Raw genomic sequence first — 144,179 nt, 5'->3', positions numbered from 1 at the left:
CTGCAATGTAGCATGCCTTACAGAACTTACATCTAATAACAATGCACTCAACACTTTAGAAGTAGCATTAGTCTGCTTTGCTAGCCAACATCCTAACTTATCTAAATCTCCTAAAGCTTTTGCTGCTGCAACACCAGGCAAAAAAAAGGAAGATGCAACTCTAGCTCCCACTCCCCAAAACTGCACTTGATCATTACAGTCATGTGCAAAAACGTGTGCCATCCACTTATCTCTGTGGCGATGGCAAGATATATTTAAAATCATGCTCATATTGGGCGTTAACAAGGTAAGCCATCCGATAGAACAAGGCCCACTGACAGATTGGGAGGGTATGCCTGGCCAAGCATGATCTCCACAAATTAGAAAAATTCCATGAGAAAGATGCCAGGGATGTACTCCAACATTATTAACCACGCTTATGGCTGACCTCTTGGTTTCATTACACCACCCAGTGTGATTTTGGAATATGGGTACTGTAGCATTCAAGGACTGTTTGCTAATTCACCCTTTTCTAGCCGTCTCTGTAGCATCTACAAAACCCACAAAATAATCCATTTTTACATATCCTAGTAAATTGATCTCTGGGGGTTCTATATCAGCCACGAACAAGGTGTTAATCATCAACACCAGGTTGGAACTATTCTTGTATAACTCAGATACATTTTTTCTTAGCCACGATGTATTGACTAAACCCTCAAACATACTTCAAGAGTCCAGAGGCACCCCAACTAAACAAATCATGAAGGGGTTATCTGGTGTGGCTGTTGAAAGACATATGGAGTCCTGACCTGTCAGGTTAACTAACATAACCCACACATTTTTCTTTGGTTGTGCACCCCAGAATAAGGCGACTGACGTTGCCAGAGCGAGGAGCAAAACCATGCCCAATGTCATGGTTAGCAGTTAATGTCTCTTCCATGCAAAGTGTTTTTTACACTGATGCTTGACTCTTTCTCAGAAGGACTGGAGGTCAAACCACTGTCACAGACTTCTGACCGTCGGTCTTTGCACATGATCAAAACAGTAGATGTGAATATTATGCTCTTAGCCATGGCTTGATGTGTTGGGCAGGCACCTACTGCGATCCCGTACCTGCGGAAACACAAGCATACCCCCTTCCTCAGTTTAACAAATCAAATGGACCTTCCCATTGTCCTCTCTGCAAAGATTGGATGTTAACTTTGGCTACCCCTCAAGATATTTCCCCTCGTGGTGTGCACAGTGAAGCAAAATGCACAAAGATAGCAGGTACATTAGCCCCGTTACGAAAGTTCACATAATTCAACACATAGAGGGTCTTCCAAAATCGTGCTTGCGGGGATTCCCCAGACATTCCCTCTTTTTGTTTTATCAACATTTCTTTTAAGGTGAGATGGGAGTGCTCCACAATCTCCTGTCCTGTGGGAGAGTGAGGAATGCCTGTAAATTGAGTAATACCCCATAGCTTCAAAAGTCAGCTGTGTACTGACTAGCATAAGCTGGCCCATTGTCCGTTTTTATGCAATGAATAGTGAATGCTGTACCACTTATCTAAAGGATGACGCACCTATGTTTAGCTAAAAGTTGGGAAATGTCCAAGGACCCTTATTGCCACATGACGAATGTACAGACTGCTAAGTCCTTGGGTTGGTTATCTTTAGAAGGGACATTTGGTCTTAGATTCCTGTTGTACATGCAACGTGGCAAAGATGAAGACTTTAAACATGGCCGCTAAGGAATAGAGTCTGTGCAGAGACAATTCCTCAAGGACATTGCGCAGGCATGAGATATGTAAATGAATTCTCAGAATTGTAATGAATATGTAAACAATTTCCTGGAAAGTTAATGAATAGGTATGAGTAGCTTGTATAAAGGAGGGACTGAAAAGTCCCCTCGGGGTGCATGACTTTGGTGAAGCGATCCCCCATGCACCCAGCGCTGCCGAATAAAGATAGCCTCCGCTCGCCTGCATATTGGTGACTGATTCTTCAAATCAATTTGGCAACCCAGATGGGACCTGCTCAGCTCAGCTGCGGGACCCATTGAGAGCAGGGACTCCCTAGGGTACCCCCAGGGATTTTTCCCGGAGGGGCTCCTCGTCTCATCTGGATCACTGCAGGAGCAGACAAGGACTCCATCTCGCAGAGCAAAGGTATTACCTTTATTCGAATATTATATTCTGGTATGTTTTGAACAGTACTGTTTGGGATATTTCTGTTCTGGGACCGGTCCATCTGTAAAGCTGTCCGTAAGACATAAGATCATTGTATGCTTATGCAGGATGGCATATGCCGGGTAGCTAGCGCCCCAGGTATACATCTGATTCTGTTCTGGTATTCATTCCGGTATTAAGGTAATATTGGAACTCTGATTCTGTTCTGGTATTCTTTCCAATATTGAGGTAATATTGGAACTCTGATTCTATTTTGGTCGGGACGCTAACAAACATTTGATAATTTGGAGTCAATCTGTATATATAGGATTAATAATTATAGGGTTACTAATAATAATTGTTATACTCATTTATGCTGGAAATGTGAGAACATTTCTGTATTAGGTATATTATGAATGTTGGTATGTGGTTATTGTCTTGAACATCTGAGGGGTAAATGTGAACCTCTATATGTTTTAAAGTGTATATGGTGTAAAGAATTATTGTATGTATGGTGGGGACAAGAAATTGAATGCCCTAACTGTAAGGTTTGGATGCCTTGGGATAAGAGAGAGCTGTAAGTGAAATTAGAGTGGTCTGTGGCTGGGATAGTGATTGAGATAATATGGGGGGAAAACAAAGTGGTGGAATAGTAAGAAAGAGTCCGTTGGGATGTGTTCTAAGTCACTGGAAGGAAATAGGAGGGCAACCTGGAGGAAGTGTGAATAAGAGGACTTTGGTTAAGTACTGCAATCAGTGGTGGCACCTGTATAAGTTAGGGGAGGGAGAGAAATGGCCCTTAAATGGGACACTGAATTATAATGTTTTATTACAGTTAATGTTATTCTTGAGGTGAGAGGAAAAATGGGATGAAGTGATGCATGCTGATATGTTTTTCACTCTGAGGAATCACTCAGAGTGGCAAAAGGAGCGTGGTATTAACCTAGCTCCACAAGATCCTTTAATATTAGCAATGGAAAAGGAACAGAGGGGGGTAATGTTGGGAGAATGAAGAGATGTTGTTCATCATGTAGTATTGGGCAAAGATGTTTGAAATTAAATGAACTGGAGGAAAGGATGGAGGATTTTGTTTCACCCCCACCTCCGGCTCGAACAGATGGTGATGCAGGTAGAGAAACGGGAGCTGAAGGGGCGAGTGAGGAAGTAAGCAAAAAGGAATTTACTCCAATAACTGCTCGCACCCGAAGCAAGGCTGGGCCGATAGTTCAAGCCCCCTTGCGGCAAGCTATGGGAACTAATGGTCCTACCAGAATAAAGATACCCTTTACGACAAATGATTTGGATTCTTGGAAGGAAGCAGTAAAAGGGTATTGAGATAATCCGGAATCAATTGCTAAAAGATTTGAGTTAATTGTAAAGAATTTAGATCCAGACTGGAAAGATATAGATATAATGCTGGATGCATTATCTGAAACAGAAAAGCAACTGGTGATTAGAACTGCTTGGACACAGGTACAGATTCAAACAATGACAGGAGTTCTACCAGGTACAGTAGAAGTCCATGTACCAAGAGCAGACCCAAATTTGGATTACAATAATGAAAATGATTATCGATTATTGAAAAGATATCAGGAATGGATAAGAGCTGCTTTGGAAAATGCGATACCAAAGTCGGTTAATTGGTCGAGACTGTATAAGATAAAACAAGGACAATCTGAAACCCCCACAGAATTTCTTGACCGATTGAGAACAGCTATGCAAAAGTATACCACCTTAGATCCTTCTTTTGAGGGGGGCAAACAACAACTGGTTTCATTATTTCTAGGACAATCCGCCAAAGATATAAGGTGGAAACTCCAGAAATTGAAGGAACCAGATATAAGAGATTTGGAAAGACTAGTGGAGGAGGCTTGGAGAGTATTTAGAAATCGAGAAGGGGATGAAAGGCAAAAGTTGGGAGAAACTATTGCTGCAGCCACAGTAGCGGCATTAAGAAAGCAGGAAGGGCCCCTTCGAGGCAGAGGTCGGAGAGCTGGTAGACGGGGAGGACTTCGGCAGCCCTTAAAATCAGATCAATGTAAAGAAAAAGGTCATTGGAAAGGACAGTGTCCCAGGCGCGGAGCCCAGCCTGTGATAGCCAGCATTACCTCTGATCAATGAAAAGGACTGGGGGAGTCTAACCTAGTGGATCCCCTGGTTAAAATAAAGCTAGGGAATATAGAACAGGAAATGGAATTTTTGATAGATACAGGAGCCTCTTATTCAGTATTGAAACAAAAATTGATACCAGAAGATAAAGAATTTGTAACTGTGGTAGGAGCTAATGGCCAACAAGAAAAAGCCTTTTTCTTAAAACCACTGAAATATAAATTGGGAAAACAGATAGGGATACATATGTTTCTATATCTACCTGGATCTCCAAAATCCTTATTAGGTCGAGATTTGTTAGAACAATTAGAAGCAGAAATTGTCTTTGAAAAAGGGAAAATGGAATTAAGAATAGGAGAAGAACAATTAATTAATGTTTTAAGTCTAGCATTAATACAAACTGTATCTAAAAGTGAGATACATCCAGAAATTATAGATCAAGTATTTCCAGGAATTTGGGCTACTGAAGTTCCTGGAAAAGCTAAAAATGCAGTTCCATTAATTATTAAACTGAAGCCAGGAGAAAAACCCATTAAGGTTAGACAATATCCTCTGAGGTTAGAAGACAGGAAAGGGATTAAAGAAATAATTGATAAATTTTTACAGTATGGAATACTAATTGAATGTGAATCAGAGTACAATACACCCATATTGCTAATCAAAAAGGCAGATGGAAGAAGCTATAGGCTGGTTCAGGATTTGAGGGCCATCAATAAAATCACTGAAGATATACATCCCATAGTGAAATTACTAAAGACAATTTATCATGGAGTTTTGAAGCTATATGGAGCAAACTGACTTCATGGTTACCTAACTTAGAATGGTTAAAGCATGCTTTTGTTATAATACTTATTGTAGTAGTTTTAGGAATATTAATATGTATATTACTTCAATGTTTTGTTTGGTGCTGTCGAAGAATGATCATAAGATATGATGATTTTCGGTAGTTGTAAAAGAATTTACAATAGCTGTTAGAAAAGGGGGGAATGAATAGTGAATGCTGTACCACTTATCTAAAGGATGACACACCTATGTTTAGTTAAAGTCAGGAAATGTCCAAGGACCCTTATTGCCACATGACGGATGTACAGACTGCTAAGTCCTTGGGTTGGTTATCTTTAGAAGGGACATTTGGTCTTAGATTTCTGTTGTACATGCAACGTGGCGAAGATGAAGACTTTAAACATGGCCGCTAAGGAATAGAGTCTGCGCAGAGACAACTCCTCAAGGACATTGCGCAGGCGTGGGATATGTAAATGAATTCTCAGAACTGTAATGAATATGTAAATGATTTCCTGGAAAGTTAATGAATAGGTATGAGTAGCTTGTATAAAGGGGGGACTGAAAAGTCCCCTTGGGGTGCATGACATTGGTGGAGCGATCCCCCATGCACCCAGCGCTGCCGAATAAAGATAGCCTCCGCTCGCCTGCATATTGCTGACTGATTCTTTAAATCAGCAAAAAGGCACACCCAAGGCAGCGAAGGCTTTCCACCAATGTCTGACAGCGTCTTTGGCTTTTTCTCCAGACTCCACTGAGGCCCACATGGCAGACGAATAGGTATCAATAGACACATGCACAAATTTTAGGCAACCAAACTCCAGGATATGTGTTTCATCTGTCTGCCATAACTCCAGTGACTGTAAATCCCAAGGATTTGTCCCCGTAACAGGGGTTGGCCAAATTGCTGACAATCTGGACACATCTGTACAATGTCCCTAGCCTCTGCTTGAGTGAGTTGAAATTCATCTTTCAGTGCTTTTATATCTTGATGAAAAAAAAAAAAAAACGTGTGATAAACTCTCTTGCTGTAGTTTGTCTGGGAGAGGAGCAAAGCAAGCAGCCGATACCAGCCGGTCTGCTCTGTTATTGCCCTCTACCAAAAATCCAGGTAAATTACTGTGACTGCGAATATGTAACATAATATGTGGCCACACGGGCATTCAGCAGTATCCAAAGTTCTTTAAATAATTAAAACAGCTGTTTGTTAGGTACTTCCTTCAACCACGCCTTTTCCAGTCGCCAAACAACATTGCACACATAAAGTGAATCGGAAACTAAATTAATAGGAGCTCTGGGCCATAGTTGAAAGACAGTGACCACAGCAAATAATTTGATGACCTGTGGCGAACCTTGTACTTGGAATACTTTATGTTTACACTGGCTTCCTGCAGGAGCGGGCTGGAAACTAGGACCATGCGCAGCAATCAGTTAGCTGAGGGGAATGTGCTCGAGCATGTCTAGACAACAATTAACACGATGAGGCATGTTTACAGAGCACAGGGGAGTGGGAGACGGATGGCCCTTGCTGTTAATTGCTGGTAGTTAACCACCAATCAGGGATTGCCTAGTATGCAAGGCTTAGCTTCAAGAACCAATCTGTTTAAAACGCGCAGCTTCTGAAAGTGTATAAAAACTCATGCTTCTGTACAATAAATTGACATTTGCTTGCATCAAGCTGCGTCCCGTCTCTTCATTCGCCGCAAATTGGTGACCTCGACGTGATACGTTTAAGGATCTAACATGAAGGGCTCTCGAATGGCCTATCTGAGCGACATGCAGCGAATCCCACAGAACTTTGAATGATCTGCTGAAAGGAAGCAGGAGCCGGCCAGAAATCCCTCCGGAGTTGAGAGGTGAGCTGTGGGAAATCCGTAACGGGGAATCAGGCTTCGTCCCCAGAAAGAGACGTATATGGACTCATAAAGGGTCTTCTAGTCAGATCTGGGAGTCCGTGCCTCAGTCTCCTCAAATGGTGACCCCTATGGTGGTGTTCTGAATCCTCAGTAGAATAAGGACGGAACTGGTCGATAAAAAAGACAGCTCGTGGAAGAGGGCTGCGTTCCGGAGGAGACGGCTTGGCTGAACGATCGTCTTGCTGTCTGGACCAGGCGGACAACCTAAACCCCGAGGATAAAACCTGTATTCATCGAGACGGGTGAGCAGCCAAGAAACTTTAGAGACTTTGAAAGAATGAAAGTGTGTACATACAGCAGCCAAATGTATGATGCTGCCGCGGAGGGGAACTCCGTGTCGGGAATGCATTTAGCACCTTGGTGGCAAATTCTGACTACTCTTTGCCAAGTGTGGACTAATTCTACTAACGGTGCTAAACCAGAGGAAGCTGTAAATTCCACCGACAGAGCGACTCTTCTCAAGACACCGTCAGCGATGGCGATTCCGTCCACACCTCCTCTGCCCCCAAAGCTTCTGTCACTGATTGCAGCGACCCTCACAACACAGGAGCAAGCACGGGAACAGGACAACTCAGAAAATGATTTTATTGACACTGATAAACCTTTTGATCCAGGTCCTATAGATCTGGAAAAGGAGCTAGACCTTCCCCCCCCCCCCCCCCCCCCCAGCCCGATGCACTGATTGTATTTTTGGGGAGGGTGAAAGGGGGTCTGAGGGATTGGTGGCAGGAATACAAGTGGGAAGCACTTAAGTGATGGGTTTTGGGAGTCGCTAGGGCATGTTCAGTATTTTATCAGACAGATCAACCTCGAGAGTGGCAGCCTGTGCAATAGGAGGCTGTTAAAGAGTTAAGCAAAGCAGTGGGGGAAGGGAGGATTCATAATGAGAGAACAACTAGGTATTGTGAAGGAGAATAGGAAAGATAAACATGGTTCTCTAGTGTTTAATAGGTGTCTGCATGCTTGTAGAGATATATAGCTATGTAACTACATGAAAGATTTCTGCCCTGAGCCTGGTGGCGCATACAGCTGCGGTTTGTGTCCAGGCTCAGAGATGTAAATAGGGGGTTCTCTGTTATGGTAAAAGTGTTTCTCTTTGCATAAAAAAGAGAGGGAATGAAGGGAATGACCCCAGAGGTATGTTCAGAGAAGGCATGCTGTTTCGAACTTTTTGACTGAACCAGTTCTTGTTTGTTGTGCCCTTCCACCTATGCATAATGTTAATCCAAAAGAAGATGATATTGTTTACACTTTGAATGTCGATAATTGTCTTTCTGTAGATGCTAATGTAGTAGGAGGCTATGATGGGAACATGTCGCAGCGGTTCTTCTCTTATCCAGAGTAACAGCAGGGAAAGCATTAAAGAGTTAAATCACCTTGTTTGGTAGGCAGTTCAGAATGTGAGTCAAAATTGCCACTGTTTTTTGTTGTTGCTTCAAGGACATGGCTGTGAGGATTTGGATGGTATGTGCTGAATGGATTTTAGGCGCCCCATTGCAGCAACATGTTATCAAAATCTGAGAAAATTTCAGCCTTTTTGGCATCCATTCACTCAATTGGCAGTATTGTTTGTTTGCTATTGCCTTGGTTGCTGTCATGTTTGCAAGGGCCCTGCAGAACATGGCAAACCTGGTACTAGCTGTTCAAAAACAAAAAGGGGAAATTGTATAATTGTACGGAACAGAGACAGTGGGTTATTTTTACACTGATAATATGTCTTAGTTATATTACTTATACCTTGTTTTTACTCGTTTGGTTTCAAAGGCTCTTTTTGTGCAACAGGAAGGGGGAGATGCAGGAGCGGGCTGGAAACTAGGACCATGCGTGGCAATCAGTTAGCTGAGGGGAATGTGCTCGAGCTTGTCTAGACAACAATTAACACGATGAGGCATGTTTACAGAGCACAGGGGAGTGGGAGACGGATGGCCCTTGCGGTTAATTGCTGGTAGTTAACCACCAATCAGGGATTGCCTAGTATGCAAGGCTTAGCTTCAAGAACCAATCTGTTTAAAACGCGCAGCTTCTGAAAGTGTATAAAAACTCGTGCTTCTGTACAATAAATTGACATTTGTTTGCATCAAGCTGCGTCCCGTCTCTTCATTCGCCGCAGCTTCCCTCTTGCCATACAATAGCTGCTTTACCCATCCACCCCGAGTCATCAGTAAAAATAGTCAAACCTTCAACAGGATGCATTCTCTGCATAAAACTGTGTCGGAAGGCAATTTCTTGAGTCCCTTGCAACAGTCTGTGTGAAGGATAGTGATGTGTGACTTGCCTGGGTTATCCAACTAGAGCTCGCTGCATATAGGGACTGGAGGCCAGGCACCACTGAAGTTGCTCCGCTGTCAAAGGAACAAAGATATTTTTCGGCTCCTGTCCCATCAATTGTACTAGTCATCTACGCACTTTAATAATAATGCCGGCTAACATTTCATCCATTGCCCGAATGGTCTTTGTAGCCTGATGTGGCAAAAAGGTCCATTCAATGATTTTCAGCAGGTCAGAATGCCTGTTTAACCATTGAGCTATTAGTCTGATTGGTTGAACTGGTCCCTGTAGGGTAAATAAGTGGCTCATTTTCAACGATACAGTTCACTTGGCCTCAGTCAAAGCACGATTAACTGTGCTTAAGGCTTGTTGTACTTCTTTTGTTAACTGTCCTAGTGCTGTCAAGTCAGTATCTCCACTCAAAAGAGAAAACAAGGGGCTAAGTTCCTCTGTAGTTGTCCCTAAATAGGGCCTAAGCCAGTTTATAGTGCCCAGCAGTTTTTGAAGATCATTAAAAGTCTGCACTTTCATTTCTATAGACACTGGTTGGGGCACAATTGTTCTATCTAAAATGGATAAACTCAGATACTTCCACGGTTTTACTTTCTGCACCTTTTCTGGCGCAATCTCCAAACCGTGGTCCACAAGGTGTCGCTGTGTATCCATCAACACTTCGTCTCTATGTTCCTCAGGCTGCCCAGCGATAAGAATATCGTCCATATAATGGTAAAAAAAATAATTCAGGGTATAATCGCCGCATAGGCAATAGGGCACGGGCCACATACCATTGACAAATAGTAGGACTATTTTTCATCCTCTGAGGGAGCACGATCCAATAATAACATTGCATCGGTTCTTGATTATTACTAGCTGGTACCGAAAAGACAAAGCGAGTGGCATCATCTGGATCAAGAGGAATGGTAAAAAACCAGTCTTTCAAATCAAGCACTGTGATAGGCCACTTTTTGGGTATCATGGCTGGGGATGGTAGTCCTGGTTGTAAGGCACCCATATCTTCAATTACATCATTAATTCATCGCAAGTCATGTAGCAACCACCACTTTCCTGATTTCTTTTTGATAACAAATACAGGGGAGTTCCATGGACTTGTGGTTGGGACAGTGTGCCCTTTTTCAAGTTGTTCGCTGACAAGGGCATGTAAGGCACAGGTCTTTTCTTCTGTAAGGGGCCACTGGTCTACCCATACTGGTGTCTCTGTTTTCCACTGAAGTGGCAATGCTCGCTGGTTAGGTGCCTGTGCTACAGTGGCCCCCATTATAAAATTGTCCTGAGAGTAACACCCTATTGTCCAAGGACATCTCTACCCCATAAATTCAACGGTACTCCCATGACATAAGGGTGGGTGGTAGCAACTTGGTCATCAGGACTGATAACTTGTATCGGGGTAGCACTTTGCCTTGCTTGTGCTGCACCGCCGACTCCTGAAATAACACCTCCACTAACTGTAGTCGGCCAGGACAGAGGCCAATATTTCTCTGAAATCACTGTTACATCTGCACCAGTGTCCATCATACCCATCATAGTGACTGTGCTTGGGCACACCTTAGGTTTTATAATTTGATACATCATGTTCAGCCATTTTTCATTGATACAGTGTATCCAGTACAGAGATGTGGCTCCCATGGATCCAAAACCTTCAGATCCACGATCTATTGCTTCTACTCTTTGTACTGCTGCTTTAAAAGGCACAAGCTGTGCCACCCAGCTTCCCGCAGGGATAAATACAGGAGATGAAGGCGTCCATACCATTGCATGAATCTGACCAGTGAAATCAGTGTCAATCACCCCCAGCAGCACAAAAAGCCCTTGAACAGTGGCGCTGGAGCACCCCAATAAAAGTGCACTTAGTCCATATCCTATGGGGCCATGTGCCAAAAGGGGAAGTTTGTGTACTGTTTGATCGGTTATTGTGAATGCGGTGGCTCTGGTGACATCCAGTCCAGCGCTGCCGGCGGTTCTTGCTGAGAATTGATCGGATAAGCATTGGGCGGAATATTTGGTGTCTGTGTGCATCTCGTCCTCACACTCATTTTCCTGTTTCCCAAGGTAGAGCACTGAGCCAATGGCTGGCCTTTTCTGTCCAACTTCAATCGACACTGATTGACTAAGTGCAGTCTCTTCTTGCAGCGAGGACAGAACTGCAGAGCTTTAGATGCCGCTCCGGAAGTTACCTCCGTTATCAGGGGGCAATTTCATTAAAAATGTCCTGCTTTCCCACACCGAAAACAACCCTTCTGTACTTTAAGTGCAGCCGCAAATGCGGCAGCAAAAGCTTCAATATTATGTGAGGTGGTGCCTATGCGCTGACAAGTTTCTATCATCTCGGCAAGCGAAGGGTCTCTCAAAGGCAGGAGCACCTTTTGGCATTTGGGGTTAGCATTTTCGACTGCTAACTTCATAAGTAACACCTCCCGAGCATCGGCATTCTCTACTTGCTTATTCAGCGCCTCTTGTAGGTGATCTATAAATTGCATAAACTTTTCATTTCCTCCCTGTTTGATCATAACAAAAGATTTTAACGGCTTATTGGCATCAGGTACTTTCAGCATCACCTGGAACGCTATATGTCACGCCTGCACTAAAATCATAGGGTTCAATCTAGCTTGCAGATGTGGATGGGTCACCCATAAGTTGGGGCAAACCAGCTCCATGCAGCGCATCTCCATCCGGGCGCATCAAATTCTCAATAGCTGCTGCTTGAGAGCCATTCCTCCAATGCCCTTGAAACAGCAATTGCTGAGATGGCGTAAAAATAACATTGGGTATTTGCTGAATATCAAACAATGTCAATTCATTGGTAAAAAGTCCTCTTAATAAGCTCTGCGTATAGGGCAAGCTCAGGCCGTTCTCTGTAACTGATTTCTGTAAATCGCGAATCAGACCATAATGCAGGGGGTCATACTCATCTGTCCCATTACCCACGTTATGAACAATGTTACGAACGACAGGGAATATTAACCTTCCCGCCAGTTCATTATCCCCCTCTGTTTGCGCCTTATTCCTGACACATTCCCATACTGCTATAACATCACGATTAACAACCAAAACCGACGGCATCGTCGTGTAACGGAGGAGCGGAGGGCCCCATTCCCACTTCAGGGGGCAAAGGAGCATCCAGTAAGGAAGTCGTCCCTGTACCTGGAGCTTTCTCTTTCAGATGCGTGCCTGAGGCAGCCCCTGCAGTCGAACCTGACAAGCTTTCAGCTTTCCCCTGCTCCCTCTCGGACTTAAGTTCTTTAAGAGAGTCCAAAATTAAGCGCCACATTGTTAAGGAGGAGGTGGCTGTGGAATCTCCTTTTGAGGCTACGCCAAATAGCATCTTTCCAGCTTCCTCCCAAAGCTGAGTGCGAAATGCTGTTGTGGCATCCACAGTGTGTCCCTGCTTGTGCAGCCAGGCAAGCAAAAGTTTCACAGCTGCTTCATCATACTTCACCTCTCTCCTCTTGAGTATTTTCATTATCATACTGCATATCGATTTTTCTTTGCTTGACATATACGAACTCATAACGTCCCCAGCTGCTCACCTGTAAAGGTGATGAGATCTGGACCGAACAGCTCTCTGTACTGCTGTTTTCTTGAGTTCAGCTGGGTGTCACCACCGACTGCTCTATGGCCCACGGCTTATTGACCATCACATCGGGGTCACCATTTGTGGTGACTGAGGCACGGACTTTGCAAGGATTGTGAAGCAAAGACTTTTATTGTTAGTTAGTTACAGGTTTTATAAGTTTATACTCTGTACACGCGCTGCTAAAAGCTTTATTATTGATCAAACTCTACTGTCCACGCACCCAGCTGCTGTTCACTATAGGCTACTCTCTGCTGTTCACACTGTCTCCTTATCTTCTACAGGTGAGATCATATTCCTCCTTTGTTTCTGTTCCCTCCGGGTTTCTTCTCACACTCCCTCAAAGTTACTTACTTTTTTGCTGCAGGATAACAGCTGCATCTCATTAAAGCAAGGTCACAGCTGCACATTATCAAGGTTAAACCCACTGTCTACATCCTTTATAGGTTAGTATCATTAAAACAACAGGGTGAAGTATTTTGTTGAACATTACAGTAGCAGTTGGTGACCATCCAAAAAGAGTGTCCCACCATCAATGTTCTCCATCCTTCTTCACTCTTTCTAGGACGTGACGGATCTCTTCTGCATCATGATGGGCTGCAATCAGAGTATTCTGTTGATTTTCCTTTGTCTGTTTCAGCAACCAGGTCAAATCCTTGTGTTTTAGTAGTTTTCTCACCAATGTAATATTCACTCCAAGGGGGTAGGCAGCAAATCTTGAATCAGTGTATAATTAGACAGTTACAGTTGGTCAGTTGTGTTGTGATAGGAGCTGAATAATTAAAGTCATGTCCCATAATCTTAACAAAATTATAAACACAAACATTAGAGTGATTACTTGTATCTACAGTAGTGTTGTCTACGGCTACAAAATTGCGAAGTGTTCTCATACAAGCACATCCCTTACCAATATACACAAGTACAGTTCTGGGATTTTCATCAGGGTGTATTTCAAAATGACAAACAATTTGTTCCGTGTCAAGACAAATGTCTTGAGCTTTGACGGTATTACTTTCACAAATGAACCCTTGTTCTCACACAATGCATGCATTGACATCAGCAGTTTGCCATTTATTCCCATTTCGTTGGGCCCATACTCTATGCTTGAGTGGATAGAGTACAGCTCCATTGTGGTTCAATCCTAACACAATGGTATATGGTGAAGCATTGTGTATAATCAGAATAAAAGCTGTGGCTGTGTTGCTGATAGATTCATAGGTGAAATTGACCAAATATCACCAGGACTGGAATTTCTTTTCAAATTCAATTGCATTATCCCAGATTACCTTTCAAATTTCAGTGGGCAAGGTACCTTCTTCACCTTCCCTTATAATTGCAGCTTTTATTGATTGTGTCCACAATTGAGCTTGGATACAACTAAGAGCCAAAGAAACATTACCTTGGACTACACCAAGTGAATCTACCATCAACAGGTGTCCTTTTTTATCAATTCCCGCCCACTGAGGCAATATGTCCAATAAAAGCCATTGATTAGTTGCTAAAGCCAAAAGGGAAGAGTGTAAAGGATGCTTCAATTTGTTCAAATCACTTGTTACTAATTTGTTCATTAAGACTTCTGAGTCTATGCTATTTAGAACTCCCAGTCCTGTTCCCAGGATACCAGTCCCATTTCTTTTTGCTTGTTTTGGGGGAAAAAAGAGTTTGTACAGTCATGTCATCCATCCTGCATAAGCAGTCTTCAGGAATGGTGAACAAGCTGGTTGGGTTGTAGAAATATTAATTTGCATTGATAATTCTACTCTTTTGAGAGACCATGATGGGTTAAACAACACCTACTGTTGGCCTATGTTCTTGATCACATATGGTCCAATTATAAAAAATTGTGGAGACAAAATGTCTTTCACTGGCAAACTTGTGGGTCTGGAGTCTAGTGTTAAGATGCTTAGTATCAAGGTACTAGGCTCAGTAATGTCTATTTCAAATTTAAATGACAGTCCTGTGTTACAATGAGCCCAAAGACAAACTGCAAGAACAGGTTGTGCTAAGGTGAAATTATACCAACAGGTCAATCGTTCAGAGGAACAGTTTTGTGTAGTGGAATGAAGCTGGGTTAATTAGCATTGATAATATACAACTGTGGGTTGGCTTCAGGGGCAGTGGGTTGGTCAATGTAGATAAGGTGCAGCTGTGGCTGGTTAAGTGGTTGAGAGACAATGAAGAGAGAGCAGCCGAGGAAGAGAGAGAGCAAGAAAAGACAGAATGCATGCCCTGGATGAAGCAAAATGAGGAAAAGGCAGCAGAGGGACTGTGTGAAGAGTATGCTGGTATGAGAGGGTAAAAGACCTTGTTGCAGCTTGATAGTCTGGGGAGTGCTGCAACAGTTTTGTATCCTTTGTTCTTTGGTCTAATGTACTATTTGATACTGTGATTGGAGTGGCTTTCTCATGTCTAGATTCGTTGATCATTCTATATTCTATTTGGATTTTTTCTCCAGCTGTTCCTATCAAGAGAGGAACCCAACTTTTTCTATCCCAATCCCACTCGTGTCTCAAATATATGAGTTCCATGCATGACTACAGTAGCTAAGTTCAGATTCTTATCACTGGAGTGCAGCCATATACTTCTGGTATACTTAATGTAAGCTTGGGACCATGGCCAATCTGGGTCATTTTGACTACAAAGCAAGAGAAACTGCATGGTCAAGATATAAAATAACATCACAGATCTAAATTTCAAAGATGACGTCCTTGGAACCTAGATCTGTAAATGATCAAGCACAGCAAAAATAGTATTACGTTCAAGATGAGTGATAGGCTGTTTCATCCATCCATGTGCGGTTTGTTCAGAGTTCCTGTAAAAAGAAAAGGAAATATGCTCGGTTGGAAGTACAACCAGCAGAATTAATTAAAATGAGGGTAAAACCCATGGAGTACTGGTTCGATGTATTTTTCCTGAGCAATTTCTAGCTTCCCAGGCGTAGAGATTTTTAGGGATGGCTAGTACCATTGGTACTGTTCCAGTTTGGGGCATCTTTACTGATACAGGTTGTCCAGCATAAAACCCAGTAGGGTATTCCCTGGGTTTAGTGTGGACCTTTGGGACAATCATGTTGGTGAATACACAAAAAGTTTTGGTAGATGAAAACCTGAATACAAGCCAGCAATGTGCACTCACAGCCCAGAAAGCCAATTGCATCCTAGGCTGCATCAAAATAAGTGTGACTAGCAGGTCAAGGGAGGTGATTCTCCCTCTCTACTCGGCTCTCATGAGACCCCACGAGTATTGTGTTTGGCTCTGGGACCCCCAGCATAAGACAGACATGGACCTGCTGGAATGAGTCCAGAGGAGGGCCACAAAGATGATCAGAGGGCTGGAGCACCTTCCCTATGAAGGCAGGCTGAGAGAGTTGGGGTTGTTCAGCCTGGAGAAGAGAAGGCTCCAGGGACCTTATAGCAGCCTTCCAGTACGGTACAGCATTTAGAACATAGTATGGTGAAACCTGTGCAAAATCCTGTATTGTATACTCTGTTGTTACAGTTGCTAATGCTTTTGAGCCAACGTCGGGACGATTATTGTGCATATTCGCAGTCATCAGAAATGTGGAGGTCTTGCGTTAGGTAACACTCAGGCTGATCAGCTTGTTGCTCCAGCCTGAACAGGTCCTGTTGTTATAACCTTTGAACAAGCTAGGTTATCCCATGAGTTTTTTCACCAGTCGGCAAAAGTGTTGGCCAGGCAATTTCACATTCCTGTGGCTGATGCTAGAGAAATTGTACAGTCCTGCCCTGACTGTCAGAAGGCAGGAGTTGGTCTTGGTTTGGGGGTGAACCCTCGAGGACTTCGACCCCTACAACTTTGGCAGATGGATGTAACTCATATCCCAGAATTTGGCAGGCTCAAATATGTGCATGTTTTGATTGATACCTTTTCCCTAGTGCTCTGGGCAACGGCGCAAGCTGGTGAAACAGCACAGCATGTAATTAAACATATGCATGCTGCCATTATGGCACTTGGAGTGCCTGCACAAATCAAAACTGATAATGGCCTGGCCTATATTTATCGGAACTTTACTCATTTTTGTCAACTTTGGGGTATATGTCCTATCACAGGCATACCACACTCCCCCATGGGACAGGCCGTTGTGGAATGAGCGCATCAAACACTGAAAGCGCTTTTGCAAAAACAAAAAGAGGGAGAGGTATTGGGCCCAGCAGAGCGTCCTGCAAAAGCGATATATGTATTGAACTATTTACGGTTTACAGGTGATAGAAATGAACCGCCAGTAATAATACATAGTTTGGTTTTGAGATCTGGGGTAACCCAGTGTGGAAATAGTGTTTTTGTTCAATACAGAGATGTCTCTACAGGAGAATGGAAGGGACCTGCGGAACTAAAAATGATGGGGCGAGGATATGCTTGTATTGTTACAGATACCGGTGTTAGATGGATTCTGAGTCGCTGGGTGCGGCCCTGGAAAGGAGATCTTAAGAATAATGAAGCAGAGGATCAGGTTTAATTTTTTATGTTTTACAGGACATGGGTCAATGTCAACGGTAGCCTTATGTTCTGAGGCACTTCAAGGACACCAACATCGACTGAACTTGGCATCTTGACCCCGTTGCTGACAGCATTACCGCTGGCAAACAGTGAAGCTTTTGGTCTTTTGCCAGATTTGCCGTTGTTTCATGCAGCTGTGTGAACGCAGCCACTCAGCACAGAACAGAACAAGGAAAACGGCACAGCTTGTAGAGAGTATGATCTGAACTGCTGACCTTGGGTTTTAATACATTGAGCATGGTGTGACAAGAAGACTTGGAGAGTCATGTGTGCATGTGATCAGGATAGTGTGTTTAAATGTCACTCATGTAGTGAATGGGTTGTGTTTTATTCTGAAGCGAGCGGGTTGTCTGACTTTGTACGTGTGTCAGCATATCGGTAATCTGCTGTTAATATAGAAAGGCAAACACAAATACTTAGAGAATAACAGTAGTTTTTTGAGGCTTTAAGCTTAATTGAGGACCTTGGGCAAAGGGTTTTAGCAGAAATTAGTTTCATGCTTTTATAACGCTTAGCTTTGCAGTGTATTAATAGAATAACAATGATAGTTGATAAGGTTTGTGGACTCGGAATAAACATTCCTTGAAGCTGGCAGGTGCATCAGAGCAATTGGAAAAAGGAGGTAAAACGATGGCAACACCTTAAAAGTGGAACACAGTTATGTTAATTTGTTTTCTACCAGGTAGTGAGGGCATTTTTGACATTTTACCCAGAAAGAATATTTGGGTAACATGGGCAAACACAGCTGGGGTAACAGATTTTTGTCTGAGTTTGCAACAAGCGGATAACCCTATTCAAACCTGTTTGATTAGTATTCCATTAATGTCAGTAGGAACCATGAAAGATCATGCAGATCTATTCGAACCTTTGATGATACATGTAACGGCGATGTACAGGTGCCATCGTTAGCCACTGTTATAGCCACATCCTTTTTCCTCCCAGGAGGAATGTCAGCCATAAATGCAAAAAAACCCAAAAACAAAAAAACCCCACAGATTAGCATGTTGGGGCCAGAAACAATTTATTTTGATTTCACAAATGATAAGTTAGCTACTTACTGATGTAGATAATGTTAGACATGCTACTTTGTAGAATAGAGCTGCCATAGATTTTTATTGTTAGCACATGGACATGGTTGAGAAGACTTTGAAGGGATATGTTGCTTCAATTTGTCTGATCACTCAAGGAGCATAGCTCAGCAATTGGCAACACTGCACGAGAATATGAAGCATGTTACTGAAGGACATGATCCTTTTTCTGACTGGCTCAATGGTCTTGGACTAAGGGGATGGTTGCAGACTGTAGTTAAAGGAGCACTGGTAGTGTTGATAGTGGTTTTGATTTTGATATTGTCTCTTCCCTGTTTGTTTCAATGTTTGCAACACATGATGAATGGGTTAATTAAATGGATGTTCGAGAATGGGGTCTGGATTGCTCAAAACAAAAAGGGGGATTTGTGGAGTGGCTGGAAGAAAATGGGCATATTATGAGCAATCGAGACTAAGTAACTTTGTTGTAATAACAGGCCGCTGCTGTAACAAGCTGCAGCTGTTGTGAAGGACATATGCAAGGCCAAGAGAGACAAAGAAACTGTGTACTGGCAGAGAGATAAGAAAGTTGGACTGAAAGATGAGAAAAAGCAGGATGCCTGCGTAAGGGGGGAGCAGCGTGTGGGCACCACACCAGGACCAATCATAGGGGAGATGGGAGCGTGTGAACAAGTAGTTTTAGCCTATCACCTTCTGCATAACAAAGCCTGCGTAGCGTGTGTATCTTTTGCTGGGAGTATAAATTGCTGTAAGTCTTTTAATAAAGTGGCACTAACTTGATCACATTGGTCATATAAGTTGTGTTTGAACCTTCTGCATCAACAATGAGATAGTGCACACCGGCGCTTAGCCTAAACTTAAAAGTTTGCATACACTAGGTGTGTAAACTGTTTTTGTTTTTCACTGAATATAAAGGTGGACAAGCTCCAGGAATGGGCCAGAAGCCTCACCTATGTGTGGACGCACCACGTAGGAATTTTCACAGTTACCAAGAGACTCCTGGCTCTGGCTGCAATGGGCTTCCCAGCCAAAGTGTGGGCCTGGATGATGTTAAGGCGATAATTGGTGATGTATTCTTTTTTTAGTCTCTGTAATGCTTTGCAGTAATGATCTGATGCTTTACTTCTATTGCTCTTTTATCATATTGTGCATAATAAGTAGTACTGTTTCCTTTTAGCACATTGCATGCTATTTTTCCTTTATAGTGTAATATAATAAACTGCATTTATTCTTGTATTTGATTTGGTATTCAATTTTACTTGGTATCCAGTCAATCAGCAAAACAGGGGTGTCACGACGGAGGGAAGACACAGTCACTCAATATGAGTGATCAGCAGACTTCGTTTATTGTGCCTTACAGTCACCTTTTATGCCTTGTTATAATTAGCTCATACATATTACAAAATTTAAGCTCATTATTGGTTAGTTGCCTAAATACCAAGCCCGCCCCTAGTTTCTCTTCTGTAGTTATCTGTTCCCACCTGCAACATTCTTTTCCCACCGAAATCTTCCTGTTATTGTGTAACAAGAACAGCCAAAGACAGTGTATTTTTGCTTTACTTCAGATAAGCTGAGAGCGATGTGCATTTTTGTCCAGCCAGCTAGACTATGTCTATGTGAACTTTTTCAGCTAGCCAGTTATCCACACAGGGGGGCTGCTCCAATTGCGTTCTGTCATTTATCTGGCATACTATAAAAAGAGCAATCTGGAGCTAATTTAAGCAGTTTAGCATATCAGGATACAGCTGGGAAATATTTTAGGAGAAAGGCTAGGGAGGAAGAAGAGGGTTGTGTGTGGCCCAGTGGAGTCTGTGCACAGGAAGGCAGCGCTGACGGGCTGGTAGGCAGCTGCCAACCCTTCCAACAACAATGCCTGCAGCCAGGGAAAGCTGCCCAGTGTTGAAACTCTCCAACCAACCCAGGAACAACAGAAACCTCAACACGGGAAATTAAGAAGTCTGCTCCTAATGGCAGGAGTGGCAGGTCCACCATTCAGTGTCAGGATTATTTCAGCTGATTCTTGCTCGTCTAGCAGTAGCCCAACTCCTCCTGCCTATGACTTTTATATTTCATCTGCTATGGGCCAGATATCTTCTTTTCTTCTTAATATTAAGCATAGGCACATGCATTGGCTTTACACAGTGAAAACTATGACTTTATTCAGGGAATTGGGCAGATTTACATCTTTTTTCACATCACTTTTCTTTGAGATGAGTGACTTGAGTTTTTAGTCACTTGGGGCACTAGCTACACCCAGAATATCTTGGCTCAATTCACTAGCAGAAAGAAACACACATCTGCTGGCATAAAGACATTAAAATGAAACAAAACTCTTTAGTTATTACCTACCACACCAGACATTTGAAAAAAGGGCAGCAAGCACATTAATAAGTATCGATCCCTAAGCTAACTCTTACACCAAGCACATCAACCACAAAAATTGTAATTCCACCCAATAATTCTCTAAACCAAATGCATCAATAAAAGAATAAATAAATAAAAAAAATCTTTATAACAATAGTCCTAAACTTCAGAGGGGAAAAAAACGGTTAATTACTTTGTGATTTTTGTAATTACTTTTGTGACTATTCTGTCTCCTGTAGGATGTTTCATTCACCTAGCGATGGCAATGAAATGAAACAGGTAAGTTTGTTCAGCATTCACAGACAAGGTGGAAAATGCATTGGTCTTGCATAGGTACATTCGGCAATGTCCAAGCCTCTCCCAACAGCTACCTCAGCTTTTCCTAAATGCAATTCAAGCTTACAGGGGACGAAAGGGGTTATTTGGTAAGGTAACATGGTGACATAGCAATACAGGTAATGAAGAGAAATGGAAGTTTATATAAATAAATTTTCCCTTTAACTTTCTAAGCAGCATATTTAATCAGTTTTCATAAATCTAAGGCTTTTAGCAATGGATTATGATTTCAGAAAGGGGAAATGGTAGAGAACATACTTGCTGAATGAATATTTCAGAGTAATTTTTTACTTATTTTTTTTAACATCTTTGCTGGGTGACAGGTGATAATGGCCAAATAACACACTGCCAAATCTAAGAAAAAGAATGTTAAGCTGGATAAAACTGAACTTGTTTTCTCTAAATAAACAGAAAAAAATGTAGCGTTTACAACGTGTCTAATATTTTTGTCCCCATTCTTAATTTTGTCACATTGATGCTACATTTGAGTGACAAGGAGCACTTAAACTCAAAAATTTTAATTTAATAAAAATTATTTTATTTGACATTTGTGGATTGGTTTGGTTTTGTGGCTGTTTTTTTTTCCCAGCTACATGCCAAAATATTCTCTCTTCTAATTGCGTCCATTGTCTGAATCTCTGCAACACACCTGCAAGATACCATGGTAGTTCAGTAAGGTCACGCAATTTCCTCTTGGCAGGATCCTGTCGCGACGGAGGGAAGACACAGTCGCTCAATATGAGTGATCAGCAGACTTCGTTTATTGTCCCTTACAGTCACCTTTTATGCCTTCTTATAATTAGCTCATACATATTACAAAAGTTAAGCTCATTATTGGTTAGTTACCTAAATATCAAGTCCGCCCCTAGTTTCTCTTCTGTAGTTTTCTGTTCCCACCTGCAACATTCTTTTCCCACCGAAATCTTCCTGTTATTGTGTAACAAGGACAGCCAAAGACAGTGTATTTTGCTTTACTTCAGATAAGCTGAGAGCGATGTGCATTTTTGTCCAGCCAGCTGGACTATGTCTATGTGACCCTTTTCAGCTAGCCAGTTATCCACAATTCCCCCATTTTTATTTTGGGCGACATAGGCTTGGTTGACCATTTTCAATAACAGCGTTTTAACACAGGAAAATACACAGCCAACTTATAAAATCTCAGTTCAGAAGTATAATTCCTGAAATACTTGAAAAATAAAGTTAGCTTGAAGCTTTAATTTAGATGCTCTTTCTGTTCCAGTGATATAAAAAGTTTAAAAAATTCAAAGGTAATTTTAAAGTTCTGAACCTGGACTAATGCAAGCTCAAAACCCAAAAAGAAACCAAACTGATGTTTGACTAGGAATATTTGCAAATATTTTAGTGAAAAATCCCTGACCATTAACAATTTTCTGTCCAAATAACAACTGCCCTTATGCAACCAACCAGTCCATACATTTTCTGAAGAATACCTCATTGATATCAAAGAATTAACAAAGGGAAGAAATTAGTTCTAAGCTATATACATTCATAAGTGTTTTTTTCAATAGTTACATACAGATTTACACACTAAGCCATAATGGCTTGTAGGTGATACACACAAGAAGAGGACGTTGCTTATCTGTCTGAATGTCTATGCTAAATTTGACAACTATGCCACAAGCCAAGCCTACATGGGTGCTGTGTGTTATGCACGTTCCTTAACAAACAGAAGTATAATAGACAAATTCCCAAGATCTAGTCCCCAACCTAATTATATTATTTTGTAGCCAATTAAGGAAAATAACACAAATGTGCATATCTACATGTGCACACACCTTTTAGTTCAGAACCAATCTGTGATAAAAGGCCTTAGCCTTATGGCATCATCGAATCTTAACGAGTACAGTAATTAAAAATGCAGTCTTAATGTAAGTGCGATTTATGCTGACATTCCCTCAAATGCTACACGTGAGTATTTCTCACTCAACTGCCTCAAGTTAAAATAGTAGTATTTGTTAATATGTATTAAAAAATCATTAATTCTCTACAATAGCAGTTGACTTCCATAACACTGTGTAAGCAAAAGAGGCTTAAGATGGGCTTTCTGAATACTAACAATTTATTTTAGACTGTCTAAACTCAGGTCTTGAAAGATTTCACTCTGCCAGACATAGAAACACTGTTGCACTCCAGTTGTGATATCCCTTTTCCCAAGTTGTCACATGCACATCTCGCTCAAGCAACATTATTGTTAAAGTTTCTCCCTGCTACATAAAAGCATATTGCACTTGTAGATATAAAACAGCACCCTTACTTAGATTATTACCTTATTACCTCATAACTCTTAGCATACCTTGTATCTCTGATTTCATCACTTCAAAAATTCACCAGAAGCAGATAAAACCACAGCCTCAGACTAAACTACACCTTAACTGCTGATTCAAATAAAGGCATTCTCTTCAGATATGCCTAATGCTTACAAATAATTTTGGCTGGTTTTGATCAAGAAACTATTATTACAATAATGATCAAAAATAATAATCCCGTTTGCAAAATGCCTTTAAGCCAGCCTCCTAATCCCAACCAATTTCCACATTCAGAATACAGCATAAATACAGAATACAGAATAAATTATCTCCATCAAGGCAAAAAGGCTTCTCTTTAAGCACAGAGATGTTTGCTAGTTCAAGGCAGAAACCCATTTCTTGTAGGGGACATCTGAAGCACTTTTTTTTTTTTTTTTTGGGGGGGGTTTGTAATGAATTCCGTATTTTTCCTTGAGAAGCTTAAGCTGTTCCTCTTGTTTCAGGAGTGTTTCCAACTCTGATTTGTCGAATAGGTCCGTATTTCCCAAACATATCATACATTTCCTCCGCTGTGATTTTATACGGCAGGTTCCGAATATAAAGGATCCGATTGACCTCTGGGGGCAGCCAGATGTCAGCTCGCTTGGCCGCTTGCATCGCCATGGCGCCGATCGGAGGGGGGGGGTGTGGGTGCCGCCTTGGAGAGAAACCGCGGCCGGGAAGGGGCCTGCCGGGCCGCGCGCCGCCGCTCGCCGCTGCCGCGGGGGACCCGGACGCTATCCCATACGCTAATAACCCGGGTAATGCCTTTTTACAATCTATGTCCTGAACGCTCCGCTTTTCTAAAAAGCATATGAGCGAATCGTACGTCGCTTGTCTCTCCATACCTTCGTCAGCGCTGTTGCAGCCTTTGCGAGACTTCGGCGACGCGTGGCCGGCGGGACCCTCTGTAGGTGCTCCCGGGCGCGGGGACTGTGCCCTTCCGCCTCCTGCGCTGCTTTCAGCACCGGTACCCGAATCTCCGTCGAACCGTGGCTCGCAGGTTCAGCCCTCTCTAGGGTCCCTGTTCGGGCGCCATTTGTTGCGATGGAGGGAAGACACAGTCGCTCAATATGAGTGATCAGCAGACTTCGTTTATTGTCCCTTACAGTCACCTTTTATGCCTTCTTATAATTAGCTCATACATATTACAAAAGTTAAGCTCATTATTGGTTAGTTACCTAAATACCAAGCCCGCCCCTAGTTTCTCTTCTGTAGTTTTCTGTTCCCACCTGCAACATTCTTTTCCCACCACAGTCTTCCTGTTATTTTGTAACTTTTCCTTTACTTCAGATAAGCTGAGAGCGATGTGCATTTTTGTCCAGCCAGCTGGACTATGTCTATGAGACCTTTTTCAGCTAGCCAGTTATCCACAGGATCCAGCTGTTCTCCAACACTGTAATCCTTGAACTTTCTGCTATTTTTGATATTTCCTGAATCCTGAAATTTTGAAATCTCTCTTCTTGGAACTGCAGACCACATTCAGTCCTCAAATACACGCATACAACTCTCAGCAATTTCAAAAGGGAGCTGTTCATATGCACAATGGAAACATCTATAGACTTCAAAGGAACAGTCAAATTGCATATTTTTCTCTTGGTGGGAATTTTGGTTTTGATGTTTTTTGTGATGATCATTCCCTCAAAAGTTTGTCCTGGAAACTCTGTCCTTTATAGCTTAACTGGTTTCCTACTCCATTCCTGATACTAGGAAAGAAGCAGATAAATCCATAATGCACTGACAGATTCCTCTGCTCAAAGACAGTATTTTGCTATAAACAAAGCTTTAGCCCTGGATGGCCAAGTGTTTCCAATATAACTAAACCTCAGAAATAAGATAATCCTTTCATTTTCAGAAGAGGTCTTGTGTTGGAAGAAGGGTTTGCCGGAGTCAAGAAGACGCTCAATATGAGTTATGCATCTTGCTCAACTTTATTAGTTTCTAACACTACTTATATAGAACCGATACACATGCATATTCGTAAAGCAGAAATATAATTGGTTAGTAGTCTCTAAACACGCGCGGTTCTCACACCCCTAATTATCTTGACTAAAATAAGCATTCTATCCATGTAGCCAATTGTGTTGCTGTGCTTCAGCCTTGTAGTTTGTTACTCCCTATATTCCCATACCGCTCCCTATCTTTCTTGGCCCTGCACCTGCTTTCCCAGCATCTGTATCTTGTTACAGCCACGGCCTGTTGGCACAACATAATTCTTGGTCTCAGGATTCAAGAATAGCTCAAGGCTACCTTTCTTGTTAACTTCAGCACAGCAACTTCAGTACAATTCTGATTATTCTAATACCTATTCTAAAGCCTATTCTAATACCAGGCCTGGATTGTGCAGATCTTCAGAGATTCTAAGGCCATGCTTCTGCAGCCATTCTTCTACAGTCTTGCCTTCTTTTCTCTGCAAATTCCTTATCTAATGTAGTGACGCTAAAGCCATAAAGCACGTCTACTTTATAGTTAGACCTGTACTTGCAAAAACAGTGTCTGCTTTTACTTGTCCTCCCTGATGCCACCAAGTTTAGAATTTATCATCTCTTTCATATTTACTGGCCAAACTCCTGACATAATCTTTCCTCAGTCTGCTCTGTTCAAATGTGGATTAGCAAGGATCTACATGGTCATCAATGAGGTCACCCCTCAGCCTTCTCTTCTCCAAGCTGAACAAGCCAAGTGACCTCAGCTGCTCCTCCTAAGTCTTGCCCTTGAGACCTTTCACCATCTTGGTCGCCCTCCTCTGGACACACTCTAATAGTTTGATGTCCCTCTTATATTGAGGTGCCCAAAACTGCACACAGTACTTGAGGTGGGGCCGCAGCAGTGCAGTGTACAGGGGGACAATCACTTCCCTCGACCAACTAGCTATGCTGTGTTTGATGTACTCCAGAACCTTATTGGCCCTCTTGGCTGCCAGGGCACACAGTTGACTCATATTCAACTTGCCATCAACCCAAACCCCCAGATCTCTTTCCGCAGGGCTGTTCTCCAGCCTCTTGTCCCCCAATTTGTATGTATAACCAGGATTACCCCGTCCCAGGTACAGAATCTGGCAGTTGCTCTTGTTAAATTTCATACGGTTGGTGATCGCCCAGCTCTCTAGTCTATCCAGATCTCTCTGTAAGGCCTCTCTACCCTTGAGGGAGTCCACAGCTCCTCCTAGTTTAGTATCACTGGCAAACTTACTTGATGTACATTTGACTCCTGCATCCAGATCATTTATAAAAACATAAAAAGAGCACTGGTTCTAAAATTGAACCCTGGGGCTCAATTTATTTGGAGGTTTGCCAAAGAGTAAAGGCCAGTGATATTACAAACCAAACCAAACCACATTTCCCCTTCATCATTCTCGTTTAAATTACAAATTAGAGCTCTCTATGATCTCTCTGGTATGGGAGAGAAGGATAGAGAATGTCTGAAGAGAGATGTGCGAGAAGAGTATAGAGAATGTCTGAGCATTACTGATGGGAGATAAGAGAGAGGAGGATGGAGAATGTCTGATCTGGCAGGAGATGAGAGAAAAGCTGGGTACTGTGAAGGAAAGTAAGAAAGATAAACATGGTTATCTAGTAGTCAAAAGGTGTCTGCATGCTTGTAGTGATATATAGCTATGTAACTGCATGAATGGTTTCTGCCCTGAGCCTGGTGGTACATACAGCTGGAATTTGTATCTGGACTCAGAGGTATAAATATGAGCTTCTCTGTACAATAAAGGGTCTCTGGTTGCACCACAACTGGAGTCCGTGCCTTCGTATGCCACACTCTGGGATTTTGCTACTCTTCAAATTCTGATCATCTGTCTTTAAGGAGGGATTTACCCATTTGCTGGGAAACATGCAAGGCCCTGCACAGAAGATTTGGACTTCTTTTTACCAGGACTGTTTCCCTACTGCAGTGCTGACAGTGGGATCACATGGTAACTCAGCTGAAGATGGAATCAGATGAAGATACCATCTATTTCTCCTGTACTAACTGGATCAGACTCAACTACGTTGCAGCTTTGGGTGTAGCTATGTCTACAGACAGAAGCTGATGCTATCCAGTATTTCTCCAGAAGACTTAAATCAGGATGAGAACTTCTTTTGTGTGAGGCTAAATGTCAGGCCTTCTACTGATGTGTACAGGGAGAACATCGCAGATCTCTGAGATGTAGGGGGTCTCATCCTGACATGCTTTGATATGAACACTCGGGATTAAGGCTTGCCCATACCATCAGCAGCATTATTGTGACTTTTCACTCTGTAAGCTGTGTTTGTGCTGTTGTATGGAGTGTTCCCATAGTGTTCTGGAGAATTTTGTTGCAAGACTTTCTCACTAGTGTGCATTTCTTTATGCAGCAGGCTGTTCTCCATCTTGAACTGTCTCCAATCTCATTGGATCCCAAAAATGCTGGAACACATATCTTCCAAACTACAGCTGCTCTCAGTAGTTATTTCTGCTCAAAAGCTGGTAGGACTTTAAACTTCCCTCTAGCCTGCTGACTTGCATTTTATTAGGAGACAGAATTTCAAAACGCCTAGGAAAATACTCCATGCCTAGTAAATATCATACAGGTCTAAAATTTTTTTATGTTCCAGAGTCTGTTAATACTGGTGCTAATCTGCCTTGTTTTAGCTTCTGCACCAACTCTGCCTCTATAATAGTGTACTCTGTTGTGATAACCAAAGATGAATGTATATATTCTCTAAGACATTTCTCTTCAAAGGTTTTAAGTATGTCTACACTGTAGCCAGAGCTATGACAATCTAGCACAAATGTATATACAAGGCAGCTTTAACATAAGCAGGTTGGGTATTTAGAATAGTATAGCTGAAATAGCAGGGAAATTACATACAGGCTGGATTTACACTAGTTTCTGTGGTGAGGCTAGCAAGTGACTCAAAATGCACTAGATATCCTTGAGATGGAGAAAATAATAAAGATAATAAGTATCCATGGGCTTCCCTGATCTGTATGAAAGAGGGGAAGAATGATAAATTGGAATATTCTGGTGGGAAAAAAACCAACTATGACAGTGTTCTTGTGATTTTATAAATCACAGATACTTAATTAGGTAATTTATCATGCTTAGAATCTTCAGCAATACAGAGAAAGCAATGAGGATTAATTGAACAGCAAAAGACAAGTTTCCTGACACACTCCTAAGGTGTTGTCTTAATTGGAAATCAAATTCCTTGTCTGATAAGAAAGTTTTGAAAGTCACAAACAATGCAAACAAATCTTGATGCTTTCTTGGCTCAGTGCAGATTTTTGTCACCTTAATAGATGAAATCTATCAGACTCAAGCTAAGACCTTCTGAGTATTGGCTAGAAATTATATATTTACCCCTTAATCACAAATTGCATAATTTAAGTCCATTACTCAATCTATTCTTAGCCTTTTAAAGAATGTATTTAGAAATTTTACCATCCAAATTGTGACCCAAGGACAGCATTGTTGGCTATGCTTACAATAGTTTGTTATGCTCATCTCAGCCAGCATATAATACAATGACACAAGGCCTGCAGAATCTTGCAGGGGTCAGATGGCCTGGAAACATACTGGAAATAAGAGTGATTCATCCGGCACTCAAAGTTTTCCTCCCTCAGACCAAAGGAACAACAGCTTACATGTTTATGGAAAATGCCAGGATTGCACACTAAAAAGCTAAATGGTTGAAAGCTAAGTGGTCTTCAACCCACTCTTTTCACCCAAAAGGCAATCCAGATATCCTCAGATAAATCTTTTTCCATACATTCAAATTATTTTAGTATAGGCCTGGTGTGATCTTGCAGACAGACCTGGATTATCAGTCTATTGATCTCTCCATCAGTATATCAGGGACAGAGAGGATGGAACCTCTAAGGCTACTTAAAAACATCTGAATTCTTTTCTTGTCATATGTTCCACTAATTAATCAGAAGGCAGACTGTATTCACTACCACAGGAACTATAATTTCCTTTTTTTAGATTAATGTAGGCATTTTGTCTAACTGAATGCTTGTTCTGTGGTTTGTGGCTTCCCCTGCCTAGTTACAAATGTTCTTGATTAACTGAGTTGAATTGTTGATGTGGCTAAACATATTGCTTCCTCTTTCCTTGAATAACACCTTCCAGTGCTCCACTATAGTCTTGATATTGCTGCACAGCTCAGTACACTGTTGTCCTGGTTTCAGCTGGGATGGAGTTAACTTTCTTCTTAGTAGCTATTACAGTGCTGTGTTTTGGCTCTGATGTGAAAATAATGTTGATAACACACTGATGCTTTTAGTTGTTGCTAGGTAATGTTTATACTAAGTCAAGGACTTTTCAAATTCTCAGGCCTTGCCAGTGAAAAGGCTGGAGGGGCACAAGAAATCAGGAGGGGACACAGTCAGGTCAGCTGACCTGAACCAGCCAAAGAGGTATTCCATACCATGGGATGTCATGTTTGGTATATAAACTTGGGGGATTAGCTGGAGCCAGGGGATTGTTGCTCGGGAACTGGCTGGGCATCGGTCAGCAAGTGGTGAGCAGTTGTACTGTGCATCACTTGTTTTCCTTTCTCCCTTTTCCTTTGGATTTTACCCTTTTCCCCCACCTTTCCATTATAACTGTTATTATTATTGTTGTTCTTACCTCTTTATTCTGTTTAAATTATTAAATTGTTCTTATCTCAACCCTTGAGTTTTACATTCCTTTCTGATTCTCCTCCCCACCCCTCTGGGTGGGGGGGAGTGAGCAAGTGGCTGTGTGGTGCTTGTTTGCTAGCTGGGGTTAAACCACAACTGTATTCAGAGCCAAGTACGCATTTCCTTTATAAATCTATTTTGAGGTATCACAAAATATTATGACTGGACTTTTTCACTCTTGTCCTCAAAGACAATATTACTTTTGGGGAACTGCTTGATAAAATTATCTTTGTTTAATTATGAGATATTAAGCATATTTTTTAAAGTTAGAAATATTGCTTGCATCTTTGCACTTAATGCAAAAATCAAGTAATCTTAAAAACACTTTTAATTTCTCAAAGCTACAAATTGTTCTTTCTGTCATATGGATCATTTTCCCTATCCCCATGCACTTGGGTGGAGTACCTCAGAATATGGTTTCTATAAACAAATTGAAGAATTGCTTTGTAAACAACTAAAGAGAGCTGCAAGCACCATCATTCCCAACTCATCCAGCCTGCAAGACAGGACTGCTCCAATTGTCTCTCTTGTTGCAAACTGTTTTTTATCTACCACAGAGACTACTGATTACTTTCATACAATTTAGTAAAATTATTATACTTAGAATTTTCTCACTACAATGACATGTTTAAATTGGAAACTTAGGTTCTGTATCATCTGAGCTTTCAAAGAGGGATTCTTGAGTATTACTAACAGAATTTTTCTTCATCAAGTTCATTCTGCCTTTCACTTAAACAAACTAACTTTACCAGTGTACTTGTTTGCCTGAAAAGGAGAAGAATAACTTTTATGAATGATTCCTTTCAAGGAAAGACTGATTTATATTTAAACTACTGGGTCCCCTCAGCAGTAGGAGAGAGATTACATTACATGTTCAGTTTATCACACATTTGTAAAGCTTACCACACAGTAATAACTCCACATGTTCTACAACTGCAATAATATTTGGTTGCAGAAAATTCTTCAGTTTAGAGCCAGCATAAATATGCAAAGTTTACAGTTTTCCCCCATAAAATGGATGGGCTATCACATATACTGCAGCTATACTGGTTCTGCTGTACAATGCAATTCCTTGTACTTAGAAACAACCTCAAAACTTCTCTTATATCAAAACTGTTAAGACTAGGCACTTTGAGAATTTCAAGTGCAGATACAACTATTACTATAAAGTATACTTTTGGGTAGATGTTTCATTGCTACTAAGCCATCACAAACTCAACAATACTTTTCTGCTGCCAGCTTCTTGTCTCACTTCACACACAGACATACTCTAAAAAACACTTTTAAAACTTTTGCCAGAAAAAGACTTCCACTACCAACAAACAGGTGTTGCTATCTGGCTTTTCCACATTAAAATTTGAATCATACTATCAACAGAAATCTATTAAAAACACTTGTCTGGCATAGCTGTATTAATCACAATATTTAATAGCAATTTCAGGACACCTGAAAATACACCTGATGCTATGGTACTTTGAAGCACGCTATTGAATATCCTCTTCCCTTCATCTTGATTACTGTAAGGAATTGCACAGCTGGTTAACTGAGAATACAATAGTCTTGTATTTGGACAGAAATCATATTGCAACAATGGCCATTTGGAATTAATGAAACTTTAAATCAGATGAGACCTGTTTTTCTCAAAAACATTTTATACTAAAGCTGTTTTATCCAAGGTGTTCAAAAATTCAGGTTTGGAAGGGTATAATTTTGGTTCAGCATGCTGTAGGAGTCACATGCTAGGTGCTGAAATGTTTGTACAAACACAGGAGTATTTCTGTTCTTGTTCACAACATCAGCATCCAGAAGACAATTTAGGCAGCACTGGGTGAGATCACTTTGCAGTGGTTCAGGTTATTCAATCCACAGAAGACCCACCCTTTTATGCCTGGCAATTACTAATCCACCTCACATATGTGCAGTTCCATAGGGTTTCATCGTATCACCAGCTTGGTTCTGCATTGATTATATATGGATCTGCCTAGGCAGGCTACAATCAATGCAGCTGGAAACCTTTTGCTATATCTCCTTTTTCTGCTGAATATGGATTCCGTAGTTTCCTTGTTTTCCCAATACCAGCCTGAACTGAGATCATGTCTGAGAATCAGCAGATACAGACTCAGGGAAATGATACCGCAAGGCAGAAAAAGCACAGAACAACTCCTGGAAGCTTGCAAACCTATTCTTCACTGGCTTACTAGCTCAAGATTTTATTAAATATCACTTCTTGGAGACCACCCAGGGAATAGCAATGACTCAGAGTACTCTGCCTTAAAAGTTCTGGTGCTTGATGCAATTCTTAAAAAAAAAAAAAAAAAAAAAAAAAGACATCAATTGAATTCCTAACCTTACATTTCAACTCACTAGTGACAGAACACTTGTGGTTCTCAAAAAGATTTGGCTCTTCAAAACATAATAATCCAGCTTGTTGGCTGAGTAACTGCTATTTCCAACAGCCCTGGTCATAAGGTTAACTAGGCCTCTCATATATGCAGTTTCCAGGTTCGTGATGGGAGCCACATGTGCTGAAATGCCACATCCTTGGCAGCAGTGTGGCAGCAGCTTACTTCTCTCCAAGCAGCTTGGGTTATCTTTGGAGACACTCCCCAGTAGTTGTTTCAGATGCTGCAAACTTGTCACTTTTTAAAGTGTGGGAATTAACCACAAGTCAGGCTGACTGGGTGCAACCTAATCCACTTCTGCTTAGTGTTGAAGAGTACACTCCACCACAAGTCCTGTTCAAAAGGCAACTACTAGCCTTTACAAATATAATTTTAATTTTTTGCTGGTTTATTTGCTAGAGATCAGTGACTTATCTCCTTTAGAATCATAAAAACATTTAGGTTGGAAAAGACCTTTAGTTGGACCTCAAGTCCAACTGTTAACCAAGGAATGCCAAGTCCGTCACTAAACCATGCCCCTAAGAACCACATCTATGTGTTTTTTTAAACACTTCCAGGGGTGGTGATTCTACCACTTCCCTGGGCAGCCTGTTCCAATGCTTCACCACCCTTTCAGTGAAGACATTTTTCATAATATCCAATCTAATCCTCCCCTGGCATAGCTTGAGGCCATTTCCTCTTGTCCTGTTGCTATTATCTAGGAGAAGAGACCTACCTCGCCTTGCCTACAACCTCCTTTCAGGTAGTTGGAGAAAGCAATAAGGTCTCCCCTCAGCCTCCTTTCCTCCAGACTAAACAACCCCAGTTCCCTCAGCCACTCCTCATAAGACTTGTGCTCTAGACCCTCCACCAGCTTCATTGCCCTTCTTTGGACGCACTCCAGCACTTCAATGTCTTTCTTGTAGTGAGGGGCCCAAAAATGAACACAGCATTCGAGGTGCGGCCTCACCAGTGACGAATACAGGGGGACAATTGCTTCCCTAGTCCGGCTGGCCACGCTATTTCTGATACAAGCCAGGATGCTATTTGCCGCCTTGGCCACCTGGGCACACTGCTGGCTCATGTTCAGCCAGCTATCGACCAGCACCCCCAGGTCCTTTTCTTCCAGGCAGCTTTCCAGCCATTCTTCCCCGAGCCTGTAGCATTGCGTGGGGTTGTTGTGACCCAAGTGCAGAAACCACCTTTAAGAAAAAATCATCAACATATGAAAAGCCTGCCCTTTATATCTTTATGAATGAAAAATTATGCATGTCTAGCAATACAGAAGTTACTATGAAGGCTACTTAGTGTTCCTTGATAATGTGATTTTGAAAGATTGCTATTTCCTTGCAAGTTTTTGTTCCTATATTTTTTTTGGCAAAATATAATAGCTCTTGAGAACTGACAATGCAGCTTTTCTGCTGCATGAAAAGAGGCCTATTAGAAATTTGATTGTAGCTGAATGATTTTCAGACTAGTTTTCATCCATCTCACATTACATTTACCTAATATCTGCTTTAAATCACACTAGCTTGACCCTCTGCTGAGAACAGCCAGCCTAATACTACTTCAAAGACCTTGGCTTCTACAGCAATCCTCCTGAAATACTAGCACTGATCCTTTAGCTGATGAGAAATTTTGAATCCATGTTTAATTATCTTAAGCCTGGAGAGATACATATATACACACTGTTGCATCTTCATTGTTTAAGTTTTTCTTTCATGCATTACTGAAGACAAAATTGGATTGTTGCTTACATTCATCCACTGAAAAATTGTTTCTGAATACCTAACAAAAAGAGACTATATCTCCTCCACCAATGTATTCTTTGCTTGCTTGCTTGGCTACTTCTACATGGGGTATAATCAAATCTTCCAGATAATTTCACAGGTGCACTGAGCTGATGCCTAAAATTATGGTAATAGAAAATAATGTTGTTCTCTGAGATGTACAGCATACATCACCTTTAGAACATAGACATGGTTGTACCTCTGGCTGCTGAGCCATAATCGCCTTCTTTTTTTCTAACAGCTGTAACTTTGGGTATTAATAATAATAGACATAACCATGATTCTCCTGAATATACAAGGATGCTTTGTTAATGACCAGAGAATGTTTGGATTGCCAGAGGCTCTCCTCAAATACTTTAGCTACCAAGGACAGGATGCTAGTCAATATAGTAACTTTAAAAAGAAAGCTATGACTCACTCTGCTTCTCCAGCTAACTTGATTGAGAATGTTTTATTTCTCCAGTGATTCCTCTAATTTGGAGCAGGACAACAACATCACAGATGGGCCCAATGCATATTTTCTACCGAACTTTTTTTTTTTTTTCAAATTTTCAGGAATGTTTAGTAAGAAATATTTTTTCATTTATACAAGAAGAGAAATAGAATATCCTGAAGAGCACAAAAAACCCAACTGTTGGCCTTAATATCACAGGTGATTAATAATTCCTTTCAGACATGTTTATGAGAGTTGTCTATGCTGTCTTACTGTAACCTATGTGCTCTGCAATACACTTGAAAACCTCCAAGAGCACTGCAGGCATTGCCAATTCTTAAGTAGGATAGGCTAACATGAGCATGTAATACCATGTGTCAGTGCAATCAATTAACTTCAGTTATAAAATTACAGAATTGCCCCAAACAGATATTTTAGACCATGCCCTCATCTCCAGGTCTCATCACAGGTGCTACAGTCTTTTGTAGCCTAACCACAAGTGCAAACTTCTGCTGTATGGCATGCTGTTAGGGGCTCTCAATAATTAATCTTTGAAATACTTTGGTTCAACCTCTAGTCAGAATGAAGTTACAGAACTTAAACAAGCTGCTGAAGCACCACATCCTTTCCTGTAACTATGCAGAAGACTGCTTCAGGGAACAGAAAAAGCAGAAAGAAATCCCCTGCACATATAATTCCCCTGTGAGAGGATTTGCTGCCTTTGCAGACCTCCAAACTTAAAAATCCTCTGGCAGCTTGGGGGCAGGGGCCCTGGAAAGAAGCACTAGCTGTAAGATAGTGGAGAGTAGTCAGGAGAGCTGCTGTGCAGGGCTACAGAGGCCAACGGGCCCCACGCGGGCAACGATCTGACAGGGAGTTACAGCAAGGACAGAGAAAGCCGCAGCAAACAAAGCCAGCACTGCCTCAGAAGCTGCCCGAAGCAGAGGCTACTGCTCCCCCCCAGCCTGCCCCCAGAAACCACGGCGCAAAGTACGACAGGGCTGGCAGATTCCACCCTGAACAGCCCGCTTCTACAAGGCAGCCACCACTCAGCTGACCCCAGGAGAAACAGATGACGACTGCCCCACTTCCTTTCCCTCCCACGGAGCCTCCCAGTCCCCTAACGGCTACAACCCAACACACATCCTTCCCACCATACAGCACACAGCAGCCGAACGGCCGCGTTATACGTCCGAGAGAAGGGGCGGGACATCGACATCGCCCTCGCCCCTGCCCCACCCACCACAGAGCGGCGAGAAGGGAGGACGGGAGATACGCGAGCGTGGCCGGCGGAGAAGGGGCAAGGCGTGAGGCTCCGCCTACCTCCATCTGCTGGGGAAACCAGGGCGACAGCCAATGGGGAAGGAAACCCGCGAAGTAGGAAGGGCGGGGTTTCGGGAGGCCGCGGGGCGGGGTTGGCGCTGAGTTCCCGCAGCGCCACCGCCACTTGTAAACAGATCGTGCTTCTCGTGATGTGTGTGAGGTATTTGTGTGGGGGCAACCAGACATTATCCGCCACGGCGGCAGGTTGATGACCAAAGGCGGCAGCGGCGGGATTCCCTGGCAGTGGGTGCGCGGCGGACACCGAGCAGAAAGGAAGTGATTCTCTGTCCTACCTCCCCACCCCCGCCGTCTCGGTCGGGATCCAGCGCATTCTCCTCCCTTAGCGCCTTTCCCGTTCCCCCGTCGCTAAGATGGCTGATGGTGGGCAGTGAGGCGGGGCTGCGGGGTGTTGCTACCGGCCGGCGCCCGGCGGGGCAGGCGGGGGCGGCTGACGGGGCAGGACAGGACAGGATCGGTGCGGTGGGGTGGGGTGAGGTGCGTGTGTGTGCGTGGGAAGCCGCGCGGCGCCATGTCCGCCTTCGCCCTGGAGGAAACGCTGGAGGCCGACTGGGTGGCCGTGAGGCCTCACGCTTTCCAGGAGCGAGAGAAGCACAAATTCGTCTTCATCGTGGCTTGGAACGAGATCGAGGGCAAGTTCGCCATCACCTGCCATAACCGCACGGCACAGCGCCAGCGCAGCGGCTCCCGTGAGCTATACTGCGGCGGCCTTGCCGCCCCCGAGGCCGGCATCCCCACGGTGAACAGGGGCCAGGCCTGGAGTAGGGACTTCGGCCTGGCGCGCGGCTCCTCGCACCTTTGCGCCGAGGCGGGGCTGCGGGGCTACGAGCGGGGTGCGGCGGCTGAGGCGCTGCTGAAGAGCCCACTGTGCGTCAAGAGCAGCCCGGCCCGGAGGCCGCTACGGGGCCCGGAGGCGGCAGGTGCCGTCGAAGAGATAGAAGCGTTAGAGCTGGGGAAGGAGGAGGCCGCCTCACTGTCGCCCTCGCCGCTGCGGGCAGACGAGTCGGTCGCTCCCGACGCGGAGCCCGTGGGGGGGGAGGAGTGCAGCTGGGCCGGCCTCTTCTCCTTCCAAGACTTGCGGGCTGTGCACCAACAGCTGTGCTCGGTGAACTCGGAGCTGGAACCCTACCTGCCTGCCTTCCCCGAGGAGCCTTCAGGAGTGTGGACGATGCTGTTTGGAGCCCCGGAGCTACCCGAGCAGGAGATGGACGCTCTCTGTTACAAACTGCAAGTTTACTTGCTCCACAGCTTGGATACTTGCGGCTGGAAGATTCTTTTGCAGTTGCTCTTCACTGAGACTGACGACCCCGAAGAGTATTATGAGAGTCTGAGTGAGCTGCGACAAAAAGGTTACGAGGAGGTGTTGCAGCGGGCCCGCAGGCGAATCCAGGAGGTGAGGCTACTGCATGGTCCAGATATCTCTGCCTTAGTGTTACCTTTTCCTTACTCTGTGACATTTTTTTTAGATGTTCTCTCCAGCTGCTTCCCTCTACCTTCGCAGAATAAATCGATCCATGAGACAAAAAAAAGTATAGGAAAACTGTTTCGTTAAAAAAAAAAAAAGAAAAGGCAAGCCTTGAGAATCAAAGTAAGGAAATGAAGCTTAACCTTTCCAAGGTCTCTAGGGCCAGGATTTAAGAAGGTGGTGCAGTTTTCCCATGTCATCAAAGTGTGGCTCAGTACTTTATTTTGTGCAATTGAACGTAGATGTTTGTGAACGAGAATCTGATGGATTTGGCAAGATCTTGCTCCCAGATTTTTGTTGTTGCGTTGCTTTGCACCAGGATGTGTTTTAGTCTGAATTTTTCTGTTTAATGTGAGCAGCAACATGTGGTGTTTATTTTGACAGTACAATTTAGGTACTTGAAGCTAAAAAGTTCTAAGTTCTTACAGACTCTGAGTGCTGAATCTGCTATTTGAAGTGAGATGTTTTCGAGTGAAATTGGAGTAACTACAACTTGTTCAGCAGCTAAATTCTTACAGTTGGGATTTTAAAAAGCAAGCTATGTGGTCCTAGTGAGTATTTATTGTAATGCCATTGCTAGTGTCTGACAAGACTTGCATGTTTCAGAACATAGCATATACTCTTTAGATGAAAGTAGTCGAATAGGTTCTGCTAATTTCTAGCATCAGTGTGTGAGAATTTTTTCTCACTGGACTGAGGTATATAAGGACCCAGATTTTCCCAGTGAAAAAGGAGAATTTTACACTTGTTTTTATGTTTCAACGGCCTTCGTTCAGAATGTACCTGGATCTATCTAGGTGCGACTGTGTATGAATCATGTTATAGATTTTTTTATTTTTGCAAACACCATCTATGTTCTATCATATGGATATAAGTCAAGTTTGGCTGCTTCAGCTGCCCACATATATCCTACCAATATTGTGTGTTCAAAAATGTGTGGTGGTGAACATTTTGATTTTTTTCCTTGATGGAGTATGAGCATATGTGCTTGCTGTTTTTGACTGCATAGTTTAGAGTCTTTGTAGGATTTGGGCCCAGCTTTTCCTTAGTGACTGGAGTTACAGAGTATGAGAAAATTGTTGTTTTATCAGTGATGAAATCATTATAAGAACATCTCAATGTAGCATTGTCAGGTATAAATTTATTTCCAAACGGTTGTGTTAGGATATATCATTGTGATACTTCTTTTTTCTTCATGGCTATTTAAAGGGCTGAATTAATTCTTGTTAATTTTGGTATACAGCTGGTAATTAGTCTTCTGCAGTAGTTTTAGTCCAGAGATTATGAAAGCATGTTGTCATCTACTTTTTTCTTTGACTGCATGAATGCTTGGGAGCGTGTGCTTAGATTCACTTAGCATTCAGCTCAGCAGTTTTTATAAGGAGCTGAGCAGGACAAGAGAAGTTCCTGTTAAACGTGTGGAGTTTGGGAACCAGGTACCTAACTCAAAGTGTGTGGTGTTTCTGAGGAAATGCTAAATCAGAATTACTGTGTAGGAACTATTTGTTTCTTGGAGAACCTTAACTTCTATTTTGTTAGCACCAGTACTATCAGCAAAAAATAAATCAGTTATCAAGAGGCAACGCAAGCTTTATCCATCAGAATCTCTAAACTATAACATCTTATTCTCTGTTAATGTTCAGAACTTGGTGCAGACAAAATGGCAAAGCATATTTATGTATTTGACTAAAGAACAACCTTCCTTTCCCATGATAACCAATCCAGTAGTGTACCTAAAGTTAGTACAGCTGTACTACCGTCAATTGTGTAAATTGATCCTTCTTTAATTAAAGGTAGTTAATGTTTAAGAAACCAATAGAATGACCTGCTGTATCCCTTTTGGCTCTCAGGTTTCTCTTTTCCTTATCTGTTAGTGGTTTACTTAGTCCACAGTCTTTCTTTTAATCAAATACTAATATTGTTTGTCATTGCAATTCTAAGCAAATGAAGCAATTGATAATGAGTATTGAGAAGTATTTCTGGAGTAAAGGTTTTTCATACTTTCAAGAAAACCTACTGAATCAGTGTTTCATATCTCACTTTAATTTACTTTTCCACCTGTACTTGAAGTTTGCCTGTTAGCTGTTGGGAATGTTGGATTCCTGCAATTTTAAACGATTTTACCTCTTATTAGAAACTTTGGGGAAAAAGGGACAGGTTTGAGCAGCACTGGCAACCAAAATAGTATAAAAGAGCATAACGAATATGGAGGGTTTTCATTAATATAAAATTGTGCAAAACCCCCCAAGTTTAGAACTCCAAGACTTTGGCTTAACATTTCAAAACATGCTTCTGTGTTTTATAATTATTTTATATATCTCTTTTTCGAGGATAAATTCTTCTGTGCAGTTAGAAATGCTTGCAGTCTCTGTTGATTATGTTCTTAGGGGTGGAGAAGCAAAGTGAGCAATAAAACCTCTTGTGTTCCTTGTTTCAGCATCCCCTACTTGGCTATCTGTTGCTTTCCATATGTTACACACAAACCGGTTTATTTTCACAGCGTTAATAATTGCTGCTCTTTTTAATAGGCATTATTATCTCTGTCTCAATTATAAACTTTAATAAGCCAGAAGAATGTTGCTAGTAGAAACAGATCCAAGATGAGGAAGAAAAATAGTTTTAGAGGAACTGTATGACCTGGAATTAATTTTTACTGCATAATTTGCAGTTTAGAAATAGCATATCCTTTTATTTTTTTCAAATAAAACTATTAATTCTGTAATAACTTAAGAACAGTTAATTTATGTTAAAGTAAAAACTTGTATCTAAAGGAGTAAATATTGTTCTACCTAATCTTTGAAAGCTAATAAACACTTCTTTGGAGCCCTTGTTCATTAAGCTTTTATACCTGTTTAAAAAAAATTCCTTGGGTGCTCACCTAGAGGTCTGAGCTCCCAAATGGAGACATGATACAGAATCAGTTAATGACCAGATGAAAAGATGTTATTTCAACAGAGAGGATGCCACTGAATCCTTATTTGGGATTCCAGCTTCTTGGCCAGTATTTCTAAAATCTTAACTTTTTCTGCCTTCTAGATGCAAAGTTTTTCTTCTGCACTCTTGTTACAACCGTCATATTTTTATTTATCTGATCTGCAGCTGGAGTCATTGGCAGTTATTTCTGGTTGTTACAAACTAGTCCTAAGTTAATAAATATTTTAAAGGCTCAGCATTTTAATTGTTGGAAGTTCACACCTGACTCCTGCAAGCATCAAACCCAATAGTAAGGATACTGCAATACATTTTCAGATAAGCAGAATTAAATGTGGAGTGGTTTCCCAACCCTCCCCTTTTCTGCAAATAATAAAAATCCAAGTCACATGGATATTTTGTTTTCAAAGTGTTTCAGTGAGTTTCTGAAATGTGTTCTGCATATGTAAATACATGTTACAAGTTAAACAATTATGATGTGATACTCATGGAAGATGTGGATGTAAGGTAGAGGGCTATATCACTTAAGATTCATGGACCCTTATAGCAGCAAGGATAATTAAATATGCAACATCTTAATCATATGGTGGACTTAGAGTTGCTGAAAGTCTAAGCTCTGATTACATACCATTTTAAAATACATGCTTTAAAATGGCAGTGTTTAAAGGACATTAGACTATGTTAGCACAGTATTTGCTTCTCTCTTTAGTCTGTGTATTAAAACCCTCTAAGTCCTAAGCAAAATAACAATTTACCTTTTCATTGGGAATCTTTTATCCTTCTTCCATTTGATATCTTCTTGAGTAAATGTTTATTTTTTAATACTGCCCTTCCCTGTTACTTCTGTTTTATACGTAGCTGCAAATTGCTTCAGAGATGTATAGACTTGTGATTGTAGGTTTTTGGATACTGTCTTTGTTTTTGTCCATCTTTTGTGTTGTCTCTTTCCCAGTCTCAGTAGGATGCTTGTTTTGGATTTGAAGGAGTTATGCACTTATGGCATACATATATAGATAGACTTCATGCGTTGTTTTATTAATGCCTTGTTAGTTTGACAAGAGCTAGCTGAAGATGATGAATATTGCTACTGTATCTGAAAACAGTAGAATGCTTAAAATAATGTACATTTCTTCAAAGCATGTACAAATGATATGTACACAAAGAAAAGGACTTCTGCTTGAAAAATTAGGTCCTCCTTGACAGAACTTAAGTCTTACATGAAAATTATGAGTACATTCTATAGAATATAGCAATACTGTTCAATATGACTCTTAGTAAGATTAGACGTAATTTTTAGAAACTGAAGACAGCAGCTTGCCTGTCTCATAGTTCATTTCCCTATCTAAATACCTGTGAGAAAAAAAAAAAAGGAAATAAATTGCAATATATGCTCTATTTAACTGTCTGAACTGGGATTGAGGCACCATTTTTGTATTCTAGTTGGGGGAATATTCTGATGGGATTATTTTATTTAATTTTATTTAATATTCCCCTTCAAAATTGTAATTGTTTGTTACCCTAGATGTAGAGATAGACTTTCCTCTATTTTTCTTTTAAAGTTTTTCTAGTTTATATGCAGTTGCAGCATTTTCATATACAAGAATATTTTCAAGAGGTGTGTACCACCTATGTAATAAACACTCTATAATCCATTGTGCTACTTGGGGTTCACAGCCCACTTTATTTCTTAGGTTTTAGAGATGATGTTGGTTGTCTTTTCTCCGTGTTTAACTTTGTCATCTTGCATATTTTTTCCTCATTTTTTCCAGCATTATTTTCTTTCTCTTTAATTGAATATCCAACCTTCAAGGCCTTCGACTCAATACCTTTTAATACTGCTCACTAAATCCAGTAACTGTTTTTCCTCTCCATTTCTGGCTGAGATAGTATTCACAGGCAAGTTAGAATTTGAAAGCAGATTCATTCTGATTGCATCTTTTTACAGTTCTTTCTATAATATGACAAGACACTGCTTACAGATGATCAGTGAGGTTTATGTTCTTTATATATGTAAATATTGCTACTACAGAGCTGAAGAAGCTATTGAAAATCAGAGGTTTTCAGAAATATCTGTGCCTACCGTTTTTCCTCTTTGGGGAGGTGCTTTTAGAATGCCTTTTTAATATTAGTAGAAACATACCATTGCAGTGCACTGGGAAATTGTTATTGGTGACAACTTCAGTCAAAGTGGGGATTTGGTCCAACTAAAGAGACATCTGTTAAAGTTGTTTATCTTTACAGGAGATGAAAACTTAGCCTTAAGGAATATGGTAGGTAGAGAAGAAAGATAGGATAGGAGGAGAAGGAAGGAGAAAGATGATATTTTTAAGATATGTATTGACTAACTCAGTGATGTTATGTATATATATCTGAGCTGTTGCTTAGAATGTGTGGTGGATTGATCCTGGCTGGATGCCAGGTGCCTACCAAAGCCACTCTATCACTCTACCTCCTCAGCTGGACAGGGAGAGAAAATATAACTAAAGGCTAGTGGCTTGAGATAAGGACAGGGAGATCAGTCACAATTAGTCATGGGCAAAACAGATCTGATGGGGTAATTAATTTATTACCAATCAAATCAGAATAGGGTAATGAGAAAATAAAACCAAATTTTAAAACACCTTCCCTCCACCCCTCCCTTCTTCCTGGGCTCAACTTCACTCCTGTATTCTCTACCTCCTTTCCCTGAGCAGTGCAGGGGGATGGGGAATGGGGGTTGTGGTCAGTTCATCACATCTCTGCTGCTCCTCAGAGGACTCCTCACACTTTTCCTGCTCCAGCGTGGGGTCCCTCCCACAGGAGGCAGTCCTCCATAAACTTCTCCAACATGAGTCCTTCCCACAGGCTGCAATTCATGAACTGTTCCAGTGTGGGCCCTTTCCACAGGATACAGTTCTTCAGGAACAGACTGCCCCAGTGTGTACCCCCAACAGGGTCACAAGTCCTGCCAGCAAACCTTGTCTAGCATAGGCTTCTCTCTCCACGGGTCTACAGGTCTTGCCAGGAGCCTGCTCCAGTGTGGGCTGTTCACAGGGTCACAGCCTCCTTTGGGCACATCTACCTGCTTCGGTGTGGGTCCTCCGCAGGCTGCAGGTGGATATTTGCTCAACTGTTAACCTCCAGGGGCTGCAGGGGGACAACCTGTCTCATCATGGTCTTCATCACGGGCTGCAGGAGAATCTCTGCTCCGGTATCTGGAGCACCTCCTCCCCTTCTTCACTGACCTTGGTGTCTGCAGAGTTGTTTTTCTCACATATTCTCACTGCTCTCTACCGGTTACTGTTCTGCTGCAGGTTTTGGGTTTGGTTTTTTTCCCCTTCCTAAATATGTCCTCACAGAGGCGCTACCACCGTTACTGATTGGCTCAGCTTTGGCCAGTGGTGGGTCCGTCTTGGAGCCAGCTGGCATTTGCCCTATCAGATATAGAGGATGCTTCTAGCAGCTTCTCATAGAAGCCACCCCTGTAGGCCCCCCCCCCGCTACCAAAACCGTGCCGTGCAAACCTAATACAGAATTCTATCTGTGAAATAGGAGTTGGCAGAAGAATAAGGTTCCGTTGTGGGATGTTGAGCCTATTGCTTTAACAGTTGAGAGTATCTTGTAAATAAAATCATAGTTGGTATGGACCCATAAGGATCATCAAGTCTTAACTCCCTCCTCTTCCTCTGTTATCTCCAAATAACAATCAACTATTAACATTTGGTGTTACGATAAATCTACTATGTGTGATTCTATAATGCCGTAATGATTTTTTAGTACTGTACAAAAGCAAGAGATGCAAATGAACATGTATTGAATTCTGTAGAGGAACCTGCATCTAAAACATATCTTGTGATTTTTGGGGCAACTTGGAGTACTCAGGAGTTGCCAGTAATATAACAGTGATGTTATTTCTTCTCTCTATCCCAGAAAAAAAACCCAAACCAACCAAAACAAACCAAAACCCAAACTCCAGCTAAAATCAATTAAGTTTATTTTTTAAAAAATTGTCACAAAATATTGTTAACTTACTATGTAGTAAAAGCTTCTAAATAAGCTATGCTGCTGTTGTAAACATTTTACTGCGTTAAAAACTGGGTGTCCAGAAGTTTTGTCCTGCTACTGGAGCATATGAGGCTAATAGCAACTGTAGGTTTAACCATGTAATATATACTGATCTAGATTAGAAGACTGAGAGCTTTTGAGGAAGGGAGCCAAAGTTAATATACACTGGAACAATTTAATTGAATTGCTCATACATCTTGCATAGTACTAATGTAACTGTAACTATTCAGAACAAAGATCTTGGATAGTTCACTGAAAATCCCTGCTTTAAATGTAGTGCTGTTTAAAACATTTTTGCATGTTTGTTATTATGAATGGTGAAGAAAGAATTGTTGTGCTCTTACAGGAAGTAATATTTCATCAGAAATCTAGTGATATCTGCTAGAATATGGGTTAGTCTTTAATAATAATTGTTAAAGCCTTTGCATAACTTGAAACAGGATTATAAAAATAAAGAAAATAGTCCAAATTTGTTGGACTGGAGATTAGATGGTCTCATAGTATCTTCCAGTCATAAGCTGTATAAATTAATAAGGGAAATGTGGTTTTGTTTTAATTTGTTGTTGAAACTTGCCCAGTTCCCATTTTCTGCAGAATTTGGGCCTGAAATATAAACCAAACTGTTACGAGTTTGTCTGAAGCCTTCATGAAGAATTTTAACACTGCTAGATTTTAACTTGCAACGTCTCTACAAATGTCTCCTTGTTTACTAGCTCTTGCTTGTCAACTGTGTCCTTTATTCCTGTTGTGGTTTAACCCCAGTCAGTAACTAAGTACCACCCAGCTGCTTGCTCACTCCCCCCTCACCTAGGGAGGTGGGGAGGACAATCAGAAAAGAATGTAAAACTCGAGGGTTGAGATAAGAACAATTTAATACTTGAAATAAAATAAAATCCAAAGTAATGATAACAAAACATTTATTATGAAAAAGAGGGAGAAGGGGAGAGGAATGAAATCCAAAGGGAAGGGATAAAAGAAAACTAGTGATGTACAGTACAACTGCTCACCACCCACTGACCAATGTCCAGCCAGTCCCCAAGAAACGATTGGCAGCCCCAGCCAAACTCCCCACCTCCACTCCCCCATTTATATACCGAACATGACATCCCATGGTATGGAAAACCTCTTTGGCTAGTTCAGGTCAGCTGACCTGGCTGAGTCCCCTTCCAATTTCCTGTGCCCCTCCAGCCATACCTGCCAGCAAAGCCTGAGACACCAAAAAGTCTCTGACCCAGTACAAACACTACCCAGCAACAGCCAAAAACATCAGCGTGTTATCAACACTCTTCCCATACCAAATCTAAAACGCAGCACTGCACTAGACACCAAGAAGAAAATTAACTCTATCCTAGCCAAACCCAGGACATTTCCTAATGACCTCTTATTTGAGGTTCTTTTGTGTAGTTTGAATTTTACTTTTGGATTAATTCTTCTAGTCATAGGCAGAAAGGGATTTTAATGTGAAGACAGCTTCTCTGGCAAGGTAGTTTTTGAAAATCATCATCTGGAGCCATTCAGAGTAGATATAAACTCAGCTGACCAGTTGCAAATAGGTTTTCTGTTAAGACCCTATCTCTGGATTTCCTTTCTATCTATTATTTTCTGTTTGTGGTATTTGTATGGTGAAAGTTATCAAATGTATAGATATTTTTTTTTGTTACATATGGGTTAGACAAAATTACCCTTTCAGAAAAATTTTAATATGTAGTGTACTATTTTTTGTAAATGAGTTGTTCCTGAAAAGGTGTTATAAACCACTTCCAGTCATTCAGCAACCTTTTTTATTCTTTCTGAAAGTAAATTCAGTACCTCTGCTTTCTGAAGCGATACTGAAAATTGTTTGTCTTATATTTCTGTTATAGTATTATTTTAAAATGCATTTGTAGACAAATATTTATTTATATGACCTTGTTTTGGAAAAAATGCTATGACATTGGCATGAGAGAACTGGATGTTTCTTTTCCTTTGAAAATGTTTTTTAAATATACAATTAGCATTTGTTTGTGATGACTTGCTGACAATTTATATGGGTCATCTAAAATGAGTAGTAGTGCAACTTCTCACATAATAGCATTGCATCGTGGTTTATTTTCAGCTACTTTAGGGGAGAGGGTATTATAAAAAAATTTCAATAACTTAGAATCATAATTATGTTAGAGGGAACCTCTGCAGGTTTTCTAGTGGAACCCCATGCTTAAAGTAGAACTAATTTAGATTAGGGCTTGTTTTTTTTTTAAAAAAAAACAACCTTAAATAACACTGTGCTTTATATCTGGTTTAAGAAAATTTTTAAAAAAGAACAATAGGCTTTTGAGGGAGAAAATCTGTAGATCAGTTTTACAAGTTTCTGAAAGTTTATAATTTTTCTACGTATAGCACTGTGGCTTCAGAGTCCAAATTTTTCAGGTTTCAGTACTGTGATATTTGTTTATAATTATCAGATATCAAAATTTTAAATTCTATTCTTTTGTCACTTCAGAATAGTATAATTCAGCAAAAAATCCATATGTGGGAGGAGTTTAAAAAAATCCCAAACTACTTGCAATATTGGAGCAGTTGTGGAAGAGTTGAATTAATAGGTAAATTGTATATATTATTTCAGCTGTGTTCTGTTATGCTGCTTTATCATGCATGGATTTTATTTCTCCATAATATTTAATCTGTGTATCCTTTCCTCCTCATTTCTCCATGAAAACAGGAACAAAACCAACCCAAACAGGTAACACTACAGAATAAAAATCTGTTTGCCTGACGCTAATTTAAATTGCTCTCTTCTGAAATGCTGTGCTGTTATGAAAGTGATTTTATAGCTTGCTGTTTACATTATATTTACTGTTAGAGTAGGAGGAAAAATAGTGTACATCATATAAGATTTCAGTAGTTTCTTGATGTATCTTTCCTGCAGATTCTCTTGGAGAAACTGGCTGCTCATGGCTTGAATGAGTGTATTCTTTGCTGGGTAAAATATTGGCTGGATGGCCAAGCCCAAAGAGTTGTGGTGAACGGAATTAAATCCAGTTGTGTCCAGACACAAATGGTGTTCTCCAGGGCTTGATATTGGGACCAGTTCTGTTTAATATCTTTATCAATGATCTGGGTGAGGGGACTGAGTGCACTTTCAGTAAGTTTGCAGATGACACCAAGTTGGGCTGGAGTGTTGATCTGCTGGAGGGTAGGAAGGCTCTGCAGAGGTATCTGGACAGGCTGGACTGATGGGCCGAGGCTAATTGTATGAGGTTCAACAAAGAGGAGAGTGCTGGGTCCTGCACTTGGGTCACAACAACCCCACGCAATGCTACAGGCTCGGGGAAGAATGGCTGGAAAGCTGCCTGGAAGAAAAGGACCTGGGGGTGCTGGTCGATAGCTGGCTGAACATGAGCCAGCAGTGTGCCCAGGTGGCCAAGGCGGCAAATAGCATCCTGGCTTGTATCAGAAATAGCGTGGCCAGCCGGACTAGGGAAGCAATTGTCCCCCTGTATTCGTCACTGGTGAGGCCGCACCTCGAATGCTGTGTTCATTTTTGGGCCCCTCACTACAAGAAAGACATTGAAGTGCTGGAGTGCGTCCAAAGAAGGGCAATGAAGCTGGTGGAGGGTCTAGAGCACAAGTCTTATGAGGAGCGGCTGAGGGAACTGGGGTTGTTTAGTCTGGAGGAAAGGAGTCTCAGGGGAGACCTTATTGCTCTCTACAACTACCTGAAAGGAGGTTGTGGTGAAGTGGGTGTCTGTCTCTTTTTCCCAGGTAACAAGCGATAGGAAAAGAGGAAACAGCCTTTTGCTAGGGGAGGTTTAGATTGGATATTATGAAAACGTCTTCACTGAAAGGGTGGTGAAGCATTGGAACAGGCTTTCCAGGGAAGTGGTTGAGTCACCATCCCTGGAGGTATTTAAAAGACATGTAGATATTACACTTAAGGGCATGGTTTATTCGTGGACTTGGCAGTGTTAGGTTGACAGTTGGATTTGATGATCTTAAACGTCTTTTCCAACCTAAATGATTCTATGATTGATATTTTATCCAGCCTTTTATTGGTAATAGTGGACTGTAAATATGTTCTTTCTTTTGGACTTTTTTGGATTTTGTATTCAACTTTTAAATAAAAAAAATCATTATTTTACCTTAGAAACTTTAAAAATTTTAGTCATGCATAATGCTGTTTCCTCCTTAGACCTGACTTTCCATGATTTCACCATTGTATAAGGTCCTCTAGAGGTTGAAAACGTGTTGAACTATACCAGCCTTGGGAAATCATACAGTGGGCCATTTGAGTTACCTGTCAGCTGTTGTCCAAGATTTAAAGCAGGGGTCCTCAAACTCTTTAACCAGGGGGCCGGCACGTGGATGAAGTGGCAGGAGGTCATCTGGGGCTGCTTGGTTTTCCCTCCCCAACCCCTGGCGGGGGGGAGCGGGGGGATTCTGTAAATACCGGGGGCCGGATTGAGGACCCTGGGGGGGCCATATCCGGCCCGCGGGCCGTAGTTTGAGGACCCCTGATTTAAAGGCATCTCAGCCCCACTGTTGAAGGCAGTTGAAGAACTCGATCATCGATTTGCTGATGCTGAAAGGGAGGGATCCTATCTCTTTCCATCCTTCCGTTTTCAGCTTTGTGTTCCTTCCTGTTGTGCTTCTCTGACCTTGCAGTGTGCTGATTCAACTCAGTAAACCTCAGTAAATTAATCCAAGAGAAATTATAGAAATAACTGAGCATCTGGCAGAAAGCTATTTTGTTGAAGGGTCTGAGAAATACCAAAGCCAGTGCAGTGGAGGAAAAGTTTACCTGAGAGTAGAAGGAACAAGGAACTGGGGTGGAAGTGGAAGAAAAGGAAGAGGGATGGGAAGTGGGATCTCCTCTCAGTAGAAGCAAGACATTAGCTCATCTCTTTTAAAAAGTAAATTTACCCTTACCAGTGTTTTGAATCTGATATTGTCATGATGCTTTACTCCCTTAAAATTAGATTTTTAAATCTCTTAATGTTAGATTAATATCAGACATTTGAGAATGTTTTCTATCGTGCTAAATGCATTGTTTAACTGGTAAGAGTACTAATTCAATGCTGATGTGATTTCCATGAGTTGACTTCAGAGTAATTATACCTTTTAATTATTTTTTTTCTTCATCAAATTTTCACCTTTGTTTTTGTAGAAGAATATTTGTTCTGTAGTGGAGTGGGTGTTTGGCTAGGCCTATGTGTCCTGACATTGCAAACCTTACACAAAGTAAGGGATTTTTAAGAGTAGTGTCATAATACCTGCTAAGTAAATGTTTTCATTGTATGTAAGTATTAGTTTGTCTAGATGGTTGTCAGTTTTGAGGCTCTTGAATATGTTTTCCTGACTAATAGCATAGTTCAGAAGCACGGAAGAAGAGGGTCTGTGGACCAGAAGTTAATGTATTTTATAGCACAGCATGAACATGAACACTTATGTAATGTATGTTCTCAGTCTTCTGGCTTTGGATTTTTTTTTCTATTGGACTCCTGCAGAAAAAAGTTACTTAGAACTCAACTCATTAGGACTTGAGTAAAATAAAGCTCTTTGCCAAGCTTACAGGGTGTGAGGTGTTGCCTAGAAGTTTTTTTGTTCAGAGTTACCATATTCCAACTGATCAGTGATTCATTTGTGACTTTATCTTTTAGTTATATTGCCCCTTTCCAAAGGGAAGGAGTCCAACCAAGACTGCCATATTAACTTTGAAATATGGCAAACATCTATTTTATTCATCAAGTTACATTACAGTGTAAATACTTATTTCTGTGTTACTAACAGCAGAAAAAAGCCTAGTGCTCTATACAGTGAGCAGGCCTATACAGTTAGCCCTTTTTTGCCATGATTTCTGTAGCTTATTTGTGGCTGTGCTATTCCAAGTAATATACTAAATTCAAACAAATACCTGTGTTTTTGGGCACTCATTTGGCATCATACTGTAACTTGGGAGTGGCACAGTATCCTGGTTTGGGCCAAGATAGAGTTAATTTTCTTCCTTGGTGGATAGTGTGGTTGGGGACTTTTTGGTGTCTCAGGCCTTGCCTGCAGGTATGGCTGGAGGGGCACAGGAAATTGGAAGGGGACTCAGCCAGGTCAGCTGACCTGAACTAGCCAAAGGGGTTTTCCATACCATGGGATGTCATGCTTGGTATATAAATGGGGGTGTGGGGTGTGTGTGTGTTTGCTGGGGCTGCCAATTGTTTCTTGGGGACTGGCTGGACATTGGTCAGTGGGTGATGAGCAGTTGTACTGTGCATCACTAGTTTTCTTTTATCCCTTCCCTTTGGATTTCATTCCTCTCCCCCTCTCCCTCCTTTTCATTATAACTGTTCTTTGGATTTTATTTTATTTCAAATATTAAGTTGTTCTTATCTCAACCCTTGAGTTTTACATTTCTTTCCAATTCTCCTGCCCACCCCTCTGGGTGAGGGGGGAGTGAGCAAGTGGCTACATGGTACTTAATTACCACCTGGGGTTAAAACATGACACACAGCTGTGTCACACAGTAAGGTAAGGTGGTCAGACAAGTACCATCTTAAAATAAAAGCAACTTTACCATGATGTTACACGTTTGTCTTGTTTACAAAAAAGGAGAGACATAGTTTTTAATTGTTGACATCTCCCTCTTGAGCTTTCAGAAGAGATCTGGTGTGCCATGCATTGTTATTGGATTTGGCAGCTTTAAGCTTGAGCCTTTTGATATTCTAACAAATTTATATATTTTTATTTATACATACACACACATAGAGTTCTGCTGAGAATTCTATTTAGAATTTTGTGTGGGAGGAGAGAAGATGCATTGTTCAGTAGTGATGTGTGCATGGAAATAATGTTTTAGCTCACTTAGATACATTAAAGTACTACTACAGTTTTTCTTACCCAGTAGTTTAGTTCTCCTTTTCTGTGGACTTGTATTACAGGTAGTGTGTTTAAGGTGCATTTTGGTAGGCAGTGTACATGAACTTGACAAAAGTAATTTTTACTGTCCTAGGAGCTGTTAACCTAAGTGTAAATGAAGATAACTGATAAGAATGAAAGGAGGCCAAGACTGCCAGCCTGCAGTGTGCTGGTCTTTGCCTTTTGGTGTGCTCTCTGCACTCAGGTACTTGGGTATGCAGGCTTTCTGCATGCAGGTAAAAGACTGTCTTAAACGGGGTTTAAAGAGCAATAATGTGGCTCACTTGATATGAACAGCTCTTCACAGGTCTAGAAGACAGCAGGAAACATCTTATGAAAGTGTTCCTTTTTATTTCTTGTGTTTTAAACACTCTCTGTTTTACTGCCCAATATCTTCTTTTAGGATTTTTGTGTGTGCATGTGTGTTTACTGTTTGTTTCTTAGAGTAACTGCAAACTATAACTTGTTTGTTAAGTATGTTTTATGTGTACATTTGGTTTGATTATTTTAATTTGTTCAGTCTTCCTGTAAACAGCCAGCAGAAAATTCCCTCAAAATCCAGACAATAAATTTTGCTATGCATTAGCATATACTTTGATTCCCTATCTTCAAAAGCCTGGTTGAAAAATTGAACATTTTTGTCCACTCAGTAGGTGGATGATTGCTCTATGTACCACTTATAAACTGTGTGGCTTCCAAATGAGTTTAATATGTAACTTACTCATTTGTGTCTTCATTTAATCTTAAGAGTTTAGACAGATGTAGAGCTGATTCCAGAACTTCTCATACTAGGCAGTATTAACTTAATTGTTTGTGCTCTCCCAACTCTGTGTCCATCTTTTGTATTCTCATAGATGATTTCTGTCTTAACAGTAAAATATATTTTAGATCTCTATTGGAGAGTCAGGCTTTAGTCCATTACTGGGGCATTCACCTACTACAAAAATGCAAATGGTCTTTTTATACTACAAAGGTAGGGATGTTGATGGTGATGCGATCGTGCAAATAAAAAGCTAAATGTTCTGGCAAGGCTTGATTTTTTTGTTGTTGTTTTGGTTTTTTTTTTGTTTTTAACCACAACAGGTGAAATTTAAATAAAGGACCGTGTGTGTAAGAGAAAAGTAGAATCATAGAATATCTCAAGTTGGAAGGGACCCATAAGAACCATTGAGTCCAACTCCCTGCTCCTTGCAGGACTACCTCAAACTAAACCATATGATTAAGAGCATCGACCAGACACTTTTGAACTCTGACAGGCTTGGTGCTGTGACCACTTCCCTGGGGAGCCTGTTCCAGGGACCAACTACCCTCTCTGTGAAGAGCCTTTTCCTAATGTCCAATCTGAACTTCCCTTGATGCAGCGTCATTCCATTTCCATGAGTCCTATCGCTGGTCACCAGAGAGAGGAGATCAGCACCTCCCCCTCCGCTGCCCCCCTTGAGGAAGTTGTAGGCTGCCATGAGGTCACCCCTCAGCCTTCTCTTCTCCAAGCTGAACAAGCCAAGTGACCTCAGCTGCTACTCCTAAGTCTTGCCCTTGAGACCTTTCACCATCTTGGTCGCCCTCCTCTGGACACACTCTAATAGTTTGATGTCCCTCTTATATTGAGGTGCCCAAAACTGCACACAGTACTTGAGGTGGGGCCGCAGCAGTGCAGTGTACAGGGGGACAATCACTTCCCTCGACCAACTAGCTATGCTGTGTTTGATGTACTCCAGAACCTTATTGGCCCTCTTGGCTGCCAGGGCACACAGTTGACTCATATTCAACTTGCCATCAACCCAAACCCCCAGATCTCTTTCCGCAGGGCTGTTCTCCAGCCTCTTGTCTTGTATGTATAACCAGGATTACCCCATCTCAGGTGCAGAATCTGGCAGTTGCTCTTGTTAAATTTCATACGGTTGGTGATTGCCCAGCTCTCTACTCTATCCAGATCTCTCTGTAAGGCCTCTCTACCCTTGAGGGAGTCCACAGCTCCTCCTAGTTTAGTATCACTGGCAAACTTAAATGTACATTTGTGGTGGTTTGACCTTGGCTAGATGCCAGGTGCCCACCAAGCCGCTCTATAACTGTCCTCCTTAGCAGAACAGGAGAGGGAGAAAATAAGATGAAAAAAGAACTCATGGTTCAAGAGAAAGGGAATTTAATGAAGCAATAGCAGAAGTCGTGTGCACGGAAGCAAAGGAAAACAAAAGATGTTATTCTCTACTTCCCATCAGCAGGCGATGTTTGGCCACTTCCCAGGAAGCAGGGCTTCAGCATGCATAGTGGTTGCTCTGGAAGACAACAAATGTAATAACAAATGCCCCCACTTCCTTCTCCTTTCTCTTAGCTTTTATATCTGAGCAGACATCATATGGTATGGAATATCCCATTGGTCAGTTTGAGTCAGCTGTCCTGGCTATGTCCCCTCCCAAGATCTTGCCCACTCCCAGCCTAGTGGTGAGGGGGGGAATACTGGAGAGACAGCCTTGCAGTAGTGAGAGCACTGCTCAGCAGTAGCCAAAACGCTGGTGTGTTATCACCACCTTTCTAGGTACCAATACAAAGCACAGCACTATGAGGGCTACTATGGGGCTCAGCCAGACCCAATACAATCTCCGCCCCTTATCCTATACCATTTGTATCATGTTCAGGTCCCACATAACTTAATACATATATATATATCTATATATATCTTCTAACCATTCCATTGTTTTTAGTTCTCATTACTGAAATCCCTCCTTAAAAACACAACTTAAACTACATACTTAATCTTTATATCCAACATACAGATTTATACATTCTCATTATCTATTATCCCTTGTCCTTTAACATTTAGATATTACTTTTCCATTCCATGAGCTTCCTCTACTCCTTCATGTGTTCACAGGAGTATATGACTTGGATCTCATCTGTCAAGATAGGTGCTTAGGACAGGAGAAGCAGTATGTTTGATTGTTGGGCACCAACACCAGCTTGATTTGGGCCATTATTGCACTCATCGGGTTCCTTGCAAAACTCACTCTTCATTGGTTCTGATCATTCCTGCTACGTTCCTTCCTATAACATACAACTTTCATCACAGATTATTTTTCTCCCAAGGTTAAATCTTGAGGCACACACCAGGTCTCTGCATCCTTTCACATTACCCACCAAGTACACCCAGGTCCTTGAGCGAAGACAATCCCATGAATGGGTTTGTCTTTTCCCATGGGAGAAGCAATCCATACTGTCTTCCCCAGCCACTTCCTTGTGTGCACTACGGGGACCTTATCTCCTCCCACAGTATGCAGAGGTTTTGTTTGGGCAGGACCAGGAGGGTTAGCAGATCCTCTGGTGTTAACCAGCCAAATAGCTTTTGCTAAATTTGTATCCCCGTGTATCCGTGCCCCATTACCCAATGCTCTCAGCATAGTCTTTAACAGTCCATTATATCTCTCAATTTTTCCATAGGCTTGTGGGTGATAGGGGATGTGATATACCCACTCAATGCCATGTTTCTTTGCCCAGGAGTTTATGAGGTTATTTTGGAAATGAGTCCCCTTATCTGATTCAATTCCTTCTGGAGTACCATGTGTCATGACTCAACAGACTTCCCCCCTGCTACTCAGCATGAGGAATCCATTTCACTGGTTATGGGCCCAGGCAGTGCAAACACGCACTAGGACTCACAGTGTGATTAATATGATTACTTTAATGAACACCATAAATCAATCCCCACAAGCAAACCACTATCTCTATTAATATAATGGAGGCAGTGATCATGTGTTGATAACCCTTGATAGTATTATAATAAACAACACAGGGAAAGGTAAAGAAATAGACTACACAGTTGATTAAAACATTATAGTAAGCTACAAGTGAAAGAAAGTAAATAGACATATGACCTGCTCAGAGGGAAAGCGCAGTGTGACGATGGTAGGGAATCTCAGGCCAGCTGAGAGGGAGATCCATTGAGCACTCTCTGAGTCAAGATTTTATACCCTTGCAGTCACATAGGCTTTTCGTATGGAAAACTTCAATAAACAAGCCTTTTTTATCAGTTTAGACACAACACAAAGGTGTTACGACACTGGATGTGTGCTCCCCCTTAGCCAATTGATAGTTTTATCTTTTGGGGTTTGTTCCTTTTGAGACTGAGGGTGTGAGTGAGGCATTGCTATCACATATGCACAGTAGGGTTCAAGGGCCTCAGAAAGGAGAAACTACCCAGTCCTGCTCCTCTCTTATGGCTTCAATGGCAGTTTCCCTTCTTCAGCATACTTCTTCTTTGTTGTTTTTTCCAACCAACAGCCTGAACCTCACACCATGTCACCATGAAATTTGCCTTTCAAGGCCTAAGTTGGTGTTTCAGACAGTGGCATGGTTTACAGGGTACAACCTGGGGTTTCTCCTGATGTTTTCTGCCAGAGGCTCCAGGTGAGACCATGTCCCCAGCTGCAGAGTATATTTTGCACAGCTGGTCCTGTCCGGACAGGCCCAAGAGTTACTGCACGAGCTACTTCCTTTTTGATCTGCTCAAAGGCCTGTTGTTGTTCAAGGCTCCACTCAAAATAGTTTTTCTTTCAGATTACTTGATAGAGAGGGCTCACAAGCTGGCTATCACCTGGAATGTTCATTCTCCAGAACCCCACAAGGCGTAGGAAAGCTTGTGTTTCCTTCTTGTTAGCTGGTGGAGACATAGTTGCTATATTGTTGACCACATCCATAGGCACATGACGGTGTCCATCCTGCCATTTTATTCTCAAGAACTGAATCTTCTGTGCAGGTCCCTTGACCTTCCTTTTCTTTATGGCAAAACCAGCTTTCAGAAGAACCTGAATCACTCTTTTTCCCTTCTCAAACATTTCTTCTGCCTTGTTGCCCCACACAATGATGTCATTGATGTATTGTAGATATTCAGGGGCATCACCCTTTTCCAGTGCAGTTTGGATTAGTCCATGACAAATGGTAGAACTGGGCTTCCACCCCTGGGGCAGCCGATTCCAGGTGTATTGGACACCCCTCCATGTGAAAGCAAACTGTGGCCTGCACTCTACTGCCAAAGGGATTGAGAAAAACATGTTAGCAATGTCAATTGTAGCATACCACTTGGCTGCCTTCCCCCAGTTCATATTGGAGCTCTAACATGTCTAGTACAGGAGAACTCAGTAATGGTGTCACTTCATCCAGGCCATGATAGTCTATTGTTAACCTCCACACCCCGTCAGACTTTTTCACTGGCCATATGGGACTATTAAAAGGTGAGTGAATCTTGCTGATCACTCCTTGGCTCTCCAGTTGATAGATGGGAATCACAGAGTGTCAGTTTGTGTGATATTGTTGTCGGTGCATTGTCCTGGTGGAAGTTGGCACCTGCTGTTCTTCAACCTTCAGCAGCCCCACAACAAAGAGATTTTCTGAGAGGCCAGGCAGGGTAGATAGTTGTTTGGTCTTCTCTGTATTCACAGTGGCTACACCAAAAGCCCATTGGTACCCCTTTTGGGTCCTTGAAGTACCCTCTCCTGAGGTAGTCTATGCTAAGGATACAAGGGGCCTCTGGGCCAGTCACAGTGGAGTGCTTTTGCCACTTGTCGCCTGCTAAGATCACCTCAACCTCCAATACAGACAATTCATGGCATCCCCCTGTCACTCCAGAGGGGTTCTGTGCCCCTATACCCTGATGGCACCAGCATACACTGTGCACCAGCATCTACCAAAGCCTTATACTTCTGTGGGTCTGATGTGCCAGGCCATTGAATCCACACAGTCCAGCATACCCGGTCATCCCTTTCCTCCTCCTGGCCCAAGGCAGGGGCTTTGTTCCTGTTCCTGGTCACAGTATTCACTGTCTGACCCTTGCAGTGCCAGACCAGAAGTCCCCTCACCAGGATCAAGGGAGGTGATTTCAGTTCTTCTGTGTCTGGGAGATATTGCTGATTGCCTTCTTGTGTCTCTACAGCCACTATGCTGACAGCCGTCTTGGGTGACCCCTTCTTAACAGCTGTCTTGCCTCTCAGTTCACGTACACAGGCTTCCAGCTTAAAGGTGGGTTCACCATCCCAGTTCCTCACGTCCTCCCCCTAGTCACGCTGGAAGAACCACAGTGTACCACACAGCATGCTCCTGGGGCTCCCTTTCCCTCTGACTGGAGCAGGAGAGGACCGATTTCTTGGGGCACCCCTGATAGCTGGGGTGCTGGCCCATGGGGCTAAGGGAGTACAGAGATTTTATTCAAAGTTTTGGAGCCAAGAAGACACTTTCTCCACAGTTGGTGTATCCATATCCGGGCAATACATCACTGCAAAGCTGTTAGAATATGACACTGGGGCACTTTGAATCACCTTCCTCCACATAGCCTGTATGCACAGGACATCCTCTGGATCTTTGGAGACCTCATCATCATCTAGATCACTGTATATGACTTCCAGCACCACTAGTTCTCTCAGATACTGGATGCCTTCATCTAAAGTAGTTCACTTTCTTGGGGAGTTCACAAAGTCTTCCTTCAATGGACATCTCTCCCTCACACTTGAGAGACTGCAGATTGCTGCCTCTTTTCCAATTCCTCTCTCAATTTCCCAGTTTCTAGCAAGGGATCCCAGCTGTTGGGCTTCCTTACCTTCCAGTTGCTGACTATCAGTCCCCTAGCATCAGAACAGCCAGGCAGCAATCTGTTCACCTGGCTGGTGGCTGTAATATTTCTGCATATCTCAAAGTTCTGATGATGTCAGGGACTGGGTAGTTTCTGCTTCCTGTCTACATTCTCTCACTCCTTGTTTTGCCAATAGACAGGGTCAGGACAAAGGAAACAGACACCTAGTTAAAGAAGTGAGTTTACTTACTTTTAAAGCAATAGAATAGTAAGTGAAATAAATAGTAAGTCAAATAATACAGCAAGAATAAAACAAGACAAGGTAATGCACCTAATCACTACCACATGTGACTGACTATAGTGGTTAAGAAAGATACATCACCAGTTGCCTTAATAATTTACCATCATCCAGATCCACAATCACTGGGGAGCACTGGTTACAGTGAGGATTTGGCGAGCCTTTCCCAGCAAATGGGAGGTTCTATGCAGTGCATCCACTCATAGGTGAGGTCTCTAAAGCCACTGTAAGAGGGTCCAGCTTTTATACTGTTGAATAAACAAGCTGAACCAATTTAAAATGCGGAAACATCTGGTTTCACTCTCCTCTTAGATTCTACCAAAGCCTGGCCAGGGCTCAGGGAGGAACCAAGGGAATTTCCCTTATCTACTTGATTTTAACCACTGGTTTGCAAACAAGGCCATATATCTGGTTTCATAGCCTTGACTACCTGCCTCTAAGCAAGAAAGGATGCACTTTATCTTTGCTAATGATTAAATTCTGTCTAAGCTACATCTTTCACTAATGATCATGCATATTTTGCTAATGATTGGATACACTCTCTCTCTCTATATATATAAAACGCTCAGTTGGCGGGTTCATCTAGAGGTCAACTTTGGCTCAGGGCCTGTTGCTCAGGCCTCAGTACTTCACTCCTTCCTCCAATTACTTTGTTAAAGGACCGGCTTCTTGATCAAATCTTTCCTCTTCTTCCACCTCCCTTATAATTGATGATATGGACCCATTGTTCTCCCTGTCCACTGTTTCTTTTTCACTACTGGGTAAATTACTCTAGTTGTTGTTTGTGTCCCTATGTCAACCATGGTGTCCTCAGATTCAGTTTGTGTCCCTGCCTCAACCACAGTCACCTGAGAGTACTGAACTGTGGCTCAATAGGCACAGGCCCCAGGCCCTAGTACAGTATTAGAAGCTGCTGGTTTTAATTGGGGTAGACAAGGCACCCTTTTATCAGGTGGTGTGCCAGTTTGCCAAGGTTGCTTGCCTGTTCAGGTGTAAATTCCCAGGTTATGGGAGGTGATAACCATCCTAGAAATCTGCCCAAATCCTTCCACACTCCCTGTCACTCTGCAACTGGCTTCCTCAGGGCACATTTCAGTATTGCCTCACCCAAAAGTTGTCTCCTCTTACACCAGGATGAGACCAGATTTCAAAAAGTTCATAATATGCCAATAGTATTAATTAATAGTATTAAAGAGCTCACATAAGGGTGAGCAAGGGCCTCAGGAGCCTGCATAACAAAACCATCTACATCATTCCTGGGCAGGGAGAGGGAGATGCATTCCCTCATCTTCTCCACAAAACAGCTCCCCCAGCACAGCACGACCATCAATGCCAGGGCAAAGCACATAGCCATTATTTCTATTAACATGCTCCCAAGCTTAGCAAAATAAAGAGAGAAGCAGTTCACCCAACAAATTCCATGACCCGCACAGGAGCTTGCCACTTAATAACTGCTATAGCACTACTGAGCACACTTAATACAAAACTGCTGTTGTCTCGTGCCCCATGTTGGGCGCCAAGAGGGACTGTAGTGGGTTGACCTTGGCTGGATGCCAAGTTGCCCACCAAGCCACTCTATCAGTCCTCTCCTCAGCAGGACAGTGGGGGGTGGGGAGAAAATAAGATGGAAAAAAAAATGTGAGTCAAGGTAAAGGCAGTTTAATGAAGCAATAGCAAAGGTTGTGCATGCAGAAGCAAAGGAAAACAAAAGATGTTATTCTCTACTTCCCATCAGCAGGTGATGTTTGGCCACTTCCCAGGAAGCAGGGCTTCAGCATGCATAGTGGTTGCTCTGGAAGACAACAAATGTAATAACAAATACCCCCACTTCCTTCTCCTTTCTCTTAGCTTTTATATCTGAGCAGACATCATATGGTATGGAATATCCCATTGGTCAGTTTGAGTCAGCTGTCCTGGCTATGTCCCCTCCCAAGATCTTGCCCACTCCCAGCCTAGTGGTGAGGGGGGGAATACTGGAGAGACAGCCTTGCAGTAGTGAGAGCACTGCTCAGCAGTAGCCAAAACACTGGTGTGTTATCACCACCTTTCTAGGTACCAATACAAAGCACAGCACTATAAAGGCTTCTATGGGGCTCAGCCAGACCCAATACAACATTCAACTCCTGCATCCAGATCATGTATAAAAACATCAGAGCACTGGCCCTAAAACTGAGCCCTGCGGAACCCCACTAATGACTGGCTGCTAGCCTGATGTAACCCCATTTAATACAACCCTTTGAGCCTGACCCACTAGCCAATTGTTCACCCAACGTATTATGGACTTTTCTAGGTATATGCTGGACATTCAAGTAGTTTGCCTAAAGTATAGATTTCATGTACTTGAGACTCCTGCTCATTACTAGGACATGTGGGACTGTGTGTATTTGTTTTTAACAAAATTTGTTTGTTTGTTTAAAAATAGCTTAAAAAGAGAGAGAATAGAAACAATTTTAAGCATGTTCTAATATAAGACCTCACAGTCTATGTTCAGTTGCTAAAATTTTGCATCCAAATTTATGTACTTACTCTGGAGCTTTACTTCTTTGGAGGTCATTGTCTGGAGCTCACTGCAAGTGTATCAGCAGGAGGATTTGGTATTTTATACTTAGGACTGCTGTTTAGTGGAAAGGATGGATTATCTAAAAACTACTCTATATGCCATACTCCTTTCTGCAAACAACTATTCTTAGTTTTACCTGTGATCTTAAATATGCTTCTCTAATTAAAAATCTTTAGAATTCTTCCTGGAAGTGGCAAGTAATACTATCAGGCTTCTGAGAACCTAAATTCATAGGGGAATAGGGTATTCTGTAACTACTGTTATTCCAAAAATATGAAAAAGATTAGGAAGAGAGTGAAAAATATCTTAATGACTTTTTTTATCTAAAAATGGATGTTTGTCATGTTGTAATGTTTTTATAAAATACACAAAATAAAATGGGCATAACAGCAAAAGTTTTGGGAATAATAGCAAAGGAAATGTAAGACTCAATTTTTCACTGATTAAATCATGTTTTGGATTACACTCCCAATTGGGGGCAACTTGCACATAGTTGCACTGTCCTCTGTAATGCTTTTAAAGCTTTATGGACAAAATAGATTTGTGTTTTTTTTAAATACTGAAGACAGAAATAATCTTTGGTATATCAGCCCAGCCGATTGCAACAGACAGTGGAGCAGTAAGAGGAGCAGCAGCAGAGGATGAAAGAGGAATACATGTGGACAAGTAAACGCTTGTCTGAACAGGGGGCATTCCCCAAGCAACTGACTCTAGACATGCTGATTGGATGAGACAGCAAGGGGCTGAGCCTGCACCTGGCAGCACGGGAGATTTTAAACAGGCTAAAACAATTAACCCAGCTGATTGCAATGGGTAAGCACTAACATTTTCCAGCAGTGGGCAGCATGGTGACCATTTTGTAAAAAGAAGCCTTCTAACACCTGGTAGAACCAATGCAGTCACGCAGGCAGAGCTCTTGTCAAAGTGTGTGACCACTCAAATTTCCAGCAAAGGGATGTTCCTGGAGGTGGAAAGTGATAGCAAGCAAGCCTGTGGGAGGTGTGACCAGATAGATGAACTGCTCTGCTTAGTGGCCAAGCTGCAGGAGGAGGTGGGCAGGCTGAGGAGTATTCAAGAGTCTGAGGAGGAGATCGATCAATGGAGCTGTGCTTTTGCCAGTTCTGATGCATAAAACCCAACTCAGCATGGCCACTACAGAGGCAGGACCAGGATCTGTTTTGTGCCAGGAGGAAGGCAGCATCACAAGGGACAAAGAGGGGTGGAAGAAGGTTGCAGTATGGAGCAGTAAGATAAACCCCTCCTTACACTCTAAGATACCCTTACGGAATAGGTATGAGGCCCTGGGTACAGTATATGAAGCACATAATGAGATAGAGGAGGAAACTATGCAAGCAGTCTTGCCAAGGTCAGAGAGACCAACCCCCTGCAACAAAACCAGTGCCACCAAGAAACAACAGTGAGTTAGGGTCATTGGTGATTCCCTCCTGTGTGGAGTGAAAGCACCTGTTTGCAGACTGGACCCTCTTTTCAGGGAAGTTTGCAGCCTCCCTGGGGCCTGAATTAGGGATGTTACCACAAGGCTGAAGAGCCTAGTACAACCTTCAGACTACTGTCAATTCCTGCTCTTTTGCATGGGTGCTAATGATGTTGCAACAAAAAGACTGAAAGAGATTTCAGAGCATTGGGAAGAATGCTAAAAATTTCAGGAGCACAGGCAGTGTTTACCTCGATCCTCCCAGTAATGGGAAGAGACTTTGGAAGAAACCCAGGCGAGCCCAGGATATCAATACCTGGCTCCAGGACTGGTGCCTCTGCCAAAACTTTGGGGTTTTAAACCATGGAAGAGCCTTTGAGAGATAAGGTATGCTGGAGCCTGATGGGATCCACCTGTCCCAATGGGGAAAGCATGTCTTTGGGTATAAGCTAGCAGGACTGATCAAGAGAGCTTTAAACTAGAATCCATGGGGGAAGAGGATCCACCAACAGGATTTCAGTAAATAAGCCAAGGGTTGGCATGGCATCACCTGGGGGTGGAAATGCTAGTGGGAATATTTACACTGTTCCTGGGAGCATGGAGGGCTCAGGAGCATATCCAAAATCCTTGTATACCAATGCACACAGTATGAGAAATAAACAGGATGAACTGGAAGCGTTGGTTAGTTCTCAGTACTATATTAGCAAGACTTGGTGGAACGAGCCCCATGACTGGAGTGCTGGGATGGAGGACTACAGGCTGCTCAGGAGGGATAGGCAGGGCAGGTGAGGTGGAGGAGTTGCACTGTATGTAAGGGAGAGGTTTGATTGTACAGACCTTAAAGTATAGGGATGATGTGGTAGAGAGCCTCTGGGTGAGGATTAGGGGGATGGTAAACAAGGGAGATGTTGTAGTGGGTGTTTACTACCAATTGCCCAGCCAGGATGTAAGCACTGATGAGTTATTCTATAGGCAGTTAGGAGAAATCTCTGGATCAGTAGCCCTTGTCCTTATGGTAGGTTTCATCTTCCCAGGCATCAAGTGGGAAAACCATACTGCTCTGATGAGCAGGTCTTGGTAATTCTTGAAGTTTGTAGGAAATAACTTCTTGATACAGTTACTCAGGGAGCCAACTAGGAAAGATGCCCTCCTAGACTTGCTCTTCGTGAATAAAAAAGGACTCGGGGGGCATGTGATGGCAGGTGGCTGTCTCGGCCACAGTGACCATGCAATGACTGAGTTTAAAATTTTCAGTGTAGTGAAAAAAAGGTCAGCAGAGTTACTACTTTGCACTTCAGGAGAGCAAACTTTAAGCTATTCAGGGGGCTATTTAGCAGAGTACCCTGGGAATCTGCTTTTTGGGGGTTTAGAAGTCCACAAGTGCTGGTCAGTCTTTTAGAAGCACAGGAAGAGGCAATTTCACTGTGTTGAAAGTCAAGCAAGTGGGCCAGCAGACCAGCTTTGCTGAACAGGGAACTCCTCATGGAACTCAAGAGGAAAAAGAAATTGTATGATCTCTGGACACGAGGTCAGGCTTTGCAGGAAGAGCACAGAGCTGTGGCTCACATATTCAGGGAGAAGACATGAAAGGCCAAAGCTCAATTAGAGTTGAAACTGGCCAGTGTTGTTTCAGATAACAAGAAGGGCTTTTTAAAGTATGTTAATAGCAAGAGGAGGTCTAAAGAAAACATTGGACCGATACTTGTTGAAGATGGTCATCTGACTAACAGGGATGAAGAAAAAGCAGAGGCATTCAATGAGTTTTTTGTCTCAGTCTTTAATAATACTGATAGACCTTGGGTTGCCCAGTCCCCTGAGTCAGAGGACCATGACTGGGAACAGTGACTTTCCGTTAGTGGACACTGAAATTGTAAAGGACCATCTGTATCAGCTGAATGTTCACAGATCCATGGGGCTTCATGGTTCATGATTCATTCCAGAGTACTGAAGGAGCTAGCGAATGTTATGGCAGGACCCCTCTCGATCATCTACCAAGGTTCTTGGGAATCTGGGGAGGTCCCTGCTGACTGGAAGCTAGCCAAGGAACAATGTTGTTCCCATCTACAAAAAGGGTGTGAGGGAAGACCCAGGGAACTACAGACTTGTTAGTCTAACCTCAGTACCTGGAAAAAAATATGGAGAAGATCATACTGGGTACTACTGAAAGGCATTTAAAGAACAATGCAATCATCAGGCACAGTCAGCATGGGTTCACAAAGGGAAAGTCCTGTTTCACTAATTTGATATCCTTCTATCATAAGGTCACCTGTTGCGATGGAGGGAAGACACAGTCACTCAATATGAGTGATCAGCAGACTTCCTTTATTGTACCTTACAGTCACCTTTTATGCCTTGTTATAATTAGCTCATACATATTACAAAAGTTAAGCTCATTATTGGTTAGTTGCCTAAATACCAAGCCCGCCCCTAGTTTCTCTTCTGTAGTCATCTGTTCCCACCTGCAACATTCTTTTCCCACCAAAATCTTCCTGTTATTGTGTAACAAGGACAGCCAAAGACAGTGTATTTTGCTTTACTTCAGATAAGCTGAGAGCGATGTGCATTTTTGTCCAGCCAGCTGGACTATGTCTATGTGACCCTTTTCAGCTAGTCAGTTATCCACAGTCACCCACCTAGTGGGTGAGGGGAAGGTGGTGGATTTTAGTAAGGCTTTTCATACTGACCCTCACAGCATCCTTCTGGACAAGTTGTCCAACTGTGGGATGAGTGGGTTCACAGTGCACTGGGTGAAGAACTGGCAGAGGGGCAGAGCTCAAAGTGTTACAGTGAATGGGACTACATTTGGCTGGTCACCAGCAGTGTTCCTCAGAGTTCAATTCCAGGGCCAGTTCTGTTCAATATATTTATCGATGCTCTGGATGCAGGAGTTGAATGCACCATTAGCAAGTTTGCTTATGATACCAAACTGGGAGGTGCTGTTGACTCTCGAGGGACAGGAGACCTTGCAGAGGGATCTAGATAGACTGGAGCATTGGGCTATGATTAATGGGATGAAATTTAAGAAGTCGAAATGCCAGATTCTGCACCTGGGACAGAGTAACACCGGGCACAAGTATAAAGTGGGAGAGGAGTGGCTGGAGAGCAGCCCTGCAGAAAGGGATCTGGGGGTGCTGGTTGACAGCAGGCTCAATATGAGTCAGCAGTGTGGCCTGGTAGTCAAGAGGCCAAACTGCATCCTGGGGTGCATCAAACACAGTATAACCAGCTGGTCAAGAGAGGTGATTAGCCCACTGTATTCAGCATTGGTGTGGCCTCACCTTGAGTACTGTGTGCAGTTCTGGGCCCGACAATTTAAGAAGGATGTGAAAGTCCTTGAATGCATCCAGAGGAGGGCAACAAAGCTGGTGAAAGGGCTGGAAGGAATGTCCTATGAGGAGTGGTTAAGGACTCTGGGGTTGTCTAGTTTGGAGCAAAGGAGGCTGAGGGGTGACCTCATTGCTCTCTGCAGCTTCCTGAGGAGGAGAAGTGGAGAGGGAGGTGCTGATCTCTTCTCCCAGGTATCCAGTGACAGGATGTGTGGGAATGGTTCAAAGCTGCATCAGGGGAGGTTCAGAGTTGACATTAGGAAGCATTTCTTTACCAAGAGGGTTGTCAAACACTGGAACAGGCTTCCTATGAGAGGTGGTCAATGCCCCATACTTGTCAGTGTTTAAGAGGCATTTGGACAATGCCCTTAATGACAGACTAACTTTTGGTCAGCCCTGAATTGGTGTATATTGAGTATAGTGGGCCTCAGATCCTCCCTATCCCCAACTCCAAAACCCCAAGGGTTGACCTCAGGTCTCCCCTTGTGCTTTCTGCCAGAGGCTCCAGGTAGGGCCATTCTCCCTGGCTGCAGTATAGAGCACATTTTTTGCATCTTCCCAGTCTGGACTGGCCCAAGGCCTACTGCTTGAACTATCTCCTGTTTAATATGTTCAAAGGCCTGTTGTTGTTTAGGGCCCCATTTGAAATCATTCTTGTTTTGGGTCACTAATGTTCTGGTTTCAGCTGGGATGGAGTTAACTTTCTTCTTAGTAGTTATTACAGTGCTGTGTTTTGGATCTGATGTGAAAATAATGGTGATAACGCGCTGATGTTTTTAGTTGTTGCTAGGTAATGTTTATACTAAGTCAAGGACTTTTCAAATTCTCAGGCCTTGCCAGTGAAAAGGCTGGAGGGGCACAAGAAATCAGGAGGGAACACAGTCAGGTCAGCTGACCTGAACCAGCCAAAGAGGTATTCCATACCATGGGATGTCATGCTTGGTATATAAACTTGGGGGGTTAGCTGGGGCCAGGGGATTGTTGCTTGGGAACTGGCTGGGCATCGGTCAGCAAGTGGTGAGCAGTTGTACTGTGCATCACTTGTTTTCCTTTCTCCCTTTTCCTTTGGATTTTATCCTTTCCCCCATCTTTCCATTATAACTTATTATTGTTCTTTCCTTTTTATTCTGTTTAAATTATTAAATTGTTCTTGTCTCAACCCTTGAGTTTTACATTCCTTTCCAATTCTCCTCCCCACCCCTCTGGGTGGGGGGAGTGAGCAAGCAGCTGTGTGGTGCTTGGTTGTCAGCTGGGGTTAAACCATGACAGTCCTTTTTGGCACCCAATGTGGGGGCTCAAAGGGTTGAGATAACAACAGGTCTAATCAGACTGTGTTAGATTAAATTGTTTGCAATATTAATTGTATTATATTAATAATAACTGGCTACAATGCTGGCTTCTCTGCTTTTGAATTTGCTGCCCGTGGTCCCACGGGTGAATTGTCTTGTTTATTTACAGTATGTGTTCCCTGTAGTGTTGCTTGTTTCCTTTGGGACCTGGGCTAAAGTTAATATAGTGTTGTACTATATAGTACTAGTTTATAATATGATGGGCTCATTGGTTATGAAACTAATCTGATCTGTGCACTCAGTATTGTTGCTTCTGTGTCTGGTGGTCCCTGCAGGGGAATACCAACAACTGTACCTTTGGCTTTGTATTCTTTCCCAGAGAATCAGCCTATGGGTGGGGTCTACACCTTCCCCTTCTCCTCACATCTAATTAATGAAACATTGAGGAGATTGAGGCACAGACTCCTGAATTTGACCAGAAGACCTTTTATTAGTCCAAAACCTATGCTTACATATCTGCATTTGTTGTTCACACGCAACATACTAAAATATCATTGGTTAATCAGTACTGTTTACATGCTTCTTGGCTACATATCATTGGTTAATTACTAAGGTACAAACACACTGAACTTCTTGCATTTTTTTTTCCTCTCTTCTTTCTTATCTCTGTGAGTTTCATGTTCTCAGCCAGCTGCCAATGTGGCATTGCACATCCACTACAGCCTCACTTCATATCTCGTTTTTCTTCCAGGCATTCAGCCAACCTTATCTTTCTTTCAGCCTTCAAGGTCCTTCACAGGCATCGTGGCCTCCAGCACTTGCCATAAAGCTCTCTACAATTCCCCCTTCTTTATTTTGAACAGAAACATCATACAGGTTAAACTGCTTTTGAATCATAGATCTTATACAATTCAACATACAGGGAATAATCATCAATATAACTACAATTACCAATAACAACATTCCTCCACATATTGTAAGCTCCTGCAACCACCTGGTGATTCCCCATGACTTAAAAAGATTCTGCACCCAATCTCCCGATAGTTCATGCTATAAGTCCTTTGACATGTCCTTCAATTTTTGTAAATGACTGTGAATTGACTCCAAATGGTCCGAAAGGTTCATACAACATATTCCTTAGCGCTGTTCACTATAGGCTACTCTCTGCTGTTCATGCTGTTTCCTCATCTTCTAGAGGTGAGATCACATTCCTCTTTTCTTTCTGTCTCATCCTAGTTTCCTCTCATACTCAAAGTTATTTACCTCTTTGCTGCAGGATCACAGCTGCACATAGTCAAAGCAAGGCCACAGCTGCACATTATCAATGTCAAAACAACTCACTGTCTCTGTTCAGTACAATTCCCCCTTTTTGTGTTGTTTGTTTTGTTTTTTTCCCCAAAAGGTTGCTTTAACATGTTATGGACTGTTCATTTTTTTTCTTTTTTTTCTTTCACTTAATTACCAATTTTAGCCTTATTTTATGTGTACATTTGTACATTTCAATCAGGTTCACAAAATGTAAAACTTTTGTTATCAGCACGTTCCATACAGAGGTCAACATATAGGTTTATGATTATTTACAAGAACATGCAATAAGCTATGGAAATTTTATGAAAATATTCCATCAGAAACTTCTAATCAAATAAATGAGCATGAGAAATTGTGTTTAACTTGTAAATTCTATATATAAGCTGTTACAAAACATTTTCTATCCCCCAGAAAAAGAAAAAAACCTACTTAAAAGCTCTTGAAATCTTGCACTGGGGCGAGTGTTCCACTGTGCCTCCATTCTAAAGTATGGAAGTGGAAATTGTGTAGAACAAAGTTTTACTTTAAATAATTGTTCAGCTGTTATTGCTGCTTTTCAAAGAACTGAAAGCATACAATGAAAACAGAATTAAACAAACAGCTGAACAGACACCTTTAGATTGTTGCTGGAATTAAATTTAGAAGTTAACTATAAAAGTTTCTCAAAATGTTCTGGTTGCTTTGTGTTGGTTGGTTGGGGTTTTTTTATATATATATATATATATAACTATACACAAACAGGGAAATAAAAACGAAAGAAGTTGCTTAAAAAAAAGGAAAGATAATAGTATGCAGTATTTACAGCTTAGTCACCCCCCCTTTTTTTTTTTTTAAGGCAACCAGAGACACTTTACCGTAACAGAGAAGCCCATATTTACATCTCTGAGCCTGGACACGAACCGCAGCTGTATTTGCCACTAGGCTCAGGGCAGAAACCATTCATGCAGTTACATAGCTATATATCACTACAAGCATGCAGACACCTATTTGCACTAGATAACCATGTTCATCTTTCCTACTCTCCTTCACAATACTTAGCTGTTCTCTCATCTCTTGTTAGGTTAAATATTCTCCAGCTTCCTCTCCTATATCTCTCTTCAGACATTCTCTATCCTCTTTTTTGCTTGTTAATTGCGATGAGGCAAAGGTTGTGTGTAGCTGGGTGACCATGACCTGATTTATGTTACGATCAACTAAGCACTGAATACAGGAAAAAAGGCATGGGAGACATAAGGCAAACATCAGTAAGGTGGTTAAGGTAATTATAATAAATCCTGTAATACTTTTGATCCACAGCCCAGAGTTTCCCAGCTGTGAGAAGAGACCAAAGGCATCCCACCCCTGGCTCTGCTGCAGATCTTTAAGGCTTTTAAGTTTTGTATGCCTTTGTGAATTGATTCAGAGTGGTCACTCAGATTCACATAACACATCCTATCAAAGTCTTCACACTCATGTCCCTGTACTAATAATAAAAATCAATAGCAGCTCAGTTCTGTAGCAACATATGATGGACAGAATCACCATCTGTTAATAAGCCAGAAAAAAAAAGAAATACTATTTGAAGTATTACTTTCTTTAGCAAGCTAGCAGCCTAATTTACTAAGCAAGTTAAGAGCATGTACTATTCTACAGAAGAGATTAGAGGAGCAAAAATGTGTGATGCTGCATTCCGTAACTCAGCCTGAGAGTTATAGTCTGCTGTGAATTCTGGGTTATAATCATTTGACACATGTTGGGGTTACAATTGCGCAAGTTGCCCGTTTACAATTTTCCTTGGCATTATCATAGCTAGTTGTTTTAAAAGCAACCCTTGAGCTTCCTCATGCTCAACTTGTTGTTCCAAAATATTCTGAAGCCAATCAATAAAGTTAGTAAATGACTCTTTAGGACCCTGCAAGACTGTGGCAAGACTCCCGCATCTGGACTGCCTTAATAGCCATCTCCATTTGCAAATAGTTGTCCCTGGGACACCTTGCCTGAGTCACAGATTTGGCACAATTATTTTCTCCAGCCAACTGCTCATAGTTAACAGCAATTCCCCGATTAAGGTTTTCAATCAAGGCCCCTACACATAGCTCACAAAAATCAGATAACCACATCATATACTGTATCAGAGTTAGTACCATACAAAGCAATAACTTCCAATCATGCAGTGTGAGCGTATAAGGCTCTGCCATCACTTCAAGAAGGGACATAGCAAATTTACTGTGAACCCTCCCTTCCCTCACTGCTTTGCTTAACCCTTTAACAGCCTCCTATTGCACAGGCTGCCACTCTGGAGGTTGATTTGTCTGACAAAATACTGAACATGCCATAGCAACTCCCAAATCCCCTCGCTTAAGCGCTTCCCACTTGCATTCCTGCCACCAGTCCCTCAGACCCCCTTTCACCCTCCCCAAAAATACAGTCAATGCATCGGGGGGGGGGGGGGGGGGGGGGGAAGTTCTAACTCCTTTTCCAGATCTATAGGACCTCGATCAAATGGTTTATCAGTGTCAATGGAATCCTTGTCCGAGTTGTCCTGTTCCTGTGCTTGGTCCTGTGTTGTGAGGGTCGCTGCAATCAGTGACAGAAGCTTTGGGGGCAGAGGAGGTGTGGCTGGAGTCACCATCGTTGACAGTGTGTTGAGAAGAGTCACGCTGTTGGTGGAGTTTACAGCCTCCCCTGGTTTAGCACTGTTATTAGAATTAGTCCACACTTGACGAAGAGTAGTCAGAATTTGCCACCAAGGTGCTAAATGCATTCCCGATATGGAGTCCCCCTCCATGGCAGCATTGTACAATTATCTGCTGACCGCTTGCCAGGCAGGAATTTGCAAAGTGCCATCAAGTGGAAAGTCCAGCACTTTGTTAGAATGGATCCATGACAGAGTCACTAGCTGCAGACCCATCATCACATTCTCTAATAAAGTTTGTGTAAAAGGAGAATATAGTCCATTTGGCATTACAGTTTTCCGTAGTTCTTTAATCATATCCCAGCGAAACGCCTGATATTGGCCTGGGGTCTGTCTTGTAATATCATAGCAAACGCGTGCACTCCTTCTTTCATACTTTCCAAGTGCACTCTCCTCCGCTCTTCTTTAATCCATCTCCCAATATCATTTTCATTATCGCTATTGCTTTCCTTATTAGCACTCCGTCATACCAGTCACTTCTGCCTTACTTTTGAGTATTCCTTTTTTAACCACAAATCCCCCAACCACAAATTTAACAAATTTTCATCTTGACCATCCTCATCCAAGTCCTCTAACTCTGCTCCTGCTAGTTATCAGAAATATACTCAGTTTTAGCCTCAGCCTTGCTCTCATTCGGCTCTGTCTGCTGAGCAGCATCTTGTTTTATTACACTGGCTTCCTGCCTTTTCTCAGTCTCCGACCAAGTCTCCTTAGCAATACCTGCAAGCTGGTTTTCTGCACGCATCTCTTTTGAAGCCTTGAGCACTAATCTCCAAGTAGTCATAATTTGGGTAGCAGTTAAGTCTCCTCAAGATGCCTTTTCCCAAATTTGCTCTCCTGCTGACTCCCACATTTTAACGTTAAATATTTGTGTAGAGGTAGCTGGGGTGCCTTGGCTCTTTAACCAGGCTAGCAACAGTCCCAGATTACTTTTTTCATATACAATTCCTCTTTTGTGCAAAATATGCTGAAACATCCTTAACATACTTTTTTCTTCTGCAGACATATTTGAACCCATTTTTTAAAGTTTCTTAAAACTTCCTACAGTTTCTAACATTTCTTAAAAATCCTTAACATTTTTAAAGATTCTAAAGCTTATTTGCTGTTTGCCTGTCTTAATGTGTACAGGTTTCTAAAGCTTCTTAAAATTTTTTCAAATATTTAAATCTCTAAAGTTTCTTGGCTACTCAGCTGTCTCAATACATACAAGTGTTATCCCCAGGGTTTAGGTTGTCTGTCTGGTCCAGCCAGCAGGATGATTCTTCAACCAAGATGTTTCTTCTGGAATGGAGTCCTCTTTCATAAACTATTGTCATCATCCAGTTCTGTCCTTATTATTTTAAGGTTTCAGAACACCACCATAGAGGGTCACCATTTGAGAAAATTGAGGTACAGACTCCTGAATTTGAACAGGAGACCCTTTATTAGTCCAAAACCTATACTTATATATCTTCATTTATTGTTTACACCCAATGTACTAAAATATCATTAGTTAATCAATACTGTTCACACACTTGGCTACCTATATGTAGAGGAATGAAGGCAGTGGGTTGATAAGCATTGATAACATGCAGCTGTGGCCTTGTTGCAGAGGCAGTGGGTTGATTGACATGGATGATATGCAGCTGTACCTTGTTCCCAGTAAGTGGTTAAATAGCCTTGAGGATGGGGTTAGGTGAGGAGTAGTGTGGTTGGGTTTCTGGAGGAGGGTGATATGACACAGACAGTAGAAAGTAAACAAGGGTAAAGTCTTGTTGTGGCCTACTAGTTTGTGCTGCAACATTTGGTGCCCTGTGTGAGGCTGATTGAGTTGGACTCTGACTGCAACAACTGGTGCCCAATGTAGCTAAGATAAGCATGAGAACCTGCAACCCATAACAGGCATTGTGAGAGGTGAGCTGTTGGCAACTAATTGATATGGGTGTGTTGCAATATTTGTTGTCCATCTTAATTCAAATTGCAACTTTTGGTACCCAGCATAGATGAAAACTAATTGGTATGGGTGCAGAAGAAGAAAATTCCATGTTAACAATACTTATATTTGAAAAAAAAAAGCATGAAGTATAACAAGAAGTCAATAAGAGCTTTGCTAGGATGGTGCAAAGTAAATAATGTGGTAGTTATGCTGAAAAATGTCTCCTGTGTTCAAACATGGCAAAATGTTGGAAAATTTCTTTTTGAGACTGTCTCAAGGGGTGATAAAATTGTAACAATTGTAACAATTGTAACACTAACAAGACTGAGATTAGTCTTAGACCTACTAGGAAAATGAAATGTGGGTAGGGAGACAAATTCTATATTTGTAATGCTTATGGATCTATTTGAAAAAAGGTGTAAAATATGACAAAACAGCAATAAGAATTCTGCTAGTGTGGTGTAAAAAGTGTGATTTGCCAGTTACAGTAAAAAAGGTTTTCAGTGTTCAGCCATGGCAAGGTGTTGGAAAGGTACTTTTTGAGGCTGCCTTGAAGGGAGACAGAATTCCCAGAGCTTCGTTAAAAACATGGAGATTGATCATAGGTTTGCTAGAACAATCAGAAGTGGATGGAGAAATAAACCCTATAATAACAATGCTAATAAACATATTTGAAAATAAAGGCACAAAGTATGATGAGATAGCAATAAGAACTCTGGTAGGGTGGTGTAAAAGGAATAACTTGCCCATTACAGTAAAAAATGTCTCCAGCATTCAGATATGGCAAAGTGCTGGATTGTTACTTTTTGGGGCTGCCACAAGAGGGGACAAAATTGCTACAATGTCATTGACAACATGGAGATTTGTTTTAGATTTACTAGAACAATCAGAAGCAGACAGGGAGACAAAGGCAGCAGCTGAAATAGCCACATCCCCGGTTGCAGAGATGATGCCCAATAAAGTACCTTTGGCGCTACTGGATTCTCTGCCATCACCTGATTCACGCAGTCAAGGCCGGCAGGAGGAGCAGAGTGGCCCTGGGTCAAGTGGGCAGAGTCAGATCCCTTTGGGGTGGCAGGGAGATCTGGTCATTGTCCTGTTGCCTGTCTGTGATCCTGAGCCATCTGTGATAGGCTTATCGGAGGAGATCTGGGGTCATTTTCAACAACCAGTCCAAATTACAGCATCGGGACCAGATCCTGCCACATTCTGGAGAAAGATGTGGGTGCAAACACTCGCGGAAGGGGATATCGATGCTGCAGCTGCCATGGAGGGCAGGGTCTTAGCCTGCCCAGTACTTCAAAAGGATGGTAATGTTCCCCCCGAGTGGGAGCCTTTTTATCACTCCCCAGTTGAAGAGTTAAGATTAACCCGTGTACAGTATGGAATAGGCTCACCCTACGCTCAATCATTGTTACGTAGTATTTTCACAGCAGAGCTTACAGCTTATGATTGCTGTACGATTGCACAAATTATATTGACCCCTATGCAAATGTTACTTTTTGAGTCAAGTTGGAGGCGCTTGGCAAATGAACAATCATTGATGAACTTAGAATACCCCCAGGATGACCCATGTTTTGGGGCAGGGATTCCACAATTGATGGGGGAGGCTCCAGTTAATTCTCCTCAGTTACAAGCTCGCTTACATCCTTTAGTCCTGCAGTAGGGAGAAGAATTAGCTCTCCAAGCTTTATTGCAGGTCCCAGACCATGGCACTCCACAACAGTCGTGGACCACAATAAAGCAAGGCCCAAATGCGGGATATGTGTCATTCCTGGATAGATTGAGAGATTTGTCTTGGAAAGGCAAATACGGAATGGGGCAGCTAAGGAAGTGTTGTTAGTCCAATTAGCTAAGGACAATGTGAATGAGGATTTTAGAAAGGTGATTGCAGGCATGGTGAATCACAATCCCACTTCAATAGAATTAATGGATGTATGTGGGAAGGTGGGAACCACTGCCTTCCAAATGGAGTGTCTGGCAAAGAACTCTGCTGATGCAGTCAGGGTCATCCGTCATTGTTACACATGTGGGCAAGAAGGTCACCTAAAGAAGGACTGTCCAAAGAGATTGAGATCGGGAAGGGCTGATGGCTCTGGTTTGGTATGCTGTCAATGTAAAAAAGCAGGACATTTTGCAAAATACTGTAGATCTAAACACTCAAGGACAGTTACTTGCAGGTGGCAACAGAAAGAAGGGAAACCGCGGGAGGAATGCGGGGAGGAACCACACGATGATACAAATGAAACCTCCACAACAATTCTAGCCTTATGCAGCTATGCTTGCAGCCTGAACTTCAGGGAGTGCCGGATTGCATGTTACCACAGCAACCGCCATCACAATAGAGGATGATAAAGTACATAAGGTCCCACTGAATGCTGTGGGACCCATTGGCAATAAAATGAGTGCGCTGTTGCTTGGACATTCTAGTGTAACGTTACAAGGTTTGTTTGTCTTACCAGGAGTCGTTGATGCTGATTATATGGTTCAGATTCAAGCAATGGTCTGGACCCCCACTCCCCCTGTGTCAATTCCTGAAGGTAGCTGGATTGCACAATTAATTCCTTTCTGGGTGCAAGTTAATTATGCCCATGACAAAGTCTGGGGCAAAGAAGGGTTTGGTTTGACAGGAACACCACAAGTTTTCTGGACTCGGAGTGTACAAAATGCTCAACCAACTCTAACCTGTAAAATCACCTTTGCCAAAGGGACTCCTTCCACAATATGGGCGACTGGAATGATTGACACGGGAGTAGATGTAGCTATTATATCTGTGCACATCTGGCCTCACTGTTGGCCTCTCTGTTTGGCAGATTCCATATTGGCAGGAGTGGGTGGTGTGACACAGTGTCCAAAGTCAGTATATGGTGCAAGTTCAAAACCCTGAGGGCCAGACAGCAACAATCCATCCCTATGTGCTTGATGTCCCTCTGAAGTTGTGGGGATGGGATGTTTTGGGACAATGGGGAGTTATTATCAGTACCCAGAAGGATTTTTAATAGGGGCCACTGTGATGGAGGGTATACAGAGACCTACTCTGCCTTTGACTTGGAAGACAGATACCCCTGTTTGGGTGGAACAGTGGCCCCTTCCTGAGGAAAAATGTTTAGCCCTCCAACAATTAGTTGAAGAACAATTAGTGCAGGGTCACCTAGAACCTTCCCATAGTCCTTGGAATACCCCTGTGTTTGTGACAAAAAAGAAATCGGGCAAATGGTGCCTGTTACAAGATTTAAGGAAGGTAAATGGTGTAATGGAGGGAATGGGAGCCCTGCAATCGGGCATGCCTTCCCCGATGATGATCCTGTGAACCTGGGACATCTTGGTAATTGATTTAAAAGATTGGTTTTTTGCTATTCCTTTACATGAAGCTGATAAATGTAAATTTGCTTTATCCATACCTAGCAGAAACAATATGACTCCTTGTAAGTGATACCAATGGACAGTGTTGCCGCAGGGTATGAAAACCAGTCCTCCTATATGTCAATGGTATGTAGCAAAGGCATTGTCACCTGTATGGGAACAATTTCCGCAAGTGTATTGTTATCATTATATGGATGATATTCTTGTATCAGCTGCAAATAAGGCTGAACTTCAGCAAGTGTATCCAGTTTTGCAGCAGTTGTTGGCTACCTTTGGGCTATGTATAGCACCAAAAAAGATTCAACAAGCCCCGTGGAAATACTTGGGAGTTAAGGTGCTAGATCAAACGCTTGAGCCACAGTCTATCCAGCTCCAAGTAAATGTCAGAACCTTAAATGATTTGCAGAAATTATTAGGGACCATAAATTGGGTAAGGCCATACTTGGGCCTCACAACAGACCAGTTGAAACCACTCTTTGATGTATTGAAGAGTGACACTGATTTAATGTCTCCCCGATCACTAACTGAGGAAGCCAGCTTAGTTCTAGAGAGGGCGGCCAATGGTCTGCAACAAAAAAGGTACACCATGTAGACTTAGAAACTCCAATACGTTTATATATTGTCATTGCTAACTATAATCCCATGGTGTGGAGTGGTTGGAAGAAAATGGGCATATTATGAGCAATCGAGACCAAGTAACTTTGTTGTAATAACAGGCCGCTGCTGTAACAAGCTGCAGCTGTTGTGAAGGACATATGCAAGGCCAAGAGAGACAAAGAAACTGTGTACTGGCAGAGAGATAAGAGAGTTGGACTGAAAGATGAGAAAAAGCAGGATGCCTGCGTAAGGGGGGAGCAGCGTGTGGGCACCACACCAGGACCAATCATAGGGGAGATGGGAGCGTGTGAACAAGTAGTTTTAGCCTATCACCTTCTGCATAACAAAGCCTGCGTAGCGTGTGTATCTTTTGCTGGGAGTATAAATTGCTGTAAGTCTTTTAATAAAGTGGCACTAACTTGATCACATTGGTCGTATAAGTTGTGTTTGAACCTTCTGCATCAACAAGTGGTGCCCGAACAGGGACCCTCTTGTCCATGCTTCCAGGAGTGAAGAGGCAGCTCAGGGGGGGCGGAAGAAGCCGGCCGTAGCAGGCACTGCCCCGGTGCCTGGGAAGGCGTGCACAACCGTTAGAATCTTGCCCTGATCAGGTGAGCGGTCGGGGAGGAGATGGGGTCCACGCTGAGCAAAGAGGAAGCAGCAGTGGTGAAGCTCCTCCAACATATCCTCTCTAAGAGAGGGTTATCTTATGATGAGGGAAGCCTGAAGAGGTTGCTGTCATGGGCTCGGCAGTGTGGATTAATCCCCTCAGTGCGTGCAGCCGTTGAACTAGACACTTGGGAAAAGATTGGTGCAGCACTGCGTGAGGACATTAGTTCAGGCTCTAAAGACAGTGGGAAATTCTCCACAGTGTGGAGATTGATCCTAGAGACTCTGAAAGAGATGAAAGCAGAACGACAATCTACCGCATCTGCTTTCGCTGCCCTGTCGTCAGAAGCTGAAGGTGCTAGTGCAAAAGACTCTGCTACTGCTATGACATTCTCAGGATCCTTGTTCCCAAAAGCCAAAAGAAGGGACAGGGATATGTTGCATGTAGCAGTAGTGCAGTTAAAGGGCCGAGAGCCGAAGGAGACAAATACACCACCGCTTGAATCTCCCGGTCCAAGTTTGAGAGAACAGTCCCCGGAACGCACACGTAACGTCTCGATGGAAGACTGTTTCTATCCACCTCTGCCTCTGTCCATGCCTCTGTCACCCCGATCAGTGTCTGCAGAACGTTGCCGTGGTTTGGAGAATGTGCAGTTGCAAGATCTCATGAAAAAATTAGAGCAACTTGAGATGCGGGTGCAAGAATCAGCTCAACCTGTTCCTACAGCACCGCTACTATCTTCCTTCTCTACTAATCCTTTTTTACAGGGTGGAGTGGGGGTGGGCAGTTCTGGGGAGACATTAGCAGTGGAACTGCTACCACCGCCGGTTCCAATGGGAGGCGTGGGGGGTAATAGTAATCCAGCACGTCGATGGCGGGGGGTTATTCGGGATGCAATTATAGAGGGACAATTTGGACAGCTTGGGCCAATGGCATTTCCTGTGATAGTAACGCCACAGGGTAACGAGTGGGAACCCTTAGATTGGAAGGTAATTAAAGAAGCGAAATTAGCAGTAACACAATATGGGTTTAAATCTCCATATACTAACTCAATAATTCAGCATATTTTTACGGCAAATTTATTAACTCCATATGATGTGCGTATGATTGCACAAACTTTGTTAACAGCTTCTCAACAGATACAATTTTTTCAACACTGGCAGGCAGTGAGTGAAGCTGCTGCAGCCACACCTCGTCAGCAGGGGGATCTGCTGTTTGGAGTGAATGCCCAAATGCTGACAGGCACCAGCCCCTCTGCTAACCCTGAGTGGCAAGTGGGATTCCGACCCGAGGTGTTATGATTAACGCAGGAACTAGCTCTGAAAACGATTTTTTGCCCTCCATGATGACAAAATAGCGCCAGCATTTACGGGGATAAAACAGGGACCTACAGAATTTTATCCAGAATTTATAGACAGATTGCATGCTGCTCTCATGAGTAACCCTGATTTGAATGAGGATATGAAAGCAAAATTTCTTGATACGCTTGCTTATGATAATGCTAATGAAAAAACTAAGAAAGCTTTAAGCCTCCTACTGCATTGGTTGTCAGCTGCTCAGCTGTTGGAGGCGGCAGAAAGAATGACTGATCAAGAAAAAGCTGCCTTTATGGCTGCCACGGTAGGAGCCGCAGTGAAACCACTTGTGCAAGGAAAAAATAATAATGGGAAGCAAGATAGAAAATGTTTTAATTGTGGCAGGATGGGACATATCAGATCTCAATGTAATGCTCCAGGTGCACAGCAAAAGAAATGGTGTGTGCAGTGTTGGAAAGATAATCATAACACTAGCGATTGTCAGAAAAAGGAAAACGAGACACAGAGTGCGCCTCGCCCTCGCGCTATGACACAAGTCCAGGGTGCTTGGACCGCTGCTCCACTACCACCTCCGGAAGCACTGGAATGGACCTGGCAACAGCAGTAGCTATTAGGCTTACCGACACCACAGTTCAATTAGTTGATTCAAATCTTGTGGGACCTTTGGGACATGGTTTAAGTGCCTTATTAATTGGGCGTTCTTCGGTATCTAGGAAAGGTATTTTTGTGGTCCCAGGTCTTATTGATGCTGATTTTGAGAGATGGATTAAAATAATGGTTTACACACTAACTCCCCCTATAACTATTAAGCAGGGATCAAAAATTGCTCAATTAATTCCTTTTGAAGCAGAAGTGCCTAACGCAGAACAAAAGAAAAGGGGGATAGAAGGTTTTGGGTCTACCGGTCAGCCCAATGTTTTGTGGACATCAGTCAGGGAAAGCCGGAGGAACAAATGGAAATAAGACATCCTAATGGACAAATGTGCAAATTGCAGATGATTATAGATACTGGAGCTGATGTAACGATTATACCTTTTTTTAAGTGGCCTAGGCAGTGGCCTCTAATGCCAGCGAGTGCTGGCATTGTGGGGGTTGGTGGGTCTCAAGCTACCTTCATCAGTAGAGATGTAATTGCATTTATGTTCTCTGATGGTAAGGTAGTAACTACACTCCCCTATGTAATGCACTTACCTGTGGCACTAATCGAAAGAGATCTGCTCAGTCAGGTGGGAGCCTGACTCGTTACTTTGCCTTTTTAGGAGCGGCCACTGTTGAGCAGCCAATCCTAAAAATCAGCTGGAAAACTGATGATCCAATTTGGATTGACCAGTGGCCGCTAAAGCAAGACTGGCTGCAGATTGTTAATAATTTGGTGCAGGAACAATTAGATGCTGGACACATCGTGCCTTCAACTAGTCCATGGAACACCCTAGTTTTTACAATCCCAAAGAAATCTGGGAAATGGCATCTGTTACATGACTTACGAGCAATCAATGCTGTTATGTGTGATATGGGCGCCTTACAACCCAGGCTACCCTCCCCGGTTATGTTACCAGAGGATTGGGATTTGGTGATTATCGAATCAAAAGACTGTTTCTTTAAAATTCCTTTACATCCAGAGAACGCTGAAAGGTTTGCTTTTACAGTGCCATCGATAAATAAAGCAGAGCCAGCGAAAAGATATCACTGGGTGGTGTTACCGCAGGGAATGAAAAACTCGCCTACGATGTGTCAGTTGTTTGTTGCATGGGCTTTAGAACCCATTTGTAAGCAGTATCCTCATTTACTTATTTATCATTATCTGGATGATATTTTGGTAGCAGGAAAACAGCTGGATTCTGAGACGATTTTACGTCAGCTCACACATAGTCTTGGAGAAAGGGGGTTGAAGATAGCCCCAGAAAAAATTCAAAAGAAAGGGCCGTGGTTGTACCTGGGTTGGATCATTACAAATGGAATGATCCGACCCCAGAAAGTGAAAATTAACACAGCAATAGAAACATTGTCTGATGTGGAAAAACTAATGGGAGATATCCAGTGGGTTTGTAATATCTGTGGAATTACAAACGATGATCTGAAACCATTGATGCTGCTCCTGGGAACATCTGCGCAGGCTCAGGAGCGCCGTCAATTGAATGAGGATCAGCAACAGGCATTGCAAGTGATCGCTAATAAGATAGTGACAACTTATGCGCGCAGATGATTAGATGACCAAGTTTGCTCTTTTATGATAATTAACTCAGGAGGTGAGTGAGAACACCCATAAGGGCTTATTATCCAGCTGGGAGAAGGGAGACCACGTTTACAAATTTTGGAATGGATTTTTCTCCCATTCCAGCCCAGAAAAACAGTCGTTACGCGCCCTGAATTGTTTTCATAGCTTATTATTAAAGGCAGGCAGTGAATTGTAGATATCTCAGGCCTTGAACCGACAGTTATATATGTACCTGTGTCTCAACTGTATTTGGAGTGGTTGTTGTCTGCTTCAGCAGAATTTCAAATGGCAGCTGCTGATTTTTTGGGAACTCTCACTAACAGTTACCCTTTGGACAAACTTTTGCTATTGTTATCTCATCAGCGAATTGAACATTTGCCTTTGCGATCGGAGGTTCCTGTAAAAGGGATAACTGTTTTTACTGATGCTGGACGAAAATCTCAGAGAGCTGCAGTCACCTGGAAAGTAGGAGAAACTTGGGAACATAAACTACTCCCTGGGGTGACTGGAGACTCTTTACAGACTTTAGAACTCCGGGCTGTTATTTGGGCATTTTGGCACTGGTCTCAAGAACCTGTCAATGTGGTATCAGACTCATTATATGTTGTGGGTACGGTACAGCATTTAGAACATAGTATGGTGAAACCTGTGCAAAATCCTGTATTGTATACTCTGTTGTTACAGTTGCTAATGCTTTTGAACCAACGTCGGGACGAATATTGTGCATATTCGCAGTCATCAGAAATGTGGAGGTCTTGCGTTAGGTAACACTCAGGCTGATCAGCTTGTTGCTCCAGCCTGAACAGGTCCTGTTGTTATAACCTTTGAACAAGCTAGGTTATCCCATGAGTTTTTTCACCAGTCGGCAAAAGTGTTGGCCAGGCAATTTCACATTCCTGTGGCTGATGCTAGAGAAATTGTACAGTCCTGCCCTGACTGTCAGAAGGCAGGAGTTGGTCTTGGTTTGGGGGTGAACCCTCGAGGACTTCGACCCCTACAACTTTGGCAGATGGATGTAACTCATATCCCAGAATTTGGCAGGCTCAAATATGTGCATGTTTTGATTGATACCTTTTCCCTAGTGCTCTGGGCAACGGCGCAAGCTGGTGAAACAGCACAGCATGTAATTAAACATATGCATGCTGCCATTATGGCACTTGGAGTGCCTGCACAAATCAAAACTGATAATGGCCTGGCCTATATTTATCGGAACTTTACTCATTTTTGTCAACTTTGGGGTATATGTCCTATCACAGGCATACCACACTCCCCCATGGGACAGGCCGTTGTGGAATGAGCGCATCAAACACTGAAAGCGCTTTTGCAAAAACAAAAAGAGGGAGAGGTATTGGGCCCAGCAGAGCGTCCTGCAAAAGCGATATATGTATTGAACTATTTACGGTTTACAGGTGATAGAAATGAACCGCCAGTAATAATACATAGTTTGGTTTTGAGATCTGGGGTAACCCAGTGTGGAAATAGTGTTTTTGTTCAATACAGAGATGTCTCTACAGGAGAATGGAAGGGACCTGCGGAACTAAAAATGATGGGGCGAGGATATGCTTGTATTGTTACAGATACCGGTGTTAGATGGATTCTGAGTCGCTGGGTGCGGCCCTGGAAAGGAGATCTTAAGAATAATGAAGCAGAGGATCAGGTTTAATTTTTTATGTTTTACAGGACATGGGTCAATGTCAACGGTAGCCTTATGTTCTGAGGCACTTCAAGGACACCAACATCGACTGAACTTGGCATCTTGACCCCGTTGCTGACAGCATTACCGCTGGCAAACAGTGAAGCTTTTGGTCTTTTGCCAGATTTGCCGTTGTTTCATGCAGCTGTGTGAACGCAGCCACTCAGCACAGAACAGAACAAGGAAAACGGCACAGCTTGTAGAGAGTATGATCTGAACTGCTGACCTTGGGTTTTAATACATTGAGCATGGTGTGACAAGAAGACTTGGAGAGTCATGTGTGCATGTGATCAGGATAGTGTGTTTAAATGTCACTCATGTAGTGAATGGGTTGTGTTTTATTCTGAAGCGAGCGGGTTGTCTGACTTTGTACGTGTGTCAGCATATCGGTAATCTGCTGTTAATATAGAAAGGCAAACACAAATACTTAGAGAATAACAGTAGTTTTTTGAGGCTTTAAGCTTAATTGAGGACCTTGGGCAAAGGGTTTTAGCAGAAATTAGTTTCATGCTTTTATAACGCTTAGCTTTGCAGTGTATTAATAGAATAACAATGATAGTTGATAAGGTTTGTGGACTTGGAATAAACATTCCTTGAAGCTGGCAGGTGCATCAGAGCAATTGGAAAAAGGAGGTAAAACGATGGCAACACCTTAAAAGTGGAACACAGTTATGTTAATTTGTTTTCTACCAGGTAGTGAGGGCATTTTTGACATTTTACCCAGAACGAATATTTGGGTAACATGGGCAAACACAGCTGGGGTAACAGATTTTTGTCTGAGTTTGCAACAAGCGGATAACCCTATTCAAACCTGTTTGATTGGTATTCCATTGCAGGAGAATGAAGCTGATTTTAATGGGTATTGGAATCCACGGAGTGTAACCATGTCTAGCGGGCAAAGCGGTTCTTTTTTAAGGCAGAACAGCAGTTATGTTTGGCTCTCTATGTGTGGCGCAGCTTGGCAAAAAATGGTCGTTGAGAATTTAAATCTATTACATCATTTACCTTTACAGGAGTTAAACTTATTGGCTAGCGTTGTGCCTGTCGAATATGTTGATGTTATTACAGCCGGTCTGTCAAGCTGTGAAAGTATGTTATCACGGCTTCAACCAGTGAATGGCACCGGAGTGATCTGGTTTGGTGACCTGTGGCTTATGTGGTTACAGCAACAAAAGTCTCAATGTGTGTATATAGGTTACCAAAATGTCACAGGGCATTCTCGTTGGAATAACTTGAGAACAGGGGGGTTACATGTAAGTACCACAGGGGGGTTTAAACTTCCGCTAGGAGTGTTTCTGGTTTGTGGAGATAGAGCATGGCCTGGTATTCCCATGCAACCTGTTGGTGAGCCTTGTTACCTTGGGCAGTTAACATTGTATGCTCCTTGCATGAGAGATTTATTAAATGTCAGTAGGTATCATGAGAGATCACGCAGATCTATTCGAACCTTTGATGATACATGTAATGATGATGTACAGGTGCCATTGTTAGCCACTGTTATAGCCACATCCTTTTTCCTTCCAGGAGGAATGGTAGCCATAAATGCAAAAAATATACATAGATTAGCATGTTGGGGCCAGAAACAATTTATTTTGATTTCACAAATGATAAGTTAGCTACTTACTGATGTAGATAGTGTTAGACATGCTACTTTGTAGAATAGAACTGCCCTAGATTTTTTTTATTGTTAGCACATGGACATGGTTGTGAAGACTTTGAAGGGATGTGTTGCTTCAATTTGTCTAATCACTCAAGGAGCATAGCTCAGCAATTGGCAACACTGCACAAGAATATGAAGCATGTTACTGAAGGACATGATCCTTTTTCTGACTGGCTCAATGGTCTTGGACTAAGGGGATGGTTGCAGACTGTAGTTAAAGGAGCACTGGTAGTGTTGATAGTGGTTTTGATTTTGATATTGTCTCTTCCCTGTTTGTTTCAATATTTGCAACACATGATGAATGGGTTAATTAAACAGATGTTTAGAGAATGGGGTCTGGATTACTCAAAAACAAAAAGAGGGATTTGTGGAGTGGCTGGAAGAAAATGGGCATATTATGAGCAATCGAGACCAAGTAACTTTGTTGTAATAACAGGCCGCTGCTGTAACAAGCTGCAGCTGTTGTGAAGGACATATGCAAGGCCAAGAGAGACAAAGAAACTGTGTACTGGCAGAGAGATAAGAGAGTTGGACTGAAAGATGAGAAAAAGCAGGATGCCTGCGTAAGGGGGGAGCAGCGTGTGGGCACCACACCAGGACCAATCATAGGGGAGATGGGAGTGTGTGAACAAGTAGTTTTAGCCTATCACCTTCTGCATAACAAAGCCTGCGTAGCGTGTGTATCTTTTGCTGGGAGTATAAATTGCTGTAAGTCTTTTAATAAAGTGGCACTAACTTGATCACATTGGTCGTATAAGGTGTTTTTGAACCTTCTGCATCAACACCATGGGATTGTTGGGCCAATGGAATGAGTGTTGGCAAGATCCGCTACATGTCTTAGAGTGGTTATTTTTATATGTACAACCACAGAAGACAGTAAGTACTCAGATTGAACCAGTGTTGCGACGGAGGGAAGACACAGTCGCTCAATATGAGTGATCAGCAGACTTTGTTTATTGTCCCTTACAGTCACCTTTTATGCCTTGTTATAATTAGCTCATACATATTACAAAAGTTAAGCTCATTATTGGTTAGTTGCCTAAATACCAAGCCCACCCCTAGTTTCTCTTCTGTAGTTTTCTGTTCCCACCTGCAACATTCTTTTCCCACCAAAATCTTCCTGTTATTGTGTAACAAGGACAGCCAAAGACAGTGTATTTTGCTTTACTTCAGATAAGCTGAGAGCGATGTGCATTTTTGTCCAGCCAGCTGGACTATGTCTATGTGACCCTTTTCAGCTAGCCAGTTATCCACAATTCCCCCGTTTTTATTTTGGGCGACATAGGCTTGGTTGACCATTTTCAATAACAGCGTTTTAACACAGGAAAATACACAGCCAACTTATAAAATCTCAGTTCAGAAGTATAATTCCTGAAATACTTGAAAAATAAAGTTAGCTTGAAGCTTTAATTTAGATGTTCTTTCTGTTCCAGTAATATAAAAAGTTTAAAAAATTCAAAGGTAATTTTAAAGTTCTGAACATGGACTAATGCAAGCTCAAAACCCCAAAAGAAACCAAACTGATGTTTGACTAGGACTATTTGCAAATATTTTAGTGGAAAATCCCTGACCATTAACAATTTTCTGTCCAAATAACAACTGCCCTTATGCAACCAACCAGTCCATACATTTTCTGAAGAATACCTCATTGATATCAAAGAATTAACAAAGGGAAAAAATTAGTTCTAAGCTATATACATTCATAAGGGGATTTTTCAATAGTTACATACAGATTTACACACTAAGCCATAATGGCTTGTAGGTGATACACACAAGAAGAGTACGTTGCTTATCTGTCTGAATGTCTATGCTAAATTTGACAACTATGCCACAAGCCAAGCCTACATGGGTGCTGTATGTTATGCACGTTCCTTAACAAACAGAAGTATAATAGGTAAATTCCCAAGATCTAGTCCCCAACCTAATTATATTATTTTGTAGCCAATTAAGGAAAATAACACAAATGTGCATATCTACATGTGCACACACCTTTTAGTTCAGAACCAATCTGTGATATAAGGTCTTAGCCTTATGGCATCATCGAATCTTAACGAGTACAGTAATTAAAAATGCAGTCTTACTGTAAGTGCGATTTATGCTGACATTCCCTCAAATGCTACACGTATTTCTCACTCAACTGCCTCAAGTTAAAATAGTAGTATTTGTTAATATGTATTAAAAAAACATTAATTCTCTACAATAGTAGTTGACTTCCATAACACTATGTAAGCAAAAGAGGCTTAAGATGGGTTTTCTGAATGCTAACAATTTATTTTAGACTATCTAAACTCAGGTCTTGAAAGATTTCACTCTGCCAGACATAGAAACACTGTTGCACTCCAGTTGTGATATCCCTTTTCCCAAGTTGTCACATGCACATCTTGCTCAAGCAACAGTATTGTTAAAGTTTCTCTCTGCTACATAAAAGCATATTGCACTTGTAGATATAAAAGACAGCACTCTTACTTAGATTATTACCTTATTACCTCATAACTCTTAGTATACCTTGTATCTCTGATTTCATCACTTCAAAAATTCACCAGAAGCAGATAAAACCACAGCATCAGACTAAACTACACCTTAACTGCTGATTCAAATAAAGGCATTCTCTTCAGATATGCCTAATGCTTACAAATAGTGTTGGCTGGTTTTGATCAAGAAACTATTATTACAATAATGATCAAAAATAATAATCCCGTTTGCAAAATGCCTTTAAGCCAGCCTCCTAGTCCCAACCAATTTCCACATTCAGAATACAGCATAAATACAGAATACAGAATAAATTATCTCCATCAAGGCAAAAAGGCTTCTCTTTAAGCACAGAGATGTTTGCTAGGTCAAGGCAGAAACCCATTTCTTGTAGGTGACATCTGAAGCACCTTTTTTTTTTTTTTTTTTTTTTTTTTTTTTTTTTTTTTGTGGGTTTGTAATCAAGTCCGTATTTTTCCTTGAGAAGCTTAAGCTGTTCCTCTTGTTTCAGGAGTGTTTCCAACTCTGATTTGTCGAATAGGTGCGTATTTCCCAAACATATCATACATTTCCTCCGCTGTGATTTCATACGGCAGGTTCCGAATATAAAGGGTCCGATTGACCTCTGGGGGCAGCCGGATGTTAGCTCGCTTGGCCGCTTGCATCGCCATGGCGCCGATCGGAGCGGGGGGGGGTGGAGGGGGGGGGGTGCCGCCTCGGAGAGAAACCGCGGCCGGGACGGGGCCTGCCGGGCCGCACGCCGCCGCTCGCCGCTGCCGCGGGGGTCCCGGATGCTATCCCATACGCTAATAACCCGAGGAATTCCTTGTTACAATCTATGTCCCGAACGCTCCGCTTTTCTAAAAAGCATATGAGCGAATCGTACGTCGCTTGTCTCTCCATACCTTCGTCAGCGCTGTTGCAGCCTTTGCGAGACTTCGGCGACGCGTGGCCGGCGGGACCCTCTGTAGGTGCTCCCGGGCGCGGGGACTGTGCCCTTCCGCCTCCTGCGCTGCTTTCAGCACCGGTACCCGAATCTCCGTCGAACCGTGGCTCGCAGGTTCAGCCCTCTCTAGGGTCCCTGTTCGGGCGCCATTTGTCGCGACGGAGGGAAGACACAGTCACTCAATATGAGTGAGCAGCAGACTTCGTTTATTGTCCCTTACAGTCACCTTTTATGCCTTGTTATAATTAGCTCATACATATTACAAAAGTTAAGCTCATTATTGGTTAGTTGCCTAAATACCAAGCCCGCCCCTAGTTTCTCTTCTGTAGTTTTCTGTTCCCACCTGCAACATTCTTTTCCCACCAAAATCTTCCTGTTATTGTGTAACAAGGACAGCCAAAGACAGTGTATTTTTGCTTTACTTCAGATAAGCTGAGAGCGATGTGCATTTTTGTCCAGCCAGCTGGACTATGTCTATGTGACCCTTTTCAGCTAGCCAGTTATCCACAAACCAGTATCAAAAATCATCACCAAAGTATGTACACGGTGCGTTCAGCTCATGGGCCAAGATCCCTATTACTCGATAATTCCCATTGAATGTGATTATGTAAGCTGGTGTTTGGCCAACAGTTTACCATTTCAGTTGGATCTGTAAGGATTCAAGGGACAAATATCCTATCATCTTCCCAGTTATAAATTCTTACAAACTTATTCGGACATAGAAATACTTCAAAAGCCGCTGGTAGCAGAAAGCCCAGTGTACGGCCCTACAGTCTTTACAGATGGTTCTGGGAAATCGGGAGAGGCAGTGGTCACTTGGTATGATGGGAAGCAATGGCAAGAATTGATACACTTGACACAGGGGTCACCTCAATTGGTTGAACCTAGTGTTGTCATTGTTGCCTTTAAAACATTTTCTTGATGTGCTGTAAACATTGTTACAGACTCTGCTTATGTTGCGGATGTTGCGCAACGCATTGACCGTGCACTGCTTAAGGAGGTAAATTCAGAACGACTATTTTTTTTATTAAAAACATTATGGGTAATAGTGAGTCAGCGTACACGTAGATATTACGTTCTGCATGTCTGTAATCACACCGGATTGCCACGATTCATCTGTGAAGGAAATGCCTGTGCTGATGCTCTTGCAGCTCCCACTTAGACTCCTCCAGTGCCAGATCTGATACGACAGGCCCTCATATCTCATCATTTTTTTTCATCAGGGGGCTCAGGCACTGGTCCGTCAATTTAGAATATCTTTTGCGGATGCAAAATCCATCATCGCTGCTTGTCTAGAGTGTCAGCGATTGGATCCTGGACTGATGTTTCCACGAGGGGTCAATCCACATGGATATCAGTCCTTGGATCTGTGGCAAACTGATGTCACACATGTGCCTTCTTTTGGTCGTTTACAGTATGTTCATGTCTCCGTTGATACCTTCTCAAAAGTCGTGTGGGCATCGGCCCATACTGGGGAGAAGGCTCTGGATGCCATTTCACATCTTTGACAGGCTTGGGCTGCTCTGGGGGTTCCAAAGCATCTCAAGACAGACAATGGACCAGCATATTCATCTGCATGCATGGCCAAATTCCTTGCCTCTTGGGGGGTAGAACATGTTACTGGCATTCGCATTCCCCAACTGGCCAAGCCATTGTGGAATGTGTTCATCACCCTTTAAAGCTACTTCTTGAAAAACAAAAAGGGGGAATGTGTTCTGAGACTCTGTGTGCTCATCTATGGAAAGCTGTGTATACATTGAATTATTTGACTGTGCTGGCTGGGAAAGAATGTCCTGTGATTATCTCTCATTTCTTGTCTTTGCAGGGAGGAGATCCTCCTATCTGAGCAAAGGTCTTAATGTGAGACCTACAGACAGGAAAATGGACAGGCCTGTGGGATTTAATTACCTGGGGATGAGGGTATGCTTATGTCTCCACAGATGCAGGGCTGTGTTGGTTTCCTGCTAGGTGTGTTAAGCCTGTTTCAGATCCTAGAATTGATAAGAGGACATCAGATACCGGCTGTCCCATAGATCCCTTGAGAGGGTAGTCACAATGTCTGGGTGACCCTGATGCAGAGCCTGAATCAGACATAGCTTTGTGCCTTCTTAACTCAACCTGAACAGCCTTTCCACACCTCCTGCCAAGGGCCCTACAATGGATGACAGACACAGCGTTTTTGGTTATAAACAAAAAGGGGGAATTGTAGAGGAATGAAGATAGTGGGTTGATTAGCATTGATAATATGCAGCTGTGGCCTTGCCTAGAAGGCAGTGGCTTGGTTGACATGGATGATGTGCAGCTGTAGCTCATTCCTGCTAAGTGTTTAAATAGCCCTTTAATGGATTAAATGTGTTAACCTACTGTAAAGGGTTGAATGGGTGAGGACTAGTGTGGTTTGACTTCTGGAGGAAGGAAATACAACACAGACAGTAGAATCTGACCAATGGTAAAGCCTTGTTGCAGCCTACTAGGTTTTTTGTGCTGCAACACATATAATTGGTTAATTACTAATCTACAAACACACTGAACTTCTTGCATTTCTTTTCCTCTCTTCTTTCTTATCTCTGTGAGTTTCATGTTCTCAGCTATCTGCTGAAGTGGCGTCGCGCATCTGCTCCAGCCTCACTTCATATCCTGTTTTTCTTCCAGGTGTTCAGCCAACCTTATTTTTCTTTCCTTTTTAGCCTTCAGGGTCCTTCACAAGCATCGTGGCCTCCAGCACTTGCTATAAAGCTCTCTAGAAAACATTTAGGATTTTAGGAGACTCTGAGTATCTTTGGCTTGCTGGAAGCCCCATAGTGTCAGTCCTGAACCTAGTGATAGGAATACTGAATGCACTTTTCATGTCCTGGAACTGGTGGAATTCTAAGCAATAAACTGTAACTACTACTCCAGTCCCTGCTGCAGCTGCTCCAGCTGCCCCTCCACCCTCTGTAGCCACTCCAGTTCCTGTGGCAGGTGCTGTAGCTGCCCCTGCTCCAGCCACTGCAGCCAGCACTGCAGCTACTCTAACCCCTGTGGCAGGTATTCCAGCTACTTTTGCCCCCACAATGAATGATGCAGAAGACTGACTGGTGTCATTGTTAGTGGCCCCTGTAGATAAAAGAAATGGGAAGCAGCTCCTTTGGTAAAGGAGAATGAAGGCGCAAGCTCATCATGTGAAGAAGATGAAGAAAGCAAACAAGAGGTAACCTCTCGATCCTTATCTTTGAACTGTGGGATATGCAGAAAAATTATGCCTGTCAATCAGGTGAACAAATTCTCAGTTTGTTGCTTTGATGCTGGGATAATGGGGCTAATAGAATAGACTTGGAGGATAGGGAAGCCAAGCAGCTGGGATCACTTTCTAAAGAAGGGGGCATTGATAGGGCAATTGGAAAAGGAGTGCAAATCATCAGTCTTTGGAAGTGACTCCTGTCAAGCATGAAGGAAAGTTATCCCTACAAGGAGGATATTACATGTCCCCCAAGCAGGTGGACTGAAACAGAGAAGGGTATTCAGTAGTTGAGGGAATTAGCTGTGAAAGAGATGATCTATTATAACTTGAATGATCCACAGTCACCCACAGATCCTGATGAAGTCTGATACACACATCCCATGTGGTAGAAATTGGTACAGAGCATACTATCAGCATATGCCAACTCATTGGCTGTAATGGGTTGGTCAAACACCGTACCACCAACAGTGGATGAAGTGGTTCATCATCTCCAGGATTATGAAGATAGTGTCTCTATCTCCATCATCTCAGATGTGGAGAGTCTGATCCAGTGGCTTGACAAGAATATGTCCTACTTTCCACCACTAAAGACTCGCATCTCAGCTATCAACCATAGACGCCCTTCTGTTTTGGAGGGAGGATATAGAAAATATACACCACGGGGTGCCCTGTGGTTTTATCTACGAGACCATGGGGAGGACATGAGGAGATGGGGTAGAAAACATACCTCAGTCCTGGAGGCCCGAGTGCGTGAACTACAAGGAAAACCAATCACAAGTAAAAAGTCTTCCAGGAAGGCTTCTGCTCCAGTCTCCAGAGGATGTTTTCCTAGACAGAGTGATAGGGCTGACTTTACTCTTGATACTGTGAAAAGGAATTCTAACCCATTCTGGCAAGACATAAGTGAGCGGAACCGTTTCACGTTGCATCTGTTTCACACTGCTTGCCATCCTAGTGGGGAGTCCCTAGACCAGGATTAGATTGGTCTGCGTTTGTGTCTGGAGCTGCACTGATATAATGGGGTTTTACAGGTCCAAAGTACTGAATAGGAGGAAAAAAAAAGCCTAGGAAGATCATAATGTGACTTCTCCTCTTTTGTGTCCTTTCCTATCACTCCTCCCCTCAGTGGGAAATGTGTGAAGTATCTTATCTGGTTGCTGTGTTATAGATTGTTGTACTAAGTTGCTTTCCTTGCTGTCTTTGTGCTCATACTCATTACCTTCCAAAGATTTTTGAAAAGAAGCAATGAATAGAAATGGTGCACATTTTGAGTTAAGCTTATCAGACATGCACTCATGCTTGACTGACTAAATGAAAGATGTCGGTGGGGTTTAAGATTTTGTTTTTAATTGAATGTCTGAGCGATGATTTTGTGGGGTAGAGAAGGTAATACAAAAGGATAGGCTAAAAATGATGGTTGTTTTTTTTATTGACTGTCACTTAGCAGGAATCTTTGAACACATTCACTAAAACTAGCACTTTTTTTTTTTTTTACAGCTTCTGGAAAAACATAAGAACACGGAAAGCATGGTAGAGCTGCTTGAACTGTATCAAATGGAAGATGAAGCCTACAGTAGTCTTGCAGAAGCTACCATGGAGCTCTACCAATACTTACTACAACCATTCCGAGACATGAGGGAACTTGCAATGCTTAGAAGACAGCAGATAAAGGTATGGTAAAGGTAACTGGACTTCTTATTAATGGGGAAATAATGTTTTTCAGTTACTATTTACTATTTTTATTATGCAGTATATGAAGTGATGGTTTCTCCACTAAATGTTGACCCTATTTTTCTGGTTCTTTCACTCAGAGGAGTGCTTTTGAAGAGTGAGAATGTCTCTGATATGTAGCTAACCATGAACTGTTTAACTTAGTATGTTTGACTATTTAAATTCACTGTTGAATTTAATAGGTGAAACTTACAATATTGTGATTACTGGAAATACTAATACATAAAACAGAGAGAGGCACATGTATGTGTGTCTATGTGATTGTTAATTCTTTTAAAAGATACTACAGGAAGTTTACTTTTCTTTGTAGTTTTCTGAGATAATCTGATAAACCATAAGACATCAGTAGCTTCTCATCTCACGTTGTGAAACACTTAAACATGGAAGCATATTAAAAATATGTAATTTGTTGTAACACTTTAACAGTTTATTTTCTGAAGAGCTAAAAAAGTATAACCAACTGAAGAATGGGTTTGCTTCCTTTAACCTGTATTGCAAATGTCATTGTTTGACACCTTATTCAGTTAGCCAACATTGTTTTTACTGGTTTCAATTTTAAAATATACTATTTTTCTCTGTCTTTGAGTATAGAATGAGGGAGGCAGGCGAGAAGACTTACAGTTCCAAAACTAGTTTTTCTTTTGAGCTATTGTTGTGTCTATAAGGTAATTTTTCAGAAAGTTCAGCAATCTGAAACTAACTCTGTGAGATAATGTAATGATATTTGAACTAAAAGTGCTTTTCCCCCCTGAATGATAAATGTTGCTGCATAGAGAACTGGGATGAATATTTTTTGCAGGTGTTTTATACTGTTGAAGATTATGCACAATCCATTTAATAATCCTTCTTCAGATTGATGAAATAGTTCCCATTTTATCTGAATTTGTAGCTGTAGCACAGGAAAAGATTTTTTTTAATTGAATTTTTTTTTGTTCTTTTGTCAAGCAACAGAAGATAAATATCATATTGAGTATGGAACATGAATTAAGATTATTTTCCCTGAAAGAATAACCTTGGTAAACTTCAGGGGCATGTTCTGTGGTTAATTACTTTAGTTGTACATAGTTACTTCTACGGACATTAAGTTCTCTTCCTAACTTGGCAATTTTTGAGTTATAAAACTTGGTCATCTGTATTATATGGTAGAGAAAGATGCCATCTTTTTTTTCTTTCTTTTTCTTCCTTTCTTTTTCTGTTGTTTGAGAGAAAGTAGTACTTGTATCTATGATGACAAAATGTTACACTGGGTAGCTAGGGTAGAGGAACTGGTTTATAAACAGAAATTGTGCATGCAATGGTTTGTGTTAACTTGCTGTATATTTTTCTGGATGGCTTAATAATGGAACAAAGATTCTTAGGTTTCTGTAAACCCTTATGACAGGGATTAGCTCCATTTTCATGCATAACAGGAGTATTTCTGATGCTTAATACCTCAGTGAAATGGGAGTTGTGAACACAATACTATTTAAATATAAAGACTGACAAGGAGAAAGATAAGTTTGAATATAGGGCAAGGTAAGGATGGAAGAAACTACAGAATGAGTTACTAAAATGAAAAAACTTACAAGAATAATTAAGCTTGAATAAAAAAAATCAGTATTTACTCAAGATTGACTATGCCTTCTGTAATTTATTTAACATTTTTAGAGTTTTTCTGTATTAGGTATCTGTCTTTGATTTGTGGAGAAGTTGTTTTAGTTTTTTAAGAATTTAGGTTTTTAAATAAGTATTTTAATTAGTTTATTTGTTTTCAGGGTGAGATCAGGAGGAAATTAATTGCTTTGCCTATAATCTTTGAGAACAGTATTTAGTGTCCTCTTGGAGCAAGACCTAAAAAATGGAAGATGTATCATCTGGGTGTTAAATTTCTGCTGTTGCTGTGAAACTTTAGGCAAGAGACAAGCCTACAGGAGGGAAGGGAGAAAAAACCCACCAAATTCTGTGTGTTCAGAAGAGCCTCATTAGAGTAGGACAGCTGAATTCTCTGCAGATTCCTTCTTTGGAAAAAAACAGAACAAAAGTTCATAACAAACATTTAGAAACTTGAAAATGCAGATTACTGTTGTCCATGATAGAAGTCTTTTTTTCTTTTTCTTTTTATCTTTTATCTTGATTGTATGCTAGATTTTCAGGTGTATTTTGCCTCATTTAGTGTGAAGGATGGATCGTTTAGTATGGGTGAGGAATGAAAGCTGTACTGTGCAGCACTTAAATATTGCTGAATTTGGAAAACATAATGAAAAAGGTAGAAGATTGTGGAAGGAGAAAAGGATGGCTTATTATGAAGTGGAGTACAACTCTGGAAAACTGACTTCTGCCAAAATTTCTATTCAATTATGTACTAGTCATCAGACCCTATAACAATGCATTCAGCAGTGATGTTTCTCTTTTATTTGGGTTCATAGCTTCAAGTAACCTAGTTTTGTTTTTAGAAATGCTTAATATTTGTAAGTGCTGCTCAAATCCATGGGGGCCTCCTTCTAAACATGGCAAAATGCTTACCAGATATCATGCATTCTTGAAAAAAGTGAACATAGCAAACACAGCAGTGTTTGGGACCTACTATTCTGTTTTTTAAATAATATGGGAATAATCCTGCTCGCCCCAAGGCCTTTGGGGGACACACAAATAAAAGCCAATTTGTAGTGAACTGTATTATCAAATTGAGAAATGCTCACCAAAGAAGCAATGCTGTATTCAGTTCAAGATTAAAATGTAAGATATGCTTACTAGACATATTCTGTATGTCTAGTATGACCATATTTTGTATGGTAAGTGTGAAAGGTTGTATTGATAAACCAGACAAACACTCAGAACTGTAATTATGTTCACAGAATGCTGGAGAAGGTATAATAAAGGAATTGAAGATGGTATTGTAATTTATATACATATAAAAGCTGTGCTGAATTTGTATAGACATTTTTAAATGTCACTATTTCTGGACTGTTGCTTGTTTAGATGTAATAATATGTAAAGACATTCAACCAGTGAGTTTTAGCATGTTAATTTCACTGTTTGGATTACTTTTCCATTTCTTCTAATTTCAGACTCTAGGATGTAACATAGGCACCAGGCAAGTGAAGCTTGATATTCAAATGTTGTATTATATGTTTTGCTATCTGTATATTTCCACCAAAATTCTGAAGACAAGTATAAACTGAAAACCAGAGTGCAAACAATATTTATAGATTATTTTATCTAGCATTTTGAATTCTAAATGGATTTTAAGATGCTCTTTTTGCTAGAAATCAGACTTCTAATGAACTAAAAAAAGCTGTAATATTTTTGATCTTAAAAATGTTTCACATTTATACCCACAAATTTTTCATTTATCAAAATGGATAATTTCCCTGTGAAAATTTAGCAATTTTTTGTATATTAAGAATACACATTGCCATAGCAGAAAAGTGGGAAGTAGTAGGCATCAGTAGCTGGAAACCTGAAGGTGAAATACTTCTCCTAAAATTTGGAAGAAGCAGAGTTAGCCACCTGTGCTTTGGTGCCTTTGATTTCAGATAGATAGTTAAATCTTATATTTTTCAGATCCTCCATATATACTGCAGTCTTCTTCTGAAAGTATGGAGAGGAAGGACCAGTTCTAGTGGTTGATATTTAGCTATAGAACTTACTGACAAACTAATAGGATAAAGCCTTAAGCCCTTTAAGACCAAGATATAAAGTGGTCTTTGATAGAGGTTGCCAAATATGGTTATTTAAAAAAATAAAAAAAATAAATCTTTCAGAAGAATAAATCCATGGGCAAAACCCCAAAGCCTTTTACGTATGTACAGTTGTATTCACTGGCCTTCACAGAGAAAGAAAATACCTTCTTTGAATTTTTATGGTCTTAGAATTGTGGACCAGTACTTCACAGTCATGGTGAGTAGGCACTGTGTTTGATCAAAGGCCAGGTGAAATCAATGGGAGGCTTCCTTTTGTTCATGCTTTTTTCTCTTTTTTTAAATGGGCTTCGTATTAGACTACAGATAAAATGTAAAATAAGTTATATAACCTACACATAGATGCCAGCAAAGCTGACACAAGCATTTTTGAAGGTCTGAGTTGGACAGGATTTGCTTAACTAACTGAGCACTGATAATATCTTGATACAGGTGAGAGACTACAGTCATCATAATCTCTCAATTAATCTTCAGGAAATCATAACATTAAAATGTAGTTATACATTAAACATTTAAAAGCATTCTTAGTTTCATTGAATACATATTTCGTATCTTCACTGACATGTTAATTTACTTAAATGTGATGGGATTTTAAGGACTTTAAATATACTAATGTTGAGGTCTAGCACTAGAAATAAGAGAGCTGGATATAGCTTGATAAAGCATTCTACAATTCCAAAAAAATGAATTATTAGTCTATGTTGTACTTCTCTTTCAAGCTCCATTAAGCAGATACTAGTGTAGTTCAATATCTAACTGGTTCAAATGTCTATGGATTTATTTGTTGGTTTACTACTTGGTGATGAAGTGCAGTTATGACTTATGGCTATTTTGACTTTGATTTGTGTAAAATGAAATACTTTGAAATAAATTATGTTGCACTGAACAGTTTAACTTTTAGTTTATTTTTTAAAAAATATGAAACAAGTTCAAAGGAGAACATAAGTTTAGTGATGAGGATAGCTAGCAAAACAGAGAGAATTATTTAAAAATTACTTAAGAGAAATACTTGGGGAAAAAAAGTCCTTGAGTCAACTGAAGATCTTTTTGGGAAGGGAGTGGACATCAATGCTTCTGTCCTGGTTTCAGCTGGGAGAATTAATTTTCTTCCTAGTAGCTGGTACAGTACTGTATTTTGGATTTAGGATGAGAATAATGTTGATAACACACTGATGTTCTTAGTTGTTGCTGGGTAATGTTTGTACTAAGTCAAGGACTTTTCAGTTTCTCATGCCCTGCCAGTGAGAAGGCTGGAGGGGCACAAGAAATTGGGAGAGGACACAGCCAGGACAGCTGACCCAAACTGGCCAAAGGGATATTCCATACCATATGACATCATGCTGAGTATATAAAACTGGGGGGAGTTGGCCAGGGGGAGGATGGATTGCTGCTTGGGGACTAGCTGGGCATTGATCAGTGGGTGGTGAGCAATTATATTGTGCATCACTTGGTTTTTGTCCTTGAGTTTTATTTCTCTTTCTCTATTTGTTATCTCGTTTTTCATTACTATTATTATTAATAATAATATATTTTACTTTATTTCAATTATTAAACTCTTCTTAACCCACAGGTTTTACCTTTTTCTGATTCTCCTCCCCGTCCCACCAGGGGGTGTGGGGGGTGAGGGGAGTGAGTGAGTGGCTATGTGGTATCTAGTTGTCAACTGGGGTTAAACCACAACACTCCTTTCTGTTGTCCAACTGGGGCTCAAAAGGTGGAGATTACAACAGATCTGACCAGAGTACATTAGAACAAATTTGTTATAAGAATTCATTGTATTTGTTTAATAGTTGCTGGTCACACTGTTGATTTATTTGCTCTCAGAGTTGTTGTGCTTGTTCTCAGAGTTGCATTATATAACACCTCACTTGCAGTATGTGTTCCCTATTTTGCTATTTATCACCCTTGGTGCCTGGGCTAAGGTTCTTGTTTTGTTACACTTTGTAATACTGGCTTGTGATATGATAGAATTGCTGGTTGTGAAACTGGTCTGGTCTCTGTACTCAGCATTGCCATCACCTCTGTATTTGGGAGTCATCTGATGGGAACTACTAATAATTACAACTTTAGCCTTTTCTGATTGGAAAGCTGAGGAGATGAAGACACTGACTCCTGAATCCAACCAGAAGACCTTTTATTAGTCCAAAACCCATGCTTACATATCCACGTTTGCTGTTCATGCGCACCATACTAAAATATCATTGGTTAATCAATACTGTTCACACGCTTCTTGGCTATATTTCATTGGTTAATTACTAAGCTACAAACACACTGAACTTCTTGCATTTTTTTTTCTTCCTTCTTATCTCTGTGAGTTTCATGTTCTCAACCAGTCACCGATGTAGCATCTTGCATCTGCTCCAGCCTTGCTTCATATCCCGTTTTTCTTCTGGGCATTCAGCCTTCAAGGTCCTTCACAGGCATTGTGGCCTCCAGCACTTGCCATAAAGCTCTCTACAGAAAGCCAGCCTATAGAGGAGACATCCTAACACATCTTGCCCTTCCCCACCAGATTAATTACAGAAGTGTTTGAGAATTTTGAAAATTTTGAATATCCTTGGTATGTTGAAACCAGCATGATTCTATTGCTGGGAATGCTGAATGTGTTCCAGGTCTTGTTTAAGGTTAAACAACTATTTAAGAATACTACCCCGAGATCTGCCCCAAAGCTGGATAGTTATGAGTGGCAGGGTGTGTGGGATAGTATGGGCAAGTATCTCCAACAGTGTGCACCTCCACTGTTTTGGAACTTCACCCCTGAACAAGTACAGAATCCAGAAAAGCTAGTTGAAGACCTGTTTCTTATGTCTTCTCACAGTAAAGCTTACTTTACTCTCTTCAAAATTCAACATCATAGCAATCTAAAATTTTCCAGAGAATGTTTCTGTGCTCCAGTATAAGAGTCTTGCCTCTCTGTTTCATTCTCACTTGCTCACAGGATAGACTAGGGACCTCCTTTCAGTTTGTTTCCTCGGAAGAACTAATTGGTTTTCTTTTGGAAATAATTCTATAGGGTGTAAAACTTTGTTCTTTTATGTTTTATTACTCTGAAGCAATAGCCAATGGAAGTAGATGTGTACATGATGTGTTGAAGTTAAAAAGCTTCTGCTGTTTCTTCCTCTTCTTTTGTGCCTTCCAACAACCACTTTTTGTGAAAGCTGTCATAATTTTCTTAGTTTCAAAGCATTATCTGAAGTAAAGCTTGCAAAATGTGAGTCTTTTAAAGTGAATCTCATCTTCACACACAAAAAAAATAATTTTATCCTAGCCAGTTTTACCATGGGGCTTGATTTATTCTCAATGAGGATATAGGAGGGTTTTTAGGAAGAATTATTTGGAATGGGCTTTTTGAGAAAAAATTACTAGAAAGGAAACTGTAGATTTGGATATGTAATCTAGTTGTGAGATGAGAGGTTTTTCTGTTAGACCATACTTTCTCCAGAAATTCAAGTCTAAATAAGGAATTTCCAGACCAAAAAGTGAATTTGAGAAAACGGTAGGCAACCAAAAAGCTTTTTAGGTTAGAAAAAACTATACCAGAGTTTCTTAATTTTTAATTAAAATATTTTTTTACTGAATTGAAAGCAGATATGTATGTTTAAAAGAAGTATAATTTAGATGACAGCACTTCTTAGTTTTTCTTTCCTCACTCTTTCCATTTAAATTCTCTGGTGTCTTTTCTTAGTCATATCTAACATGGACAATAGTTATTCCAATAATATGTTTCTGTTCAGTCTATAAAATGACCTGTGCTCTTTTATGGACTATAAAAATAAAGTATGCTGGCATCATAAAGATATGCAGTGAGCAAAATGAAGCATAAACATGTTATGCATGCATTGCAAATTGTAATGGAATGCAGAAGCACATAAGAATTTCTTTTAATTCCATAATGAGAATTATTGTCTTCACAGATATATTTATTAAAAGTGATTAATTATTGAAGATAATGTAGAAAAGAAAGTCTCCAAAACTCATGAGACTGTTTCTGTTGCTATTTAATGGTCCACGTGTGTTTCCCTTTTCCACTTTAAATTCTCAGCTAGGATAAACTGTAGGTTTGAGAGAGTGGTCTCTTCCTTCATTTCATGAAGGTGGTGTAGGTGGGGAGGCAAGCTGCCGTATGTTTTTCATAAGTTGCGACCTTCAGAGGCGGGTTGCCTCTCTTTCCTCCCCAACTTTTCTCCTTATTACAGCTGTGGTCTTCTCTTAATTAAACTACCATTTTTTTCCATGGGCCTACTTTCTAGTTCCTACTATAAGATACAACTCTAAATTATTTATATCTCCTATATAAATATATCCAAAATATATTATTTAAATTGAATATTATGATTTAATATATATTTGTATATATTTGTTGTAGTGGCGCTATGCTGGGCTAAGCAGAATCCACTATCAAGGAAGTATAGTCTAAATGAAGACACTGGGACTTAATTCTCAGCCAGCCATTTGGCAAGGAGGATCATATATATTTTACCACTATGTCTCAGTTGTTCATCTCTGGTTTTCTCTAGCGATTGTCTGTGCTGTCCTGTAAGGATGACAGGCATAAATTTTATTAATGAATGAGAGATTATAATAATTTTCTAGGTAAGTTGCACTTGGAAACAGATAATTCTTCTCTCAAGTGATTGGTAATTGTCAGTATTTACATTCACAGTATGGCTATCTGTGCCAGGTACATGGCCAAATGTGGCTGTTTGCATGCCCTCTATCTTTTATTTTATCACAGCTATTGAGCTTAGATTATAAAGAATGACATTCATTACCTTTGGAAAGGTTGCTAGTAGTATTTTCTTTTACATTGATTTTGTTGGGTTTTTTAATAACTCAATTTTTATTTGTTTCATTTCTTGATAGAGAAATTGAATCAGGTGGAATGTGCTGACTGGATGGGAAGAGATTGCTTTTCCCCTGGGGAGTACTGGAGCATGTTCAGGTCAATTGAGAGGCTCTCAGAGGCCACAGAGTGTGTATGTCAGGCAAAACCAGAAAAGGAAGCCTTGAGCTTGGGCAGGAACACTTCTTAGGTACCATGGAAGTTACAATCTCTATTTTATTCTATTAGATCAATGACTTTCTGAGTGGTTTGCAACTTCCAAAGTACCAAAGTGGTTTGCTGTCACTCAGAAAGCCATTGACCTAATAGAAACAAAGCTGAGAAGCAAGGACCTGCCTTTAAGGACACAGTGCAGTGTGTTCATTGAATACCTTTCTGGAGTCTCCTGACACTCTGCTTTCCACAAAATGAGAACCTCTCATGAAGTAAAATATTAAGGTAACTTGATTGCTTTCCTTCCCTTTGCATGAGAATCTCTCTGGCTGCTCTAGGTAAGACTATGTAATACACAATGCCGAGCTGATAAATGGTTAACTTCCCTGAATTTTAATTCATTTGACTCCTACTGCCCCATGCGTGGTCTGAGATGCCTTCTGCTGTTAGCAAGTGGCCACAGTGTGTTATCCTGAAATTAACTAGACTATCCAAAGAATGACAAAGATCTCTGTGGCTGAGGACTCTTACTCCAGGAATCAGCCTGGGAGCCTGGATCTTCTGAGCATTTGCAGCTCTTGATTTCCAGGACTCTTGTCCCTTATTCTTGAACTTTCTCATTCTGAATTTGTCACCTTGAACCTCAGTTGCCTCTGGCTGGCATATCTGTTAAATGGTTGTTGGGACAAGCAGTGTACTCTGGTCTCTGGTCATGGATATCCTAAACAATAGCAGTAAGAACTAAACTTACCATTTCTTTATGGTCAAATGGTCCAAGTTCTCTTCCTATTAACCTAGGCTACTTGTGAGATGTGAAGGAAACAAGCTTTTCAGTTTAAGGTTGATCCTCAGCTCCTACCTAGCCACCTTTCTTAAGGAAGCAGCTGGGGGTTTTCACCTGTCAAAGACTGTTCCCCACTGGTACTTGGATTCTGTCTTTACCTGTTGAATGGACCTTTGAAATAATGAGAGCCTGCTCCTTCCTTCATCATTTCATGTCTTCAGAGTCAGGAAGCTAACATTGTGTGTGTGTGTGCCTTATCCAAGCTGCAGAATGTAAAGGTCGAAGTGTCTCTCTGTATTGTTCTTGCGTGTCATGAACATTTGATGTGCTTTAGTCTTTTGCTTGTACTACAAGACACTTCAAGAAGAATCCTCATTCATGTTCATGGTCAGTAATTCTAAGAGTTTGACTGTCTTGCTAGATAACAAGCTGTGTAGGTATAGGCTATAAGACTGCTAAGCATCAGGGCAGGTCAACTTAAGCAGCACTAGGTAAATGCTTGTCCCGTGTATCTTTCTGGGGCTCTGTTCAGGCTTTTGTTAAGCATGCTACTATTGCTGCAGCCTCAAGGCATGATGTTGGTCTGTTCTTCTTCATGCAGCTTTGGGGACCTCCTTCCAGGCAGTAGTCATTTGTGGATTATGCTGCTAGGTGTCTTTTAAATGTTAATGTGTATATGAATGGATGCATTAAGGGAAGGTATTCATCAGTAACTGTAGCACCTTGAACTGGTACATCCTCTTAAACATTTACAGCACCATCTTCTTCCTTGTTTCCCCAGGTTCTAAAGCTTTGCAGGACAGTCTGCTTAAGGTCGCACATAAATATGCATACTTGTATGGGTTTTGCTAAAGCAAAGACTTCTTGGGTTTTCTGTGCCTTGCCATACAAATACCCTCAGCATGAATGACTGTATGGATGACATACTATAGATTTCAGTTAATGAAAAGGTGCTTACCATTTTTGTTACTTCTAAATACTTGCTCTAGGGAAAAAACATACAATTGTACTGTGCTTTCATAAATCTCTCCAGCTTGCACTGTGTGTGAATAATGTTTTGTAGGCAAAACTTTATGAAGAAATGTTACCTTGAGGCTTCTTATTCTTTTAGAAATGATGGCTAACAAGAATGTTACATTAGTCAGTGATCCCATGTCAATTTCAGTATCAAATTACCTCATCTTTACCAAGGAATAGAAAAGGAGAACTTAACTGTATTGGTTTTATCCTGCTTCAAAAAGGAACTTGCTGTTTCAGAGTTCTGTGCAAACGGAAAGCATTAACTTCACCAGTCATCATTCACTGGTACATGCATATAGTTTGATGTTTATTTGGAAATTCTTGTCTGTCCTTTCATAAGCATTCCCTGTGGAAATCATGGTACATATGTGCTTCATCAAATTACATGTTACAACCTATCTACTAACATTATTATTCACTTATCATTTGATCACTTTTTTTCCTGTTGCCTTTCTAAGGGTTATGGAAATATATAAGAAATAGATTAAAATACCTTATTAAACGACTTTAAACATTTTTCAATAAATGAACAATTACATAAAGGCATCTATATATTTTTACTTTTAAAAATCATCCCTCTAAAGATATGGGCTAAGTGGATATGCAGAGGTAGATCCTGAAGTCACTTAAAAACCTACTGTATGTAGTTTAATTATAGAGTGGAATAGCTCTTTGAGACCAGTTTCCCAGCTTCATTCTGACTAAAGAGCATTCATTTACTTCAGAATGGAATCATAGAATATCTTGAGTTGGAAGGGACCCATAAGGATCATTGAATCCAAGCCCCTGCTCATCGCAGGACTACCTCAAACTAAACCATATGATTAAGAGCTTTGTCCAGATGCTTTTAAACTCTGACAGGCTTGGTGCCGTGACCACTTCCCTGGGGAGCCTGTTCCAGGGACTGACCAACCTCTCAGTGAAGAGCCTTTTCCTAATGTCCAATCTGAATGTCCCCTGATGCACCTTCATTCCATTTCCATGTGTCTGGTCACCAGAGAGAGGAGATCAGCACCTCCCCCTCCGCTGCCCCCCTTGAGGAAGTTATAGGCTGCAATGAGGTCACCCCTCAGCCTTCTCTTCTCCAAGCTGAACAAGCCAAGTGACCTCAGCTGCTCCTCCTAAGTCTTGCCCTTGAGACCTTTCACCATCTTGGTCGCCCTCCTCTGGACACACTCTAATAGTTTGATGTCCCTCTTATATTGAGGTGCCCAAAACTGCACACAGTGCTTGAGGTGGGGCCACAGCAGTGCAGTGTACAGGGGAACAATCACCTCCTAGGTGAATATTTCAGGCTGAAAGAAAGTCTGGATGAAGCATGCTTGTTATCTGAAGATAAGATATTTAACAAAAAGATACTGGCAGATCAAATTTACATTTGAGTTTGTTGTGCTTCCAGTAAGAATAGAAATGAAACCATTGGTGTACTTTTTCAACAGAAAGGAGCACTTGAAAGAGTTTTTTCTGTTGAATAGAAGCCATGGTGATTTGCTGGTAGTTTTCTCTCCTTTATGTTTGTCTTTCTTAGCTACCCTGAAACTGGTTTCTGTTGGCAAAATAGCAACGATTAATTAAGTTGTTGATTATAGACTGATTTCTTTTCAGATCTCGGTAGAGAATGACTACCTAGGACCCAGAAGAATTGAGAGTCTACAAAAAGAAGATGCTGATTGGCAGAGAAAAGCTCACATGTCTGTGCTTTCTATTCAAGACCTTACAGTTAAATACTTTGAAATAACAGCTAAAGCACAGAAAGGTAGCTATTTTCTACTGTCCTATACTTCAAATAACAAGTCAGTCTCTAAAATTTTATTTAATGTTTACCATGTTCTGTATCTTACTGTGTGATTGATTTTTTTTCATCAGTCCTCCATGAGGAAAATGCAGTTGTTATTCCCATTTGGTTTTTATTCTGTGTCTATTAGAATTTTTCACAAATAAGCCTTTTCAGAACATCCTCAGAAGCAGGCAGAATAGACATTTTAAAATATAGTTTCACAACCACCTTCTCAATGTGATTATATTAGCTGCACTGTACATTTGCAAAGGATTTGGGGAGCATAGAGACCCTGATGGATTATGTCTTCTATACTTGATATGGCAGACCACCATAGTGTTTATTACTTTTAAGTTAATTTCCTTTTCTTGTCTCCCCTGCTTTTAAGTAATTTTTTTCATAGCTCTAAATATTAATCAACAACTCGGTTTAACTACTCAGTGAAAGCTGCTCTGTTGTTCGTAAATCTTCATGGTTATAACCTTGGCATTTCTATACTTGAAGAATGCATCAGTTTTACTAAAGAGTTGGTGCAGTTAAACCAGGTCATATGACTTGCGTATTCATCTGCACTCTCATCCTTGTACCATTTTAACCTAAATAATGAGTTTATTAGGGCAAACAAATCTGGGGATGTGCTTTCATGTCACCTCTTTTAGTTTGACTGTGGGCTACCACTGACAGTTTTTCCTGCTCTTTCCCTGCCTGAGTGTGGGTTCCTGTTTGTTTCTTTGCCTTGGTGATAGTGACTGTGCAACCAGATAAACGAGCTGTACCCCTGGGAAAATATTTTTTGATGGGTAGGTTTCCTGGCACTCCCTGCATGACTGCTAGATCTGTCTCAAGAGAAGCAGTTGCTGCAAAATGATTCCTTTCAGTGACAACCCAAGTTAAGGATAACATAAACCCACCATTTTGAAAAAGTGACTAAACCATTTCAAGAATGTTGGAATGAATTTAATTGGAGCAAATTCTGAATGTATTTAATCAATTTGGTTCCTTTACTAATATGACAAAGGCAAGTTGAATACCCCATTAGTTGATAGAGAATGTATATTTGCAGTTATTTAGTTTTCATTTTGTTTACATGCTGTTTTTATGTACAGCAGTCAGGTTTGTAGGGAAAAACACTGGGAAATTAAATGCCTGGAGACTGTTGATAACCATAGACCTTTGGTGTAGAAATTGCTTGCCTTTTTTGTTAGTTTTTGCATTTTTTTGGCTTCTGGCTGATCACAGGGTGATTTTATATACCAAAATATTAACAGATGACAGAGGAAAAACACATGAGAACAAAAAGGTATTTTTTTATTATCTAGTGACAGCATGTAATATCTTCTAGTACCTAGGGACTGAATGCTACCCCTTTGGTTCTGACTCTCATGGCTTTTGCTTCCAAAGCTAAGCATACAGTATCATATGATTGTTCCGTATATTAAAAAATTATTAAAGTCTCATGTGTGTCAGCCTAGATGATGTCTAGTGCTCAAGAAGAGAAAGTATGAATTGAGCAAGGGACTACTGCTACTCTGAACTCTTACTGAAAATATTCTTGTTCATCTCTACATATTAAGGGCAGATTGTATTTTGTTTAGTTATTTTGAGTTAATTTTGTAAAGGAACCTGCATTTTGAGGTAAAAAAAAAATGTTCTTATTTAAATTTAATTTGGTATTCTTACAGAATCACACTTGAGTTCAAGCTGGAATTTTTGTTTTAAACTGTAATTCTTATTTCACTCTGCAGATTTGTGTTAAACTTATGACTGCACTGCAAAAGTTATCAAGGGAAACTGGAGACTTTAGTAGCTGATGATTGGGGCTTTCAGAAGCAGGGAAAATTTGGGATGTGGTTTAAGACCCCATGGTAATATTAACCAGTTATTTTTATTAAGTCAAGAGTTCTGAATGTGTGGTTCAAGTGTTCAAGTACTATGTATTCAGAATGGTTTCTCTTTGGGTAACAAGAATTGGAATTATAATGATTAAATGATCAACAAATAGCTAATTGCATATTTATACAAATCCTAAGAGTACTTACATCTTGGAGATGAAGGTTAGTGCTCCGTAGAATGACTACTCTCTGCTAAGAGAACTTTGTATGTTTTTGGATACAAATGTGTGCATAGTCTCTACAGTAGAATCACTAGTGATCTGAAGAGTAGACTGGTAAGCTGTCTGCTTTTTCTTCCCTTCTCTAGCTGTGTATGATCGAATGCGAGCAGACCAGAAAAAATTTGGCAAGGCAGCATGGGCAGCAGCAGCGGAACGTATGGAAAAGCTTCAGTATGCAGTTTCTAAGGAGACTTTGCATTTGATGTGTGCTAAAGAAATCTGTTTGGAGCAGAAGAAACATGCACTGAAGGAGGAGGTAATTTTTCATACCAATAAATAGAAAAATAAAACGTAGAAAAAAACAAACCTTGAAGAATGTTGATGTACTTGGGGGAAAAAAGACCCATAACAAACAACAAAAACCAACATACTTGAAAGTAATTATTTTTCCACTTTTAATAATAAAAGCCTGTATTTTAACTTTTACCACATTCTATCATGTTAGGCAAATGGAGTTGCAGTGTAGGTATGGTGAGTTTTGTTCCACTTATGCTTTCTGTTCACCTTTTCCTGGTCAGTCTGTTAATGTTTACAGCTATCCACTGAGATGAATAAAATGAAGAGAAGGGATAGGAACAGAAATCTGCTGCTATGTAACCTTCACACTTTAGCTCTTGGAGGCATGATCACCTTTTTGGAGTAGTTTTGACATTCCAGATGGAAGGTATCTGAACATTAGTAAATATACAGATGACTAGCCTGTTGTACTGCACTCTTTGTCTCTGCTTACCCTAATTATTAAGGCAGTCTTCCAGAGGGGGTTGTACTAGCTGCAGCTTTACTGGGGAAAGAGTGCATGCATTAAACTCTGCTTAAATGTCTTAGCAGAAACTCCCCACGTTTATTGGATTTTATGGCACCTCCTCAAAAGCAAAAATGCTGTAAATTCTCTTTTAAATTTTGCTATCATATGGATATTCTGTGCTAAGAGCTTTCTGTCATACTAACGTTAATTTACATTTTATCCAATCAGTTGCTTGGTTTTTATAGCACTTTTCAAATCTTTCAGCAAAATTTGACTAAACTGGTGGCTCTGTTGTGAGTTCTCTGGATAACCTTTTCATGACTTTAGCACTGTATAGATTGGTAAGTTTCCAAGCATGATAGACTATGTGCCTATTTTAGGAGCTTCTGTAGAAGACAGCTTGATCTGCAAGGAAGAGAGCAAGACCCAGAGCACAAAAATAAAAAATTTGCTTCATTTCAATGCTCTTTATATTTAGAAAGCCAGGAGTTGTCTGGAAACCTGAGTTTATCAGGCTGCTGCCATTCTCAGCTAAGAGTTGAGAGAATCCAACAGTACCAATTGGAAATATTATATTTAATATGTTCAGAAGTTTAGGGCAGCCATGAGTTGTCTTTTCCCTAGCACATCTTATTTTTTCCCAGTGGAGTTCTTCTGTGAATTTTTGTTGAATGAGATCTCAGTCTGGTAAATAGTTGATTGTTTGGTTTGATGTGCAAAAGCATTAGGGGTTGGATAGAAAAAGGAGAGATTTGTTGCAGTATAGTGAGAGGATGGAGGGCTCTGAACTGAAGAGGTTCCTCTTTTTGGGAAAGAGGAGTGAGGAAAATCTGATGGGCATGCATGGGCATGGTGCTTTGGGATAGTGTGTTACAAGGTATAGACAGCTCTGGATCAAAACATGGTTGATGGGGAGATATCAAGACCAACAACTGTTCTGAAATGTCATAGCCCTAAGTATGCAGAATTGGATGTAACAAAATTGACTGGGAATCCCATATTGGAGAAGAAGGGTTACAGTCTTATCATAAAGAAAATATTTGGCGATTATGTTAGCTGATGTATTTGGAAGAGGTGACAGTAAAGAAAAAAGTGATAGAGTTTCTCCTTGAACCTTAAGAAGTGAAGACCTTCCTGCTGTGCTTGGTTATATAAATTTGCCTCCACTAAGTAGGAAAGGGAGACACATGGGAAATAATAGATTTGCTTCTCTTGCACTTAATAATTCCCTCTTCTCCAAATCTAAAGCCACATTGCTGACTGATTATTTTTTATTTTTTTTTAAGATGGACAATAAAAATGTCCTTGTTTCTGTAGTTTTCACTTAGTATGTTAACTTGGCATTTTTTTGTTTCCTAAAATGTGTTCACACTGTAAATATCTAGAGAGCTACTATATTTTCCAAGTTATGATATGCAAATCACCTCTCACCTGAGTAGTAATAAAATGGATTTCTCTATAATATTAAAAAAAAAAAGAATAATAGAATAATTACCTGTGCAGGAACAGCATGTTATGATTTTGGTTTCAATACAGTTTTCCAAGTACTGTGTTAAGTTTAGTTGGAGAAGATGGAGAGAAGCATAAAAATTTGCAACATTGATAAAGCCTATGTAAGATGGAGTTAAGGGCAGACTGTGTTGGAAGGAGCACTGTTGGATCAGAGTGCAGGACATTCATTAGTGTAGCAGAGCAAAGATCAATCTCAGAATTTTTCTTTGTGTTTATTAGTGATTATCTCTGTCTTGGTGTGAACGTATCGTTTGGATTAAAACTTATGGAGCCATATTGGATGCCATGTCACCCCCGACTCTTGACAGGCTGACAGAGACCTAGCACCACCTTCCACTTGTATCAGCAAGTATCTGTAGCATTATGAAGATATGGGACCAAAATTTCCTAAAGCTATACCTCTACTGGACTTGCTACAGCCTCTCTTCTGCTCTGCGTACCTGTTTGGTGCAGCAGATACTTGGCCTGCCAAACAGCTATACTGGGTGCATACACTTCAGGGAGACTTAATCCTTCTGTTTGGAGGGAATAGATATTTGTGAAGTACAAGAAGCCCTGCTAGAAAGTAATGTGCAAATTCTCATTAAAAGATTATATTGATTGTGAAGTTATTTGCTTGGAATTACCTGTAGTTTTTAGGGAAGAACAGCGGGTCTGCTGTATTTGATTCTTTTGAATCTTCATGGATGTTATTTAGTGGATAAAATAATATAAAACTGCTGAAGTTAGCAGTTGAACTTTAAGAGGAGTCCTCTTTTTAATACTTCACTTAATTTCTTTGTCATTGTGACAAGCTCTTATAAAAAGTAAACCAAATAAATGTATTTGATTTTTTTGTGTATAGGTTCTTTGAAGACTACTCCAATCACACATCAAAAACTGCTTGCAGAAGCTGTCCATGTAAATGATGGTGTCTTTTAAATAGTGATAGTGTGTTCTAAATTTTAATAAAATGACAATTTTAATATTTTGATTTATCTAGGAAAACTAGAGATTCTAATATATCACTAATGCATCTCCATATGTGGAAGGACAGTAATTGCAAGTATAATGTGATAAGGGTTTTAAACAATTCAGGTACAGTAGGCGAAGCTGCATATGGGCTGTAACTTTGCACAGATGTAGATACCTGAAATTCGAACAACATATGTGAAGTCTGAATTGAAGAGAAAATTAGCTTAGTTATTTTTTAAATTTTATTTTTATGCTATCTCTACAGTTATTGTCGTGGTTTAACCCCAGCTGGTAACTAAGTACCACGCAGCCGCTCGCTCACTCACCCCTCACCCAGAGGGATGGGGAGGAGAATTGGAAAGGAATGTAAAACTTGAGGGTTGAGATAAGAACAATTTAATGGGTAAAGCAAAAGCCGTGCATGCAAGCAAAGCAAAACAAGGAATTCATTCACTACTTTCCATCAGGCAGATGTTCAGCCATCCTCAGGAAAGCAGGGCTCCATCACGCATAATGGTTACTTGGGAAGACAAATGCCATAATGCCGTATGTCCCCCATTTCCTTCTTTTCTCCCCATTTTATATACTCAGCATGACGTCATATGGTATGGAATATCCCTTTGGCTAGTTCAGCTCACCTGTCCTGGCTGTGTCCCCTTCCAGTTTCCCGTGCCCCTCCAGCCCTCTCACTGGCAGGGCCCAAGAAACTGAAAAGTCCTTGATTTAGTATAAACATTACCCAGCAACAACTAAAAACATCAGTGTGTTATCAACATTGTTCTCACATCAGAGCCAAAACACAGCACTGTATTAGCTACTAAGAAGAAAATTAACTCTATCCCAGCTGAAACCAGGACAGGGAGTTAACAAGTTGAGAAATGACCCTGAAGCAGGAGCAGAGATTTCACTCTGTTGATCAGCCCGAGACCTTTTTTTACCTTTTCATCTTTCCTACCAAGGATGCAGGAAATTACTAGTACAGATTAGACAGCAATTTTTAACATTAAGAATTGAACCAGTCTTAATTTTTTAACAAACAATTGTCACACATATATAGTATCTCACAAAGTTTTAACATCAAAGGTTGAAATTAAAGTTCCCATTTTTCTTTTTTGTAGGGGGCTGTTATGTAGCTAGGATGTCCATACAACAATATTAATTTCCCATTAATTACTGTTGCACCTGAAAATGCAATACAGTGATGTTGTACCTCTAAAACAGTCCAGGTAGCTTGTATCATCTGTAATATATGCTTGCAGGGCTAAGATTTAGTTGTCAGGCAGGTCTTTTATCTGGCAGATACTGGTGTGGCTGAATGAAATTTTTAGCTGATATAACATGATTAGCTGATACTTCTGAAGACAGCCCATTTATATCTCTATGCAGTCTTTATAGAAAGTCTGTGGACTTAAATTTGGAACATCTTTTTTAAAGGAAAAAAAGTATAAATATATGTGAATTTCACAGTTCACTAACAAAGTGGTAGTTCTTAGGCATGGTAAGAAGTTTGAATGACATTGCATTAATTCGAAAAAAAATAATTCCTATGTTTGGTGATTTTATTTTTTTTTTACGATGAGAAAATCCTTTGAAAATGCCAAAACCCAGGATATCCTGCCTGGCAAATGAACATTATCACTCTCATATAAAAAACTGGAAGGTTCCAGAGAATCAGTCCTTTTGTCTTGAAAACTAGCCTCTAATTCACTCCAAATATTCTATCATTGTCACTTACTGTTTTGGTCATGATTAGTAACTTAATATGGATTCAGAGTAATAGAATGGCATAGCGAGACGTTTTGGTGTCACAGTTGGCTGTAACATAAATTATACATTATTGATTGTAAGATTTATGATACTCACTTAAAGACTTATTGATCCTTTCAGGCTAATAATTGATATACAAACAATGCATTCAGTAAGTATACAATATAGTAGAAGAAATTTTTAAAATAGAAATTACAAAAATTAATTCACAAGCCTTCCATCTTTCAATCTCATATGGAAAGAAGCATTATTTAGAGAACTGTTTCCTTAAGTGTTTAATTAAGCTGTGAAATCCCCGTCAAAGGATAATGATGCAGGTGCTAAAAGCTTGTGTGCTGTAAAAAGGGGATAAGACAATTTATGAAGTAAAATCCTGTAAGTTTATTTAGTATAAAAGGCAGCACTGTGGCTTAAGAAGTCTTGAGCTGCCGTCAGCATTAGAGGCTGGTGAAACTTTTTAGGGAAGTATCACTGTACTGACTACTATGTTTTGTCTTCCTGGATATTTGCTGTTAACCTTTGTCCGAAACAAGGTATTGAGTAAGATGGATTTTTGGTTTGGTTCAATACACATATCTTTCTGGTTTAGTATAATTATATTTAAGCATATGTGATAAATAAAACCTAGGAAACCCTTTTTTCGGTATTAATTATAGATACATTTTTACTCCTTGAAGAAACCACCATAATGTAAAAAACTACTAGCAAATATTTTTTTAAATGTGTTTGCTAGGTCGTTTATTTTTCCTTGTTAGACATCCCTTTTTAATTATTGAATGCCTGTAATATAGGAACTAGATCCCCTTTCATTAGAATGGTGGATTGATCAAAAATCTTCAGTACAATTTATAATTACTTTCATCCTTCATCTCAGAGAAAATCCCAGAGTTTCCTTTTTTGAGAAGATAGAGAACTTGAGCGTGGCCCTAATTCTTCTGCACACAGTTTGTAGAGCTGCATGGCTTTGAATTCCCTCCAAAGTGAGACAGCACATAAGATCCCCTTGCATATCAGTATTTATTGAATATGGTCTGAATGGCCAACTGTTGGCAACGGGCACAACTGATCAGTTAATTCTTGTTTGGCTGAATGAAAGAGAATGATTTTGGTTCTCTTTGGTTGTTTCTTGTGTCACTTTTCTATGTCAGACATATGACAAATAAGCACTAAAATATATATAAATATTTTAATCTAGATCTTTTTTCTCCAGTGAAAGACTCCAGAGAAAATGATGCTGTAAAAATCAATACATTCTGATTAGACAGAACTTGGTGTTTTCTTAAATTTTCTCATGTTGTTCCTTTCAAATTGCAATGATAGATAGAGGTTATGAGAATTTTGGAGAAAACCCTGGGTTTGGCGTATGAAGGCACGGAGTCCGGTTGTGGTGCAACCAGAGACACTTTATTGTACAGAGAAGCTCATATTTATATCTCTGAGCCCGGATACAAAATCCAGCTGCATGCACCACCAGGCTCAGGGAGAAACCATTCATGCAGTTACATAGCTATATATCACTACAAGCATGCAGACACCTTTTGACTACTAGATAACCATGTTTATCTTTCTTACTTTCCTTCACAATACCCAGCTGTTCTCTCATCTCCTGCCAGATCAGATAATCTCCATCCTCCTCTCATACATCTCTCTTCAGACATCTCTCTATCCTCTTCTCCCACAACTGGGAAAAGTAATATAAAAGCCTGTGGCTTGACAGATGTTCTGCTTTAAGAAAGCTAACTATGCAATAAAATATACAAAATATGGTAAAAATCACTGATTTATCCCCTTCACTTTTTTTTTTTAATTTGTAGAGAATCTCCTCAGTTAAGTTGTCATTACAAGAGGATCAGTGCATGTATTTTCAAGTTCAACTTAATTGACAGTTTTAACTGTAGTTTTCTAGACGCTGTTAGCAAAACAGCTTTTAGACTTTTTCTGTTGAAGATAAGAAAATACTAATTTCATTATGTATCTTCAGAGAATCAAGTAGTAGAGTAAAAAAGCGGTAGGGTTGTTTCACATTACTCACTATATGACTTGCCACTTAAACAGTCACAAAGAGCAATCCAATGCCATGGATTTTTTTTTTTTTTATTACCATGCAGAAAAAATGTCAGGTATTTAAGATGTCTGAAAGTATGTGGCTGATCAAAACTTTCTCTTGATGTGTTCAATTTTAACATGGTATATTTGGCGTACCAGACTGTATCTAGCTGTAATCATAAAGTCTGTGGGTTTGTTCTCCTTATTCTGGAGTTGTGTGTTTATTTTTTTTCTCTTTCCATTTAGATGCAAAGTCTGAAAGGTGGTACAGAAGCCATAGCCCATTTGGACCAGTTAGAAGCTGATTATTATGATCTACAGCTTCAATTATATGAAGTGCAGTTTGAGATCTTGAAATGTGAAGAACTGCTGCTGACAGCACAACTTGAAAGCATCAGAAGACTGATGACAGGTGCATTTTATACATTTTAATTGAGATGTAATCTGTAAAAGATAATTTTCTTCCTAAGAGTAGTAAAGCCTGTGGGAATGAAATGAGAACAGTTTCTTTACCATGTGAAGAGCTGGATATTCTAACATAAGTACCATTAAATTAAAATTTTCACTTGTTCATAAGGCATATACATACACATACAGAAGTTTTGGTCTGGTTCTCATTGTCTGTGTTTGGAAGTAAGCATATAAGATACTATGTAAGGTTTGGAAAACTAAATTTATGGAGGAGGAAATGTTTTAATTACTGGACTTGTCTCATTAAAAAAACCCTTGCATTGGCATTATTCCTTTCTTTGAAGTGACTGGTTTTCAAAAGGTATTCCTGCAAATCAGAATCCTTCAGCTAAACTTTGAAACTCATTGTATTGCCATGTCACTGATCTTATGTTTTGAGAACCTACTATATCCTGTGTAGTTATAAACTATGGAAATGGTACAGGTAAATCATACAGCATTTTGAATCCAGTTCTGTCCTTTGGACCTTTTTTTACTTAATGTTAGAATTTTAAAGGGTCTTATAACTATCCATAAATCCTTGTAAGATGTTTTTTTGTGGTGAATGTATTGCTATCAACAGAGAATGTGATAGTTGGTTCCTGCTTTGGTTGGGGGTGGGTTGAACAAGTTCAAATGGTGTGGATCATATCTAAAGAGGAATCGTTCTAATTGTTTTACTGTAAGTGGTGGAGTCGTTAGAAGCTTAAGCACTTACCAAATTTTTGAGCCTTGCAAATGCCTATAAGCCGTTTGTAGAAAACTCTTGGAATGTTTGACGGAGGTTGCAATAGAGTTGCCAAGGGTTTTTTTCAAACAGTAAAACATAATTTAGCATTATGTTTTAGAACTGGTAGATTTTACTCGTTTGCAGCTGAGCTATTGGGGTTTCACTTGTAAATTCCTATCTTTAACTTTGCCTGAAAGTATTCTAAAACAAAATTTGCATGTAAATTTTTCCATTTTATAAGGGTGTAGCAAAATATAGTTGTTAGCCATGAGTTTTGTTTTTACTCGCTGATGTCTCAAAGTGGGTTCTAATGATTTGCCTGTTTTACAAATGGATGAAATTTTATGTATTTATTTTTTTTAACTGATCACTAAAGACTCAAGTAGGTCTGTTTCTATTAGTTTTTATTTCAAGGTTAGTATAGTGATGTTCTTTCTTTTCTGGTCCTGCCATATCCTGTGCTGAGCTGAAATTAACATGACAATCAAAATTTTGGTTGCAGCAGAGACCATGCACACAAATAACATGAAGTGACAACAGCTTTTAAAATGGACAGTGTTCTGAAGAAAACCCTGCCCCTCTCCCCAAATAATCTAGTAGCAGATGTTACAGTCTTCCTGAAAGGTATTTGATGAAGGTGAAATGAGAAGATTTGTTGGTGCTGCAGAGTAGACACTTGACAGTCATGCCAGCTGTATCTACCTGTTTCAGCCAGCAGTAATGTATATCCCTCTTGGTGTATTACAAAAATATCCTACTTGGTATGCCAGTGAAATAAAGAACAAGAGGCCTTTGCTGCTTTTTCATATCAACATTCTGAAGGGATTTATAATAATCTCTCTTTCCTTCTTGGCAAGAGATGAGAAGGCAGCATTCAGAAATGAGCTCAATGTTATACTGAATGCTTCACTTAGGAGACTAAAAATTATGAGTATTGAAACAACTATTAGTAATGACTTCCTTTTTAGGCCTGTAATGCTTTGAAGGATTGCCTTGAATTTACCCTCCCACTGCAGCCTCTGAACAGTAGCAGTGACTGGGTGGTCAAAAACCTAAGAGAGGATTTTTGGTGTTTTATTGTCTAATTCCCCTTTCATGAAATGAATAGTAGGTTGTGGCAGAATAATCTCATGCCAAAGACTTGAGAGAGTCTGTATATCCTGAACTTTGTAGTGAAAACCAGAGGATATTGCTGCACATCGTGGGTCCCTTGTATTAGTTGAGACCCAAAAACATGTATGGACATTGTGATCAAGTTAGACTACAGACACAAGTATACATTTACAGTTGTATTTGTTCTTTAATGCTCTGTGCTTACCTGAATACCAGGCTGTGCTTCATTGGTACTGATTTATGTTCTTTGTATAAACTTTAAAGCCCTACAGTGCTTTGCTCTTCAGTGCTTTTCCTCTGACCTTTTGATTTTGCTCTTCATCTGAAAGGACTATAGCATTCTTCTACATTAAATCTTGTAACTTAGTGAGGGGGGATGTTGTTGAACAAAACAAAATGCTAATCAAATACAAACTATTGATTTGACTTTTTCATTGCTGATATTTTTAAAACAGAGAAGAGAGATGAAGTGGTATATTATGACACTTATGAAAGTATGGAAGCCATGCTTGAAAAAGAGGATATGGCAACGTCTGTACACTTGCAAAAAGAGGAGATGCAAAAGTTACAACGAAAACTCCGCCAACTGGAAGCAAAGCGTGGACATATTTCAGCCAAGAAAGCCTACCTCAGAAATAAGAAGGTATTATTAAATTGCAAACTTCTAGCATAATTAGCAAATTTAATAAAACTTCAAAAGATTTAATTTCATATACAGCTTCCAAATCTCTCAATTTTTTTTATTATATTTACTATTACTAAAAGCTGTTTTAGAGAGTACCAAGTACAATAGCATGTATTATTAAATTGATATATTTAAGATTCAGTTTACCATTTAGCTTTAAAGGAACCTTTAATCACTAAGAAGTCAACAAATAAACTTGTTTCTATTAACTAATCAGAATACTTTCATGTGGAAAGTACATGCTGGAATGCATGTTTTTACAGAGAGTAGTATTTGCAGAAGAGAATCAAGGGTGTTTTCTCGCTAATTAGTTCTATATTCATTCTCTCACCTCATCCTTTTAAACTTACGTCATGTGTCATTGATTCTTTGTATTCAGGAAATATACAGGAAATCTAGTATATATTCTTACTTTATAAAACTAGAGTCAACTTTCTTTGTGTTACATGGTTGGGTGTAGGACAAGGCCTCAAGGACAAGAGTCCAAGTACTGATAGCCTGATGAATAGAGACTTGTTAGAACTTGTAGGGCACAAGCCCTGGGAGCAAAGGAACAAGCTAACTGCAGACCCCTGAGCCGTTACAGTTGAGGAGGCAACCAGACGGACAGAGAAACAAGTAGCCAGATAAGGGAACGGATGGCACCAATATGTAATCAAGAAAGCCGCGTAGAAAGAAACTCCCTAACCTTGGAATAAAAATTATTGCTAGGTCAAGATAAACTAGTAAGTACCTATTGTTCTAACGGTGTGCCTTAAATATCAACCAATCAGTGTTTTTTACGCTTAAGATTTAACCAATCAGTGTGTAATATGTAGAAGGTAGAAACGTATATAATTGTAAGAAAATCACTAATAAATGGACAACTTGCTTGCATCAAGCTGCGTCCCGTCTCTTCATTCGCCGCAGATGGGATGTTGTGCAAAAAAATGTTTTAATGTAGCTAATGTTTTGAAATTGTGTAACAATTTAGTAGGTAAATATGTTCATTCCTTTATTCCAGAATGACTTGTTTACAGTTCCCTACCAGTTTGCAGTTATTTCAATGTGCATTATTAACAAGTGAGATAACTTAATGAGTAGAATAGATCAAAGTTTTGAGAGAGCAGTGTAATACTTGTTAAAAATAGGTTTTCACCCCATGCTATATACTATAAGGCTATGCATAAGTCTCATTTCAGACCTCATTCTAAATTAGGATCAGGGGTTGGGGTGGTTGTTGGGGTTGTATGTTCCCAGTCACATCACTTGATAAGGGAGATGACACCTTTATATAAACAGTTCTAGTGCATTGAGGGTAAAACATTCAGATCTTTCCTCTCCTTCATAAGTAATATATCTATTTCTATACCTAAATCTGAAGCCAAACAGTAGTTGGTACATCTTGTATTTTGGATTTTTTTATATTTCTTCAGTCACTGTCTTGTCTCTGATTAACACAATATGGAGAAGACTGTAAATAAATTATTATAAGAGAAATGTCTCCTGTTAGCCAGTTATGGAAAGTAGTTTGCTCAGTCATTGAGGTTGTTTTATGTGATTTTGTAAAAAGAAAAATGTATTAAGAAGCTGGACTTTTTTGTACTTTAAGGAATAGATCCTATCTGTCATGTCATGCCAATTAATATAGGCTACATTATGGTAGTTACGCTATTTTCTCCTAAATATGAAAAGACACTACTGGCACCTTATGGAGTACACAAACCTGTTTAACAGCAACAGGCTGGTTGCTGTTCCTTACTTAACTTATGGGAGTGTCATGGTTTAACCCTGGCTGGCATCCAAGTACCACGCAGCCACTTGCTCACCTACCCCACAGTGGGATGAGGGAGATGATCAGAAGAGTAAAAGTGAGAAGACTCGAGGGTTGAGATAAAGACAGTTTAATAGGTAAAGCAAAAACTGTGCACGCAAGCAAAGCAAAGCAAGAAATTCATTCACTGTTTCCCATGGGCAGGCAGGTGTTCAGCCATCCCCAGGAAAGCAGGGCTCCATCATGCGTAATGGTTACTCAGGAAGACAAATGCCATACAGCCAGATGTCGTGTCCCCCCCTTCCTTCTTCTTCCCACAGTTTATATATACTCAGCATGACATCATATGGTATGGAATACCTCTTTGGCTAGTTCGGGTCACCTGTCCTGGCTGTGTCCCCTTCCAGTTTCCCGTGCCCCTCCAGTCATCTGCTGGCAGGGCCCAGGAAACTGAAAAGTCCTTGATTTAGTATAAACATTACCCAGCAACAACTAAAAACATCAGTGTCCTATCAACATTGTTCTCACATCAGAGCCAAAACACAGCACTGCACCAGCTACTAAGAAGAAAATTAACTCTATCCCAGCTGAAACCAGGACAGGGAGTTAACAAGTTGAGAAATGACCCTGAAGCAGGAGCAGAGATTTTTTTAGCATGCCTTCTAATCTATGTAATTAACTAGTCATCTTCAACTGGCTCATTTGTTTTCAGGCTATGCTATGATAAAATGCCTTGTTTAAGCTGAAGGAATTTGTTGTTCTAGGCTGTAACATTAGTTGCAGCATGCCTACTTGTGCACAGAGACATGATGCAGAGATGTATATGGTACTAATGCTAATCTGGGTCTGCGTGCGCAAGTAATACAGTCATGACTGCTCAACATTGTTCTGGAAGAATGTGGCTATATTGCTTTCAGGACCTGAGGTAATGTGTCTGTGTGGAACTTCACTGCTGGATGTCTTTGCATGGACATCACAGCACTCAGAACTAGGTCCAGCTCTCTACTGATTTCATTGCCCAGTGTATCATTATCTGCAGTTGAGTGCTGCAGTGAGATATTTACCTTTCATCTACTAAAAAAATCACAGATTAGAATAACATGTATTTAGCCTTGCAGGAGGAAATCAAAGGCTTATATTTGAGCAAAAAGAATAGGCAGAGCCAGTGGTGTGCCATTTTGCCGCACTTGGAGAGAAAATAATGTAGCCATTTTGATTGATATTTTTGTTAGAGGTATTTACTGTAGCTGCTCTTAATATTGCTGAATAACACGGAGCCCTATTAAGCTTAAGTGATGGGTTGACCTTGGCTGGACACCAGGTGCCCACCAAGCCACTCTATCACTCCCCCTCCTCAGCTGGACGGGGGGAGAAAAATACAACAAAAGGCTCACGGTTCAAGATAAGGACAGGGAGATCCCTAACCAAATACCATTATGGGCAAAAAAGACTCTACTCGGGGAAATTAATTTAATTTATTGCCAATCAAATCAGAGAAGAATAATGAGAAATGAGAGCAAATCTTAAAACACATTACCCTCACCCCTCCCTTCTTCCCAGGCTCAAATGCACTCCTGAATTATCTACCTTCTCTCTCCCAAGCAACACAGGGGGATGGGGAATGGGGGTTGCGGTCAGTTCATCACACGTTGTCTCTGCTGCTTTTTCTTCCTCACATTCTTCCCCTGCTCTGGTGCAGGGTCCCACCCATGGGAGACAGTCCTCCATGAACTTCTCCAGTGTGAGTCCTTCTCACAGGCTGCAGTTCTTCACACACTGCTGCAGTGTGGATCCCTTCCACAGGGTGCAGTTCTTCAGGAACGGACTGCTCCAGCATGGACTCTCCATGGGGTTACAGCCTACTTCAGGCGCATCCACCTGCTCTGGCATGGGGTCCTCCATGGGCTGCAGGGTGGATATCTGTTCCACTATGGACCTCCATGGGCTGAAGGCGACAGCCTGCCTCACCACGGTCCTCACCACAGGCTGCAGGGGAATCTCTGCTTTGGGGCCTGGAGCACCTCCTCCCCCTCCTTCTTCACTGTCCTTGGTGTCTGCAGAGTTGTTTCTCACATATTCTCACTCTTCTATTCTGGCTGCTGTTGTGCAGCATTTTTTTCCCCCTTCTTAAAAATGTTCTCACAGAGGTGCTACCACCGTTGCTGATTGGCTCAGCCTTGGTCTGTATTGGAGCCGGCTGGCATTGGCTCCGTTGGACACGGGGGGAGCTTCTAGCAGCTTCTCACAGAAGCCACCCCTGTAGCCTCCCCTTCTAGCAAAACCTTGCCACGCAAACCCAGTACAGCTTATTAGTAATTACCTGAAAAATCAAGACTCTTGTGTGTTTGATTCAAACATATGGACGCATTGTATCTTGAGTGACTATTCTAATGATATTGCAAAATTTTGTTAATGAACACTACTTATAGTGCCTGATGTGGATCATTGTACTTTAGAAATCTGTGAGGAAAAAAAGATTCTTATTCTAAAAGAGTTTGCAGTTTATTTTAAGCATGCAGAACAAAGAGCTCGATGGGATGCAGAAGTGGAGTCTAGATGGTGATAATGAGCACAGCGATGACTGAATGCTAAGTGGAGAAAAGGATGATTTTTTTAGGTTGGATTTGGAAAGTACATATTATGTGGTAAAACTCTCAGTTAAGAAACATTTATTGCTGAACTGAGATGAGAGTCTGCTTAATGTTTTTCGGATTGTGTTCCTAACACCACTGCTCCTCCTCCTCCTCGCGACTGAAGATTCCCTTAGGAGAATGCCTCCTTTGTAGCAGCAGATATCACGATTAAGAAAACAATAGGAAACAATTCTCTATTGTTGTTTTTTATTTTTCAGAGGAGGTAGTTTCATCATCTTGGGTATTTGAAAATTTTGTCTGTTGAGGAGATAACAAATGGAGAGGGAATCAATTACTGTGTGTAGAATAAGATTTTATGTAATATAAATATAAACTTCTGTGACTATAGTCTCTATTAATTTTTTTCCAGTAATTCTTTCCCTGGTTTGGCAGTTGATGCTTTTATTTTTTAATAATGTTGTCAAATAATTGTACCAAACCTTTATATAGAAACTTTTGCTAAAGATTTGTTAGAAACCTCTTTCAGTTGTGATTCTGAGTTACTGAGCCAGCATTTTTTAAAGGTATGGTTTTACTGTGGTTGATGTTCTTTCACTGTACTAACATGAGTATAAACTCATTATTCTCTTTTTTTTGTTATATAAAACTATTTGCATTTGTTAAGCAATCATTTCCTGATGTTCCTTTGCATTGATGACTGAGTTAGTTATTCAAAAATAAGATTTTAATAGCGGTCTCATTATTTTTCTTCTTTCTTGAAAGCTAGTTACAGATTTTTCATGCTCAATATCTCTATTGTTATCCCAGTCTACCCCTGCTGGCTACACAGTAGCATTAATTAGGTTATCATATGAAACAAACAGCTGTTTTATTAGGGAGCTAAATCTATAGCAAAGAGTCAATGTAAAAAAAAATAAATTATGTAGAATGCATCTAGAAAAATATCTTTGAAAAAATAGGGTTATGAAGAAATCAAATTCCTTATCATGAGCAGACTGGGAGAAGCAACTGGTTGGTGAAACTGTTTGAGGTATGTTCATAACACATGCTTTGATGACCTCATGTCTCATGTCCATTTAATAGGACACCTTTACTACTCTTCAAGCCCACAGTTTAAACCATAGCCCATGCCAAGACAAGTGTTACTTAGTTGTAGTGACAGCTGACATAGGGTTACTTGGTATGCTTTATTATTATTATTATTATTATTATTATTATATAAGGGCATAACTACATAGAATACTTGCAATAAAATATGCTCTCTGCACATACTAAGCTTACTAAATGAGAAGCTACCTTTTTACTTGAGATCCTTTTTAACCTGAAAGCAAGGCTCACTGGAACTAGTTAAATATAATACTGATACAGATCTCTTTTACATATATTACAAGTTACTAGTCTTAAACATGGTAGTGTATCCAGTGATGAGGGTTGAAATGGTTGCTCAGCTCTCCCTTTCTATCTTTTCCATAGAAGTACAATTTGATACTACAGAAATCAGTCAGCTGATAAAAGAGAAATGAACATTACTTCTTGATGCTCTCTGAATTCTATACAGTTGGTCAACATCTTTCTTGAAGTGTGGCTCTAACTGGACATAATGCTCTTGCTTTCCCAGTGCTGAGAAGGAAGGATTACTTCACATGTGTGGCTGTCGCAAAAGGAGTGGTTTAGGTCAGGTCACTTACAAAATCACCACCGAAGGGTTTGAGTGAAATAGATTTAATATGAATTTGTGGAAATGCAACTGCACAAGATTCGATGGCAAGGTTCACTCTATTACTTATTACATGGAGTAAATGTACAGAGATAAATCAAATTGAAATCAAGTCAAAATTGAGTTGGAAACAGTTTATAAAGATCAAAGGTGTAAGAGGGTAAAGGAGATCCTCCCATTGAGTCACGAGGTTTAGAGTGGACCCCCTTGCTTTCTAAGCTCTCACAGAGTTTAGGTGTGACTGGATCTATTCCTAGTCTCAGACTTGGACAACAGATTAGATCTAGAGAAATATAAAGAGTAAGGGGAATTCTACTGTTGATTCACAAGGTTCAGAGTGGACCCCCTTGCTTTCTGAACTCTTAGAAAGCTTAGGTGTGGCTAGGTCCAATCTTAGTCTCAGACTTGGACAACGGTTTGTATCTAAAGGGAGGAGAGAGAGAAAGAGAGAGAGAATGTGTTCATAGGATTTTAGCAGCAAAGCAAATCAAGAAAATTTGTTCAAATCACAAAATAACCTAACTACTTCAAGCTAGCAATGTATATTAGAACAAAGGTATACCTGTTAAAAGTTCCCCTCAAGTTCAGTGAAATACATCTAATGCCTTTTGCATTCCTCAATGGGCGAAGGGTTGAGCCTCGAGGAGCAGGGGTATCAGCCCAGGCCCCATCGTCAGTTTTCTGTGACAGTCCCTCTAGTATTGCAAACTTGCTAGTTCACAAGCTCTGAGCAGCTTCCTGCTCAGAGGGAGATGCTGGTCGCAGCCCGCTGCGGTCCAGGAGATCTCAAAAGGGTCTCACTTTAGGACTGCTGTTTATAAGGCTGTGAGATGATTGGCTTTAGTCATCTGTAAATTTCCTTCCTGGCCACAACCCAAGTCAGTAATTTTCTCAGAAATTCCAAGAACAATGGTATCGTTCCACTCGTGTTACCACTTGGGCTATGATTTGGGCAGGAGTGTTCTGGGGTTGTCAGGGAATAATTGATTGTTTCCATTCTTGTTCCCTGCTTTGACCAGTCAATGGGAGTTCCAGTACAGACAGTGCCATTCTCTGCCTTAGCCGAGTAGGAGTTCCTGATATGGTCAAGGGGCGCTTAACTGCCCAACTCATTACTCAAGGTACCAAGGCCTAGTCAGCAACTACTGGGGTCGTAGAACAGCCCAAAGAAGGGGGAGAAGTGCACCACCACAGTGGCAGGCTATATTTCTCCTCATACACCCAATCATGATGTTTTCTTTTTTGCCAGAGTATGAGATTGTTGGTTTATGTTCCACTTGTCATCTGCCATAATAATCCATATCATTTTCTTTAATATCGTCACCTAGCTATTTTTTTCTTCATCCTTTGTTTGCAGTCACTTAATCTTGTCTACAGGTAGAAAGAACCCTGTATTTGTCCCTATGAAATTGCAACCTGTTTTGATTAGGGTTTTTTTTTGGCCATTTCTGTAGTTAGGTAAGATGATTCAGATGTGCCGCAACATGTTTTCAGCCCCTCCTAGTCTTTTTTATTATTTCAAGTTATAGAAATTTAATTACATGAAAGTAGGTTGTTTCTTTATTAGTACAAATAAGCATTGTATCAGAAATAGCGTGGCCATCAGGACTAGGGAAGTGATCGTCCCCCTGTACTCGTCACTGGTGAGGTTGCACCTCAAATACTGTGTTCATTTTTGGGCCCCTCACTACAAGAAAGACAATGAGGTGCTGGAGTGTGTCCAAAGAAGGGCAATGAAGCTGGTGGAGGGTCTAGAGCACGAGTCTTATGAGGAGCGGCTGAGGGAACTGGGGTTGTTTAGTCTGGAGGAAAGGAGGCTCAGGGGAGACCTTATTGCTCTCTACAACTACCTGAAAGGAGGTTGTGGTGAAGTGGTTGTCTATCTCTTTTTCCCAGGTAACAAGCAATAGGACAAGAGGAAACAGCCTCAAGTTATGCCAGGGGAGGTTTAGATTGGATATTAGGAAAAAAATCACTAAAAGGGTTGTCAGGCATTGGAACAGGCTGCCTAGGGAAGTGGTGGAATCACCATCCCTGGAGGTATTTAAAAGACATGTAGATGTGGCACTTAGGGACATGGTTTATTGGGACTTGGCAGTGTTAGGTTAACAGTTGGACTCAATGATCTTAAAGGTTTTTTCCAACCTAAATGATTCTATGAAAGTCAGCACCAAATGTGCTTTGGTCTGGTTTAACCTCTTTATTTACATGCTTAAAATATCTTTCATTATTGCTCTTAATCAGAAAGATTTAAATATTGATGCTAAAGATAAATGTTTCAGAAAAGTGTGCCCCCCCAAGTATTTGTGAGAGTATATTCCTGTAATTTGCATATTAACGTATCTTACGTATTGTTTCAATTTCTTTAGTCTTGCCAACCTGTAAAAAAAAACCAAACACACACAAACCCAAACAAAACAAACCCCCAAAAAACCAACCCAAACCTAACATATGGTCTTGTTACTTTAAATATTCATTTAATTGAACTTAACATGTAAATACAGAATAAACTATAAAGGTAAATCAATAGTAGTATTACAAAAAATCTTTCAGATTCTCTAATAATGTTCCAAAGTTATTGCTGTGTCTTTGAAATGTAGAAAATAAGTAGTTTTTAGTTTTGCAGTTACAAATTAAATGGATTAACTCTTTTCATCAGGTAAAAAACCCCACAAACAAACAAACATAAAACCCTGCAGAGTTTAGATATATATAGATACACACACACCCCCTTCTGATGAAGCTGGGACAGTGTTTCTACAGAAACCTGTGCTCTTGTTGGAGTGTTACCTGTATACAGTAGCAAAATTGATGGTCTTACTGTTTAGAAACATTCAAGACAGCATGGTATTTCTTCCCTGTAGAGGAATCTTGATCACAGTATGTCCATAGCTTTTAGGAGAACATAGCTTTTTCTGCAGTTCCCCGTGTCCAAAACTATGAGCTTTTTTATCCCTCCCCTCCTTGTTTTTTGAGTCTTTCTGCCACTACTGTAGTATCTTGCTTGATGGCTGATACTCTATCAGCTGCCTCAAGCAATGCTTGTGACAGCAAAGCTCCTGTCTGGCTCCACCCAGTAAGTCAAGTTGACTGATGCCTGGAAAGCCCTTCACTTTGGTGTTCTAGCTACAGTCACACTCCAGTTTCCTAACACTGCCCCCTCTTATACAGCCATGAGTCCTGTTTCTAACTGCACATTTGACCTAGTTCTGTCTGGTGCTTGTTCTGGGCTTAATTTCATTGCCCCTACTGTCTGATTTCCTGGCCCTCAGTATTGTCCTATGATCTTGTCTTTCTCTTTGCTACTATAAATTCCTGCACATGCCTTTTCTTTGCAATTGATACTTAATTCAGTTCTTTTTATATAATCTACCTTAAGTGTCATACTTCTTCAATGCATCTATTGTAACATGTCCTGTTTAATTTTTAACCTGTTCTTATTTGCAGGCAATGTAATAAATGCTTGTTTTTAAAGCAGACATTACAGACATGAACTTGGTATAATGTCAACCTGCTTGTGTATGCATAAAATTGTAACAACTTTATCAATGTTCATGCTTGCAAATCGTACGTGCAAAAGATGAACTGACAGTTGTAAACAGGAAGCAGCCTAGTTGCCTAAACAGAAATACGTAGTATATTTGGGAGTTAGTTATTATCAAAGTATACAAATACATGGAGTTGCAACAACAGTTTTATGAAGTATTTGACAAATCAGTATTTCTTGCCACTTTTGTACTAGTATTGTAGAATAAGCTTTTCAAGCAGCTGTTACTTATATATATTCTTTTGACAGTTAAAAGTAATAGGTTTGGGTTGGTTTTTCTTTGGTTTGTTTCTATTTCATGGTTTTATTGTAAGTTAAATTAGCCTGGTTAAATTAGCTTGTCTGAGATGGGCTTTGTAATTTTTATTTTTCTAAATCTTAGTGTTGTTTGCTACATATGACATTATACACTGTAAATTGATATTTGAAAATTTATATTTTATAAATAATGTTTTATGTCTCTACAGGAGATCTGTATCACAAAGCATAATGAAAAGATCCAGCATCATCACGAGAGTGAGGAGGAATACAAGATGCTCCATACTGTTCAGCTAGTAAGTTTGAGTTTTCTGCTGTTCAGTTTAGCCTTTAGTTAATAGCTTGCATTCCTCATTATACATTAATTAGTAGAACATTCAAAGTGATAGCTGTTTTTAAAAGATAGTGTGTATTCTTGACCTTTGGATCATGGATTTCTGTATCTCGTTATGCTGGTAAGGGGGAGTATATAGCTGTGTTAGGATGACATTAAACCCAAGCAAATAAAACAGTTCATTAATACTGGGTTCACAGTCTAAGTGATTACTGCTAGGGTTAGGCTGCATGCAGTTTGTTATCATGTGCACATAGATGATTCTGGACATCTCTGAGTACAGTCTCAGATATGCTGAAATGAGTAAAGAAACCATACACATTTGTTCTTGAATCTTAATAAGCTTGTTCATTATTTTTTCTCTACAAAAGAAATCACTTTGTGTTGTATAAAGTATGTAGTTCCAGTTGCATGCTCCACAATTCTCTGCACAGCCTCATCACAGAGAATAGGCTAGTTAGTCTGACTGTTGTGTTAGACTTTATATAGTGATAGACTTTATCTTAAAGAATATTCAAATACTGAGCTAGGTCTTGGGAGCTGATATAGTATCAATATTTAATAAAGATCACTGACAAAGATACATTGAAATACAAGTCTTTTTAATTCAGGCTTCAATTAGATTAGCAAAAGAGATTCTATTTCATCCTTATACATTTTTAACATTGATATATTTGTCCAGGAAGTCAGCTGCATAATTTATTTTATGAAAAGGCTACTTGTGAAAGACTGGATGTATTGGTGTACTCTTTCGGGAAGTTAAAAAAACAGATTATTTATTTTCAATTCTTACAATAAGGCAAAGGAATTTGCTATGTGGACTGCAGTCCATTTACCACTCTCTTAAAAATAAGATGACAAAGCTGGAGGACTTTTTTGTCTCTGAAACACTACAGGGCTTTTTCATTATATTTGCCCGCTTGCACTTCATAAAGAACCTTATGCTAATTTTTTTGTCTTCTGTTAATAATTTGACTGAAAATTTCTGCTACTATTGTAAAATAGGTTTTCAGCCACTAGTTTTCATGAAGAATTTTGAAAAGATAATCTCAAAGGTGTCCAAACCTGAAACCAAATAAGAATTGCAATTTCACTATTCTTATTTAAAAACAAATATCCCCCCCCCAACAACCTCAAAACACCCCACTCCCCCCCAACAACAACAACCAAACCCAAAACAGACAAAAAAACCCTTGAGTTTGAGACTGCTTCAGTTTGACCTGATTGCAAATGAAACATGCAGGTATGGTGGTAGAACTACTCTTTCTTCTTGCTATAATCTTTATGCTTCTGTTTTAACTTCTTTGCCCCATTGCTCAGTTTCTGTCTTTTCACCACATGCTTCTAGTCCTCTTCTCCTTTTCCTGTTTCCTGTCTTTACCATTTTTCAGACATGTCCTTTTCTTGCTCTCCCTAACATATCTATACTTTTCTTTCTTGAAATCGCAGGAGTTGGCCCTTTATAAAGGACATCATTTTTTTAATGACAATGATCATCATCTTTTAAAAGTAATACTTAATACTGTGAGTCTTTTAAGAATTAAAGCTGCTGTTTCTGCTCAGGTTTTCTTAATAGTCACCTGTTCTATCACTTTTCCTGATAACTTCCGAAGTTATACATACAATGACTTTTGCCATCTGATAACTACTGTCCACTTTCAATAAATTTGACTGAAACATAGTGTTTTGTTTCAAAGATGTAGTAACTTTGCTGAAGTTTTGAGAAAATGAATGACTATTTGAAGGAGGTAGATCCAAATGTGTGTTTTCACTGAGGTAAAATCCCCAAACAAGAAAATAATATAACTGTCTTAGCTGCAAGGAAGAGCTTCAAACCTTTATTTAAAGATTACAGAAAATCAAGCTGGATTAAATAATGACAGTGTAAGTTAATTAAATATAAAACTTTAGTTTACTAGTGTAAGTTATAATGAAAATGTTTACTTAATTTGCTCAATATTGTCTTCAAAACTTTGTGGCACTGAGTTCTGTGATTTCTTGCACTGTAAAAATTTCAATATGACTTGTTTTAAATGTGCAACCTTGCAATTTGAACTGTCATTTTGTTTTTGGAATGAGAGAAAATGAATACTGGTTTGCTGTCTGGCTAACTTATACAATTGTAAATTTATGGGATTTTTTTTCAGTGTAATATTCTGTTACATCTCTAGTTATTTATCATCTTTCAAGGTAAAAAGTTCCGGTCTTCAAGTGCTCCAGTTCCAGATTGAAATCTTTCTTTACTGAGCTTTGCATTTCTTCAAGGTTATAAAACGTGAAACGCATAATATTCTTTTAAGGGGAAGACAAAGCCAAAGTTCTGAAGGTTAGAAATGTGTTTATTTGAGAAGTAGATTGTTAGGTAATTCCTAACAATTAGTAGAAGAGTTATTTTAATTCAGGTTTGCGGGGTTTTTAAATGATGCTAACCATAGCATTGGATGTGATATTTACATGTTTTACATATATTTTCCCAGAAGCAAGATCAGCTACATGATGAAGAGGAAAGAAAGAGCTCCTGGGTTAGTCAGGAACGACAGAAAACACTGGACAGACTTCGCATGTTTAAACAGGTAACAGAAGAAGAGTCGTTCTTTTCTGCCAATTTCTTTTGCAAAAGAAATTTTCACTCATTCCAGGACTATACTATGCTATTAGATATTCCCTGTCATTGTATAGTGTTCTTTGGAAAATGTACAAAAAATATGTCATTGGTGGTGGTAAATTTCTTTGGACGTTGTGTTCCCAGTGTCGTAATAAGCTTCTGTTTTGCTATCACATCTACACATTGTGACAAGACACATAGCAAATTTTACAAAAAGAAGTATGATCTGAATGGTGTTTCCCACAAAGACCATTATCATCTGACATACCCCCACTACCACTGATTGCAATAACACCTCCCAATACCTGCCCCTTCCTATTACAATGTAAGTATGAGAAAATCAATAGAAGATGGAATGAAGGGGAGAGAATAAGGAGAGGGATGAAAGTGCAAGTAAATAGAAAATATTAATTGGTGAAGACTTGTTTTGTTTTGCTGAATACATAAAAAAATTATAGATATGAGAAGTTTCTTTACTGGAAAGCTGTCTTGTTTAGCAGTACACTCTTCATATCCTTATTGTTTGCAAGGCTTTTGAATTGCATAGCTTCTGTAAATTAAAGCAGATTTACTTATTTTAACCAGCACCTGTTAATGAACTGACTTTATGTATGAGTGTGTTTATATTGATATGATTTCTATTGCTTTAGGCCTGCCACAATTGTCTAAAATGTTTTAGACCAGCATTTCAGAAGCAGTTTTTACTTTTGCATGAAAATGGCTATGGATGAAGCTAATTTGAAAAGACAGATATTGAAGTAGCAATTATAAGAACTACATTAAAAACACTTTGGAAATTCTCAAAATATTTGACATTTTCAAGAGAGGCCTTTTTTAAGCAGTATGATTCATATCTAAGGCCAGCATATTAGGTCAGAGAGGACGTTACTGCAGAGCACCACTGGCCAGTTTTAGAAAAGGGAAGCAAGAGTGAATTTTGAATTTTAGTTTTCAGAAAAAAGTTTCAAATGTACAATCTGGTTCTTAGTGAAATCCTAACTTTAACCCATGTATATCCTTGACTAGGCCAATCACATGTAAATTATGGCTTAACCAAGAATAAAAATTAAGAAAACAGATCATTTTTGCATAATGGTGAGGATATATTTGCTTTGGGTTTATGCCCAGAGCAAAATGAATGAAAAAATTAGATGAATTCTAATGTCAGAATGGCAGAAAGGCAAACCCTAACGACGAGTACTTACTATCTAAAATAGTGTGCTGCATGTAGTTATCTAATTGTAAATAACCTCTTCACTTTAGCGGTACCCTGGGCAAGTAATACTTAAATCAACCAGACTACAACTGGCTCATGCAAGAAGACAATGTGCAGCCAGCTCAGTGTCCTGTGTAGATCAGCCTAAATCTTTGCCAGCAACCATACAAATCCAAGAGAAAAGTGAAGAGGTAGACTTGGAAAATACAGTTCAGCCTTTGCAAGTGCAGGAATCCACAAGCTTCGAACAATTTCAAGTTATCTTGTTACCTCCCAATGGTGTTACCTCTGAACTGCCTCATGTTAGTACTTCTCCACTTGCCAGTAATGAGCTTCAACCAGAGACTGTTACTGTAGTACCGCTTCCACCCCCTTTGCCTCCACCACCCCCACCTCCACTTCCACCTTTGCCCTCCAAGGAAGATGACACCAAATCCTTAAAGAAAAGCAACAGTTTTGTTAAACATCAGAGTGAGGAGAAGGGAGTCCAGCACTCTTCCAGTGTCCCAACAGCACGTCTGTTTGACAGCAGTCAGCTAGTCAGTGCCAAGAAGAAGCTTAAGAAGACCAGTGATCTAGAGGGCTTACACAGGAGGAGAGGTAATGTTTTAATTTCTGTGTATTTAATTGTAATGCATATCAATTCCTCTTTTGAATTGCTATATAGAGAAGTGTATGCTGTGATTTATTTATAATTATTAATGGGAAAGTTGTTAAAACCTTTTCAGTTGACAAATGCTGGCAACTCAAAGAAATGTTAAGATCTGTATGACAGCGTGCGGTATACTTGTTCAGTTAGGCAGAAAACACTTGTGAAACTGATCTTACAATACACCATGTTAGACTAGCTGGAAAATGGAGCTAAACATAGCCTAAAAGTTTACTTTTTCCTATCTTGTTTACAGCTAGCACTGCAAATATTATATGCTTCACCTGAGGGCACAGTGGGTTTTTTTAATAACATAATTTTACATAATTTATGACCTAGTAAAATGATTACTTGTCTTGGGACATAGGAAACCTTGAGACTGCTTTCTTCAAGGTTTCTTCAAGTTTTCATACAAAAATTCACAAACTCTCAAGTCCCCTTGAGAGCTGAGTAAGAATATATACATTTAACTACAACTGAGAATTACATCTATAATCATTCAGCAAAGCATGTTAATAAATAGTTTAAAAGATCAAAAACTTATCTGGAAACTGAGGTGAATGAATAGAGCACAGGGCTGAGCTGGGAGATGTTACACCTTCACTGTGATTCTGTGCTATTTGTTTTTAACTGTTTATCCTTTATCCCATATATAAAATGGGGAGAATGGCAGCCACGTTTGAACAAAATAATCTTGATGTTTCGATGAAACATGCTATATTAGGGCAAAGCTTTTATTTGAAAATCAAAGATGGGATTTTCAAAAGCACTCAGCTGAACTGTTTTACTGGAAGTCACTGAGAAAAAGTACCTCAGGTGTGCCCTGGTTCACACTACTGTAATATGGTTGTAATAACCTTTTATTAAAGCTCTATCTGGCTCTGTCAGTTACAACTACAGAAAACATCCCTCAATTGGCCTTTTCCCTCATCCAGATAAAATCAAAATTAGAACTGTTTTCATCTGTCAGGCAGAAACAAGGAGTGTTTCTTCTAGAATTGTCCTTAAATGACTGAAAAACCTTGAGGCAACTGAGTAGTTGTAGAATTTTTAAGGTCTTACGAGTCTTGCAAGTCGCAGGTACAGTGTCTTAAGTTCATTATCAATTTTGATGCTGCCAATGCTCCATGTTTATTTTTCTGTAGTCTTATTGTTTATTTTTCTGTTATTTTTCAATTTTATATAAAGCATGTGTTTTGTGTGCAATTTGACTATATATAATCATAAAATGACAAATATATAATCAAATTATATCCTCCCTCTTAAGAGTATCATTAATATCTGCAGCAGTACTCTACCTGCTGCTCTGTATTCCCCAAGATGTTCCAAGTCTCCAAGTGACTTCAGAAATTTGTGTCTCTGACAGATGAGTATTTTACAGTCAGTCCTTCCTTTCTCCTTCAAATGTGCAGTTTTCCTCTTATTTCTCTCTTTTCCTCATGTCTATTCCAACTGTCTGGTCCATTAGTTTGATGGACAAAGTCCACTCAAAAATGCAAAACATCTTTTAAAAAATATACAAAAATATAAAAAAGAACCCTGGAGATGGATATTCATCTGTTGATTGATACGTGATGCACGTCGTATGTGCTAGTGTGTGGGAGGTATTTTGAACTGTTGTGCTTTATTATAGTGCATTCTCTGACATAGAGATCTTACCTACTTGTAGCTCTTCAAAGAGCCAAAGCACAATTTTTATTTCTGCAGAGAACTAGTTTCAAATTGGTAATAAAGGAAGGATTTGTGATAAAGTATTAGCTCTTACTTCTCAGTTTTAAATAATTATAAAGGAAGGGAATTTACATAGGCATGTTGTGACTAGGTGCTGGTACATACATGAATCCAGAGGAGCAGGAAAATGCATGCTGTTGCAGTTGACTGTACTGCTGCTTCCCTCACTGGCACATACTAATAATAATACAGTAGGTAAAATCAGCCACAAAATGCAAGCGCTGAGAATGTAGGCTCTTCTCTGTGCTTGCATTTCTGTGACTTCACAGTCCAATACTTAAGATGCATACTCATTACCTGAGTTTAAAAGTCAAGAAATATAAAGTAATATATATACACCTTCATTATGTTGGATTCATTGCAGCTGTCTTGATTTTCTTGAGTGCAAACAGGAAAGCCATCTTGTTCAAAAAGTTCTGCTACCTGCCTGATAGGAGGTTACTTGGTTTCAGAAATTATAATTGTCTGTATAATCCAGTTTTGACCTAGTAATAGGGAAGATAAATTTGGAGGCTAAAACAATAATAGAGCTACAGAATGATAAAATTGAAAATACTACAGTCTCCTTTAAACTTATGGTATGGGACTATCACAGTAATTGTATGTGGATACTTTTTGGTCTGTAGAACCATAGAATCATTTAGGTAGGAAAACACCTTTAAGATCATCAAGTCCAACCGTTAACCCAGGACTGCCAAGTCTATCACTAAACCACATCCCTAAGCACCACATCTACGCATTTTTTAAACACCTCCAGTGATGTCAATTCCACCACCTCCCTGGCGGCCATTTCCTCTTATCCTGTTGCTGTTATATAGGAGAAGAGACCTACCCCACCTGCCTACAACTTCCTTTCAGGTAGTTGTAGAGAGCAATAAGGTCTCCCCTGAGACTCCTTTCCTCCAGACTAAACAACCCCAGTTCCCTCAGCCGCTCCTCATAAGACTTGTGCTCTAGACCCTCCACCAGCTTCATTGCCCTTCTTTGGACACACTCCAGCACCTCATTGGCTTTCTTGTAGTGAGGGGCCCAAAAATGAACGCAGTACTTGAGGTGCGGCCTCACCAGTGACGAATACAGGGGGACAATTGCTTCCCTGCTGGCCACGCTATTTCTGATACAAGCCAGGATGCTATTGGCCACCTTGGCCACCTGGGCACACTGCTGCCTCATGTTCAGCTGGCTGTCAACCAGCACCCCCAGGTCCTTTTCTTCCAGGCAGCTTTCCAGCCACTCTTCCCCAAGCCTGTAGCATTGCGTGGAGTTGTTGTGACCCAAGCGCAGGACCCGGCACTTCTCCTTGTTGAACCTCATACAATTGGCCTCGGCCCATCGGTCCAGCCTGTCCAGATCCCTCTGCAGAGCCTTCCTACCCTCCAGCAGATCAACACTCCAGCCCAACTTGGTGTCGTCTGCAAACTTACTGAGGGTGCACTCAGTCCCCTTGTCCAGATTGTCAATAAAGATATTCAACAGGACTGGCCCCAGTACCGAGCCCTGGGGAACACCACTTGTGACCAGCCACCAACTGGATTTAACTCCATTCACCACCACTCTTTGGGCCTGGCCATCCAGCCAGTTTTTTACCCAGCAAACAGTACACCCGTCCAAGCCATGAGCAGCCAGTTTCTCCAGGAGAACGCTGTGGGAGACAGCGTCAAAGGCTTTACTAAGGTCCAGGTAGACAACATCCACAGCCTTTCCCTCATCCACTAGGCAGGTCATCTTGTTGCAGAAGGAGATCGGGTTTGTCAAGCAGGTCCTGCCTTTCATAAACCCATGGTGGCTGGGCCTGAGATGTCTCAGAGAAGTCAAGTCTGCTGCCTTCTGTGGTGAGGAGAAAGTGAAAAGAAGATAATACAGGTGATAGTCTGTGGTGCAAGAGTCTGCAACAATCATACCCACAGACAGCACACAAATATAGTAGGGAGAAAGGGAGAAGGCAGCGGATACAGGGACTAATCTTGAATGTAAGTTTTGTTTTGTTTTACCAGAGTTTTGGTTGATTAATGAGGAGAGAATTAACCCCAGCACTAACACAGACAGGCAATAGCTGTAAGACCTTGTTATAGAAGGGGAAGGCAGTACAAAAGACTGAATAAATTTAGTAGAAATGATACTGAAGGATTTTTGATTTTTCTGCAGTGAGTTCCCCAATGGATGAAGTGCTAGCTTCCTTGAAGCGTGGCAGTTTTCACTTAAGAAAAGTTGAGCAGAGACATCTCCCTCCTTTTCCCGATGAAGAAGATAGCGAAAACATCTTGACACAGATCAGGAAAGGGGTGAAATTGAAGAAAGTGCAGAAAGATGTTTTGAGAGAATCCTTTACAATTCTGCCCAATACTGACCCTCTGACAAGGAGCATCCATGAAGCATTGCGACGAATTAAGGAAGCATCACCTGAATCAGAGGATGAAGAGGAGAGTTTGCCTTGCACAGACTGGGAAAATTAAACTGTAATTAATCTACATTTAAGAAAATATATTTCTTCAATGCTTTTTGTATAGCAATAGCTGCTAAGCCTCAGGTTATGCATTCTAGGAGTCTTTCTATGAATGTGACTAAACTGTCTGACATCCAATGTGGTAAAACATGCACAGATTAATTTAGTATCACTGACTTTTCAAAGGAATTTACAGTTTATAGTAAGGAAAACTTTTTATAGGCAACATCTTAGCCATTTATTGTTTGAATTCTTTTGCTGAATAGTGACAGAACTGCTCCTATAAAAAGCTCTATTTTATTTACTAAATTTGAAGGGACTGTTTGCATCTTACCAAAATGCTTCAAAAAGCTTTTAAGTAACAAAGCAGCACAATCTCTCTTGGACACACCCTGCACTTATTCTCTAATTACTTCTGGCCTTGTAAAAATTTAGCATGTTTATCACTTCAGACTGAATAGCTCCAAGTGATGGATGATGAGATTTGACTGCTGAACACATTGAAATCTCATTGGTTACCTTGTGTGACTGACTCTTTGCTAGCTTGATTTCAATCTGTAAACACAGACTTAATTGCATTTCTAGACTATAAACAGCAAATATACAAATATCATTTATACTTCTGTTACTCATATTAATCCTGTGAACTTGCATTATATTAAGCTATAGTGCCTGAAAGTACAGATATTAGACTTCAGCAGATGAAGTTGATTTCAGAACAAACCAGAAATTGGCAAGAGTTGTGTTTTCAAAATTAAGGCTCCATCAGTAGCACAAAGAGATTCTTGATTACAACACCACCATATAGCACTATTATTCTGTGGCAGTTCTTTTCTGCTACTGCCATATGGATGAATTTAAGGCTAAATAAAAGATTCCATTAAACTTATTTGCAAGTATTTTAAAATTGGAAAAAGAGAGGTATGACAATCTCTTAAGAATTTAAACATTTGTTTAGGGATGAAAGGTTATTTCAAGAGTATGGGAGATCAATATTTATAATCCTTGCAACACAGGTAGCAGTAGAAAAAAAGATAACCTTCTTGGATGTTTACAATCAGGCTATTCTATCCTGGTTAGTTATTACCATAGCTGGAGAGTGACTATTGATAAAGTGCTACAGCTGTTTAAAAAGGGATGGTGACTTAGCACATCATCTGCTGAATGTTGTGATTATGAAATACTATGTCTCAAACTGTTCCACTGATATGCTATTTTCAAATATTAATTATATTTATCATTTTTTAAGAAGGAAAATAAATGTTGCCTTTATTTCTTCATGAACTAGCCATTGGCCACACTAATGATTTAATACTGTTTAATTATGTCATACTCCTTCTATACCAAATGTACTGTTAGTTTTGGAGTGGAAAATCCAGGAGTGGAGGTATACTTAACTCTTGCTGAAACTCAAAGTGAGAATAATTTTGCTTGGATCTAACTTTTTCTGTTCTTTGCATACTGAAAACTCCCGCTACCACAGCCCTTCAGAAATGAAGTGATAGCTATAAAAAAAGACATGCCTTGGAATTTACTTGGCTTTCTCAGTGCAATTATTCTCTTTTAATTTCCTAGATAACTGAGCAAATTTCAACTTTGTGATTTGACTTTATGGTTTTAGTAAACCTAACTTATTCTTTGGGATCTTGTTTGCATTATTTAGCAAGAATACTCTTTAACACTATGGGTCATTAAAAAAAAAAAAAATTATCAAAGAGTGACTTTGATTTTTTTTAATCTAGTTGGTGTACATCCTAAATGTTTTCCATTGGAAGAGTATCCTCTTAGAAGTCTTTTGTGTACATCGCTGTATAATATAAATACATGTGTTTTTCTCTGCTATCTTTTGCAGCCCTTTAGAATCAGTTCAGAGTGCAGACTGAAAATCACTGCCATTCAGTCAGTACCTGTAGTGCACCAGTTGTTGTCTCCTTTTTAACAGTCTACAGTTATAGCATTTTCCCCTTTTAAAGATGCTCTCCTGTCAAATGCTGAGGTCCTGGGAAATCACTTGGACCTAAAGCAGGATGCAGAGTTCTGAGTGTGTGCTCCTTGCAGTTTTTCACACACCTGGGACCTGTTTTCTCTTACCAATACCATATTTTTTTATGAAAACAATCTTGTTTTCATGAAATGAGACTGTTTAACAGTTAGTACAGATTTGACTTAAAAATGGTTGTACAAAATAGCTAACAGCTCAGAAAGGAAAAAAGGGCCCCTGCTATGGAAGTTTGTGAAATAATCTGAGAGAACAGAGAGATTGAGACAAAGCCCTCATGAAATTCAGCTGAATAAATACTTTTCACATAGTTGAGTGTACTTGCTTGAACATATAGATTGGTTACTCAGTAGTTATTACACAAGAAGAAAAATCTTAATAAAAGTCTGTTGTAGAAGTTGCAGAATAGTATTCTTCATTATAATAGTATCAGTTTAATACCATGCTTTATTAAAAAGATTGATCTACTGATTTTTAACTAAGTTCTGCACATCCAAAAAAAACAGTGGCATAGAGGTTTTAGGTTGAAAACAGTTATACAAAAGTATATTGGCACATATGTTACAAACTATGCTTAATATATATGCATCCTTATAGGCTAAATGTAATGTAATTATTTGCCTTAGGAATAGAGGCTAAATCTGATATAATGACGTATGTTTATTAAGTGCCAAAAGTGTCTTAATGTATGTGCAGCAGTAGTATTAAAATGCACATTGAAGTGATTTCCTTAATTGTTGAAGTTTCAAGACAAACTAATAGTAACTAATTCCTGCAGATATAGTCATCACTTGTATTGCCTGCTTTATGAGTTAACTTGTACATAAAGTTGCGACTAACTTTGTTTCTTTTAAGAGCAATTCCTTCCTTATGGACAGTAACCCATGTACAAAAATGTTGAGGCATTCTGTGTATCTGAAGTACAGATGAACAAGCAGTATAAAGATGTGGTAGCTTCTGTATGAAAAAACAGAATGTTATTGGTTATCAAAAGTGTCCCAAGCCTATCTGTGTATGTGCACATAATGGTACACATAAATCAGTACAATACATTTAGAGTACTGTATGTAATGCGAAGCCCAGGTTCCTGGGAGTGATGGACAGTGTAACTGGTTGAAGAAGCGAGCTTTTGCTCTCCATAGTTTTCTAATCCAGTATTTTGGGCCTCTTCAAGCTCTAATCTGTGTTCATTGCCAATAATACCAAAAGGCAAAAAAAGACTTGGTCATACTCTGTGTCTCCTGGCTCCAGAGTTAAAGTGTCATTACCCTGGGAGCAAAGAGAGAATCAAGGCTTTTAAAGACACTGCTCAGTATTGCATGTTGGATTTGCCAAATATGTTGATCAGAGATAATTTGTACAGCCATTTAGCTTTTCAGATGTTGCTTCCCTCCCCCCAAACAGGTGATTCACAGCCACTGAAGTGAGAAAAGAAAACCTGGTTGAAGATTACTTTTCCTCTTAATTTCTGAAAATTCAGAACCAGCAGTTTTGACCATCAATTCTATAGAAGGCTTTCTTTGTCGAAAAAGTCTTTCTTTGTCAAATGATTCAGTGTGTGGGGAAAATGGCCTGAAATGTTAATTTTCAGGTCACTTCTTTCTTTAATTTGTTCCAAAAATTCTGTTTTGGGCAGAAAGCTAAGTTGTTCAGATGTGCATTTTATATAATCAGGAATGCCCAATCCTTAAGCACTTTTTATATTTGCGTTAGTAATGTGTGGCCAGTTAAGTGAGCGGGAGGGGGCATTTTGAGCTGGGAGAATACTTGCTGTTAGAGTAACTTTGGGATTCAGCTAAGACATTAAACCAGCCATAAAAACTCCCTTTCACTGCACTGAATATATCATCTACTCAAAAAACTAATTAAATAGCTCCTTGCAGAGAAGCTTGCTATGTAGCAGTGTGATGTTCTAGAATGAGCAGAATTCCTATTTGCACTACTGTAGCTGAAATTCAGTAATGTGCAACTAAGATTTGTTTTTTTCTTCTTAGTTTGAAGAAGTGTAAGTCAGTGTGAAATATAACAAGTGACTACAGCACAATGAGAAATAAGAGCTGAATTCAGTACATGTTCAAGAATGTGTTTGTTGTCAGCATGGTACATTTAGCAAGACATACTACAGCACCTTTTTAGAAGGTTATTTATAGTCTTACACCTTTTTAAAGTAGACATTTTCATGCTTTTTAAAAATAATATTTAGCTATGCTGAACCAAGCTTGTTGTACTTTATCATTTGTTATAAGAAGCAATATTTTGTAATTTCATACTTAAAATTATTTTTCTCTTTTGGTTTAAAATGGCTTTTGATTACTGTAAACAGCCTTCTTTAAAAAAGATCAAAACACTTATACATACTGATACTTCAGTTGTGAAAATCATGTTTCTCTTGCTGTTTTTTATTATTGCCTTTAGTGGCTGCAAAAATATTTGTATTTCATACCCAAAAGTCTCTTGGCTGAAACAAAACACTTCCCTTTTGATCCTGAGGTTTTTTAAAGGAGAGTTACAACTTCAACTGCAGTGAATACTTACTTAGAAGTAATCCTAAACTTCATGACTAATGGCTGCAGGCAGCTACTCTTATGATATCACAGTACTAAAGAGTTATGTCAGTACTGAAATACAAATAGCCTTGTACCATCTAGAAACTCTATGTGATATTACAGTAAAGTCAGCCTATTACAATTCTAAGAAAACTGAATTTTCACTAGCATTTTATTTTTACTAGCATGACATACACTGTTTGAGAAATACACAATCCCTGTCCTTTGTGTAGTGTGTTCCATTCACCACTCCTCTTGTGAAAGACTAACTACTATGTGGTTGTTTTTTTATAAGTGGAGTTATGCATTGCTGCTGTCATGTAATAGATCATGTACTGTGTTAATTTTTATAACAGTAGATTTCATGTCTTGCCATTTACTTTTATAAATAGGAACAGGAGAATTTACCTTAGCAGCTCAGCTGTTGGACCCTTCAGCTGTTTAGCTGTGGCTGTCCTGAAATTAAAGCTCTATCAAACATCTCAAAAGGATATCACTTTATCCTTGCTATCGACAGGCATTTTCATAACCTTGTTGCCTTATTTATAAAGTTAGTGAACATTCATTTTCAAAGCACCTGTGAGCAACATTATTGCAGAGTTGTATCAATTTTGCTGTGTGTATTAGTTGTCAGGTCTGTATTCTTCTGTCCTGAGATCAGCTCTATGAAACACTTGATACTGGCTTTCCAGGGACCTAAAACTAAACAATGTTTGTTGTTCTATTTTTTTTCTTAAACCACTTCTCTGAACCCCAAGTTACACGGTGTGGTTGTAAGCTGTCTAATAGTGTGTTCATGCAGCATTAACAGCAATTTCAAAGTTTATCATACTCATTTGACATTGCCTGTACTGTAAGCTGTGGTATATTTTTGCTCTACATTTGTCTGTACTTCCAGTCACACCACACTTTAAAACTGAGTTAATCAAATTTTTGGCTGTAGCACAAAATAAAACTATGATGTAGAATGGTAATTCAGATTATACAGTTAATCTGAAACTTATTGCTAAATTAGTAGTGGTGATTAAGCAACTTTTATGTTATTTTTTTCCTATTTTCCAGCCTGCATTTTTATTCACATAATCCTCCAATTTTCTATGAAAACTGTGCATGTGTAATTGTGGTGGGTTGACCTTGGCTGGATGCCAGGTGCCCACCAAACCGCTCTATCACTCTCCCTCCTCAGCTGGACAGGGGAGAGAAAATATAATGAGTCAAGTTAAGGACAGGGAGAGATCACTCAGCAATTACCATCACAGGCAAAATAGACAGATTGATAATTTATTACCAATCAAATCAGATTAATGAGAAATAAAAACTAAATCTTAAAAACACCTTCCCACACACACCTCCCTTCTTCCTGGGCTCAACTTTACTCCTGATTTTCTCTACCTCCTCTTTCTGAGTGGCACAGGGGGATGGGGTTGTGATCAGTTCATCACACATCTCTGCTACTCTTTCCTCCTCAGGGGGAGGATTCCTCACACTCTTCCCCTGCTCCAGCGCAGGGTCCATCCCACAGGAGAAAGTCCTCCATGAACTTCTCCAACGTGAGACCTTCCCATAGGCTACAGTTCTTCATGAACTGCTCCAGCGTGGGTCCCTTCCATGGGGTACAGTCCTTCAGGAACAGCCTACTCCCATGGGGTGGGGTCACAAGCCCTGCCAGCAAACCTGCCCCAGCATGGGCTCCTCTCTCCATGGATCCACAGGTCCTGCCAGGAACCTGCTCCAGTGTGGGCTTCTGTACTTACCTGTATACATTTCTGGTAATGATTCCATAAGCATTGACAATATATTATGTTTAGCACTACAGGGTTAATGTAACAAGTTAACAGGTGAAGCTCCTTGCAAAGAAAAGGAGTAAACAGAAGCACCTTACTGGGAGAGTGTGTTGCATAATTTCAATGCTACCAGAGCTGACAGATAGTAGGTCATCCTAAACGACTTTAAATTGTTCTTTGGTGTAGTAAGCACACTGACATTTCTATCAGTGCTGTAAGAAATACAGTAATAGCTGGTTTTAACCTCTAAACATACTGTAATTTATTTTTTTCCTACAAAGTAAATTTATATTTAATTGCTGCCTAATACATGTACTTAAAGTTAGAATTTTTAGGATTGAGGGTGGGTGGACATGCCAGTATATTTTAGGGAGAGGCTGTTGTATATATGTTTCTTTGCACTTCCTGTTCAATTTGACTATTAATCCATAACTCCCAGCTCTGACTGTAGTGAATCTGCAACCTGACATTTGTGTATTTTTATTGTGATTCAGGTCTTCTATATTCTGTGGCCCAGAGCTTCAGAATGTGACAGAAAAGACTGTCTTTCAATTCTGAAATGTGAATGCTCTGTTGTACCTCTAATATGGAAAATAACCAAGCAATTAATTTTACTCTGCTGAGTTTCTAATATTAATGTAGAGTATTATTTGAAGCTGATATCTAAGGCTATTAAGCAGTAGTGTGTCCATTTAGAAAGAGTAAGAAGGATGATGGCCATTTTGGTGAGTATAGTCCAAATTCTACAGAGATTTTATTCAAGAAACTGTCACCTATTCAGTAATTAGTTTGCTGTAGACCAGCTTGATTTCTAAGATTCTTTTAGGAACATTGTTTTTGATCTCTGAATTGGGAAATAGGTGTTGAGTATTAGGGATGCTTACTTAACAACTCCCAGCTGTGTTACTGTGGTTGCTGTCTTTTGGATTTCATCTTGTATATATACAAATACAGCATCATTAAGATGAAAGCTCAAGAAATACAGATGGCTGCAGATTCTTGTATGAATGAAGCCAGTAAAGGTTAATGAAACTAACTTCTTTTTTAAGCCTGTTAAATAAATGAGAAATAATCAAAAGAAAACAAATTTGCCATTCACTAGCTTTGTGCAATATTATTGGTAGTCTTAAACACTAGTACATTGTGCTTGGCTTTAAGAAAGATTTTTAACTCCATTATATTCAAAAGAACATATTAAATGCATATTTTATTGCAAACAATAAGTTTACTATAGCTAAAAATCTTAATGTTATAAAGTATTAAGCAACAAGCATGTTTTAAAAAGTAAAAAAACTAAGTATTTCTAGCAATACCTAAAAACTAAAAAGAGATTTAACTATCTACTGTCTGCCTCTTGCTCTTTTTTCTTTAGTGCAGCTTTTCTGCAATACAAGTTTATTGCTGTGTATTTAATGGTTTTAATGTATTAATGGTTTTTAATATGACTCAGAATTTTAAACTAGTACACAAAGTACCAAACTCGCCTTCTTGTATATGCGATGTAAGATCATACTCACAGTTTTGGTGCTTTAAAGTAATTCCTTTTTTTTTTTAATTAAAAAAATATTTATTTGATTGATGTTTCATTTTAAATAAGTACCAATGTAAAAAAGATATTTTTTAGTACAGTTTCATTTCCCCCCCCCCAAAAAAAAAAAATCATATATCATTCATTTAGGTTTACATTGTTATTTTTTTAACTCCTCAAGCTGCCTAACTATCATTGCTTAATGGCAGGTGGTTGTGTCTAAGCTATGTTGCAGCAGGAAATAATTTAGGTAACATCTTTGTAAACTAAATAAAAAATGATTTAGGTATTATAGAAGAATCTTGCTCTTAAATAATGCAGGATAGGTGAGCTTAAATACAAATCAAACCTACTTTCCATCTCTTAATCAAAAGACAAAAACATTCTATGAAAATTTAAACCCAGAAATGTTAAGAGCCTAGCTCCCTTATTACACTCTCCTACTCTTTTTAGAGGTAGCTGGTGGCAATACCATTACATGGAGAAAACAAGCCTCCACCTGCAATCACTTCAAACTGTAATGATAATAGAAAAACTCAAATCAAAACCATGTGACTTCTCCACTATTTGTGGGGTTTTTTTTGTATATGTACAATATAATATTTCACAAGCAAACTAGTTGTATAGGAAGA

General features: G+C 40.3%; 1 protein-coding gene across 1 annotated transcript; it reads left to right on the top strand.

The window, feature by feature from the left end:
* The first annotated feature begins 36,036 nt into the window (after positions 1-36,036).
* Positions 36,037-143,540, top strand: LOC129783107 (junction-mediating and -regulatory protein-like). Its single transcript, XM_055792813.1, has 10 exons — positions 36,037-37,361; positions 92,238-92,411; positions 104,557-104,707; positions 106,928-107,097; positions 114,112-114,277; positions 116,614-116,801; positions 126,922-127,008; positions 129,524-129,619; positions 130,915-131,467; positions 135,393-143,540. Exons 1-10 carry the CDS (start codon positions 36,480-36,482, stop codon positions 135,698-135,700), a joined length of 2,775 nt encoding a protein of 924 aa, XP_055648788.1. The 5' UTR covers positions 36,037-36,479; the 3' UTR covers positions 135,701-143,540.
* The last annotated feature ends 639 nt before the right edge of the window (positions 143,541-144,179 follow it).

Source organism: Falco peregrinus, chromosome W, assembly GCF_023634155.1.
Source record: "Falco peregrinus isolate bFalPer1 chromosome W, bFalPer1.pri, whole genome shotgun sequence".
In the NCBI taxonomy this organism is placed as follows: domain Eukaryota; kingdom Metazoa; phylum Chordata; class Aves; order Falconiformes; family Falconidae; genus Falco; species Falco peregrinus.
Note: the sequence above shows the minus strand (reverse complement) of the source record. Positions and strands in the feature narration are given on the sequence as shown.

Excerpts from the sequence above, each read along its gene's own strand:
- LOC129783107 (XM_055792813.1), top strand. The coding sequence starts at position 36,480 with ATGTCCGCCTTCGCCCTGGAGGAAACGCTGGAGGCCGACTGGGTGGCC. Across the intron at positions 129,620-130,914 it reads GACTTCGCATGTTTAAACAG|CGGTACCCTGGGCAAGTAAT; the intron begins GTAACAGAAGAA and ends TCTTCACTTTAG. Across the intron at positions 131,468-135,392 it reads GGGCTTACACAGGAGGAGAG|TGAGTTCCCCAATGGATGAA; the intron begins GTAATGTTTTAA and ends ATTTTTCTGCAG.